This window comes from Scleropages formosus, chromosome 23 (genome assembly GCF_900964775.1).
Source record: "Scleropages formosus chromosome 23, fSclFor1.1, whole genome shotgun sequence".
Classification (NCBI taxonomy): Eukaryota; Metazoa; Chordata; class Actinopteri; order Osteoglossiformes; family Osteoglossidae; genus Scleropages; species Scleropages formosus.
This window is the reverse complement of record NC_041828.1, coordinates 7,836,156-7,958,051: the sequence shown is the minus strand read 5'-3', so window position 1 is coordinate 7,958,051 and position 121,896 is coordinate 7,836,156. Positions and strand designations below refer to the sequence as shown.

Here is a 121,896-nt window from a genome sequence, read left to right as displayed (position 1 = left end):
GTTTAGAATTGTAGGATAATGGATAAACCTTTGCTCTGCTACTCGTGTGATGTACGCTGGTTCATACGGTAGAATGTGACAATTAACCGCGCCTCTGCGTTCAACTCTCTTCTTCTGTTGATGTGATGCACTCATTGTATTTTTCCCCTGAGGTGTACATCGCTTTGGAGGAAAGAATCTGCTGAATGACTGAAAGTAAGTGTAATGTAAAAAGGCAACACATAAAGAAAGAATGCTCAGTTTTTGCCTTATTTCCATTACTCTTGTCAACTGCCTTTTTTTTAAGCCACGCATGTCTTAATAAAGTTGAACAGCAGGTGGGGCTGCTGTAAGGTGAAACCTGCGGGGCCCCAGTCCTGTGGACGCACCTACTCCTCAGATACTGCAGGTGCTTTAAAGGCCAACATTTCAGATCCCCTCAACCCCAGGGAGTACTGGATGACTGCAAATAAAATTCACAAATGTAACTATAATAAAAAGGTGGACAAGTAATACTGGACCCTTTAGTTATTTAGAAATTTTCCAATGAGCTCTTGTCCCCAGGACAGGGTGTGTGGTGGCGCAGTGGGTTTGGTTGGGTCCTGCTCTCTGGTGGGTCTGGGGTTCAAGTCCTGGGTGGGGTGCCTTACAATGGAGCGATGTTCCATCCTGGGTGTGTCCCCTCCCCCTCCAGCCTTGCGGCCTGTGGTGCCGGGTTAGGCTCCGGATCGCTGTGACGATGTGTGTGTCTTGTCCCCAGAATAATTGAAAGATCACTGCTCTTCCTATAGCTGGTTTTCTCCTAAGCAATTTACCATGTTTATCTGCCCATCATTATTCACCCATTTGTGCAGCTTGGTAATTTTACTAGAGCGGTTTAGAGTGAGTACCTTGTGCAAGGACACTACAGCATGAGGTGAGTCAAACCTGCAACCTTTAGGGCCAAAGGCAGCAGCTCCAATCACTACACTATCAGATATTGAACATTTCTAATGTGTTTGCTCTCATCTTCTACAACTAATGGTCTGGGTTCTTGCTTGCAAACTGAGCCACACTAATCTCCAAAACTTTTGGCTGATTTTCCCCAGTTTATTTCGTGTTGCTTACTCCACAGTTGTTTCCAGCTGCTGAAGGATGTTTTTGAGAACTGAACTGTTAATGTGTCAGTATTTGTAGTCGTTCATTTTTACATTTGGAATGTGAACTAGGAAGCACAAGTGTCTGGAAAAATAGCAAGGATGAGTCTGGCTCAGGTTTAACAGGAAAAGCTCTTTATTTTAAAGAACAATTAAACAGCACGTGGTTCAGCAGATTGTTTTGTAGCATTACCGACTCGAGGTGTCAAAACTGTAGATGACAGAGGATATGATTGGAGACCATTGTATTTTTATTTGTTTAATCATGTCCTAATCTTGTCTATCATTACACTACATGTCTTAACTGCACTCCTCTTTGGGCACTGCAGTCATTTCCACACTGCTGTCTGTTGCACTATGGTATATTAAACATATACACTACTGTATATTCTTGACATTAATGCACTGCAATCCTGTTGTTGTTCATTTGTACAAATGATTATTAATAATTACCCATTTATACAGCAGGATATTCTTACAGCATCAATTTAGGGAAAGCACCTCGATTAAAGGTACAACAGCAGGAGTAGGATTTGAACTCGGAACCTTCAGATTGTCAGTTAGCTGCCCTAAGGACTAAACAACCTACTGTCCCCATAAGCGAGGTGTATGTGTATACATGTAGGGGACAGTTGGTAGCATAGTGATTAGTGGTACTGCCCTTGGATCCAAAGGTCACAGGTTCAATTCCCACCTCTACTTGTAGTACCCTTGAGGTATCGATCCTAAATTGCTCCAGTAAAATTACCCAGATGTATAAATGGGTAAATTGCAACCTTAACATTGTATGCTGCTTTGGAGAAAAGTCAGCTAAATGAATAAATGTTAATGTGTTACATTAATGATTTACAGGCTTGCCAATATGAAAGAACACGTGTGTCTCATGCAAAGAAATTAAGTGAATATAATATTGTAGATGCGTAGAAACCACTGAAGAAGACTTGTATTCATTAAAAGTTTCAAGAATCTTTTATATAGTCTTCAAGCCAATTGTAAATATGTAAGGCATGCAGAAAACACGTGTTCTCGGATTTTACTGTTACAGGTGCAACATCATTCCCGGAGCACCGACAGCTCGGCTTTAACCCGTGCGCCTCGGACACACACACCACGCCCTTCTGGCACAGGCCACACCCTCTACGGGCAGAGCTGCGCTCAAAGGAAGCCAATTATTTTCCGAATTGCTCTTGATTGGCATCATAATTATTACCGCGTTTGCGCTATTCTAATTAGGAATTGCGAGGAGAAGGCGGGGCTGGCGAAGCCCAAAAGGCGGGTCAATGTTGCAAGCCGTCCAATGGACGGCGGCGATGAAGTTTGGCTGGCAGTGATTGGCTCACCGCTAGCTGACTGGGCGTGTGCGAGGCGTGAACGCGGCGGACCGGCGCGTCGCCCGCAGACTCGGTTTGAGGAAGCGAACGCGACCTGTTTTCGGCTCGGCGGCTGGCAGCGCGCGTAATCTTGACCGCGCTCGAACGTCACTGCTGGATCTTCGGTAGGGCTGTGGACTCTGTGGTAAGAAAGCGCGACGGTCGAGCGGTTGGAGATGTGCTTCGAATTGGCTATATAGTATATGTGTCTTTAAGGCTGATTGACTGCTGAGGGACAAAGCCCCTTCCGGAGCCATCGATGACAAAGTTCTGCTTTTAATGCCATCCATCTTGTTGATTCGTCACAGAAAAAAATCAGCAGATCATGATCTGGTTTTTCAATGCGGGCTTGAGGACTCGAAGCTCGCGCAGGCACGTGACAGCGCGGCACTAGTCTAGTCCGGCGCAGCGTTTGCTAGCTGGTTGGGATCGAGGTGCGAACCGTAACCTTGCGGACGGCGGGGGGGAGGAAGGAAGGGAGGGATTCGGAACACATGTTCAGCAGCGGATCGCTTCGCTGCCCTGCGGGGTTCGGTCCACCCGCGTACTTACCGACGACTGATGGGCACGTTGGTGGCGCGTGGAAGAGCCTGGCACTGCAGCTCTCAGCTGGTGCATCATGTTGTGTGACACTTCCTACTTGCCGACCGCCTGCTGAGGCTGTTGCTCTGTTAACGCGGGGCTCCGGCGGCGGTGCCGACACGCACACGGCAGCCGACCCCGCGGCGCGCTCGACGAGCACAAACTAGTAACTCTCGTTTGACCCTCATCATCGTTCTGTCCCGCTTTCCCCCCTTTCTGTTTGTGTGCCCAGTCATCCTGCAGGGGAGTCAAAGACAGTCATCCGCGCCGGACTGACACAGCCTCGCTCGCGCACGGCGCGCACCCGCGGCGGAGGACAAGTTGTGCTGCGGTCACTCTCCAAGGGGGCTTCCACGCGATGACGGCTATCTGGGCGGCTGATAAATCGCACATCATCATGGCGTTATCTGCAGGGTGCGAAGGCTAGCTCGCTGCCCCTGCGCGCGGCTCCCCCGGTTCGCCAGCCCTGCTCCTCGTGGACGCCCACCGGCTCGCGATCTGCATGACCGCTCGTCCACGCCGCCTGTCCCGAGCCACCGCACACCCAGCGAAGGCGAGATAATCCCCCCCCCCCCCGCGGCAGGCGTCGATCCCATGGCGGAGTTGGGAGAGGAGCGCGTCGGCGCGTCTCCGTCAGGCGCCGGGAGGAAAGGCGCCGTGCCCGCGCCCGAGGGTGGCGCGCCGTGCGGGGACACGAGGCTCGAGAACGCGGTGTCTAACGGGGACTGTGGGGCGCCGGAGCCGGTCGGACCCGGATCCCCGAAACCCGACAGCCCGGGAGTGGAGATGGACGGCAGCGGCGCAGGTGTGGGAGTGGACCCCAAGTCGGGAATACCGCGGAGGAGCAGTATAATTAAGGTAAGAAATGTGCTCACCTCGCGCTTACTTGAACTTAAGGCTTAAGCGGGCATCGTCGGAAAACGGCGAATACGCGGTATCTTGTGTGAACCGCTCCGTACCGTGCGGTGTCCTTTCTAGCAAATCGAAATCCCAGCGGGAATCACTCACTGTGTGCGTAGGGTCGTGACCCTGCTTACCTTTCAGTCAGGTGTTATGAACAATTAGCGCGGTGTGTGTATATATACACATCCATCCACACACACACACACACAGCAGAATAGATGTCTGTCGCAAATCGCTGCTTTCAGCTGTAACAGAATATACGTGGTCCCCGACTTACGACGAGGTCACGTTCTGATAAACCCATCATAAGTCTAAAATGCATTTAATGCACCTAACCTACCGAGCATAACAGCCTGCATATGTGCGATGACCATTACGGGCTTGCCGCCTTCATGCTGGGCAATTATCTTGAGTTTGTCCTCTTCTTCTTCTCACCACCAGTAGCAGGAGACATAGATGGGTGTTTCTGTGACATTATGGATACACAAAGTAGGTACAGGGGGCTGTCTGTATAGCAACTGCATGCCAGACTAGGAGATGCTGATCGCTGTCGCTGCCCAGCATCGCGGAAGAGCATCGCACCGCAGATCGCTTGCCTGGGAGAAAAATCTAAATTCAAAGTACGGTTTCTACTGAACGTCTATCGCCAACTCGCCATCGTAAAGTCGAACCATTGTTAAGTCGAGGAGCATCTGTACTGCTTTCACAATTATTTAGTGTAACACCAACCAAATGTCTAATTGTGGTCTTCGCTGTGGTGTATTGTGTGTGAGAGAGAGAGAGAGAGAGAGAAGTAGCTGCTGTAGTTAAGTTTCTGCAGAGCCTCCTGAACTGGTGTCAGTGCCTTTATCTGTTGAGATCTGTGAGCAGTCAGGAAGGATGGGTCCAGAATTTGCCTTACTCACACTCACATGGTGACTGAATGTCTGCGAAGCTGCAACGACTACATTTAACTGCACGTGGGTAGATTTTGAGAACAAAACGTTGATTGTGTTTTTAAAGCAACCTTGACGGGGTTCAGCCATTGTCTGCCTCCTCCTCCAGTTAGACATAACAAAGCAGACGTGCAAAAGTGGAAGGGTTTACTTTGATTTCTCCTGAGCACGTTACAGAAAGTTACTCCAAGTTTAAATGTCTGCTGGCGATGGCAGAAGAACTGTCCTGTTTTTGGGTGGAAAGTTATGTCCTGTTGCCCGTGCTGGTTCCGCTGAGCCCTTGTTCCTCACGTACATTGTCATCCACAAAGCAGTGCAAGCCCAGGTGATGTGGCCTGAATGAAGTTGAGCTCCATCTCCAATCCCTGTGCCAAAAAGCCACACTAGAAGGTTCTAAAGGAATCGCAGGGATTTATTTTTCTTTAGATGTATTGTCAGAAAAGGTCAACGGTTTGAGGCTCGCATCCTTGAAGGATCGTTAGGATACCCGGTACGGCATGGTTTGGAGCAGATGATGTCTGTCGGAACGTGTGCTGCTGAAGCTCCTAAAGCAGTTTTGTGTTTCTACATGCAAAGTGGGAAGGTAGGGAAAGACGGTCCCTGGATTGGTGCGTGAGGGGAATCAAGGATGCTCCTTCCCACCCCTCCATCTGTTGAAGCTGTATATTGTATTGCTTGGGGTGTCTGGATCCTTTCAGTACCATGTGAAATTTTGATGACTGTAAGGCTGTAATCGCCCTCGCCCTTTGTCTGTCTTTAGGATCTGCCGTCTGTTCTTCACACTGCATGGAGTTCGTTGTTTATGTTCTGTTCATCGACGACAAGTAGCGGGAGGCTGCAGAAAAGGAATGATGTCGCTCGTTTCCTCTGAATTCTTGCAGCAGCACCGTTGAGTCACCGGTACCGGAACGCTTCTTTCTTCGAGGTACGGTGTCTGCGAACCAGTCGATTGGGGTAAGAGGCGGTAAATTGTTCTTCCGTGAGCTGTGCTGCAGCGAGGGCTCTTTCGACGGTTAGTAAACGTTTACGGAGAGCGAGAAACAGGAGGCGGGCCGGACGAGAGATTGCGAAGGACTCGCGTTGTGATGTGGAAATCTGTTACTGGTCGTGGTTAAGTGCGCGACGTCGACCTAGATATCGCTCAGTAGGATGTCGTGCGCCTTCAAAGCCAGCGGTGGTTGTCAGGCCGATTGGAGCTGCCGCGCCTCCGTTGTTGTGGCGACAGATCTGGGAAACGTGCTCTGCACGCCGGAGCGGGGAAGTGTGGGATGATCTGGCCAATTTATTCGCCTTAATCTCTTGACCTTTCTGTCCGTGGTGAAGAGTCTCTTCAGACTGTTAACGCATTGGATCTGGCGGCAACATCTCTCTCCTCCCCCCATCTGTTTCTCCTCCTGCTTTCATTGTAGCCTGAGCGCTGGGGATGGGGGTGCTTGGAGCGAGCAGCCTATAGTTGGATCGAACGCCCCACTGATACCTGTTGTAGCCTCAAACGCCGCTCAGACGCCCGTAGAAGCGTTTTTATCCCTGCTGCCGAGCGGATGTATCTCAAGCCTGATGCTGCAGTAAGGTATAACTGGAACGCTTGTGTTTTAGGGTTAAGGTGGCATGGTGGGTAATGGGTAGCGATGGTGCCTCACGGCTCCTGGGCTCCGGGTTCGAATCCGGCTCAGTCCGTGCGGAGCTTGCGCGTCCTGCAACGCGCCGGTGTCCCGCCCCGTGCTCCCAGGATAGATTCCGTACCGCCGCGACCCTGCGAGCGGTTTACAAGTGGACGACTGATGGATTAACGTTATAGGTGCTAGCAATAAAGGCACGAATGGGACGGGGAGCATGATCGGTATCACAGGACTCGCAGCCCGAGGAAAGCCCACGAGCGTGTGCCCTTGTGCTGTATTCATAAGCAAAAGCACATTCTGTTGGGTTAAGGGCTACGAGCACGTGTCGTCCGAAAGACAGCTGTTGCCTCGTCTTTGTTTGCACTTCTTTCGTTTCGGACCGGTTCGTTTCGAACGCAGCCTGCCCGCTGCGGCGCGTGACCGAGTCCTCTGCTTAACCTTGATGCCCTGCCTCAGAGGGGGATGGAGTCCAGTATTGACTTCGGATCTATACCTACCCTTGTATCTCATTAGAAAAAAACTCCGATTAATGGCTCGTCTCCAGCTGCGTTACTCCCTGTGCGTCCTGTGCCGGAAAGCACATGATCCCCGCTTCCTGGCCGAGAGATGCCAGCTCCACTCACATCAGCCCAATGCCTGCGATTCGATAAACAAATAAGCCGATGAAGTAATAAACGTTACATTAAGGTTGGCACAGAATTGATGCGATGACTCCCCCCCCCCAGAGAGCTGTTGCCCTTGCGCAAGGGTCAGCGCTGTAAAGAACCCAGAGGCTATACATAATACAATGTGACAAGTTATGTTTTGTGACTTTTTTTTCATTTTCCATTCACTTTTCTTAGATTAAACATGCTTTTGGCGTTTAAAAGCTGACAAACGGTCTGAACTAGGGAAATATTCCACGTTCTTGAAATTAGCAAATTTTGGGATTGGGTTCCAAGCGAGGAATATTCCGGTACCTTTTAGGATCTGACGCTTTTTTTGGATGTTTTGGTACTTTGTAGAATCTTTCAGGGGCTGTGAACTATCAAACTAAAACCGACGTTGGAGAAGAAGTGGTGGTATTTTTGTAATCCCGAAACTTTAATGAATCGTAATCAATGCAGAAACTGACATAGCTAAGGACTTAAAATTGTTGCGTTGTAACTCTTGCGTTCGACACAGGTTATTTCTGTGCACAATATTGTTTTGAAAAAGATTATGTTCCGTTTGCCTGATGCTTTTCTCCAAATTGACCCCTCAATTATTTAGCCGGTTGTACGGCTGAGTAATTTTACTGGAGCTGTTTTTAGGGTACAGTAGCTGGACGTGGGATTCGAACCAGCAACCTTTGGGTCTGAAGGCAACAGCTTTAACCACTACGCTACCAGCCTAAAAAAAGTGTGGGTTCACGATATTTTCAGTGGTTTGTTATCCGATCCTCCCCCCCTTCATTCGATATTGCGAACGTACAGCGTTTTAGATGCGGTGGCTGCTCGTGAGCGCGGACCACATTTTCCACTTGCAAAACTTGGTGCGCCTCTGCTTGATGGAAAAAGAGCTGGGCGCCGAACGGTCGTTCTCGCTGTCCGGCGTGAGCCGAAGCTTGACGGCCTCTCGCGGAACGGCTGCGGTCCCCAACGTGCACGATCGCTGCGGTATCGGAGAGCGCGTCTCTGTACGACGTGTCGCAAGGCTGTGGGGCTGAGAGGAAGTGACACGAGAAGCTCTCTTCAGCAACGTGTGGTGAAAAAGGCTTTCGAAGCCCAAATCCAGCGCATCTTACGAAGGGATACGTGGACGATGTTGGGACGATGCTCATGCGACGAAGAGCGAGGCGGAGAGGGTTAATCGAAGCGACTCTTCCTTTCTCGCAGCCGTGGGGAGGATGGAGTCGGAAGCAAGTTTTCTCAGCTTCCAGGTGGCTGACGGCTTCGGCCGAGCGACAGCGGTCGTACGGCGTGAAGGCCTCGCTCGTTTCGAGTGCCGCCCGTGAGGTCAAGCGGCGCGGCGGAGTCGGTCGGACGGGAAGTTGCGCAATGCGTGTCCGCGAACGGCGCGTTTCCGCGGGGACCTCCCAGGTGAAGCGAGCGACCTCGGCCTGCAGGCTGCCCTGACCGCCCGGGCTTCCGAGAACGTGGGCGGGGCTTCGGCTCAGGTCGCATTTGAGTTGGGATTTAATAACGTGGAGAAATGTAAGCTTTCAGAACTATTTTTTTTTTTTTTTTTTTTTTTTTTTTTGTTTTATTACACAAGGCAACAAAATGTTTCAGGGTTTTTAGTTGTGTTGGGTCCCCCCCCTTGATCATGATTAAAATTTACTGATTACAAAAGTACCTCTGTGTTCCAGAATCAGTTTTGGTTTGGTACTTTGCCGGCATTGGCCGATGCTCGCAGGCACCAGAACGTTCTAGAAATTTCCGGATCCTAAAAGGCACCGGAATATTTGGCACTTGGAACCCGGTTCCAGAATTAGATTTCAAGAACGTTCAGTATTTTTTTCTAAAAACTGACATACTCTTGGCGTTGGTTTGTACTATATGTAAGTTTAATATAACAAAATGGAATGGGGGGGAAAAAATCAACAAAATTTGTCACGTTGTGGTGTTTGCGTGTGTCTTCGTTTAGCTGACACTTGTTAGGTTTGTATGGTAACGTATCTGTGATTTACCCATTTATACAGCTGGGTAATCTCCCCCCCCCCCCCCCCCCGTTTAGCATAACTACCTGCCCACATTTTGATTGCAAGGTAATTGCTTTAACTGGCCCACACCTCACTGACACTGCTGATGGGTTTTCTTCATTTGCTTCGTGTAAAGGTATCGCTCAGGTATTTAAAAATATATCGCAGTAAAGTTTCAGTCTGGTTTTAATTACAGGAGGATTTTCTTTCAAATCATCCCTTTTTGCTATTGGAATCATTCGCTGGAGGGAATGGGTTCGGCGGAGCAGGTCGTCTTTGGACCGGCCGTCTTTCTGCCCTTATCGTCTTCCCTCGCTTCAGCTACTGCCGCTGGCAAACGATGTGCGTCTACACCCGAACGCCGCTTTAAAAATCGGAAAGCGTGCGAGCGTAATTTCAATTAAACCGGATAGGTCATATGAGAGACTGATGCACTTGGAGGACCCGGGGAAATTAGGGGAGGTTGTATGCGGGAGGGAAAGGCACAGCCAATCAGCTGCCGGTGATAATTAAGGTGTGTTTAATGACTTAACGACTTGAGATGCGTGTAAAAAACACTTGGCGCAGTTATAGACCTCCCTGGTAAATGGAGAGGAGCAGTAAACGTTGTGGTCAGCCCTGCACATTATTATTTTAAAGGCATATTTCCCAAGGCGGTGTGGCAAGGCATTCTGGGATTTGCAGTGGTTAATATCCTCCCTCTCGCATTTCCATTCCAGGGCAGCGGAAATCCATTAGTCTCATTAATCCTCGTTGCGGAGTGAATGAAATCCTCCCCTGCCGTTCTGCATTTGGATCCACATTGTTGCTGGCCAGTAAAACCATTAATGCTGCAAAAAGGTTTATTCCTAATGAAAGTGCCCCTGACGAATGCGGCCGTTTTGAAGTTGAGAAGTGGGGCGAGCGGGTAATTGTTACCGTGTTGTGAAGTCTTGTAACGCTCAGACCTCGGTGCAGGAGTGATGCTGAAAAGCGTGGCTTTGTGTACCGTAGGGAGGATGACCCTGGTGTAGTGCAGTACCAGCGGGTTTTACGTCGCCCGACGGCGCATTTCTCCAAAGTGACCTGCTATTTAAATTTTGAGTAAGGACCTTGCTCAAGGGTCCTACAGCTGGAGGTGAGATTTGAATCTGTGACGTTTCAGTCCAAAAGCAGCAGCTCTAACCACTAAATATAGCTGTGGTATTTGATGCGGAGACTGACGATTTCTCGACCCTCGGCGCACCTTCGCCGGACCGCAGCTTTCTCGGCAACCGAGGAGCGGAACCAATCAGCAGAGCGTTTTGGGCTGCAGAGGAGGAAAGGAGCCTTTCCCTTTGCCGTCCTCCTGTCGTCCACATCGCCGTCCGCACGTCCTGCGGACACGTCCCGTCATTCCTCCGCCATCCGTACTCATGTTCATATCCACATCCGCACCGTTCATCTCGCGCGTTCATTCCATTCCATCTCATCCTCAAGGATCCCATTCATAGCTCTTCACCATCCGTCTCCTCCTCCCCTTTACACCTCTTGGCATCGCCGTCTACATTTACATTTATTCACTTAGCAGACGCTTTTCTCCAAAGCAACTTACAACGGATACTATGTAGTGCCACCAGCCCACACACCTTATTCACCGTGGTGACTTACACTGCTAGATACACCACTTATGCTGGGTCACTCATCCATACATCAGTGGAACACTCTCTGTCACTCGTACACTATGGGGGAACCCAAACAGCCTGTCTTTGGAGTGTGGGAGGAAACCAGAGCACCCGGAGGAAACCCACACAAACACAAGGAGAATATGCAAACTCCACACAGACTGAGCAGGGAGTGAACCCGTGTTCTCTCGCACCACCCAGGCGCTGCGAGACAGCAGCGCTGTGCCTCTGTGCCGCCCCGTCTACATCTCTTCCTTCCTCTTGTTCAGGTTGACGCCGTCCATATGCTGAGATTAGTCTCTGCTGGGGGGGGGGTCAGGCGTCCGGGAAGATCCTTGCGATTGGCAGGATGACGCGAGAGACCTGTGAACCATCAGGATGCGTTTCCACCCCGAACCTCCACCCAAGCAGTGAAGTTCTTCACTTTTATGTCTTGACGGTTCGGCAGTTTGTTGCTGAAGAGTGTTGAGGCGGACGGGAACGTGCTTCAGGGTTCGCGCCGCGTAAATTTCGTCGCGTCTCGACACGTACAACCTTGAGCGCGTCGGAGGTTTCGGGCAGCGCGTACGCGCCTTTCCGCAGCCCCGTCGTTTACACCGGAAACGGGCGGAAAAGCCAATGGTTATATCGGTTCTGCGGCAAACGCGTTTCCTCCAACCTGCGTTTCCGGCACCGATGTTTCCAAAACTTTTTTTGGGGGGATTTTTTTGTGTGTTTAGTAATTGATTATTTGTTTATCATTTCAGGGCCAGGATGGGTTTGAAGTTGGGTTCGAGCGATTAGCTTGAGGGTTTGGATTTTTAAATGCACTCGAACCCTCAATTGCCTAATTCCAGTGGGCCGTGTGACGCTCCGTCTTAACGTTCGATTGCTGGCGAAGGCAGCGGTTTAAGCGCTGTCAGTAAGGATCCAAGAGCAAGGCGTGGATGTTGCTGATGGTGGCTGAGAAGATGCCCGAGGGCTTGTGCAGGGCGACGAAGGGCACTGACCGGACGGACAAACTGACCGCTCTGTAACCAGCGCACCGGCAGTCTGAGTTCCGGATGAAGTCCACGCCGGGCGATCGCTCGCTTCCCAAACACACTTGAGCGGCTTCCTGCTGTTCTGCAACAGGGTTTTTTTTTTTTTTTTTTCTCTCTCGCTCAGCTGAGCCGGGGCCTCTCAAGTATGGGTACGTCCCGAGACGTTTGTTTCCGCCTTTTTGCGGGTCTTGTCAGTTGGCGAGATCCGGGGCTCGGGGTGGCTTCTCCGTGATGCTGTGAAACGCAACCGGAACACGTGAGCAAATGCATCGTTCGGGTCGCGGTATCGACTCATTTCTCCGCCGTCACGAACGTCGTAATGTAGCGTTACAGAGGTTCGGTTTGATTTACGAGGGCTTGTGAACGGAGCCTTGAATTTGTCAAAGGGGGGGGGAAACTCACTTCTGCCGTTCTCAACAGGAAGGGTTGTTTTTCAGCTCTTCTGTCCCGCAAGATTAAAGTCATATTTCCGAGGACAGAAATGGTGTCGCCGTGTCCCGGGGGGACCGAGGAGACGTTCGCGAAGGCTTTCGCGGGACATGGGGACCGGCGCGCCCGAGGGGCTTTCGGGCATCTGGAGATTTAAAAAAAAAAAAAAAAAAAAAAAAAAATTCTTTTCTTTATTTTTATTTGCTTTGTTTTTCAGCTGCAGGGCACCTCCCGCTGTCTCTCACGGAAAATTTATGGACCGGTCCCGGGTGAATTGAGTTCACACCCCCTCGTTATGCACTCGTGTGTGATCATGTCATGTTCCACTGAGTCCGCTGGATCGTGTCTCGTGTTTACCCTGTTGCCGTTCGTGTTTATTTGCTTTAACCTACCTCCTCTTAAGCACATGTAAATGATTAATTTTATCGTTACTTGTTTACACAGTTTGGCTTTGACCAATTCGGGCAGCGTATCTCACTCTTGGTAGTTGTGCTCATAGATTTTTTTTTTTTTTTTTTTTTTTTTTGCTTCCCCTGAAAAGGGGTGCGGTGGCACAGCGGGTTTGACAGAGTTCTGCTCTCTGGCGGGTCTGGGGTTCGAGTCCCGCTTGGGGTACCTTGTGGTGGACTGGAGTCCTGTCCTGGGTGTTCCCCCTCCAGCCTTGCGCCTTGTGTTGCCCGGTTAGGCTCTGGCTCCCCATGACCCTGCTCAGGACAAGCGTTTTCACTGTGTGTGTGTGTGTGTGTGTGTGTGTGTGTGTGTGTCTGTGAGAGAATGGGGTTCAGAATTTGACACTAGGGCTGGAATGCCCCCAGCTAGCATCACACCTTTTTTTGTTGGTCTTTTTCTCTAATTTTTTTGAAGATCGATGATTAGCGAGTCACTTCCCAGCATTGCCACTTGACTCCTGCTCACGTGCGCTGTGTGTAAGCCGCCAGGCAGCGGGACCGACGCAGCAGCCCGGGTGGTTTTCCTCCGCTCCGTTGGCAAGTGAACGCATGGAAGAAACCATGACAACAAGCTAACTACAATCGATGGGCCTGGCAACATTTTTCCTTTGAAGGAGAAGACTGGGGGAACGGATGAAAATGCCAGTAGTGCACAAAGAACGTCCCACACTGAGCAGAAATCCTCTCCTGAATTAAGGCATTTAGAAAACATTGGTAAAACATGGTAACATTTTGTGTTTAAAGGTAACACGCTATCATCAGACAGGAGCATGTTGTTGCTTCTTGTTCACATGATGGTTTCCTTGGTGGTGACTTAGTGTGAGGTTTGTACATTAAGCTGCTTCCCAGTGATTGTCTGTCTGTTTTTGCGGCTGGGTAATTCTCTCTCGGTTCAGGCAAAGCACCTTGGTCGAGGGTCCGGGAGCGTAACCATTTGTCCAACCCAGAGTTACCGTGATCCACGGTGTACCCCTGAAGCACATGGTGCGAAGTAGGGTGAACCGTGGATGGGATGCCAGTTGCACGAATTCCAGGAATACAAATAAATAAGAGATAAACAAGAGGATGAAACGCAAAGTATATGAACCTGGGTCCGTTGCAGTTGTGATCTTGTGGGTTTTTTTCTTGGGGCGGCGGATTACTACACAGAGGGGAAAGCCACAAATGCTCCCCGATTCTCGTGAACGTGGTACGAGACCCCTAGTTGAGTTGCCCCCACGCACCGGCCCTTGCGGCAACACAGGAAAGTGGCTGTTTTAAATAGGATGCTGCACATGACCCTACAAGGTCCTCTGATGCAACGTGCGTTTGACACGCTCACGCAGCCACGCATCCACACCGAGTTGGACCGGCCAGCAGCGGACCTCCTTATGGCAACAGGAAACGAGCACAGACGGGATGAAGCAGCACTCTTAATTGAACCGTGGACTGTTAGAAATCCAGATCGAAACAGGGCTTGTGCAGGAGGCCAGCGGTGGGTGGGTGGGGGGGGGGGGGTGTGCTGCTGCTGCTGCTCTGAGAGCGAAAGACCTCGTACCCACGAACAGGAAGGGGTCTGTGTCACGGACCCTCTCGGTGAGGTCTGTCGGAGGCGTTCGCCGAAGGATGTGGTGGCGTTTTCGTCTGAGACGCGGCTGCACTCGCAACAGCCTTCTGCCGTTGCTGCTCCATAGCGTTTCTGGATTTTTCCGCAGCGTTTTCAGTCTTGTACAAGTGTTGGACTATTTCATGTGCCATTAACCATCTATTTGTGTGTCACTTATTGTACATACGGTCTATGAAACACCTGAGTGAAGGCTTCTCTCAAGGGTACAAGGTAATCCACGTCGGGAATGAACCAGCAACCTTCCGGTTGTGTCTCGACAGTTAAACTGCTGTCCGTCTCCTTTGGAAGTCCGGCATTCTGGCAGCAAAGGAAACCAAAGAGGAGTAAAGTGTGAGTGCTATGGCAGTAGGGCAGCCTGGTGCCAGCAACAGCCGCCATCCATACGCTTTGTTTGCGTGCATTCCTGGACGTTCTTCTAACAGATGTGCCGTCCCACGGTTTACCCTGCCTCGCACCACGCGCTTCAGGGACGCACTCTGCATCGCCGCGACTCTGCGTTGCACAAGCGGTTCCTGCTAATGGATGGATGTTCATGTTCGCTCTTAATATCCTTGGACATTCGTGTGTTCGGCGTGTCTACCAGGATATAGTGATGTTTCAAACGATTTATGAACTGTAGATATTCCAGACAGGACAAAGTATCAGGATGATGAAACATTTAATATTTGTCAAGGGTGTTGTTGTTTTTAAGGGCCTGCTTGCTGGATGGGGATTCAGTTGCTTTAGTAAGCAGTAGTTTGGTAAGGTTATTATTTGGAGTGGTGCTCATCTTATTTTTGCAGAAGCAGAGCAGTGTTTGGTGCTGATGCTGGTGCTCGTGGTGGTGGTGGTGGCGCTTCCCTATTTGGAAGACCAGATGAAGCTGCTCCGGTGCTGAAAAAACAGCGATGGTTATTTTCCGTCTTGGTGCAGCAGAAAACGAGCATTGGAGGCCACTTTGCATCTCGCTGCCTACCCCTGGGGGGTGGGTGCTGCCGCGGGGGGGGGGGGCTAGGGCCGTTTCCTTCGAGGCGCCGCCCTCTTCGCCGAGCGTCGGAGATTAGCGGATGTGGTTGCGAGGCCCGCGCGTCTCTGTCGCTCCGGCGTGGCCCCCTGCCGGGTGCGGCACAGGTCGTTTGCAGAAATCGGATGAGAACGTGGGAACCGCTACGCGCCGAAATGGAAAGCGAAAGCGGAGGGTTTCGATCCCCTCGCTGATGCTCTGTTAGCTACTGTCCTTCCTCCTGTCGTTACTTTCATATGGAACACCTTTTTCATGGGTCTGTGTAAATGAACTTGTCATCTTTTCATGAATGATTAATTTGCCTATCTTGCCCCTCTCTCCGTACATCTAATTGCACTTTACTATTGAAAATAAAAAGGTGGGGGGGGAGTATTTGCAGAAAGGTTAACTACTTCCATTATACATAATAAATCGGTAAGAATTTTTTTGCACTGAGGCATGCCAGCCACACACACACACACACACACACACACACACACACACACACACACGCCTGTGCATAGCGAAGAGGATGAAGGGAAGGAAACACTGATCCTTTTCTGGGAAGCCCCACCTCCCTTTCCCCTCGGCAGTTGTGGAGCTCAAGTCAGCATAATTAAATTAAACAAAGGTAAAACTGAATAAATAACAAGTGGCTTCCTTGCTCGTCTGTTCTCCGTCTGCATTACCCTCGGTCGCTCAGGCTTCCCGTGCTTGCTGGAAGGAAGAGCAGAGCTGGATGACTCGCGCTCATCCGGACTCCCCACGCACCGTGCTGAGGCCCGAAGGGACCGCATCTCGGACCAAGGGATCGACTCCGCCTTGGGACCTTGGACATTCCCGATCTTTTCAATTCTGCGAGGGGCCGGGACTCCAGCTGGTCTCCCTTACCCTCACCCGGACTCCAAAACGACGGCTTGTTAATGTTATTTTCCTGCTGCCATGGCACCAGGCGTAACACCAGGGCTCATGGAGACTATTGTGCCCCTGACAGTGTCTGTGTGGTGTGATGGTGGCCCCTTGTGTGTGTGTGTGTCTACCTTGAGAAAGCCTCAGCGGGTGCTGTATTCTCAGCTCTATGTGTCAGTATTGTGCGTTTGCACCGTGAAATGACTTCAGACTTATTTCTGTTCTATGAAGGCAAACGTACTGCGGCAACATCGCTGCCGGGTGGCGCTGTGTCCGTCTTCAGTTATCCCACCGTGGGTTTTCGGGTGACGAGGACTAACGACAATCAGCGCGTGTAAGATGTCCTCTTTGGGACACATTTGTTCCAGTGCGGTTGTCTAACAGCATGACTGTTACTGTTGCCCCTGCCAGTCCAGCGTTCATCATACTTTAAATTACTCCCTTCCCTCGTTCCGCAAGGCCTACAAGCAGCCTACATACTCTTAATTCCCTGCTTCTCGATGTCAGAATTTGCTGACACTCAACCTTAGAAAGCCTGATAATACAGCTATAAAAAGCATGGAATGCACTGCGTAGAGCCATCACCTTGCAAAGCAAGAACCTTGGTTCGAATCCTGCTGTAGTAGCCTTGAGCGAAGTCCTTACCCAGAATTACAGTACAAGTAATCGGGTGTATAAATGGGCAAGTACATTTATTTATGCGGATGCTTTTCTCCAGAGCGCCTTCCCATAAACTCTATGTAGTGTTATCAGCCCACACACCTTATTTACCGAGGTGACTTGCACTGCTAGATGCACTACTTACAGTGGGTCACTCATCCATACATCAGTGGAACACACTCTCTCTGTCACTCTCACACTGCGGAGGAATCTGAAGAGCTTGTCTTTGGAGTGTGGGAGGAAACCCAGGCAGACACTGGGAGAACAGGCAGATTTGACATAGACTGAGTGGGGCTTGAACCCATGTCTGTCCTCTCGCACCACCCAGGCGTTGTGAGACCACAGCGGCACCATGCTGCCCAAATAACAGTAAGTAGCGTAGAAGCCTACCGTGGTTTTTCTTCTCTGGAGGAAGCTGTCGGCTAAATAAATACAAGTGTTACCTGGAATTTGTTGAGATACACTGAGCTTTAAGCGGTTTAGAGCATGTTCAGGGCCAAAAAGTGTCACCTTTAGCTGAACCTAAGACCCAAGCGGGTAGCAGAGTGCTTACGCTCCTGCCTTTGAACCCAAAGGTCGCAGGTTCGAATCTCATCTCCGGCTGTAGTACCCTCGAGCAAGATATTTGCCTTAACTTGCTCCAGTAAAATTACCCAGCTGTACAAATGGGTAAACAGTTGTAGGTTGCTTTTGAGAAAAGTGTCAGCTAAATAAGTAAATGTAGAAGCAGCAGGACCTGCCATGTGCTACCGAGTGCTCATTTAGCGACTGATATTTCTCCCAGTAATTTAAGGGTGTCACTATTGGCCTTATACAGCAGAGCAGGGCTGCTATAATGCCATGTGCAGCAGAGCTGTCATAACATTACAGCGCATCAGAGATTAAGCAAGACTCACAGATGTTTGATAACGATAAAGAAGTTGTCGTACTGGCATGAAGTCGTCGTGCGGCCGCATTCCACGAGAGAGCCCTTGTGCGGCAGCGCCGCGGGCGAGCCGTCCGCATCGGAGCCGTTTTGGTCGGTGATTTACCTGGACTGGCCAGTCTGTGTCACTCGGGGCTAGATGTGTAACGGGCCACGAAAGAGCCGCCGTCTTTCACAATTGACCGTGTAATAATTGTTACTATATCGACGCGATATGCGAGTGAAAGCAGATGAGCGTAGTGTGCGTTTAACGTTTGTAGAGGTTTCGAGAACTGATGCTCAATGCGGCGGTTCGCTCGCACCCTGCTTTCGCTCTCTTACTTGGTTTGATCCCGGTACAGCTGCACGTTCGCGGCGTACTGATCGCCGGTGGCACGTTTTCTCAGCGCTGTTCGGAAATGGAGGCTGCCCGGGAGACATCCGGCAAGCGATGCTACGGTACCTCGTGTGCCAGGGAGAGTGCAGTTTAAAATTGGGGATGTTCAGCGTAAAACAGACCGAATGGTCTGGCGGAGGTGATGAGTACGGGGGATCGTGGGGGGGGGGGGACATGTCGCGCACCCTACTTTGGTGTTGCTAATTTATAAGGTGTCTGTGTGTGTTATGGAAGTAATAACCACACAGCAGTCTTTCGCTTTAAGGTGGGATGCTCCTGAGTTGGTACCCTAACCACTTTGCTACTTGTTGGTTGAGACAACAGACCAGGAAACATGTCCTGTGGCTCACTGACAGCCAGCACTGACCGCTCCTAACCGCCCCGTGACCAGTTGCAACCTTTTTATCGTTCCTGGCCCCTTTATGGCCTGTCAGTTAAACACCTTAATTTGTTTGTGTCCCATTAAGTCCTGTAAAAATGGATCTTCTCAGTGTGATCTAAAGATGGGGGGGTGGGGGGAAAAAAAAATCACTTTTGCGGTACCCATAGTCCCTCTTTGGGTCTTTCAATTGCTGCGTACGACCAGGATCCCTTTGCCCAAGGGATAACAGGAAAAGTGGGCTGCGGTTGTCTCTCGGTCATCCCTTGCGTTGAGTGGGCCTCTCGCCTCAGACGGGTCAACTCTTCGGGCTTTTCTTTCCTTTTTTCCTTCGGCTCAGCGACGGACAGGCTCGCCGCCAGAGCGGAGCTGAATTATTAACGGAATCAACTATTGTCACGCGTTCCAGATCCCAGAAATCCCTCGTTAAATACTGTCCTTGGCAGGACTTTGGGGTTTTGGAACCCAACAGTGGTTGCCACATGTTGGAAAGGGGCCATGGTCTTCTGCGTGAGCTGGCGTGCGAGACCCCCTCCGGTTCCCTGGTTTCTTGCCACGGTCCCGCTATCCTCGGGTCTACCCGTTTTATGCCCGTGACTTTCTTGCGAGAACGTAGCACAAGCAGCGCGGCGGCCACAGATGTGAAACGGAGTGAAAATGTCAGCGTGCTTGGCTTCCTGGGATGACATTTCTGTGTCCTGCTGAATAATTTATCCTCCGTAACAGATGCGGTTTGGCAGCGGTCAGTGTCTAACTGAGCAAGCGCTTGGGTTCGGAGGTGTGAGGAGGCGCCATTAATTTATGGGGGGGGAGTGGCCCAGGGCGTCACTATCTCTAGCTTTTTCCTTCCTCATCAGTTGTTGCTTCTGAATCAATAAAGCTGTTTGCTAAGCAATGAAATAACCCGTTTTATTTTGCACACGACGGCAGACGCCCGGGGAGAGGTCTTTTTTTTTTTTTTTTTTTTTTTTTTTTTTTTTTTTGCTGTGATTTGACGTTCACGGGACATAAAAAGCCTCGATTAAAAATCCGCAGAGTAGGGAAGAAGAGGAGTCGTGGCGTGGAAGCCCCTGGGTCAGACGGCAGAGACGCAGTCTCCGGTCTCCTTGCTCACCCTGGAAGGCTAGGAAAAAGAGCCCAGTTTTGAGCTTCGTGCCCCAGCCTTCAGCCGCCGCAGGGCAGCGCCCTGAATTCCCGCCGCAATCAGCAGCGTCGCAGACAGAATGGAGACGCTCGTTCTGCTTCCTGTGTTCCCTATCAGACGAGAAATGACCCGAGTATTCTCATGCTGTTTTAGTGGATGAGGTTTAGTTAAATGAAACGGAGTAAAACTCGCATCCTCGCTTGTTGTGTAAATCGATTGTTGAAATGGTACGTTATCGTTGCATGGTGGACAGGTGGCCCAGTTTGCTGTCCTTTTAGCGGTAATGGTGATGGCTGAGTGTGGCCTATAACAGCGTGCAGAGGTCACCCTGGCTGGCACAATGGCTCAGTCGCTCACACACACACACACACACACACACACACACACCCCCTCTCGCACACTCGACCACTGATGGGGAATGCATGGACCGAGGCCAATTAATCAGTCTATCAGGACTGGTTTTGAGCCTCCTGCTGATAAACACCATCATGTGCATGATGATAAAATGCAGAGGTGTGTGTGTGTGTGTGTGTGTGTGTGTGTGTGCATCTCTGAGAGCATACATGAGATGCAACTGAGTTAGACATTTTTACTGTGGGCCAGTATGGGCCAGGTTTTCAATCTCACCAGAGGCCTTGCTGTTGTACTCTTGGCAAAGTACTTGCACTAAATGGATATGATAAAAATATCCAGCTGTGTAAATAGAGAAACTCGTCAGTTGATTTAAGCAAAATCTCAAGGTTTGGGGAAGAAAAAAAAATGGATGGGTTATACGTGAAATAGAAATACATTCACAGAGAGAGATGTAGGAACAAGAGAAGTGTTTGTTTTTCTTAATGAGCCAGCGTGTGTGCGTGTGCGTGCGTATGCTTCAGACAGCATTATAGATGGTGGGGGAACATCCTGGAAAAAGCAAAGAACTGACGCAGCAGTGGAGAAAAAGAGAAGCCACGGATCGTTAGCCCTCCAGGTGTTCCTGGCCACGTTCTCTTTCCTGCGATTTGCTTTTCGGACATCTTGCAAACGGCAAGAGCGCAGAGCTCTCGCGGACTCGGAGGCACATTTTACCGGGTAAATTTTGGCCAAAACTGGTTTACCTATGCAAATCGGAGAGTAAATTCTTAACGAGTCGGCGGCTACATTTGCAAGGGCTGAGATTTAGGGAGACGGTGGAATGTTATCCTTTGAATCTTATGCCGAACACTGATGCTCGCCTTTGCGTGCCATCCGTTGTCGAGATGCAAGGACACGTTAACACGAATGTCTTTCTGCAACACGCCACCCGCTTGCAAGTCTCCTTTAGGACCGATTTGAAATGAGATACAGGTTTGCTACGTCTATATTAAACGTGACATCATTTTGTCAGTTCCAGTAGCATTCGAACGGATCCATCTCTGAAGAAACTGATTTCGCCTTCGTATCGGAAAACTTAATCTCTGGCTGTTAGCCTGCGAGATGAAGCTGAAATGCAGCAAGACAATGATCCCAAACATACAAGCAAATCAACGTGAGAATAACTAAATCAACTAAATTAAAGCTATGGATGGAGTTGCTTAGTCAATCTTCTCACCTGAATCTCAGGAGTTGTGGCAAGACCTGAAAAGAGCCGTTCCTGCTTGAAGACCTGCAGATGTGAGCGAAAGCAGGTGCGAATGGAGAAGTTGGCCAGAATTGATCCACAGTGATGGGAGGCTGGTCAACAGCTACAGGGAGCACGCGGTTGCGGTCATTGCGGCTAAAGGCGGCGCAAACCACTATCGTGATGTCACCTCTTCTCACTCGGGCTCTATCGATACCCTACACCTACTAGAAAATGGCAAAAAAGATCTGATTAAAATTGTCTGGGGGAAAAATAGAGAAAATTGGAAGGGGGTCAAGTACTTCTCATAAAACAGAACAAGTGCCCTATATCTTTGGGGATTGCTGCAGAAGGGTTGGGAAAACATGTTGGCGGACTTCCTGCTCAAATTTAAGAAATGCCTCGTGACGGGGTGGGGGGAAACGGGGCTAATTTCCTATAAGTGTACGCTCTTCATGGATTCTGCATGTGTAACCATGTCCTTATTTTTAATAGCCTGCTTCCTTCCTGTGGTTTACGCTGTTGGGGATGCGGCGACTTGACATCGGGTCCTGCCGGATGGGATAGATGACGCGCTACTCCGCGGGCCCGCGCGCGCTCTCGCCGTCGAACCCGGAACGTTCCCGGTGACCCGTCCGTTCGCCTGCGGTGCCGATTCAGATGCCAGCAAGCTTCGCTTTGACACCCGCCAAAGGATGTCAAGACCCCAGGATTTTGAAGAAGTACCACCGAAGCGCCAGCTGTCCTTGCGTACCACGGTCACGCCCCTTCGGCGTGCGCTCTGTCTGGGGTGTGCCTGGGTAAAATGTTACAAAACGGGCTGCACTCGCAGCGAGCCAGAGATCACAGATAACCGCACTTTAGTCGCAGGGCACAGATGTGTAAGTGTCCAAGTCAAAGTAAAGGGTGTTTCTTGTTTCACTGCTTAGTTTCCTTTAGAGAGTTGCTCAGGACCAGCTCTGTGTTGGGTCATGACATAGTGTATGAAGCTGTGTGTCACGAATCTTTCGTGCACAGCCTGGCCTCTGCGTGGATTTATCTGTTACGTTTTCGGGATGCCGTCTCTGGTATGATCTGTATCCGCTATATGTGTGTGCGCAGCTGTTTGATGCATGCGCGAACTTCTGTAGGTGTGTGTCTGTGTGCGTGCGAGATCACCGGGTGGTGTACTCTCCACCCCCCCCCACCCCCCATTTTGTGAGACACTGACTGAATTAGCATCAGTGCGCTGCAGAAGGACCGCGGGCGGGATGCGGGCTGATGCCGTCCTCGGGTGTCGCGTAACTTATACCAGTCGGCTCACTGTACCGAAGGCGTTTTCCCGCAAGCCGCACCGGTGTGTCGGAAAGGAAATGACAGGATGAGCCATGGGAGGGGCGAAGTGTGTGAGCATATGAGGTGTGTGCACAGACAGGAAGAGGCTGGGCGTGGAGGCAGCAGGTGAGAGAACTTGCTTTGTCTTTTTCTTTTAAGTGCAGCTGCCTGGTGGTGGAAAAAGTGTGTGTGCAGGAAAGTGGAAAGAAGCTCAGAGCTGGAGACCACTGCTGGTAGCCCCACTAAACAACCCTTGTTAGTGGGGGGGGGGGGGAGGATTAGTTGTTTAGTTGACTGTTTTCTCCAAATCATCTTTCAACTTGATGTGTATCTTAAAGTGATGTACCCTTTTATATAGCTGGGTAATCTGTACCGCATCACTTCAAGGTAAGTACCTTGCTCAAAGGGTACTCTAACTCGGATTTGAAGTTATCGGTGGGATTTGAACTCGGGTTCTTGACCGCTGCGCCACCTGCTGCTTCTTGAGAACCAGCGGTTTTACTCGCCTGTTGAAGCTGGGTCTGAATTCCCTGTTGTAACGGCGTCCTGTGCATCGTGTGCGCGTCTCGCTCGGTCTGCCAAAGTTTCCTCCGTTTGCGACCGCAGAAGGGAGAGCCGAGCGAGGGCCCCCCCCCCCCCACACATACGTTTATAATAACTGTTCATGTACGCCCTGGAGTTGCGGTTAGAAGTCTGTGCGTTACGCAACTGACTCAATTAGCAGCAGGCTATATATAGGCATGTGACATTTGTATTTAAAAAAAAAAAAAAAATGCTCATCTTCAATAACCCCTCCAAACTTTTTATATGTCATCTGGATACTAAAAGATGAGATCTCAGTTTGCCAGGTGTTTATCCTGTAGCACAGAAGTGAGATGAGGTAAAAGTGTGGTCAGTGAAGTAATTTAATCTGTATCGCAGGATGTCTTCATTCAGGAAATGAGGCGCGCTGCGTTCTTCCCCAAAAGGTGCAAAGTGGAAGGAGCTCGATTCGTGGGACCGGAGAGCGCGCGTGGCTGCGGAAGGGGCGTGCCCTCTTCTGAACCGTAGAGTACGCGGTCGAAGATCGAAGGAAGAGAGCGCGTTCCCTGCTGTATCACCGAGAGTACATGGGGACTCTTAGGAGTGTGTCCTCCATTAAAGCGTAGCGCGCATGTGGTCAGGGAAGCAGTGTTTTGCCACAGTTTTCTTTGCGGGAGGTGCGGTTGAGAAATTGTGCTGTGCAATAAGGGAAACCGTGACAGAAATAATGCAGGGGCTATGAAGTCTATATATATTTTACTCTATTAAATGCTAGGCTGTGTGTGACCATTGTGTGTTTACTTCGAACTAATGCTATTCTGGCTGTCGAACTCATGTTTTTACGTATCCTGCGTAACACCTGCCCCATAAGCATCTCCGTTGTGTCTGTGTTTCCGATTTCTGGCGTCTTTGGGTTTCGCTCAAAGGCTCCAACTCCGGGCCTTCGCCGACTGCACCGAGAGCGGGTGTCCTCAGCCCCGGAGCTCCCGGCGAGTCCCGACCTCCAGGCTGTCAGCCGGTTTCCCAGAGCCATGGGGGACCCGAGCCTCTCCCGTTCTCTCTTCCACTGTCTCCGTTGCTCTGTTAATTAGAACATCAAAGTGCCCCCCCTACCGACGACCTACATCTCTATTCTGCTTACAGGATCAAACTTTAATTAGACCCCATTAAGGAGCCGATTGGAGGGGGTGGGCTTGATTGTTGGCTCATGCTCACATTTCCATAATTAAACATTTAATGCTGCTGAAATGTCAGAGGTGGGAAGGGTTGCCAGGAACCTGCGTGGTCCATCCCCGAAGGCCATCTCCATCTTTTTCAGACATGCCATGTGATCCGGTGGTGTCGGGGTGCGAATCGTGAGAGCCAGTCAGCTTTGCCGCATATGGAAATAAATGAAGGTCCAAGATGAGCGACAGGCAATGCTCATCAGTGGTTCATTTGTTTAGCATTTCCTTTCGATCCTAAGATATAAAATGTGCCGTTTATACTGTTAGTTCATGCAGCCAGATGTTTAGTGAAGCCTCACGGCATAGCGTTATAAGAGTGAGAGCTTCATGTGGAGTCCGAGCCCGTGTCCTTTTGGTTACATGGTTGGTTTGTTACCCACCAAGCCATAACACCTGGTTGGTGCATTACAGATCAGTGGGAAGCTCTGCAGAAGGTAGTCACGGCCTCTGTCGGGGGAGTTTCCAGCACTTCCTGTAGCTACTCATGTGCACCTAAAGGTGAAAGGTTTTCTGAAACTTCAGTTCCCGGTGGAAATCTCTGCTTTGCTCTAAATTATAAGAATTATCCGGAGTCATGCTTTCGGGCTTTTCGTTGGGGATTTAAGCGTTTTGCTGTTTTTGTTCCTTTGGTAAAAATGCCCTCTTATGAATGTACTGATTGTACTTTAAGTGGTTCGTTGGCAGAGCTCTGCGAAAAGCAGGTTTGTGAATGTCCTCTGCTGGCCTCATGCGTAGCTCCATGAGCCCATACCCTACTGGTTCTTTGGGACTGAATGTCCTTGCAGTCTGTGTTTTTAGTAATAATTCCTAAAGCGCTGGGCAGCTCTGCAAGGGTGCAAATGTAGCACAGGATTGAGGTCTCCTGAGCTGTGGAGCTTCTCCGTTGTCCTGATCAAAGTCCAGCTATTTTATCCTAGACACACTGTGTGCATTGTTGACTTAATCTTACTTGAGTCGATATTGTAAGCCGGCCTACAACGGGGTGTTGACTAAACTTTTTACATTACTTACTTGCTTACAGATGCTTCTGTGCAATGTGATTTGCGGACTATAGCTCACAAAGTTCTTCTTGTGCCCCTGTAGGCCTGCTCAGCTAGAATTGGGCATGTATCTATCCATCCATCCATCTATCCATCCATCAGGGATACAAAAGCAGTTCCCAGAGGGGGTCTTGCATTTCTTCGAACAAGTCCAGCTCTTTACCCGGCAGACCTCAAATCTGCCGAAGCGAGCAAAGGAAGAGCGTGACAAGGGAGTCCTGAACTGAGCAGGAAGCCTTAAATCCGTCAATTTTATTCCAAATGTGGTTAAAACCGAGCAATTAAGATACGAGGCTCCTCACAGAAGCAAAATTGGCTTCCCGGTGGTGGAGCCTCCTATCAGTCCGAGTCGTCGAGTCCAATCCGAGTGGATCGGACCGATCGGACCCGGGGCTAATGATGCTGCATCCAGCCCACGCGGTGGAGGCACATTCACAGAAATCCCAGCTTGCCCTTGGTGCTGCAGAGGAATGTTAATCATGATTACCCCCCCCAAGGTTATGCATGAATTACACAATATATAGTTAGATTCCCCCCCATGCAAGTGGCCTATTTAAGGAAGTCTGCGAAGTAAAAAGATAATGTGATACTAAAATGTGTGAAAATTTTTCCCTCTTTCTTGACTTTCTCCGTAGAGAAACTAAAGGTTAAAAAAAAAACACGTGAGTTTAAAAAGCAGCGATACTAGGCGTGCCTTACAGCTTATACTGGTAGGGCTGTATTTTAGCAGGTTTCAGAAGTGACCTGTTTTATAACGATCTTACATTCGGGTAAGGGTTTTTTTTTTTTTTTTTTTTTTCCCCCCTTATATGTGTGTGCATTTAACAGACAACGCTTGAATAGTTATCAGTAATTTATGCGTTGCCTCAGAGCTCAGTTGTTTACTGCGATGGCATTGATTGCGTCTCTCCTTGCGCTGCTTCTTGCTCTTCGGAACTTCGCTGAACTGGAGGCGCGCGCTGCGGATTTTACGCGGGATCCCGCGGGCGCGTGCGACCAGGCCGTTCTTCCGGTGCGGATACCGTGATGGGTTTTTTTGCATTTATTAATGGAGATAAAATGCATTCTCCAGACTTTCGCAGTTTCCTTCACAGCGACATACAATGTTAAGCTGCTTACAGTTATTTAGCCACTTATACAACTGGGTTATTGTACTGGAACTATTTACGGTAGTACGGCTGTCTGGAGGTGGGAATCGAACCTACGGCGTTTACTCCAACCACTACGCCAGCACCAGCTTGCTTATGTTCAAAGAGGCTCCAGCGTGCACCCTTTTCAGTCATACTTTTAAACTTAGGTTCTCACGTCAGCCCTGCCAAACTGATTTTGTTAGCCTAACTGAAAAAAATCAAGGTATTTTTAAGGGATGCTTAATTTAAATGCGGCTAATTTTACGTGGTGATATTTATTTTTCATTTAAACATTAAATCACCTGCAAAAACATGGAACGCGAACTACCGACTACATTATTGTTGCGGTAATAATAATAATCAGTTGAAGGTAGCGAAAGGAGGACTGCGCGCGGCAGTCTCGCGCGCCACGCAGAAAACGCGGCAGCTGCGGCCGATCCCGGCTTTCTCGGCGCGCTGTCAGTCAGCGCTGGAGCTCCGCCCCAACCCCCCCCCTCTCTGAAAACTCGCGCGGTCGCTGTGGCTGAGCCCGTCTTGTGCGCGCTCAGTAGGAAGCGCTTGCCTTGGCGGGTTTCCTGTTTTGCTACAGCAGCGTTGAGCTTCCATGGGCAGGAGCACAGCTTTTCTGTGCGCATAGTGCTTATAAAGAAGAAAATGTGAGGCAAAACTAAAACCTGGAGTGTTTTGGAACAAAAATACAGGGCGTGCTGTTGGCCTTGGGCATAGTGTGGTCAAAAAAAAAGGAGGCTTTTGCCCCCAAGCTGTGGTAAAAACGGCACTTTACCGGAAGCAGAAAGAAAGCAGTGGGTGTCTCCTCCACCGGGGAGCCCTCCAGGCCCATGGTGTTAGTGTCCCTTTTTTTCGCAAGAAAACGTAATACAGGCTCAGCCATCTCTAAAGTAACATCTGCTGAAGCACATGTGTTGTCAAGAATTATATAAATGCCGTTTGCTCAAATGCTGTATTGTTCCGCCGCGTGTTTTAACTCCTGGTTGCGTCGTGTTGAATGTAATCCCGCAGGCTAGCAGCTTGTGCTTTTTCTCACAACAGAGCGAGACGTCGGCGCTCGGCTCCTTTCTGCCAAGCGTTAAGGGAAGAGCAACACGTCTGCTTGACGTTCTGTCTCCGCACGGGCGGTTGTGGGGCGAGAACGACGCTTAAGAGGCCCGCTCGTGGAATACGAGCGGCTTGCTGAAAGCAAGGCGACTGGTGCGTGCGCAGCATGTATATTACACGTGTTGTGTGCTGGACAGAGCAGGTCAAAAACAGGAAGGAGGAAAAAAAAAAAGCTTCTGCAACCTTCGAGGCAGTGGCTTTTGTGTGTCTGAGACAAGGAAACCACTGTGGACCGTGATGAACGGCAGGGGCTTTACATTTATTAATTTAGCTGATGCTTCTCTCCAAAGCGACTTACAATGTTAATCTGCCTACAGTTACTTTAACCATTTATACAGCTGGGTAATTTTACTGGGGCAATTAGGAGTAAGTGTCCCACTCACGGGTACTGCAGCTGGAGGTGAGATTTGAACCTGTAACCTTTAGGTCCAATGGCAGCAGCTCTAAGCACTACTCTACCAGCTGTCCGCTCTACTGTCACATTGTATATGATGTCTGTTGTATGCCTCTGGCTCTCGACGTCACGTCAAGAACCAGAGGCATACGACAGACATCATTTAACTTCTGTTCTAAACTTCCCATAATGCAATGCAATGGGCAGCTTTCTTTGAAACAAGCACGGGAAACGTGTACGGGCAAGCCGGTGGCACAGCAAGTAGCGCTGCTGTCTCATGGTGCTTGGGTGGTGTGAGATGTCGTGGGTTCGCTCTCCGTTCAGTCTGAATGGAGTTTGCATGTTGTCCCACTGTCTGCATGGGTTGCTTCTGGGTGCTCTGGTTTCTTTCCACAATACAAAAAATGCTGTTCAGGTGGATTGGTGACTAAGTCACCCATAGTGTATGAGTGATAGTGTGTGTTTGGTGTATGGAAGAGTAACTAATTGTAAGCAGTGTAAGTCACCTTGGGTGAATAAGGTGTGGGCTGATAACACTACATACTGTTAATGGGATGTTGCTTTGGAGAAAAACATCTGCTAAACAAAGTAACAAATGGATCATGTGGGATCTGTGGGGAGTTGGAGGATTTGCTGAAACCAGGTTTGTTTCTGCTGCGGGTTCGGCGTGGTCCACATGAAATGATACCCCAGAGAGAGGACGACTCTGGCCATCACACACCTGCTGTTTGTTTCCTCCTCTTCTGTAGTAACACGTGCAGAAATCAGCCTCTCCCCGTGCTGCTATCTTGGCTTTCATATGTTGTTCTCAAACGTGCAGCACCAAGCCCTTTCGTGTCTTGTTGAAACAGATGTAGTTGAATGCTGTCTTGGCTGAGGCTCCTTGTGAAAGCAGATGATGCCAGTGAGCTGTGTGTGTGTCTTTATTACACCCTTCATGTAATTTGTGAGGAATTCTTGAGCATATAACTGAGGCTGGGCAGTGCAGAAGTGCTACAGGTAATGCTGGTGTTTGGGTGCTGGGTTTGGATGTGGGTTTGAATCAGATTCAGTCTGAATGTTCTCTCCAGGTTTGCAGACATTTTTCAGGTGACTTAGTGACTCTATATTTTCCTCTATGTATGTATGTGAAAGGTTTGTGTGCGATTGCCCTGCTATCAACTGTTCCCCCATCCAGTGTTTACTCTTCTTTACACCATTTGTGTCCAGGATAGGCTCCGCACTAATTTTCTCTAGCATTAGACAAGCAGTAATAAAAAATGGATGGGTAATTGAAGTCAACGTATGTGGCTTTTTAAAAAATTCAGAGTTCCTTGTAGGAATTCTGCAAGTGGCTCAAATCAAAAAGGAGCATTAAAAAGGAGACCTTTAAAAATAAATGGGCATCACGAGGGGTAGAGTTGTCAGTTTTGGTGCTCCAGCCACATTTCGATGTCACTGAGTTTCTAACTGGAGAGGTCTGGAGAAATGTGTTGCTTGAGGATAAATGCTCAACGGTTGAAGATTTAAGCCTTGAGGGATTAAAGTCAATAAAAACAGATTTAATCTGACACTCCGGCCAGCTTTTGAAGCAGAGCTCAGCAGAAAAAATATAATTTGATATGCAGCCTCTAAACATTTAAAACTCTGTTCATGCATCTGCTTATTTATGTAGTTACAGAGGGAGATGAACTATGTTGCATTTTGGTAGAGAAACAGACAAATTTCCTCTTATCCTTTGAATCCACAACAAAGTACACACACACACACACACACACACACACACACACACACACACACACTGAAGCCGCTTGCCCCATGCGGGGTCGCGAGGAGCCGGAGCCTAACCCAGCAACACAGGGCGTAAGGCTGGAAGGGGAGGGGACACACCCAGCCAGTCCGTTGCAAGGCACCCCAAGTGAGACTCGAACCCCAGACCCACCGGGGAGCAGGACCCGGTCAAACCCACTGCGCCACTGTGCCCCCTGCCTTTAAAACAGGTAATTAAAACCGTAACTTAATAGCTACGCTATTTCGTGACAAGCAGCCAAAGTAAACTGGATGGTCTTAGTCGCTTTTCTGGAAACGGGACTGGGCTAATGTTGTGAACTTGTGTTTTCAGTGGGGTTCACGTACAGCTGTTTATCCTTCATGTTTGGCTTCAGTAGTCAGTCTTGAATGACAATGAAGTTTTCCGGTTCACTCATACTGCTGTCTTATCAAGATGAAATTTGGAGTTGTCGCCAACTCCAGAGTTGCACTGTCTTGCCCTTCAGTGGTTGGCAGAGGACAACCTGTCATCTTCTGGGTCGTCGACTGTTTTTGGGTCATAGCCAGGACGTTGAACTCCGAAGCAATGGGCCATTGCTTCAGTGGCCAGGGGTGTGCAGTGCTATGCTCTAATGAACAGTTGCACATGGTAGTATCTGACTGTATTTATTTTTGTTATTGATAATGCAGAGAATCAGTAGCAGGGGAAGATTATAGATGCCTTATATTAAATTTTTAAGGCTTTGGAATGTGGAAGCCTAAGCAAGGAGTCAGTTGCTGAGAGTTGTTTTTCGAAAGATGGATTTTCTGGCCCAGCTGAAGATACCTGTAGCAGTCAAATTAGTTCACCTCAAGATATGCACTTGTCCTCCCCAGCCGCAAGGACTGTATTTGATCCCTGCCACATCAGCTCCCGTGTTTATTTGCATTTTCCATCATACCACTGTTTGTTTCCTCTAACTTTTCCCCTCTATGAGGCCTCAGGCAACAACAGCTTCTGGTAGGGAAAACATTTTGGCCTTCCTTTAGGGTAGCTGTGGACCTCTGTGGTGGTGGGAAAAATGCCTGTGTTCCTATTTGTGTATGTGAGTTATGGCTCTACAAGCACAAAGAAACACGTGTGCTGTAAATGTGTGTGTGTGTGTGTGTGTGTGTGTGTGTGTGTGTGTGTATATATAATATATATATATTCTGTTCAGATAGATTGTATTAAAATTTCACAACAGCTACATTTGATTTTTGTTGTAAAATATAGATGAATAAGGCACCATTGCTTCTAAAACGGACTGTCTTATTTTTTATGTTATGTTATATATGTAGTGTTAATTTATGTATTTGTATATCAATGTTGCTTTATTATTACAGAGTATTATGAATAATTGGAAAAACAAATCTTTGAAGGGCACACTACTCATAAGTAAAAGTAATGTGTCAAACACTGAAGATTTGATGATCTGCTAATTGGAATTCTAGCCTGTAATGAAGCTCTACATTCATTTTGTCTTACGTCAGTTTTACTGTTTTCTACTATAATTTAAACAGATGCGTAATTACCTTTTAAAATATTGATTACCTTTCTGAGAACAACCCAAGGTGCTCTTCAGCTACGAATGGTGCAATGAACCGATTTCTTCCCCCCCCCCCCCCCCCCCCCCTTTTTTTTTTTTTTTTTTGGCTCTTTCATGCAGGATGGCTCACGGCAACGCAGGGAGAGGAAAAAAACGGTCTCATTCAGCAGCATGCCAGCAGAGAAGAAGATCAGCAGTGCGAGCGACTGCATCAATGCCATGGTGGAAGGTTCAGAGCTGAAGAAGGTGCGCTCCAACTCCCGAGTCTACCACCGATACTTCCTCCTGGAGGCTGATATGCAGTCCCTCCGATGGGAACCATCTAAGAAGGAGTCAGAGAAGGCTAAGATTGACGTGAAATCAATCAAAGAGGTACGGACAGGAAAGAACACAGACATCTTCCGAGCCAATGGCGTTTATGATCAAATATCAGAAGACTGTGCATTCTCAATAATATATGGGGAGAACTATGAGTCCCTAGACTTGGTGGCAAACTCTGCAGACGTAGCAAATATTTGGGTTACGGGTCTTAGGTATATGATTTCTTATGGGAAGCATACCCTGGACATGATTGAGAGCAGCCAGGACAATCTCCGCTCCTCCTGGCTCTCTGACATCTTCTCTGCTGCTGATGTTAATGGTAACAAACAGATAAGTCTGAGCGCAGCCACAGACTTGATCAAAAGTATCAATCCCGGTGTTAAAAATGTCAAAATTGAGTTGAAGTTCAAGGAATTCCACAAAGCCAAAGAGAAAATTGGGGGTGATGTCACTAAGGAGGAGTTCATTGAAGTTTTTCACGACCTCTGCACCAGACCAGAGATTTACTTCCTGCTAGTCCAGTTTTCCAGCAACAAAGAGTTTTTGGACACCAAAGACCTGATGAGGTTTCTAGAGGCAGAGCAAGGCATGGTGGAAGTAAACGAAGACACCAGTCTGGCTGTAATAATGAAGTATGAGCCCTCAAAGGAGGGCCGGCTCCGGGGCTGGCTCTCTCTCGATGGTTTCACCACTTACCTTATGTCACCAGAATGCCACATATTTGACCCGGAACAGAAGAAAGTGTGCCAGGACATGACCCAACCTCTTTCTCACTATTACATCAACTCCTCCCACAACACCTACCTTATCGAGGACCAGTTTCGCGGTCCCTCTGATATCACGGGGTACATTCGGGCTCTCAAGATGGGCTGTCGGTGTGTGGAGCTTGACGTGTGGGATGGACCAGACAATGAGCCCGTCATCTACACAGGACATACAATGACATCTCAGATTGTCTTCCGAAGCGTCATCGACGTAATCAACAGGTATGCTTTTGCTGCATCTGAATTCCCCCTCATTCTCTGCTTGGAAAACCACTGTTCCATAAAGCAGCAGAAGGTCATGTTCCAGCACCTGAAAAAAATCCTGGGAGATAAAATACACACTGATCCTCTTAAGATGGATGAGAGCTACTTGCCTTCACCAGTTGATCTGAAAGGAAAGATTTTGCTGAAAGGTAAGAAGTTGGGGCCAAACTGCACAAGTGCTGAGGGTGATGTGACAGATGAAGATGAAGGGGCGGAGATGTCGCAGAGGATGAACGGTGATGAGGGAGACCAGCAAAATGTTGCACCAACTAAAAGGTTCCAGCTTTCAAAAGATCTGTCTGACCTGGTGACGCTGTGCAAATCTGTTGCTTTTAAGGATTTCCAGGCTGCTTTCCAGAGTCAAAAGTACTGGGAGTTCTGCTCGTTTAGCGAGGCCTTTGCCAATCGCTGCACCACCGATCATCCTGGTGACTTTGTTAACTATAACAAGAAGTTCTTGGCTCGGGTTTACCCCAGCCCCATGCGCATTGATTCAAGTAACATGAATCCCCAGGACTTCTGGAAGTGTGGCTGCCAGATTGTTGCCATGAACTTCCAGACCCCAGGGCTGATGATGGATTTGAACATTGGCTGGTTCCGGCAGAATGGGAACTGCGGATACGTGCTGCGTCCTGCCATCATGAGGGAAGAGGTGTCATATTTCAGTGCCAACACAAAAGACTCTGTGCCAGGTGTGTCCCCTCAACTTCTCCACATCAAGATAATCAGTGGACTAAACCTCCCCAAACCCAAAGGTTCTGGAGCCAAGGGGGATGTTGTTGACCCCTACGTCTATGTGGAAATTCATGGTATTCCAGCCGATTGTGCTGAGCAGCGGACTAAAACTGTCAATCAGAATGGGGAAAATCCCATTTTTGATGAGAGCTTTGAATTTCAGATTAACCTGCCGGAGCTTGCAATGGTGCGTTTTGTAGTGCTGGACGATGACTTCATCGGGGATGAGTTTATCGGGCAGTACACCATCCCCTTTGAATGCCTGCAGACGGGCTTCAGGCATGTTCCCTTGCAGTCGTTGACTGGAGACCTGCTGCCCCACACCTGGCTCTTTGTGCACGTGGCCATCACCAACCGGCGGGGCGGGGGGAAGCCACACAAGCGAGGGCTTTCGGTGCGAAAGGCCAAGCGTAGTCGAGAGTACGTCACAATGAGGTTACTGGTCATCAAGGCTGTGGACGAAGTCTTCAAGGCGGCCTCACAGCCCCTGAGGGAGGCCACAGACCTCCGAGAAAACATGCAGGTAAGAACATGATTTTGAAATATAAAATATTAATGAATAAATGGTTGTTCCCCTAGGGGGCGCGGTGGCGCAGTGGGTTGGACCGGGTCCTGCTCTCCAGTGGGTCTGGGGTTCGAGTCCCGCTTGGGGTGCCTTGCGATGGACTGGCGTCCCGTCCTGGGTGTGTCCCCTCCCCCTCTGGCCTTACGCCCTGTGTTACCGGGTAGGCTCCGGTTCCCCGCGACCCCGTATGGGACGAGCGGTTCAGAAAATGTGTGTGTGTGTGTGTGTGGTTGTTCCCCAGCTACAGCTTCACACCAACAAAGAAAGTAACAAACATGGCATGTGCTGTATATGGGGAAAATGATTTTTATCTGGGATTAAAAAGAAAACTGACTTTAGATTTAGTCGAAAGGTAAGTGAAATTGACAGATAAGACTGTAGTATGAGAGGTTGACACATTTTGAAATTAATGCTTAATTAACACTTTCAAAATGCATTAGTGTATCTGTGTAATCTATGTGTCCCTCTTGTTTCTTGCTGAGGCAATTCCCTCTGGCCAAACCCATTCTGGAATACTAATGAAGGATTAAAAAAAAAACAAAGATTTAAATAAATTCGAAACACCCAATCAAGGTAATATCTCTTCCAAGGATATCTTTTGAGAGAAGCTGTTAGTTAACTGGTTACTGCTGTAAAGCTTTTCATTTCTTTATGAAGCAGACCTTGAGTGCAATGAATATGTAATAATTCAGCGCTGCAAGTAGAAAAGCAGTATTCTTTGAGCCTTACAGCAGGGTAGGATCTCTGGCAAGATGTGTGTCTTGTGTGTGTACAAGCTAGCAATGGTACTGCAATGCAGGTAACAGGATGAGCACCCCAGGGGGTGATTGATGCGACACAAAAACCACTGTCTCATTCTCTCTAAGTGCCCTGTGTGTGTGTATGTATGAACCCTATGTGTCCTGAGAGCTTGGAGGGCTGTCTGTGTAGTGCTGTAAGATGCCTAGATGACTAAGTGACTGAGCATGTAGAATTTGGAATGTCCAGCTTGCAGAAACAAACACACACACACACACACACACACACACACACACTCTCTCATCCCCAAAAACATGCAGAGGAAGCAGCTAATTAGTGGTAAGTCTCTTGTTCGATCGTTCAGCTGGAGTTGTGCTGGAGACAGAGTTCTGCAATTACATACTCCCCCGTTTGTGAGTTTCTGCTTGCAGCGGCAGTGACTCTGAAAGCTGTCTAGCTGTTCAGGGTGTTGGAGGGCGCTGTGGAGCAGAGGTGGCGCCCCATCTCAGCTGATACTCAGGTGTATTCCTTTATGTAGATTTGTTGTGGCTTCTTTGTAAAGATTCTCAAGTGCTGATCTCCACCACAATGCTCGATATTCAAAAGTGCAGACAGGTTGTTCCATTGCACTGTGTAGCAGGTGAGACTTTTTTTTTTTTTTTTTTTTTAAAAACTGGCAGAATTGATGCTTTGTTGGCCTGATGCTGAAAAGACAGAGAATAGCATTCTGAAGGTGAAAGAAACCATGTCTTTATGAGGACTTGCCCCAGAAATGCTACTTATAATCTGAAGGTTGCCTTTTCCCACCAATTAAGACCCTTTGTGCATTATTATTGCTACTACCCTTGAGCATATCGGTAAGTATTATGCACTCATACATGTGGCCAACACCAGTGAAATATCCATATGCTCAGAACTGGCAGTGCAGTTTGCATATGGGCGATTTAAATGAATTATAACAACAACTTTGGCTTCTTTTGGCTCAGAGTTGAAAGTCCAAACTGTAACAAAGGAGCCCTAGCAAGGGAGGCCGAAAATGTTTTGATGAATTTGATAAAGCTGATATCTTACTTTTGGGTTCCCCACTCTCTGGTTATCCTGGTATAATTGTTAATCTCTGCCTGACAAAAGCTTGACCTCCACTGCAATGTCATCCAGGATGTCCTTTGCCGCACGGGTGCGATAAAGATCTCCTCGGTCTCATTCCATAAATGAAGAGCCATAAACTAAGGTGGTTGTATCGAGAATGGCAGCGCTTTGCCGATGCCCCACATACCCTCTGAGATCTCACTCTCGAGCACCACTTTAAAAGATGGTCTTTTGTGGCCACGGTTTACACTGTGGTTTATTTTTATGGAACTGTTAGTGTTACGTTTCTTTCCACGATAAGAGGGACAGCGAGGCCCATCTGTAAAATCCATTTTTTATTATGCCTACCCATTCTCTGTTTGTTTACATGTCAGTCCTGTGGCATATTTAACTCTGGGAGTCCTGTCTTTCTGTAAACTTCTGTTTTAGTGTTTTCGAAATGGAATGATTGTTGCGTCTTGGCAGAACAATGAGCTACAAGACCTCAGTGCTGAAAGGCTTAAATTCAAGCAGTCCGCTGAGGGCTGGACAGTTACATGTCCCTGTTAAACGATGAATGTTCCATGCAAAATATGTAAAAAGTAAAAGTGTCCCCCCCCCTTTTCGCTCTAACAGTTGTGTGTGTCCAACCGTCCATTTATTCATTCATTCATTATCAATAACTGCTTGTACAGTGCAGGGTTACAGTGGTCCAGAGCCTCTTCTGAAAGCATGGGGTATGAGGCAAGGTGCAACTCTGCTGCAGGCTGATCGCTCTCTCTCTCTCTCACACGCAGATATATATTCAGTGACCGCACTTTAGTGTCGTCAATTCATATGAAACACAAGGGAAAGAAACAAACAGGAAACCCAGCTGAACATGGGAAGAACATGCAAACTCCACACAGAATGGGTTCGATTCAGACTCTGAGGTGTGAGGCACCAGCACTCTGCAGTGTTTAATTCATGATCAGTTGAAGTAACTGTCTGTTTGTCATGGGATATTGCAGCTAACTGCTGTACCTTTATCATGCTCCTTGAAGGATTGTGACTCTTGCTGACTTGTCTGCCTCCAAGAACATGTTATAATTAGTTTAGCAAATTTGTATGTGTTTAGAGTTAACTTTATGATAACCCTGATGTGCCATCTCTTGGCATCTACAAGAGGTTTATAATTTTGCACCATTAATAGTCTCCATGTGGTGTTTAATGCAGAATAAATTCTGACAATAGTTGGACAGAGAAGACACGGTGGTTTTTAGGGTGACATTGGCACAGCGCATACAGGTGGAGGATAATGTGTTGTACTTGCAGCACATTGTCATCTCTCATGAAGCACATGAGCCTGTTTGTATTTCAACCCAAGGTGTTAATGTTGTGCACCCAGGTGTTACGCTTTAACTGGATTTTGACTATAATTTTTATTTATTTATTTTAGTAAATAAAAGTATTATTTTTAGGCAGTACCTTTTAGTGATGTAAGGAGCAGCTCTGGGTCCAAACACAAGATTGATGTGAGCTTTTTCCTTTGTTGTGGCTGTTTGCCATAGTTTGCTAAGGAGCTCAAATTGAATTGAATTTCTTTTCAATTTCCCACAAATCAAACCAGCGGTGCTCTACTCCCAACCACCTCCCCCACCCATCAGCATTTCTGTCAGCCCAGTCTAATCCACAGTAGTTGAGGAACAGAGGGTCTGGAATCAATACATGCAGTGAAGGGACTGTCAAGTCGAGGGATAGAGACACTGACATTCGCTATGGTGCTGCTGAGCTGGGTAGAACCGCATGTCCCCGATGCTTCCCCCATGAAGGATGGAGAGCTCACAGTGAAGCTGCGTATTTGTGAAGTATGTCTGAGTGTGAACTTGAGCTGTGCAGCCAGCACATGACTGGAAACTTGGACATCAGAAGAACTGAGAAACGGAGTTAGAAGACAGGGCAGGCTCACAACCAAACGCTCTTCTTTCTCTCTTTCGGCACCTCTCACTGTCCCATTGCCTCTTCACTGTGTTTTAAGTATACATCCATATAAACCTAGAGACTGTGCTTTACAGTAGGTAATTCTGTCGTGATTACAAGTCTGACACATAGTTTAGACTGACAGGTGACCGCTTGCTTGATCTTGCTCCCATCACCACATCTAATGCCATTCCTCCTCTTTCTAGAGTGCCATAGTGCCCTTTAAGGAGCTGTGTGGCCTGCCTGCAGTAGCCAACCTCATGCAGTGTGTCCTGGCCCTGTCAGCATGCCTCACTGGGGCAGATGGCAACCCCCTCCTGGTGTTCAACCTCAGCGACCAGTACCCCACCATGGAGCCTCAGGGCCTGCTTCCAGAGGTGCTCAAGAAAGTTGTTTCTTCCTACGATGCGGTAAGAACTTCATCTCGAGCCACAGAGCATCATGACTGCTTCTGACTTGCCTCCTCATGGAGGGTCCAGAATGGAAAACCAGCTGATTCTCAGTCTTGGTTATGATGTGTTGGAATGACCTCCCACTGTCCCTCAGAATTGCTGAATTATTCCTAGCATTCAAGAAGAGTCTCAAAACCCATTTCCTTTTGGTCTGTTTTCCTCTAAAGCTCCTGATAGCTTCTTAAGCTAGCCAGTTACCTGCTCTTACTTCTTTCTCTGTGCTATTTTATTTTCAAATGGCTTGTATCATTTGGTACTTGAAAATGTGTGTTAGCAAAAAAAAGGTCAGTCCACTATGAGTTCCACATACAGGGGAACAAAATTTAATTTCATGGAGACATGGAGTACAAGACTGTAGTACGCAGGCCAGAGTCTGACAACAATATATATATATATATACACACACACACACACACACACACACAATATACACACGCAATATAAATAATATTAAAGATTTACGTATAATGTAGAGTACAAAGAAAACTATACAGGACATATAATTTACACTGTAGCACTAGAGATCACAAAACACTAGACACGGTGGCATATAAACAAACAACAAATAAACAAGCTGTGTAAATGTCAAACTGTACTGTGATAATTGTGTGTCTTGAATGCACATTTGTTTATTTTGAGGTGTACGTTGCTTTGGAAAAAATATTCTCCTAAATGTAAATGTTCATAATGAGTTTCCCTTTCTAAGGACCACTGGTCAGCTGCCCTGTGGCAAACATGCCATTTGTCCCTTAAAAATCCCCAGAAACAGGATGCTTGATTGCGGTTGACAGTGAGCAGAAGCCTTTATAAACGGAATTCATAGATAAAGTTAACAGGGTACAATGGAATGTAACCCTCTGGAGGTGGAACGCTGGATGGAGCTGCTGGGTTGCGAGAACTCTCGCTGTCTCAAGTATTGTCCCAAGTGACCTAACTACAGCGCTCCAGTCTCCAAAACAATTTGGTGTAGGGCCTCAGAAAAATACAGTTAAAACCTGCGTGTTCCCACCCTTTGCCCGAGCACCACGATCGATCGTGGGACAAAGAGAGCTTGTGTTGGTTAATTGACCGAATATGTTGTGAAGTTATGCAAAGTGGCCCTTACATAATTCTACACATAAAGGCATTGTTTTTCTGTGCAGGCAGGGTGAGCGGGTGTGTGTGCCTCCACAAATACACAGCTCCAGCTGGGAAGGTTTATAAATAGAGAAGCTTTCAAAATGCTGAATTATTACATGATGGAATTTATTTTAAAGCTCATATACCATTCGGGTAAAGTGCTTGTGCTGCGGTGGAAAAACACCCGGTCACTTTTTTTGAGGTTTTGCACAAAATTATTTTAAGCAATCTTAAATTAATTCCTAACCAGTGAAGTTGGAAGACAGAAGCTTTTGTGAAATGTGATGGAAAATGAAATAAGTATAAATACTGGCTAAATACTTGTGTTCCCCCTAAATATAACAATTAGGGGAAGACAAAGTGGCCTCTCTGGCCCGGTGCCCCAGCAGTAAAGTAAACAAGTTGGGTTTTGTTTGTCATCTTTCTCTCTGCCATGGAGAGATTTAAAGCCCAGTGAGGTATGGGTCCAGTGCGATATGATAACCTGTTCAATGTTCCCCCTTTGCGCCAGTTGACTGGCCTGCTACACGACAGTTCTGTGAGATACCAAAGTGACTCTGAATCTCATGAATTTAATCCTGCGGCGACATCTCCAACAGCGGAACTCAAGATGCGGATATCGGAGAGCGGCGTGGGAGGGGGGGATCAACCTCAGTGATCCTGCACTGAGGACTGATCCCCCTCAAACACTTTATGATAGGAGACAGAATTTGCAGGGGGACCTGAGTCAGAGCATCTCACACACAATTTGTGGTAACTGTCCAAGTACTGGGGTGTCACTACTACCCTATGTTACCCTGTATGCTTGTGCCATTTGCTCAATGCTTTCATTTTTGATTTGAGCATTATCTGAAAGTCAGAACCCATTTACCATGTTTCACACATGGTCCCATGTGTCATTGCAGTGACATAAGAGAGCTACATGTGTACTACTTTTTCTGGCCTCTTACTTGCCATTGCTTTACAGTTGAGGTGCTGCATCGCTTGAGAGTGAGGAGTTACCTTCAGGTGAAGAGTCATAAGGACTGTTTATTCAGGCCTGCAGGGATTGACTGCCTTCTGTTCTTATCCTTTTCAACAGAGGTAATCAAACTAATAATTCACAACATTTAGTGTCTGAGGAATGAGCCCTGCTTTCCAGCCGCAGTGAGGTAGGAGACTTTTGGTGACGGAAAGAGAGAAAGAGGGTAAACTGGGGGCGAAGAGGGACTGAAAGCAGTGTTGATTAATTCTTCTGTTGGTGTTGGCCCTGTCCCTGCCACACACTGTGTGGTCATGAAACTGACCTTACTACCTCTTCAAGATGTGTCTGCATGTGTTTGTCAGCCCCAGGGTGCAGGTAAAACATCCTTAGAGGGCTTTGGATAAAGCAATGCATGTAACAATTGAAGAAGAATGCAGCTATATTCTTTGTGATTGTGTGTGTGTGAGGGAGACAGCGGTTGAAAAAGAAACCAGAGAGCAACCATTTGTCATTTCAAGACTGAATGAGGCAGCCAGTGATGTTGTAATAATCTCTGTGTGTGTGTGTGTGTGTGTGTGTGTGTGTGTGTGTGTGTGTGTGTGTGAGAAAACTCTGAGCATCAAAAGGACCCTAATATTTACAGGTTATTACCTGTAGAAATAACAGCTATTCAGTGATACAAGGAGGACAGCGATAAAGTAGTACAGAATGTAGAAGCTTGCAGAGAGCATGAGATGTCACTTTCTTAGAGTAGGGTGATGACGTGTCATCTGCATTTTGGGGAGAAACGGAAATAAACAAGAGACAAGCAGGAAACCCACCTGAACATGGGAAGAACATGCGAACTCCACACAGAATGAGTCCTATGCTGTCCTGGTGGTGTGAAGCAAGGGGCAGTTTCACAATGAGTTTCGTATTTTGTGATTGAGGGCTATTCATTGTACTGTGGAAGCTTGAGACTGGAAATCCTTGGCTCAAAAGTCAGCTTGAAAGAACCCTGTGAAGTATAGGCTGGGGGACAGTGGCATTATGGGTGGAGGGATTGTGGCAGCCGGTGGGCCAGCGGACCGTTACTCACGAGGACCCTGGTGTGTGTCACAGTCACACAGTACGTTGCAGCTGTATGCACATTGTCCTACAGCACCCTGGGCCAAGCAGTCATTGCGATCATCAGACATCACAGAACTCCACTGACCAGGGGGTCCCTCAGAGAGGGGGATGGGAGGGATGCTACCAGTGTGTCTCGAAGGATGTGGGTTTGAATTCTACTCCTGCCATAGTATCTTTAATCAAGGTACCTCTCTAGAATTAATACAGTAAAAATTCCCCGGCTGTATAATTGTGTAATCATCATAAGTAGTTTGCGGTACAAACCTTGTGCGTTTAGTCAGTTTGGAGAAGAGTGTTGGCTAAATAAATAAATAAATACAGTGCATACACATGGGCAGCTTGTAGCTTAGTGACTAGAGCTGCTGCAGCCTTTCGACCTAAAAGTTGCAGGTTTGAGTCTTACCTCCAGCTGCAGTGAGCAAGGTACTTACTCTAACATCGCTCCAGTAAAATTACGTAGCTGTATAAACGGGTAAATAATTGTAAGTAGCTTAACGTTGTAAATCGCTTTGGAGAAAAGTGTAAGAACTGTACATGCGTCTGTATCCTGGTATAGAGAATCCATCAGCCTTTGTTTATCAAAGGAATATGTGTAACACAGCCATGCGTGGCAGCTGTCTGCTTTCACATTTTTTCATTTTGCACATGCTCCCCCCCCCCAACCCAGAAACTTCTTTTGACTTTGCACCTCTTTTGTGTGGGACCACCAACCACTCAGAGGTTGAGGGCTGGGGTGTAGTAAGCGATCAGGTCTTGCAGATCCCGGGAAGCAGATTGGTGGTCTTGTAAACTGTAACCAGAGTTTCAAACTTGATATGGGCAGCTCTGGGAAGTCAAAGGAGAGAGACAAGGAGGGGAAATACATGGGAACGCTTTGGCAGGTTCCCTGCTGCCACCCAAAAGAAATCGCAAATACTTTGCCATTATGCATGTCAAAGTTTTCAGCCTGCAAGGTGCGTGAGAGAGCTAAACTGTGCGAAACCAGCACCCAGAGTATCCAGCTGTCCGGTGCTGGCAAGGAGCCTGGGCTGTGAATCTGATTGGATCACGGTGGTGTAGATGCCAGCCTGGCTCGTGCTCGCATGCCCCCTGCCTTGGTGAGATTCAGCCAGCCAGATGGCACACTGCTCGGGGACTAACGGGCAGACGCACGTTGTATGTGAAATCCAAAAAGTTCAGTCTTGTGTTGGGAATTTTCCAGTGGGAGACGTTGCCCTGACTACATGTATTATGTGCCATGAACTCATCATGTGGCTCAGAACAGTAAGAGAAGCTGTGGATTGTGGGTGCAGTGTGGTCTCTACTGACTGTGTGCGCACCCTGCCCATCTTAGAGCCAGAGGCTACAAGGCTGAACTGTCAGAGACTACATGGTAAGCTTGTTTCCACATGGTCTTCCTTCCACATGGGCCTTGGGGTGTCTCCTCCACTTACTCCTCCCAGCAGGGGGGGAATGCCTTGACTTTAAACACAAAGCGGGGAAGTCGCAGATGTCGTGCTTTTCTGACCTCCGCTCACCACATTTTTCTTCTGGGAGGTCGCAGAGCAGAAAACGGCCCAATCAGCATCTGGCTGGAGATCACAGTAAAGTGAATCAGAGTGGCGTGTGGGCAGGGTGTTGTGTGCGCTTCCTTTCCTGTAAGAATAACATGGCGCCCCATGCCTGGTTCAAAGTTCTGCGAAATGCTACAGCCTGAGGTCAAAGGAGAAGGAAAAATTTCCTACTTAAACTCTGTGTGTGTGGGTCTATTGTGTTGAGCCAGGATGCGGCCAAGGTTGTTTGTTACAGTGGTCCGAGGTCATTCCACACGTCCTGTGTTTATGAGTCAGCCTCCTGGTGCGTGCCTTGACCTAAGGGTAGCTGTGGGTCACAGGGGGTGGGGTGATGAGCAGTACGCTGGGCAGCGGTGTGGGGTCAATCCCTCCGACGTGCATGGCGTAAGTTTGTTGGCGAGTTGTGTTGGGAGACAACGTGCTGACTTCAACAGCTGCAGTTAAAAAGCCTTTTTCTTTTTTTGTCTGGTACACGAACCTAATGCACTGCCTTCCATCGTACGGCTCTGAAGCCACCGGATGCCTCTCTGAGGGATGCAGTAACACAAAATAATCTTGCTTGTTCAGCTTTTTCGCTTAGAAAAAGTGGCGTGAGCCCTACCCTTTTATGAATACGCAAGTATGTGTGATTTCGGTGATAAATCATTCCTGCAGGCAGGGCGACCCAGTACCACCCAGTAGAGAAATGAATTTTTAATAAGGTGTTTTGCTCCAGATGAGAGCCTGCGCTCATTACGATCCACTGTTTGCCCTCTTGCTCACATGGCAGTTTCCCCACAACACACTTTTCTGGCTTTGATACCGAGAGCTGCGTTCAAATGTTCAACTCCACTGTGCCCAGCTAGTGACGCTCTGTCCTCCAACAGATTTAATTTAAAATATCCTACAATTTGTGTAGGAAAGCAAACAATCGGTGAAAACACCACTGAGGATGAGCAGCACGCGCACACACAAACACACATGCTGGCTGGGAAGAGATGGAATCTGAACATTTGAGGCAGCAGGTAGCATAATGGTTAGCGCTTGACACTTTGCAGTCAGGAAGTCCTGCATTTGAATCCCACTCCATTTATCAAGATACTCACTCTGAATTGATATAGTAAGAGTATCTTGCTATATAAATGGTTAAATGAGTTGATTGATCTGTAAAGTTATCTAACACTGTCACCTTGGACAAAGGTGTCAGATAATATATAATAAAGAAAGGTCTCCTCAGTTTTCTTGACATATGGGTTGAGTGTTTCAAGAGATCAAATCATCAGAAGCAATAGAGAGCTATGAATGAATGCCAAGGAGATGTTTCAAGAAAGTTGGTCATTTCCTTAGTCCTGCATCAGAAGAGGTCTCAGCAAACTCATGAGAGGGGCGACATTACCCTGCCACCCCTCAACCCAGATCTTCTTTCTGCCGAAGTTGTGAGCCCAAGGCGGCCGGGACTGTCGGCAAGCGGCAGTGACCTGTGATTCACACGGTCACCATGTGACCTGTGGATTGACCTACGAATGAAATGGAGCGAGGGAAGTGTGTGGGCAGTTATCGACCGTGGCTCCGAGGGGCATGTGCTCCTCACTGTATTTGTAGCATGACTGTCTATGGTAGTTACTCAAGGAGTCTGTTCCTATCCATCTCCAATATGTGTTTTGTCCCTTTTAAACAGGATGGCGAAAAGGTGGCTTTAAATCCCCCAGGAAAAAGCACCTTGGCTGCAGTTGGCTGTTTGTGTTCTGGTTATGGCCTCTAAATAGGAAACCATTTTAAATTTGATAAGAAAAAAAACATTAGTGTCTGCCAGCAGCCTTATCTTCTCTTCAAGATCATTAATTACTGTTATTATTTTGTTTAATGTCCAATTGAGCTTGAAATTGCTGTCAGGCTCTCTGCAAGGGCTTTATTCTCTGACACTTAGTGAAGGTTGTTGGTCTAGTTGGAGGAATGGATGGTTTGTCCAAGCACAGCTGTTAAGATGCAGTCTGGGAAGATTACTGTGGTCAGTTTACCATGCGGTACGTCGTGTTTCCATCTGACTCATCCCTGTCTGTGCCTCACTTGGTTCTCCTGTCTTGCAGATGCTCCAGACCAGCAGGGCCCTGATCGAGAGTGCTGACGGTGTCTATGAAAGGATTCTGCAGATGCAGAAAACAGGTGTGTTTGCATGCATGCGTGTTTTTTTTCCTGTTTGCCTTGCACATCACAAGTATGTTCCTTCTCTTTTTAACCAAATACGACATTTGTTGGATAGTGTATTCAGAATATGTGCTTTCCTTATTGGTCTTTAATTATGGTTTCCTTTTAATTCCATTATCTGTTCATGTCTCTTGGAATTCTTTCATTTCCATGTTATATACACTTTAGTTACTTACTGTTTGTTTTACTAGTGAACAGATTGGACCTGAACTGGGTGGTGGATGGGAGGGCAAAGGGGGTGAGAGAGTACATGTTTCCTCGGAATACATGGGTAGCTTAGAAAACTAGAGCAAATGCATCACATCACAGACTATTAAATATTTTCAATAAATGGGGGGAATACTCAAATGACTGGATGCATTTTACTTAAAGGAAAAAAAATTGCAAAATAGGAAAGCATTCAAGAAGTTGGAGTAAATGTTAGCGAGTGTCATCTCTTATAGGAATTGCACCTTTTATGGGTGTTTATCAGGCCCATCCAGTCGGGAAATACCCAGAAAGAAGTGCCGTTTTGAGGGAACCAGAATGTTCTGTGCGAGCTGTTTGAGTTGCAGTGCATGGAGCGAAAATATTAAGCGGAAAGCAAATTATGTAATTTTCCACGAATTAGAGGCGTGCCGAAGGCCCTGAGGCGATGGCAGCATCAGACTGGTAGACGAAAGTAGATGAGGCATCCCGCCGACAAACATGCATCAAAGCATTATTAGCGTCTGTTTTCATCAACCTCAGGACAACAGAATAGTTCTTATGTTCTTTTGCATTTATGAGTTGTGTGGGGTGCTTGGAGGGGTGGTGCTGGAGGTCATCTGCAGCCTTTGTGTAGTTTAACTCAGGCAGTGGCTCCTAGTTATTGACTGTGTGCGTGCGTGCGTGCGTGCGTGCGTGCGTGCGTGCGTGCGTGCGTGCGTGCGTGCGTGCGTGCGTGCGTGTGTGTGTTGGGATGGCAATGTGACCTGGTGATTGGCTGGCAGCCGAGTGGAATAATCAATACAATTTGCTGATCTGCTGTGGCACCCGGGTTCATGACTTGGCCTCTAAGCTCGTGCCTATAAAATGTACATTTATTGGACCTCCCTCTAATAGCTCACCCTCTGTCATGGGAACAGTAGCTTATCTCACGAATCCCTTTTAAAGTATTCACTAAATTCTTACTCGTAACATGAATGCAGCATTTAGTTGATAAAAATATGCGGCTGGAGTTCATCCACTATCAATAACGGCATGTCCAGCGCAGGGTCGTGGTGGTCCAGACAGAGTCCATGGCAAAAGCGTAAGGTGTGGGACACCAGTCCATCACAGCAGATAAATGATTTCGCAAGTTATTTCCTTGCAGCCAGAGGTGTTCTGCTGAATGACTCTGAAATGGGTCAACCTGTCCACTCGTCGACGCACTTTACCTCTTTCCAAGCAATCACCCCCCCAACGCTTGGCTCTGTTTGCATTGCATTAAGGGGCTTAGTCCAAATACTGTGTGGTTAGCTGCATCGCAGATAAGGGATTTAGTCGTTATTTCTCCCTTGGTCTTTGGCTGATAAATGGCGTCAGCGAAACAAAGCGCTTGGCATGCCGCTCTTGACTCGGCTCTGAGAAGCGCCGCTATGAATTATGACTGTGGACGCAGTGTGGCTAGTGGCGAATCGCAAGACTGGGACCGTAGTTGGACTTGCCATCTGGTAAACAAACCCAGCGGATGTGTGGAGACGTGTAGCTGCAGAGGGAGAACGGAGCGATGTTATTGTAACAGGCGGGGCGATGCGGCTAAGCTGTCCCGGCAGAGCTTTCTGGGCCGGAGCTCCAAATCGGAGCGTTCTCTCTGTCACAGAAAAGAAAGTAGCTTTAGAGAACACAATATAATCTGGGGAAGCAGAAACAAGCAAACTGTTTTTCTTGTTTAGTAGTTGACTCCACCCATTGGATTGCTGTCATCCCCCAAAAAGAAGCGTGGATTGTTTGAAGTGGCCGTTGCTGTTGTGGATGATGATGGGTGAGTTGGCTGAACCACACTGCAAAACCACCCAGATCCTTGAGTATTATGGATCTTTAGAGATTTTTGAATTCCCTTCTCAAGCCAGCAAGCTTTCTACTTGTGCCCTATGGGCATGATATTTCATTAATTTATTCGAGTCCCGCTTGGGGTGCCTTGCGACGGACTGGCGTCCTGTCCCGGGTGTGTCCCTCCCCCTCCGGGTCCTTGGTTTTACCTGTAAATTGAGAAGTGCGCTATGCGGCCAGGCGCAGGGTGCTGTGCTATTGTATGAAGTCTGTGTGGAGAAGGTGAAGTGGAGGGTGTTCTTACGGGCCGCTGCGTGTTTTCCGAAAAGCAGTACGATTCAGGGCGACCTGCCAGCTGTCCCTCGAACTTCGAAGATTCTCCGATAGCTGGAAGTCGGAGACACGCCGAGTGCCTCGTGGTTCGTGTGTGTCTGCCATCGGGGGTGGTTTTCAGCCTGGGGTGAGACCACCTGATGTGAGATGAAATGAGTTGGCCCCCACTGGTGTGGGAGGGGGTCCTGTGTCTCATCAATGAGATGTTGTGCGGGACTCTGACCGCTGGATTTAACACTTGATTACCGTGGGGCTACGTGGAGAGCTGTACCTCCCGCTCTTCCAGCCTCTGCTTGTCGGAACAGCTCATCTCATTAGTGATCGTGATGTTAAAGCTCAGCAATATAGTGTGAACAAAGTGTCTTCCGTCCGTCATCAATCACCGCTGTCCAGCGCAGGGTTGCAGTGATCGCATTGGTCCAGAGCCTCTCCAGAATCATAGGACATGAAACAGGGTACATTCTGCATGGGGGACCAATTCTTCCGCTACACCTGATATTTGTACATGAAATATGTTTTTGGCTAATAGTTCTTTTTTCATGTCACACAAGATTTGTGGATTTTGACCTAGTTGGAAGCTGTCAGCCTGATGAGGTCACATAACGCAAACTGTCCTCCAAGGATGGCTGAAGAACGGACAGCTTCCCGACATACATTTTAGCACAACACTCCAGTGCCGTAGCCTGGCGTTGCTAAGCAACCCCAGCTGTGCATCATCTACTAGACTCATGTTGTATAAACGAATGCGTTTGCTTTACCCATGTGCCGCTGTTTGTTGTCAGACTGTAAGTGTGTGTCAGACTGTTTAGCTGTGAACAGATTTACATGAAATATTTTGCGATGTGTGCATTCTTTCTGTTGGTGTGAAAGTAACGGTAAATACACATATGTGAGCCACTGCCAAGAAAATGCCTCAAGGACTTAAGATCCACTAATTCACTCAGTGCTCTTGCTGTGTACCCACATGCAGCAATATCTACTGTACAGCAAAGGAAAACGGAAATGGATGTCTTTAATATTCCAAACTGTTAATTTTTCAGAAATCTTTAATTTTTCCACTTCTGCGGTTTGGGGTCTTTGTTTCACCAGAGGGTTACATAACATTGCTCTGAACACAGTCTTCGGGGGCTGTCAGCCCACAACCCATAGCACATTCAAAGACGGTCTGAGCACCGTCATCCTTTTCCTCATCGCCATGGAAACCATGATGGTGTGTGACACTGAGGGAGAGCAGGGAGCGTGCGGCTGGATGGAGCATGCTCTCATCTACATTCTGTGGTCTCTCTGGGGGGGTGGCAGCTCGGTGCCTGACCCTCTTCTGGTGCCCCTGCTGGCTCACGCCTTTTACTGGAGCAGCAGCAGTGCCCAGGGGAAATACTGTGGTACGAATGATGCTCCCACAAGGTAGCTGTGCAGCAACATGAGCAGACCGGGTCTGGTCACTTACCTTTCTCACAGTGTTCCCTTTCTCTCATATTATTATTTTAACACATCTGTGTCAGCTTTTCTAAGGACACTCAGATGGGCTACGTTGTTGTTGTTGTTGTTGTTGTTGTTGTTGTTGTTACCATTAATGAGTATTTAGTTGATTCCTTTGTCCAAGGTGACATACAAGGATAAATACACTGCACTGAACTACAGTTATTCATCCATTTTACAGCAGAGCAGTGCAACACACGCACCCCTTCATTTAGACCGAGGAAATCGGAGCACCTGGAGGAAACCCGTGCACACCCAGGCCGAACATGCAAACTTTCACTGACCGAGCCACATTCGAACCCACGCCTACACAACCCAGGTGCTGTAAGGCAGCAGTGTTACCTGCAGCAATGCTGTGCTTCCCTAGCGTCAGATACGGTTGGATTAAATTCCTCCATGATGTAGCTAACGTGATTTACGTTTGAATCCAGAGAAAATATTTAGTATGGGGTGCCAGGGAGCATAGTGATCAAGGTACAAACCCTGAACCGATGCAGGGAGAATACCCTGCTGTATAAATTGGTAAATCGCTGTACGGTAGATTATCCAACAGCGCAATTTGCCTTTGACAAAGGAATGAGATAAATAATATAGATGCCATGTCTTAGGTATAACAAAGTAAACGTTATGTACTGTGCCCAGTGATTACCCGTGGTTTTACTTTGTTTTATGGTGTGGAGCAGTGTGTGGCCATTCCATTTAGTTCTTTGTTTACTGTGTTTAAAAATCATCATCAGAAAAAAGCTGTTCAAGAACAGAGATGGTGTTGCGGGGTTTGGGTGGAGGGTGTGGACACAACGTGCTCCCAACAGCAGCCGTTACGCAGTCAATTTAACAGGGTCAGTACCGTGGTAGTTGTTATATACAGCATCTGGTGACAACTCCCCGGCCTCCAGAGGGACCCGTCGATGGGACGGGACTCGGCTGTGCCTCGGATAAAGGCAGCGCCGGGCCCAATTTCGCGAAGCCGCTTGCAGGGATGTGCTCCTGGCCACTTGCCGAGAGGCCCGGAACACTGGAGCCGCTCTGTAGCGAGAAAGTTTGGGAGAGAAGGGCGCTGTGGCCCTGATCCCATCCTTGCAGTGCGCAATAACCAGTGTCGTGAGCAGCAGAGTGTGCGTGTGGTTGGAGTGCACAGTTGCAGACTCATAGCTTCATGGGGAAGTGTTACCAGTTTGGACACCTCTACACAATGAATCCACAAAAAGAGATACAGTGCTTAACTACCCTGGAGGGAGAGCTGTGCTTGTCCACATACTGAGTGAACCTGGGAATGAGTTGTTTTTCACCCTCTGGATATGCTGTAAAGTTCTTGATGTGCTGCTCCCCCCCCCCATCTTCCTGATCTGTCCAGCAATGGAGTTCCATGAGAAGCTACCTGCTCTGGGGGCCAAAGAGGGGCTAAAGGGCAGAAAGCTGGTCAGGGCCCTGGAGAGCTTCACCTGGAACATCACCATCCTCAAGGTGAGTCCATCGCTGTAATGCCCAGAATCTGCACCTAAGACTCTGAGACTCTCAGGAGTTGTGACATTTCCAGATGCACAAGTAGGTAAAGACACACCTTTACATAGAGAGCCCGTGTGTGTGGGGCCGGCGTGTCCTGTAGGGCTCTTGAGCACCAGGGTGGACCAATAATGTACATTTACAGGTTTCAGGGGCGTTATACTGTATTGAACTACGTAATGTGCACACAGTAGTGCAGCTGACTGCAGATGTTGATTCCATACTGACCTTGTGGCTTAAATTTAGTCACTGCAGCACAACTTTGGACTTTTCCAGTTCAATTGTCTAAGGAGCATGTGCTAATGATGATTATTAAGATCAGTTGATCAGAGCTTTGCCAGGTAGGTGGCCGTGGTGATTACAAGTGTGTATGAATAGGATGTACTAGTCTTGGCATTTGACACCTAGGCGACTGGGACTTGGCAACACACACGTCAAGGACAGGACGGTGTACACGTTGCTTTTTTTTTTTTTTTTTTTTTTTTAACACAGATGCTTCTTTCAGTGTTTAAAAACATCCTTTAGAGAGCACCCAGTGTGAGTACCCAGTGATGTAACAAAGGTGGTGCTGTGTTTAAAGACACACTGGTAAGCTGGAGGGTTCCAGCTCAAGTGCCGGGGGGGGGAGTCTTGCTGTAGTTAGCAAGGTTAGTTCACCTGAAATAGTCCTGTAAGTATACCCTACTGCACACGTGGGCAAAAACTGCAGTCCACTTTGGGTGAAAGTAGTACCTAAGCACTAAATAAGTCATGGGAATATTAGGGTTAAAATAAGCAGAACAAACAGAAGATATGCAGCAACGTCATGAGATTTGTTTTAATAATTTGTTTGTGGATAACAAACCTGTTTTCCAGCAGTGAAATTAATCCATCATAAAAAATTATGCTTGACAAAGCAAACAGCTTTTTTTTTTTTTTTTTTTTGGGCAGGGGGCTGAAGGTCACATGACTCCGGTTTCCACACAGTAGCTTGACGGATGCCGTTCAGATGACTCGAGTCCATTACACACGCGCACACAGAGTCCTTTCCACCAACACGGCTGCTTAGCGACGGTACAGATGGTAGGGGTTCGAGACCTGATGGCACATACTCTCTGACGTCCTCCTGCGAACTGCACTAGTTTTGTCAGTTTCTGCCAAGTGCATTGATCGTATGAGCCCCCCCCCCCTCGAAACGCTACTGATGTGTTCGTTCGAAGCTCGCGACTGACTCAGACGCGTCCCAGTTAGCAAATGCTAAATTCCTCCGTCACTGCAATCCTTTTTCATGCCTACTGGCTTCTGCACCATTTAGAAATTAATACAATAGCCCAGTCGCAGTGAGTGACTCCCGGGCCGTGAGGAAAGCGATTTATTATTGCATTTGGGAGACGGTGCGCTGCTCCATGCCTAGCTAATCTTGGCGCTAGATTACGAGTGCTATTTTTAGCCTTTGTTTTGTTCAGTGACACACAATGTGGTAAAGGTGAAAATATGTTAATGGAAGTAGGTTCTTGTTGTTCTGCATGATCCTACAAAGAGAGGTACTCGTTGCGTGCAGAGCTGGGGAGAAGGTGCGAGGCAGAGAGAGGCCCACCTGTCACCAGGTGGAGGTCATCTGCCGTAGTCCTGTCTTTGTCCTCTTCATGGAAAGGGCCAGTAAAGCTGGAAAGCGAGGAAAGGGAAAAAAGTTCCGCCAAAAAAATCAGTTAAATCAGGAATGCCTAAGGGGGGGAATCCACATTATCAATCTGTCAGCTTCTGTTAACACTGCACTACAGACCAATCATCATTGCACAAATAGAAGGGAGTGAAGAGGATTAAAACGCGCTAGTAGTGAACTGCATCGCCAAAAGCGGGAGTAAGTTTCGTGATTGTTTGCTTCCTGCTTGCTTTTTTTTATTTGGGTATGCCCATTTGCTGTTTAAATATCAGCTCCCTCATTGTCACCGTTTCTCCTTGTGGGCTTCGTGTAACTGCGAGCCTCCGAGGAAACATCGAGAAGGAGAAAGTCTCGATTCAGCGTTGACCTAACAATCATCTAGTCCTAACCCGTTTGAAATTGCTTCAGATATAGTTAAGCGTCAGTTGAATTACAGTAATCGATGGTGTTACCGCATCCTGTCGATCCATCAACAGGCAGGTTCATGGGTGTTGTAACTTGACTGACTTCAGAGGCCAGTATTCACAACTTTCCAAAGACACATTTAATAGTTTATTTTTTAAAATTAATAGCATTTTCCTCACTTACCTACTTTGTAAATCTTCTGCTTGTACAGAGCAAACACAATTTGCGTTTTCCTGCCAAGCTCATGGGTGGCAGTAAGGAGAAGCCACACGTAGTAGGAGTGTGGGACCGCTTAAATTTACATCACATCCAAAGTGTTTACAGCTCCTTTCTGTTGTTGACAAATGTCTGATGAATAACTGATGAGGAACGCTGCACCTCTACGGGAGGAATTGCTTAACAATTGGCAATACATTTTTATATTTTCATTGTAACATTGCGTGAAATTAAAAATATTCTCATCGTAGCTATCCCCAAATTTTTGCTGAACCCAACCTGTAAATAAATCATGGGATGTCTGTTTTATTAAGTGTTTATTGATTTTTGAATGAGTGCTAAATGTGACTTTGGAGTTTTGAACACAAGTACTTGCAGCCCTCTGGTTCCCCACTGTACATAGTTACAGTGTCAAGGGGGACCCTTGACTACCGTGTCTTTTTCAGGAAAGGATATGTTCCTCATCTTTAATAATTGATAAATATTGGCCTCCTGCAGTCTTGCTTTGCTATTTATGCCTGTTTATTCTCTTCCTGTCTAGTACTAATTGTTCGCACTCTCAGTGGGTGTCAGGAAGCTCTTTCCTGTAGGACGCCCCAGTGTCAGCCAAGGGTCACGTGGCATCAGGCAGCCAGCCAAAAATCTCTGACCCTACGCACCGCTGAGACCTCGGGTCTAGGGCTGAACCCCACTCTTCGTGTTCCCGGGTGTTGGAACAAACACACCTAGTCTCGCTGACAGCGTATTGTAATGATCATTATACCCAGTAAGTTGGACGGATACGGTTTTGTCCGCCTTTGTTCACCTCTGGGTTTTTTTTTAAAAAAATCTTTTTTTTTTTTTTTTTTTTAAATGACCCCACCACCACACCTTATAAACACAGGCCTCAGTGCCTTACAGCATAAAGCACCTTTTCCAATTAAGTATTTCATCTGTTAAATATTTAATAGGATTTTTCTTTTAAATCCAGGAAGTTATTTTGTAAAAGTGCTGTTGGCATAACTTCTGATATGATGGAGAAGCTTGAAACTACAGCGCTTCAGCCATGTTTTTAATTCCTGCTTGAAAGAGCAGCAGTAAAATACAGTGCTTTGTCCCACATCTATCGGTGTGGAACAAGAACAACAAGGGAGATTTTAATTAATCTGATGCTGGCAATAAAAGGGTCTTTTGAGGGTTTTTTTTAAAAGCATAACTTCCTACACAGTCATGTTTTAAGTTAATGTGGACAGGTGTCTCAGAAAGTGAGGTGTGAAAGGTGAACTTCTCCTATAAAGGGAAATTCACAAATGAAGGTCTTGAGGTTGCTGAGCTCTTCTTCCAAACAAGATGGGGAGCTCCAGCACGCGGTCGTCACGTCACACGAATCCTTTGAACGTTCGGATGTTTGCGATGCGTGTCCATCTAGTGAAAAGAGGAGATCCAGGGAAAAGGTGTGTGCTGCGCTCCTGCGTGAAGCAAAGGCATGAGCGTAACTCGTGGCCGAGGAACTCGGCTTGCGATTTGGACGTGGGCGTCTCCTTGGGCAGCCTGTTGGGCCCGCAGCACTCGGCGAACATCACTTACATGGGGACCAGCAACAAGTGTTGATCCAACTGTGACCAAATGCTGGGCTTGTCTCTGAGCTACTCACTTCATCTTAGATGGGGTGTGAGCAAATAGATTGTGTTGTTTGTAATAAAATGACATCTGTACCACTGTATTCATGAATATGGCAGTTATTCTGACACTTAAGATAGCCTTCGAGATTCTTGATGACTGGTCACCCTTTTAGTCCTTTAACTATTACGTTGTGTAGTCTTATGCATAAAATAGACCTGCCTGAAAGTGTAATTTGCATCTAAAAGGTACATTATACCTTTGAAAGGTTTTAAAAATGGTACTTCTGGTCTGCCATCAATTTAGCGTCATTTGCTCCTGAGAAGGAGCTCAGACTGAGCCCCGATGCTGGCCCTCCTCCCTTTTGGTGCATGGCAGTTCCTCTTTCCTCTTCCCAGGAGTCTAAGACCCCCATGCCGTACTGACCCTTCTCTCTTGTCTTCTCCCCCCCACAGGGCCAAGCAGACCTGCTGAAACACGCCAAGAACGAGGCCATGGAGAACCTGAAGCAGATCCAGATCGCGGCCATCACCAGTAACCTGTACAAGGGCAGGGTGCCAGGTGCGAGCGGGGAGAGGAGCAAGCCCCGGCGCAGTCTGGAGGCCATCCCCGAGAAAGCAACCATGGACGATGACGACCTGTCTGAGGAGAACTGAGGGCTCGGCTCTCCCGCTAACCTACCCCACCCATCCCATCCCTACTCCCGCAAAGTTCCCGCCGCGCTGTAGGGCTTTTCCGGGATCCCTCGGGTCCGACCGGACCCAGGCGGTGGCGCACTTAGGAACGGAGCCCCGCGTGAACCCAGCAAGGCTGCCTTCGATCTGCTCAGGAGGACTTTCAAAGCACAAGTGTAGGTCAGGTAGCAGAAACTGAATGTAGCGGGAAGTACAGAAGCTGTGAGGAAAAGAGTGGCGGAGGTACCAGGAGCAGGCTGCTCCCACAACACACGCGCATCGGAGTGGTGTCCAAACACCTGGCAGCATTTGAGCGCTGGAGTATCTCTATGTGCAATGTCTTTCTTTTTTTTTGGAAGGGGAGGGGGGCCAAGGCCCTTGTTCTCGATATTATTTATGGAAGCTTTCCCAGACTGCTACAGAGATGCCTTGCCTGATGGGGCTGCAGTCCCCGGCGTCCAGGGGCCTCAGCATTTGAGCCACAGCAGCAGCTGCTTCCGAAACCAAAACAAGCAAAAAGAAAAGAAAAAAAAAAGGAAAAAAAAAAAAAAAAGCGGTGAAAGAATGAAGTGGTTGCTGTATCTTTGTGAACTGTGGTTTCATGTGATGATTCCAACTTACTGAATTCTTGTTTCAGAACCATTCCGGGGCAAAAAAGAAACCACCACTGGGTCCACTGATGGATACAGTTAATAATAATAGTGCCTCATCACTGCCATTAATGTTCTGCAACCCAGAGTAGACAGGACTTGTGTGTGTTGTGTCCTCACAAGTCTTACACTGGGTTTTACACCTCCAGTGTACTGTGTTCCACAACTTGGGATGTTTTTAGGACACACGGTTTAATCCCAGTATCAGCCGAGTCTCTCAAAACTTTTCTCTGCTGTTGAATTTTTTTTTTTTTTTATTAAATGTTAAATTGTCCCCACCTCCGCTAGGCCGGTTACTGCCACTTTCAAATGTACTTTTATGCATATTGTAGAATGTGTGATTTTACAATACACTGCATTTTGACAGTTCTATTTTATATTTTTATTTAATGTTTTGTAGAAGTCCTGTTGAAATTCCATCCACACTGGGATCCATGATTAACCAGTGTTTTAAAGTTGATCCAGGTTATAATGCAGTGATTTTCTATCGGAGCAGTTTTGTGGACGTGGGTGTACCTGTAACTCCCGTGAACCCTTTACACCCCTTTTTTCAGGCCAGCTTTCATGCTGATCTATACACTGTCTCCTATGAACCAACGGGCAAATAAATCAGTTCTTTCACGTAGCACCGGTTTGCTCTTTCAGTGACAGATGTTTCTGTGAATCTGTTCAAAGAATCATTAGTATTTGTAAAAAGTATAACGTGACAGAAAAACGCCAAGTGCCTCTTACACTGTCAGCAAGTGGAACAAGGATTTTCTAGTGCATTTTTACACTCCTACACCAAATCAAGACTCAGCACAGGGGGGGGGAACCTTAGAATGGCTGACCCATTTATGGAGCTGGGTGATTTTTAATGTACCAATTGCATATAAGTACCCTGAACATGGTGTCTACAGTGAATAGGGATTGAACAAACATCCTTTAATATAAGGCCACATCTCTAACTACTACACTACCTGTAACTCAGTGGCTCAAAGAGGACTCCGACATGCGTCACTGTGAGATGTACCGGCACCTGGGGATAGTGAACCACGTTACTGGTAAAACTGGAGACCTGTGGAAGAAACCTCATCCTGTAATCAATGGTTGGTCATAGGAAACTTGTATTTGTTGCACTGTGACTAACACACAGAGCATTATACTGTGGGTAGCTGCTGACAACTCAGATCATCAGCAGAAGACTCTGGAAATGCTCGGTGGCTGCCCCTCATGGGTCATTCTGGGTTCAGCTACACCGCTTCTGTTACTGCCACAGATGAGATCCAACACACACACACACACAGCTCGCTGAGAATCTTACCACTGTCCCTCTTAAATCACGCCACTCCTCTCAGGAAATGGCCTGTTAGAGTGCAGTGATTGAAGGCGTTTCATCTGCAGAGATGAATCCTAGAAGTGGTCTGCAGGCTAAGAGTGCAAATGTTCAGGGAACAGCAGCTCCTGCAGTAGAGCACCCGGGAGGGGGCGGGCAGAGAGTGTCAAAAGGCACTGGTTGGGTCAAACACCTGTTCTTCTCTATATGTTTTCCTTCAACTTGCTTCCACCTGATTGTTCCAACAGGACCCTGTGGCAGCTTACAGTCCTCCACATGCAGGGGGTCATGGGATCTGGCAAGGAGTGAAGGTTCCTGCAGTCAGGCAGTCTGAGTTAAAACACAGACCTGTGTGCAAGTCCACCTACCTATCAGCTGCAAAAGAGGAGAAAGAAAAAAAAAAAAAAAAAAAAACCCTTGGAGGTCATTCACTCCCCTGGGACCAATTCACACAAAAAAAAAAAAGGAACCTACTTAACACTGATTTTAACAGTAAGATTCATCCCTCATCAGTAACAACTTTCTCTACTTCTGTAGGGCGTCTAGTGGTTAGCGCTGCTGGTTCAAATCTCATCTCTAGCTGTAGTGTCAATGACTCACCCTAAACTACTCAAGTAAAGTTATCCAGCTGTATAAATAGGTGAACAGTGGTAAGCAGCTTAACATTGTAAGTTGCTTTGGAGAAAAGTGTCAGCTAAATGAATAAATGTTAATATAGAATGCAGGGTCACAGTGGTCAGGTGTCTATCCCTTAAGCATAGAGGATGAGGCAGGGTACAAGCTGGATGGGAAACCACACACAAGGAACAGTTTGGGGTCACCTGTCCACCTGAAGCACGTCTTCGGACTATGGGAGGAAAGCGGAGCCAACACGAACACGGCAGGAACATACAGACGGAGCTGAGTTTGAACCAGGAGCCGTGAGGTAGCAGGACAAGCCGCTGCAGTGCTGCGTCGCCCTAAAGCAGGACAATTTCTGATCATGGTTAAAGAAAATGTTTACCCTTTGATAAGGAGTTAAATTGTGCTACAGAGTCAGGGTCAGTTAGCCACTACTCTTTATTAGGCAAATTTAAGAAAAGAGCTACATTCATAACGAAAACTGAAGACCGTGAGGGGCACTCTCGCGTGGGGTGGGGTGGGGTGGGGTGGGGTGGGCTGGAGCAGGGGGATTCTGCACAGAAACATTTACCGCAAGAGGGACTGTCGTTCCGCCTTCTGTTCTCCATCACAAGCAAAAGTGACATACATACATATATACATACACATGCTTGTTTACATGTCTGTGTGTGCGTACAGCGTAGTTTTGTACAACAGCTTTCATTCGTATTTCTCTAAAAATCTGCATCAATGTGCAAACTTAACATGAAGCATAATTTACCCTGGGAGGAGGTGTCTGCTAGATAACTTTACAACAGCAATAGACACGCACCGATACATTTCATTCATCTGCAAAAATGTTTAGAAGTTTTGAACGTTGAATTGCATTCATTTCACAGATGACAAACAAGAAAAATAATTAAGCGATGAACATCACATAGTGACGTCACGGTGGAACGTTTCTCCACGGGAAGCTAAGGGGCTACGGGTGCGACATGCTGCGGGTTCACATGTGGAGATCCATCAAGGAGACCGTTAGTGTCGCAGCAGATGGGCGGGACCAGAGAAGTGGGTGTGGTCAAGGCAAATGAGGTAACATTTTGGCAACGAGTAACTCGAAAAAACATCCTGCGGTCAGTTCACAAGCAGCGATCGTGAAGTCTGTGTTAAGGCACAACCCACAGAACAATGGAAAAGCCTGAAAGTCACTGGAAGCCTCCGCCTGCTCCCCCACGAGTATTTAAATGCTGTCCCCCCCCTCTATTTTAGTTTGAAAAAGCCAACCGTGAGGTACAGGCCAGAAGCCCCAGGTCAGGCAGCGCCACTGTGACCGGACTCGTGAATGAAAGAGCGGGTCCTTTTTTTGTGACACTGGCGACTCCACCAGCAGGATCTCCTCCTGTCCGCCCTTAAAATCCTGTCAAAACGATTCATGACCACAACCGTAGTAATCTGTTTTAACTCTCGTTGCTCCCCGGGGGGTTGTGGCTGTACAGGGCAGCAGCCGTACATCGTCGCATCATTAGTCTAACATTCTTACGTAGAGTCCTAGGCTACAGACCGGCCACACATCGACAGGGCGCGCAAATAAACAAAAACGACAGACGGCTCAGTGGCGCTCTCAGTCGCGTGCGTCCTTTAAAAAGTCGGAACCTTGTTCCTTCTGGACAGAGACGTCTAGGAAGCTTCTCACTTCCGCGTCTCTTGAACTCATCATTTTCACGGAGATGGACGTGCCTTCCGCAAAGCATTCGTCCACGGGTACCACCAACCTCCTACCAGCATTTACCATGCGGACGGGAAGCCGTTTGGGAACAAGGTAAGGACCGAGATGGATTTAACGGGATGCGGCAGATGGAAACACTCGCTCAACACACGCTGCATGTTGGCACGGCGCTCGCCACAACACCGCGCTCCCAAACCGACCAGATAACAGAGATAGTGCTTCAAACAGCCTTGAAATCTTTGACTGAGTGAGGATCAATGACAAAGATGATCTGCTCCCTCTAGTGACCAGGATGACTCCCGCTGTGTCCGCCTGTCCATTCACACAATCGTTACACCGGTAAAGAGTGAATTACACCCGCCGAGTTCTCTTGTAATGTAACGTATACCTGAAAGACGTAACTATCAGGATGAACATGTATACAGTTTTTCATTTGTCACAACTGTTTTTTGTGCACTTCTACAATGTTTATAGCAGCAACCGGGGAAGAAAACAAGTGCTAGATTAAAGAAAATAGTTTAAAAAACCATTCTTCACTGACGTTGCATTTAAATCCAAACCATTTAAAATGTATAAAAATAGAGGAAACCCCAATGAATGTGAATATATTCTCCAGGGACCCAAGGGGGAAAACCGCCACGGAAACGGAATGGAGACGAACCAGAAATTAGCTCCATTCAAGCAACGGGGCAGAAGCACAACTTTGTGTGACAGGAGTCAGAGGTCATCGGCCACAGGGACAGAGGACTGCTGGGAGCCAGTTCGAACTCGCTACGGGTGTGCAAAGACGCAGCGGGAGCACCTCATCTCCACTGATAAGACAGCGGCATCGCTCGTCACAGGTCCATGGGATTGACGATGGTAAAATCGGAGTCCTTGCTGTGGGTGCTGCCCTCATCAGGGCTCGAGGATCCAGATGCTGTGCTCATGAGCGGGTCATGGAACGGACAGCCCACTTCCTGCTCCTGCTTAGAGGTCCCCCGTCTGGACTTGGGGGGATGGGAAGGAGCTTGGGCTGCACCCTTCTTGGTTTCTGCCTCAGTCTGCTGCATGTCTTCATCCTGCGAGATCAGGATGTAGTCATCCCAGTTCCTCCCCTCGGAGAGGAGGGAGGAAGCCGAAGAACCCTGCGCGGGGGTAAAGGGCGGCACGGTTCACCTCGAGCATCTGTCTGTCAGCTCAACACCGAGATGGTAGAGTGTGGATGTGTGACGAGCGACTGCTGTTAAGTTGTCATGTCCGGCCTCACCGCGCGACAGTTACTGCCTGCAGTGAGACAGTTGGTGTGTGCCACACCTGTTTTTGTGTGTGTGTGTGTGTGTGTGTGTGTGTGTGTGTGTGTGAGAGAGAGAGATCTGTTTATTACGAGGGCAGATCCAAGAGCAGACGTGAGGCTTGCTCAGCTCGACAGGCGTAGCTGAGACATTGGCAGGAGGTGGGCAGGCCTACCTGGGGGGCAGGTGGCGGCTCCGGTCGGTCCGTCTCGGCGTCCCTACGAGCGACGCGGGCCCCCCCTTTCTGGGCCGTGGAGCAGTAGTGATCGTCGGCAATGGTGATTTCCTCGTTCTCCTCGGCTTCTAGCTGGCTCTGGTTGAAGCGCAGGGAGCCCTTCAGAATGTCCTTGATCTGCGGGAGAGGAGACGGAGGCTGAACTGCCGCTAGGAGATTCTCGACGGGCTCCTGGCTTCTGCACAGCGGGAACCCTTCATTCTCACACGGCTGGCCTGCGGCGCACCAGCAAGACCGGAGGGGACACGACTCTCCTTCCTGCCGCGTGCAGCCAGCACCCGCTGCTGTTATTTTAGTCTCCACTAAACACTCGCTTCTGCTAGCTACGAGTATAATAATGTCTTTTTTAACTGAAGCGGGTCCTTTTTGCTTTTGAGATCTACAATGAAACAATTATCCGTCTTACTAAGTGTAAGAGTTCATAATGGGGGCTGGAACAAAAGTGCGGGCGAACTGCACCTCGCAGGAAGGACAGAGCAGCGGACTCGAGACCGAAACCCACTGGTGAAACCCAAACATCCATCCATCATCAATAACCACTTGTCCAAAACAGGATGATGATGGTCCAGAGCCTTTCCTGAAAAACAGTGTGAAGCAGGGTAAATGCTGGACGAGATTCCAGTCCACTGCAGAACAGTCGCACGCACTTATTCACGCAGCAAGAACAGTTTAGTCTTCAATTCAGCTGAGACATCTCTTGACTGCGGGAGGGAACCCATGGGAGCACGTACACACCGCACGCAGAGAGAGCTGGATTCAAAGCAACATCAAAACCCGGAGTCCAAGAGCTGTGAGGCACCAGCACTACCCGCTGTGCCACTCTAGAACAGACCAGTTAGTCTCAGTTTCTAGAACAAACAACAACTGGTCCATCGAACAGAAAAACAAAGAATGCAAGGGACCACAGCGTAAATGTTAGGGTGCGTGGCGGCACCCTCAGCGTGTCCTCAGCTTTCAGCTCCTCTTGCAGGGAGCATCTCGTGCTCGGTCCCCCCCCCCCCAAATACACACTAATGCTGTGACGGGTGCTCCGGTGGCCCTTCCTCCTCACCACCCCGGCACTGGAATCGCAACCATGTGGACTTACCTGGAGACTGATAAAACAACCCCGAGTGTGTGAATCCCACATCTCTTCTTTCTAGTAAATGGCTTTCGAAAAAGATGACAGCGCTATTGTGAGAGCTGATCCCTGGGAAAAGGAGCTGGATTTGAGCTGAGTCTAGAACGGTTGATCACCTGCTGTTATTACACTTCTACTTAGCATATCCGCTGCTTTTCAATGTATACTTACAAAAAGCATAATAAGGGATTTAACCCAGGGCACTGAAGCCATATAACCTTTAGTTCTGGTTATGAAAAGAACGTCACAATAATGTACAAAATGTTGCTTCTCAACCAAAGGCGAAACATCTTCGTCGTGTCAAGTGCTCAGAGACAACTGGCTGGGAAAGGCCCCACGGAGGAAGGGACTCGGTGAACTGGAAACAAAGCGCTGGACCCACAGCAAGAGCTATAAGAATGAGGGGTGTTAATTAGCGTTCCGAACGTGCTAACGCTTCATTACAGACCCCGAACACGAACGCGGCTCCTCCCGCGCGTGTCACCGTCTCCAGTCAAGGCAGGAGAAAGCCATCCCTCCTCCTCGAAGGCACCCGCCCCCGTCCCTTTGATCGCAATCAAACGTCTATTTCGGGAAAAGCCTTCCAGCCCACAAAGTAACAGAACCCGAGATACGTGCCGAATTTTAAGGAGCTGAAATGCAGCAGCTCGGCGCCGAGAAGGGTTCGCCGGAAGCGGCTCGCAATACTTGCGCGGGAGGAGCGTGCTGCACGTGCGAGGTGAGCTCTGACCTAAAAACCACTGGACGACGCAGGGTGGCGAGGACGCTGCTGCACATCCCACTTTACAGCGCCAAGAGTTTCGCACAACGTTCTCCATCTCAGCGGAACGACGTACGCCGGAGCTCAGCGAAGCTGTTCGTCACCATGACGACCCACGTGTGCGGTCCTATATACAGAGTCATGAGCGCGGCTCAGGTTTACCTGTTTAAGTCCAGCCAGAGACACCAGGACCTCGTCTTCCTTGTCCAGATTCTCCTGCAGAATTACGTCTTGGATCTTCCCTGTGCACACGAGAGAAGTCGGTTAACACGACCACGCTTTATTACTCTATTAACAGCGAAAAACAACCTTTTCCTGGATGGGAAAATGTTGGGACTTGAGAACTTTTCGATGAAAGTCAAACCTCTTGACGTATTTATTAGCGGGGCCAAACTGGGCTTAGAATCTCTTTGGAGATAACGGGAGAGGCAGATGCTTCTTCTCAAGTCCACCTGTCCTCCAGTGAGGTGTTCCTGAAGTGCACCGTTTCATACACACTTGAAGCACCACTTATACCGCTGAGCAATAAACTCTGTGAAGAGTGTGCGACGGCACAAGGAGTCACGCAATGCAACAAAAGTCCAATTGGTGGCAAGATCGCATCCCTCATAGTGGACCTCTCCATCGGCACCCTGAACGCTTTTGCATGCTGCTCGCACCAGCAGCACTACCCAGCATGCCATGGGGATCACAGGGGACAGAGATCCTCGGTAGCCTCGGTGACAGATGCGACACAGATTGCAGCGCGCGTGGTGATTAGTGCTAATTACACACTCCCGTGACATGGCAGACGGTGCGACACTGGCGCTGAGGGGTACGCCCAGCACAGGGATCAAACTCTCAGCCACCAGGGGTGGTTTTAAAGAAGGGAGAGGGAAAAAAAAAAAAAAAAAAAGAGGAAAAAGAGGAAGAGGAGAATAATGCAGCGCCTTGAACAACAATACCATGTTTTTTCCAAGGTTGAATCAGGTACATCGTATCTCATGTTCCAGGCTCTGCTTTCAAAGGAACTGCATCTGGTTAAACTCTCAAAAATCTTTTTAGCTCCTTCTCAAAGGAAAAACTGAACTTCTAAATGTAGTCCTAAGGAGTAAGCAGATTAGGAAGTCCCCCGTGGGCAGAGACTAGGTGAGTCATGGTTCGCATCGGAGGTTGAGGGGGTTATGGGGTAGATTTGCTGGGGTTCAGCTGATGTTTCCTGTGGTTGCTATAATACAGCTGTCGGCTGATGTGTGCCTGCACCCACACATCGGGTACGATCCCACCCGAAATGGCACCTAAGTCCGAGCCGTCCTCCACTACTGCCGACCCCTGTCGATGGAGCCAGAGGGTCCTTTGCAAACACAGCTAGTGGTTGTTGAGCAGCTGCAGCGCTCAGAGCCATTTAGCAATGCGTGAAGCCAGAAACACGTTCCAGATTCAAACTGAACCGCAAGGTCAGCACTAATACAAGGAGAAATCACTTAGGATTTCACATTAATGAGCATTACTATTCATGAAAAAGCTTTCAGACTAATTCACAAAGTTATTAGTGTGAAAAATACAACAAAAAGAAAGACATAAAAGGTCATAAGAGAAAGACTCCAATGTATCATAAAACATTTGCACCTGTAACCTTGTTCCGTTTCTTTTTAATTAACATTTATTTCTAGAAATAAACAGCTTGGTACTCTTGAGAAGTAAGCGACGATGCCCGTCATTCGCAAAGCAGAACGGATGAGGAAATACTCAATGAAGGACAGGTGCCGAATTGCGTTTCATGAGGTTAGAGAGTCCGTTTCGGAGGAGCTGCTAATGGGTTGGCTTCGTCGGGGTCAAAAGGCAGCGAAAGTGTTAACGAGTACAATTCCAACGCACCCGCCTGTCCGTCGCCGCATTGGCATGGCAACGTGAGGAGGCGGGCGTCGCGTGCTCTGCTGCTCGGAGGGCAAAAAAAAAAAAAAAAAAAAAGGTGGGCGGTGAGCAGTAAAGGAAGGGAAAGCATTAACTAGGAGGTCATGAAGAAACACAGATTGTGAGCGAATGAAATCACATGTTCCACCTCGAAGCGCCCAGCCGGGGCCAGCAGAGAGGCAGGTGGGCGATCTCATGACCGAACCGCTGGCTGATGGGGAAAAAAAATTTAGACCCACTCTTGCTGTCCCCATGAACCCCTTCCACGCAAAGTACTCATTAACGTTCATTAACCCACGGTTCCCGCCGTGTGGAGAAGGAGAAAGTGGAGACGAGCACCTGAACACAGGGATACGGTGTAGGCGATCCTAAACACATTCTCTGCTGTGGGATGCCATGGCTCAACCACACTTGTCAAATTGGAGATTTTCAATCATGGCTAACATGTGAGCTGCTGACCAGGGGTGCCCTTTAAGAGAACAACATCCTCACTCACATTGCTGCCTCCTTAGAGAAGAGACAAAGTTTATTCCTACATTCAACTAGGACTGGTGTAGCACACTTGTCCCTATAATCCCTCTGAGAGCTCATTCAGAGACAGGACAAGCATGGTACACTGTCTCTACTGCACCCTGCAAGGACTTACGTGAGGATCCTGTTTGTGGACTTCGGCTCGGCCTTCAACACCATCATCCCGCACCTCCTCCTGCCCAAATTAACCCAACTCTCTGTGCCCGCCGATCACCAACTTCCTGACGGACAGGCAGCAGCTAGTGAGGCTGGGAAAATTCTCATCTAAGACTTGCACAATCAATACTGGCACCCCCCCCAGGGATGTGTGCTCTCCCCACTGCTCTTCTCCCTGTACACCAACAACTGCACCGCTAAAGACCCCTCTGTCAAACTCCTGAAGTTTGCAGATGACACCACGCTCACCGGCCTCATCCGGGATGGCGCCGAGTCTGCTTACAGACAGGAGGTCCAAGAGCTGGCTGTCTGGTGCAGTCATAACAACCTGGAGCTGAACACGCTCGAAACAGTGGAGATGATCGTAGACTTCAGGAGAAACACCTCAGCATTATCCCCACTCACCATCATGAACAACACTGTGGCAACAGTGGAGTCGTTCAGGTTCCTGGGCACCACCATCTCACAGGACCTGAAGTGGGAGCCCCACATAGACTCCATTGTGAAGAAGGCCCAGCAGAGGTTGTACTTCCTTCGCCAGCTGAGGAAGTTCAACCTGCCACAGGAGCTACTGATGCAATTCTACTCCGCAGTCATTGAGTCTGTCCTCTGCACTTCTATAACTGTCTGGTTCTGCTCAGCTACAAAACCTCCTCAGAAGATTACAGCGGACAGTCCGGATGGCTGGAGGAATCATCAGCACTCCCATCGCCCCCCCCCGACTCTCCAAGAATTGTACTCATCCAGAGTGAGAAAAAGGGCTAGCAAAATCATTCTAGACCCTTCGCACCCAGGCCACTTCCTCTTTGAACTTTTGCCATCTGGCCGGAGCTACAGAGCACTGAGCACCAGGAAAGCCAGGCACAAGAAAAGTTTCTTTCCTCAGGCCATCTACCTCATGAACAGCTAAATCCCCCCTAGAGAGTAAACTGGTGCAATAAACAAGGCTATTTATACTTATATTTGTTTTTCACATCATCTCTCTTACCTACTTTCCCTTGCATTGCATATAACATTTCTGTACAAATATATAATGTCTAGTGTCTATTTTGTATATTGTGTACTTTATATTCTTTTTTTTTAATCTTTCATTAGCCCACTCCGCTTTTATTATCTGTGTCTTGTCACTGTCATTCCGTCTGTGCTGTGGAAGTTTGTCACCAAGACGAATTCCTTGTATGTGTGAACATACTTGGCAATTAAGCTCATTCATTCATTCATTCACTCATTCACTCACTCACAGGACCGCTAGGACACGCTCTCTTAGGAGTGCACTTGGACCGTGAAGCAGGATGCTGCAGAACTTACCGATGTGCATGTTCATCATCTTGGCACAGTACTTGCACATGGCCTCCAGGTCGTTGATCTGGCCCTGCAGGAAGGACACCTGGGCCTCAAAATCCTCCTCCTGCAAAGAAAAGGAGGAAAAGGCAAAGTCACGTCATGTCCCAAGGACAAGGAGATTGTGCACTTTCTTCCTCGACAGGCTCTCAGAAAGCGAAAAGAGTTACAGCAGAAAACGACTGAGGACGGGAAACATAAGGAGCAAGAAGGAGAGGGACCCAGGAGGAAGTTTGACAGACATGGAAGTAAAACAGGAAGAAACAGAAATATGGAGAGAAAGATAAGCAGGGAGCCTCACCGCCTCCTTTTTGCCCATGGTTTTGCTATGTGAACGCGAGCGAGAGATGGTGAAGAAGGAGTCCTTCTTGGTGGCAGACAGCGGAGGAGAGGAGGTGGAGTGGTCACGACCCCCTGGCAGGCTCTCGATGCTGGGGGAGGAGCTCACAGTCCTGGAAGTTTGGCCTGGAGAGGAAAGAGAGGCACATCTACTTGTGTACAGGTGAGCTGCAGCCCTTCATGCACACCAGTGCGGTCGGGACGAGACGAGGGCCAACCCAGAATGGATGTGGTTCATCCCCCCCTCCCCCAACAAACTTAGATTACAAAGTGTTGGCAGCTTGTCACATCTAACAGCGAAAGAGACTAAACTGTTTGAAGTTTTACTAAAGGGTTTAAGAATGCAATCCTTCCTTTTTATCATCACTTTAGCACAGTCAGCAGAAATAACAGTTTACAGCGGATGGACAAACAAAGCAACAAATGAGAAGCTGCAACAACAGAGAGCCAACGAAGAGCATTCGGACATGTGACGACCGGTGACGCGGGCAGCCGCACCCAGACCGCGCCATCTGGGCAACAATCCATTGTTTATAAACGCACATTAGAGACAGCAAGAAAGTCACGACAGTTTTGCTACAATAAAGCAGTAAACGCACGGCAACGGCCCTTTCGTTGAAAGCGCCGGGGGTAGGAATTGTGTGACTCGCAACACAAGGGCTTCACTCCTGCACTGAGCAGAAGACGCTGCGTAGCCGAGCATAAGAGACAAACCAAGGACTACGCGCGTGTTGAGTGCAGCGTCGCTGCTGAACGACATGTTGAAGAATCAGCGCAGGGCGATAAGCAGATGGCTTACAGCCTTTCCATCAATACACACTTCTCTTCAGCAGAGTCCTGACACAGCTGCTGGTGCCGCTGGCCGTGCTGCGGTCCGCCCAGCTGTCTGTCCACTAGTGTGTGCTGCTGTCTCGCTGTCTGTACGTGTGGCAAACGTGCACATCTGTTCCGTTCCCCTCTGATTCCTTGCCGAGGTTTGATGCCAAATTACGAAGTAATGCTGCCCCCTAGCGATGGACTAGAAACACCACACAAACCCAACTATCTGTGACACACAAACAAGAAGCTGATGTAGTTGCCATGGTAGCAGTTACCTTGGACGTCAGCAAGAACCTGGACGGGAACAGTGACCTGGGTACCTCCGCATGAACCTACATCTGACAGATAGAAGAGTAAGGTGGCAGCCCAGGGACCAGGAGAGAGAAGCGCGCACACGCATACACACACGGGCATGCTTTTTACACCCTCAAATCAACCATGCATGAAATCCAGGAGGTAACCCAAAAGCAACTTCCCCTTCTCATACTTTGGGGTCTCAGTACATCCGGAGGTACACCTGCTCTATGCAGATGTGAGACCAGACAGAGGGCGGAAAATCCGTTAGGTGCCCATTCTGTGGCACTCCGCAGCGAGCCATTTACATAGTTGAAATACCACAAGACAGTATAAATCCGCGGCACTGTACAAAGAGCGAGTGTTTGGGTGTCATGGTCTCAAATCAAATTGTGTCGTTTACATTTCTGGTTCTCTCATCTAACCAGTTTCAGGGTTTTAAAGAGGCTCCGCAGCAGCTGCTCACCTTTGCTCAAGTGCACGGGCATGCTCTCGGACTTCAGCAGGCGGTGGTGCTGTGCCTGGGCCTGAGAGTGTGGGGGGATGTGCACGTGGGCCTGGGTGCTGCTGGCCGGGGGCTCTGCCACAGAGTGCGTCGGTGCCACGTGAGGGCCTGAAGCCACATCGCTGTTGATGGGAGAGATGTTGCTGGAGTTGGGCGACATTGCTGGAGCGATGAGCTTCCTCCCAAAGTTCAACAGACTGTTGGACACCTTATTGATGTTGAGAGGGGCTGATTTGGCACTCGCCCTAGAGAGTGAGAGAGAGGCGGGGGGGGGGGGGAAGAGACACATTGTATTGAAACCCCACTCATCAGTATTGAGGCGTGTGGAGTTTGCACGTTGTCGACTCGGGTTCCCTCCGAGTGCTCTAGCTTCCTCCCACAGTCCAAAGACACACATTTCAGGTTAATTGGCGTCTATAAATAGGCTGTAGTGGCCCGTGACTGTGCGAGTGAACGTGTGTGTCTGGTTACTCTGCGATGGACTGGTATCCCGTCAAAGGTGAAGCCCTCCTGGCCAAGCGCCCAGCAGTCTGGGACACGATCCAGACCACATCAACCCTGACAAGGGCAAGCGGTTAATGATTAAGTGTCTTTAGTGACCTCGTGTGGTCGAATTTGAGTGTTGCAAGGAGATGGAAAAACTAGTGACAAAGGTGGAAAAAATGATGTCCGCTATAAAGGAAAAGAACATTTTTAAATCTTCCCTGTGACATACCAACTTAGGCAAGTATCACAATGCGTTATTCCGGAGTGCTCGCTGGGCACCCTAAAAAGGCGAGACGAAATGCGTACGCCGTGTTGGGGATACTGAATACAACGATTAACGTAGAGTGCTGCACTCTCGACTGTGGCATCACGTCTCAGATCTGGATAAATGATCTGCTTGAGCAAACTTGCAAAACACACCGCCTTCAACCATAAATCGGCAGCTACGATTCTTCCTTACTTTGCATACCGTTCAGGATAAACGGCTGCTTACAGCTGTGCCTGTCCACGCGTGCTGCTGAATAAAGGTGCCTAATAAAGCAGTGGTATTGATAACTGGCTGCATTCCAACAACAGTTTCTGTAGAATATGACTAAGCCACAGTGCTGTCATTACCTGGAGTATAGGAATGACACACAAGCACTTGGCTCTGTCCTTTTCCACCCCAGCAAAAAGTTGGATTTTTGGCATCCCCTGAATATAATAAGCGAAACAAACTGGTTGCAGATTATGTTGACTCAGACTTGCCCAAGTTGTCATTTCACCCCTGCAGAACGCAGGCTTTTGGTACAAATGAGTGTGTTGTTTGCATGCAGCTAACGTGATGTCAGTTTCCTTCACAGCACCGAAGCAGTATATCGGTGTTACCGTGATTACTGTGGACGAGCCGTCAGCATCGTCAAACCACCAACCAGCCAACAGCCAAGGTGAGAAGTGAACAGAAACCACCAATGGGAACAGGGCCTACCGGGTTTTGTTCATGAGATCAGCACCGCGGGTCTTGTAGTAGTCCAGATTCTGCTGAAACTGGTAGTTACCAGGTCTGGGGTGGTTCTGGAAGGAAAACAAGATGGGTGAGATGATCACTTCTTCAGAAATACCTGTATGTTCTTGTGTTCTTCCCTCCTTACAGTAGAGGGTCAACACCATCATCTTACAACAACACTGCTGTTGTCCATTTTATTCATATTTGTTCAGTGCTGTGGAAAATCATTGATATCTGAAGCTCAGCTGAGCACAATGTTTAAATATACCAGGAATTGGGGGGGGTGGGGGGCAGCGCATGCACTGTAATCAGGAAGCACCTCAACCTCTCCTCACACGGCAACGCCATTCTGGCAGACTGCCGGCACAGTCCTCGACACCAACGCTTCCACAATGACGACAACACAGCAGCAGAGACAGCAAGTGTCCCTCCGCCTCGAGTCTGTCCCGTTGAACGTCAGCACTTGTCGCACCCTGGCCCACGTGCAGAACCGTGAAGAGTGCGCACGCCTTTGTTGACGCAGCCTTGGCGTCACACACTTTCCATCTCGGAGCAAAGCGCCCCTCACTGCAGCTTAAGCTTCTGCTCAGTGCTGGTGGCGCCCTGGGACAAGCGCTCTGGACACCTGGTGCCGAGACTGCGGGGAGCGCCGTAAAAACCTGCGAATAAACACATTAAAATGGACCGTGCCGGCGAGGTGGCTTCGGCTCCTAATTAAGAACAGATGTGCCCGTTTAATATTCCTAATGCTGCAAGAGAGAAAGACCGTCTCGCTTCATTAATTCGAGAGAGTTGATCACCAAGTGAGGAGCAGCAATTGGGACGGGCGAGCTTGCAGGCCAGTGTTCCAAATGATTTACCTTGCCTGCGGTGAACGCTAAACACACTCCATCTGGGCTTCACAACAAACCTTAAAGGGAAATCACACCGATCTATGAGTGCCAGAAGTACCCTGCAATAAGATCAGCTTCAGAACAAGAGCAGCTCTCTACCCGCTCCAACAGCGGGATACAAGGGCCAGGTCAGCCGCCATCATGGCATCGCTTGTCCAGAGAGAAGACTACTGCTGTCTGAGAGTAACAATCGATTGGCATTTGCTTCTTTCAACTCATCGAGCCACAAACCTGATCCTGCAGATGCCTGCTGTCACATTCATCCAGATCTCACAACGTGCTCTACACAGTTTCCGGTCCAGGCCATGGTGTTGCCCTGCCCGGCAGGTCTTCTGGCCGTCACCATCACAGCACCTCTCCGGCTGATCCAGAATGCTGAAGGGCAAATTTGCGTTTGACCTGCCAAGGCGTTCCCATGTATCTCTCCTCCTCATCTCCATCCTCTAACTTCCTGTAGCTCGCCGCATCCAGTTCAAAATTCCGGTTACACCCTAGAAGATGGTCAAATGCTCGGCACCCAAAACTCGATCAATCGCAAAACCCCAGCAAGCGCTGTGCTTCAACACTCATATGTCTATAGCTAAAACCCTTTGTTGATGAATGCTCTTTTAATCCCCGAGTTGTGAGCTGTTTTGGAGAAAAAAAAAGAGTCCACTAAGCGCTTAAATGTAAAAGATGGATGAGGAACTATAAATTACTACGAACCTGCATTTCACTCTCCCCGTCTCTCTCTGCCTTTCCTTGGTCCCATCTCTCCGTCTTCCTTTCTCCCCTTTCGCTGCTGTTCCTGCCCATCTCGCTCTCAGAGCTCCAGACACAAATGTGTCTGGACACCTCGGCCTGTTTCGGGGAGCGCCTGTCATATCCAATCTGCTCCCTGGCACTGTTGTGGTGGGGGGGGTCTCGCACTGTGCTCATTCCAGGTGATTAGAGAGGTAAGCGTTCTCCATCAGACAGCTCGCCCACACCGTGAACTCTGTTCCAGCACTTACCAAGAGAAGCAGACATCCATTAATCTTGTGGCTGTTTCTGTGTGGGAACCATTTAAGGCACATTCTTTATTCTCTGACACATGCTATTCATTGTTTAGGTGGGAGAAGGTACTCCTTTTCCGCAGTGAGGTGCCAGCTAAAGAAAACGCTCTACTGGCGGCAGGGTGCCACAGTAGGTAGCTCTGGGCTGCAGGTCTGAAAGCTGCTCAGTCAGTGTGGATTTTGCATGTTCTCTCCATGTTCATATGGGTTTCCTTGAGGTGCTCTTGGGCACCCCCCAGCCCAAAAATACGTTTCAGACGAGCAGGTGACACTGAATCGCCCGTAAGTGTATGTATGTGTGTCACATGCCTGATGTACAAACAGGTGAGTGACAGAAGGTAGAATAGCATTTCTAACAATACAAGTCTCTCAAAACGAAAGCATCAGCTAAAAATTAGATAACTGTAATAATGCCAGAATGGTTGTAGGCTTTGTACTCCACAGTGCAGCAGAAGAGGAAAAAAAAATTCTGCAAACGAAAGTAGAGGCGAAGGCATGGGGCAGCGGGAGAGAATCCAGGGTGCGCCTGGGGAGGCTGGCGAACCAAACACAAGGGGACGGGGGACAGCAGAGGTGTAGCTGCAGGGTGGCCCCGGGGCCTTTGCACGGTCTGCCCCCCCCCCCCCAACAGCAGCCTCATGTACATATGTGCGCTGTGGAGAACCAGCAGGCCTCGTGGGACCTTCACAAGTCAAGTCAACGGCGAAGAAGCAAGAGAAGCTTCTGCCTGCGCATGCGTGAGAAGGGGGGTCTGCTGCAAAGATGCACGAGAGCACGGAGAAGTCGCCGAGCACGGACGCCACCTGCCATACCGCACTTAATGAGAAACACAATTAGCAATTAAGAGCGCGATCTGTCAGTGTTAATATATGCCTCCCAATACACACAAAAGAACAGAGGGCAAGGTGACGCACATAATCCTTTATGAGCTCTTGTTAATATGGATGTGCAATAGCTGCACGACTCAAAACCTTCTGCTGTAATTAAAGTTCAGCAGCGCAATCCATTCACATTATACATGTATGAAGCTAAGTATGACAGTGACGGCTCAAGTTGACACACAAACATACTAAAGACCGACTCTCCTCCTCAAATAATTCACGCCTCCAGGAGGTGGATTACTCAATAAAAATGCACTAGAGAGGATTCACTTGCTACAAGTGAAGCCGTTAGAGTTGCATTAGAGAGCAAAGCAGAAAGAGCCCCAATCCGAGAACATTTCTACCGTGAAACACATCCCTTTCATTAAAATCATTACATACACCAGCTTCATGAACTACGAAGAGTCCAACACACTATCCACTTTCCAACAGACCATTACCTGTTATTGGATAAATTGGTCACCATCAAAAGAAGTCGAGACTACATATTTTTTCTAGTTGTTTAACATTAATTAATACTGGCGGCGACTTTGTGACAAAGGTGACTTTGTTTGTACTATGACTTACATACACGTGCAGAGTTGTGGTGAAGGCCTGACCACAACCATGAGCCACCAATGGAACATGATGAGGTAAGACGGTTTATATAAAACTCTGTTCGTCTTGCAGGTGAGCAGCGAGTAGCAGGGGGAATGGAGCAGAAGACAACAGCAATGAGCCAAACTACCATCTCCTCTCTACTTTTAGTCTGGACATGTTGCGAGTCACTGGTTCCAGCCTGGATCAGGTAAGCAAAATGTTGTAGCCGATTCTCTGTGCCAGTGCCCGGCGTTCCGGCGTAAGTAGGTGGAGCACGTCACCGTTGCTAGCTATAAAACATGAATATTCATGAGGTGGAGCTGGGTCGGGCCAACAAAGACACCCGAACAGTAAGACCCCACGCTGCCCAGTCTTTCCTACTACGGCCACACTTCGCGGTATTACCCACTGTTTGTACCAACCGCTATCCATCCCTCTACTCATGAATATTCACTGACAGGCGTGGGCTCTCTCTGTGTGTGTGTGTGAAATGATTGGCAGTCCCGAAGAACCAGCAAATTTGGAGATTAGAATCGGCACCGAACAACTAAAAATCCTCCCGCAAATGAATATTCACAAGCACCTGCCCTCAGTGAAGTACATTTAAAAGAGGATGCCTTTGAACACAGGATGCAGCTGAGTCCCTCTAGGAAGTCTCCCTTTCTGGTAAGTTAACATTCCCATGAGGGCAGTCCCAACCAGCAGACGCCACAAAGCTTTTTTGCCACTGTGCACAATTTCACATATACATGTTTCATTTGCCCTTGTATCACTAGTAGGAAAAGTCAGAAGTACATCTGGAAATGCAGGGTTTTGAAAAAACAACTCTGCATGCTGCTACATAAAATTTACTTTTTTTTTTTTTTTTTTTTAAACAGTTTGCCATAAGTAATTTTAATAATGAGCCCATCTAAAGTGAAAACACACAGAGACATGCACTCACACTCTAAAAAAAGAATGCCTGTGCTTAGATTTGTTTGTGAACAACAGTTTGGATTTCGGGCTGGGGTAGAAGGGACAAGGGGACTTTGTGGGATACAGACCATCTTGTTGTGCTGCATTTAGGCATATTACTAAACCTCCTCTTGCTCTGCAGCTCCAAGCATCCTGCACACCGTACGCGAGTGGAGCGCAGTGACAATTACTTCAGCTGCTTCCGATTTACACGGAACTGAAACAACATTGCAATGACACCGACGAGGGGCAATAACTGCATCTCAATTCTGTTAGAGAAGTCGGGTTTTTACACACGCGTGGGCCTCAGCACACGAGAGGAGTGCAGAGAAGCAGGTGCCTCGAGGAATTACCTTGGGGTCCCTCAGAAAGAGCGCTTTGTTGAGCAGGGCGTGGATGTCACCGATTGGGGGGTAGTGCATGAGGAGTCCCAGGCAGGTCTGGAAGTTACTGGCGATCACTGAAAAACAGGGCAGACAAAGCATTGCTGACACAGTTCTTGAGGAAAAGAGACACACCACTGAAAAGCGGTGAATGTGTCAGACCGAGATCCACTTCCAAGGAACGCAGAGCCAACAGCGAAAGGCGTACGTGAGAAAATACGGTACACGTAAAAGTGAGCAGGGCTTTCACTGCGGCCTTTTTCAAAACAAATTAATTTGCAAACTGCAGAAAGAGGGAAGCCTTGCAAGGATGATCAATGTTACGGTGCAGAGTACTGACGGAATAAAACTATTTCCTTGCCAAGCTGCAGCCTGTGGGTGCTACTCTCTTCTGGGACTTGAACCAGCAGCCTTCAGGTACAACTCGGCGCTCTTAACCACTATGCCACCGACTGCGCTAGGCAGGGAACACGGCAACGAGCAGTAAATTCCCGAAGGACGAGCAGCGTCTGCAGCGTGTGTCAAAGAGCCGAGCGGCAAATCTCGTCAGTCCGCCTGCACAGCTGTGTGTGTCGCTTCCCTGTACAGAGCCCCAACAAACTACACCCAACTGTCACAACAAACACAACATTTCATTCACGAATAAGAACCACTGAGGCAATGAGCACTTAAACACTGTTTCCAGCACAAAAAGATAAGAAAAAAAAAGACAATATGCATGGCTTTTCCTCTGCAGGCAGCGCAATCCATCACAGAGAACACATCATTGGGCCATCTTCCACAGGCAAGCAAATCAATCAGCAGGACCAATCTGTGCGATCCATCAAACACCAAAAAAAAGAGGAAAAACAGAACAGACAGAAGTGTTTCCTCTGCTTACAGTAGGAGCGGTTAGTAACACCAATCAAGCGTCTGTATCTGGGCCCTGCGTCTCAGCCTTTCGACAGAGACACGGCAGAGTAATTACAGTAGAGTCAGTGCGAGGAAACGTTTCATCATCTCCACCATTTCCGTCAGCTCATAGCTACTGGCATCATCTTTCATTTGCAAAGAGCTTGGTTATCCTCCGCATCCTCGCCGTCTCTTCGTACTCCTCGACGCTCACTTACCTGCCTGCTACGCAGAGCCATTGTTCCAGGAGAAAACATAATGAAAAGAACAAGTAAATTTCAAACTAAGCCCATGCGATCAATTCCCAAGCATCCAAATTTCTTCACCATGAAAACTACTTTTCAACTAACCTATTTAAAATAGTACAATGCACAATGAACCTAGCAGTGAAGTGTGTATACTGTGTGTCCCCAGTAGGTGGTACACTTCCCATACTTTATCCAGAGAGAAATTCCACGAGGACAGAGATGTTTAATTGTTCAAAGAAATGCTCCATTCAGCTGTAGATCCCAGCGTTGCAAATATGTGGGAAAACGACAACGCGCTCCTGAGGATTCGCATTTGGTGGTACAGGCGGTACAGCCGAATCCACCCTGGCGGAAGGAGGGATTAACCGTGTGGGAGGTGGCGGTCCGGCAGTCTTACGGCAGGGCTGACACTCACAGGCATCGCGGATGTATAGCAGCATGGCCACAAAAACGTAGTCCACTAGGTCCAGGGTGATGCTGTCAGCAAACAGGGCATCCCACACCACCAGGAGGTCCTGCAGGGGAAACTCCCTCCCGAAAAGCAGGCGTACCCACCGGCTGCAGCCAGAGCAGATGGGACAACAGAGAAGGGGGGGGAAGAGAGAAAAAAAAAAGGCAATAAATGCTAAATCCCTCTTTATCTCAGCTAGTGGGTGGATATGACTGGGCTCTAAATACATTTAGTTAAATAAGCATCTGCTGCAGGGCATATTCACCCTTTATGTAATCTAAGGCATGATTCAGTTTCCATTTTTATGAACTCTTTTTAAAATTTGTTAGAAAAATAATTGCGTAATTAATGCCACGTATCCTGAAAAAAGGTTGTTTAAATAAAAGACGTTTTGTAAAATTACGGAGTCAACCGACGGAGCGATGGCGACTGAATGGGTGATTACGGAGTCTGGGAGCTCAGATAAGCGTCCCCTCGGACAACACGCCACTGTCCACTGCGGAGGACACGGCGAGCCAAGTCAGCCTGCCTAAAAGGCAGTGATGGTGCAGCCTTTAAAACTCATTTCTCTTAGACCAACCACAAACTGTACCTGCAGGAAGGAACATGGACCAAAACGAATAAAACAAAGGCATACTTACAAATGTGTCAAGAAAATTAAAAACAATCTAACAGGCAGTTGAGAGGATTTTGTATGACAGGCTACCCAAAGCACAAAGGAAATAAAAATGCTGACTGTCATATTCCTCCTGTAGCGCAAACATTTCCTCAACAAGTTCTTGTGTTCCGAAGATGGAGTTGAAGGTTTTCCAGCCTCACCAGTCAGCGCAAATAAACACTGATCATCAACGAGAAATCCTGGAGTTCAGATTTCCCTCCTCTTCGTCCCTCGGAGAACCGGATGCTTTTGTTACTGGGTAACAGTGCAGCATCCCATCATGCACACAGTTCAGGACTTTGACAGGGAAAGTCGTCCAATACAAATGACAATTGCATTCATGTACATTTATTTATTTGACGCTTTTCTCCATAGCGGCTTACAGTGTAAATCCACCTACAATTATTTATCCATTTATACAGCTGGATAATTTTTACTGGAGCAACTTGGGGTAAGTACTTTGGTCAAGGGTACTACAGCTGGAGGTAAGATTCAAACCTGTGACTTTTGGGTCCAAAGGCAGCCCCTCTAACCACTACACCAGCAGCTGTCCCCATTCATATTCATTATTCATTATCAATGAATGCTCCTTCGGTGCAGTCTTGCAGTGATCCAGAGCCAATCCAAGAAATGTAGGGTATGAGGCAAGATACAACAAGGATGAGGCACTAGTCCATCATAGGAGAATCGTTCAAACAGATTCACTTGTTCATAAACGCACAACGCCCAACTTGTCGTCACAAATTCACCTGAAATGTCCGTATTTGGGCTGTGTAAAGAAACCCATGTAAATGCAGTGACAACATGCAAATTGCACACAGACTAAAAAGAATATGAATCCATGTCTGAACTCGCAGCCCAGGAGCTGCACCGCCATACTGCCCTACTGGTTACTTAGTGTTTTATTTATTCAATATTTCTTCCATACTCTTTACCATTCCATACCATTTCAGTTACCCTACTCCTCCCAAAGCTGAACAATGTAGTTCTGTAGCAACTTTAGGCAGAACCTTCTAGAAACTACATTTCTTATATGTGGTGATTCGCACAGATACAGATTCTGTATGTTGGCATTAGCTTGTCTCAAAGGATTTCGATCATTAAAAGCTATGCACTTGTTCAGAAACGGCAATTCAAGATCGAACGTTGTGTTGCCGCTTGATTTGCCTTAAGGCTGCACATTTCATCGGCTGTTTTCTTCTCTTTCTCATCGTTCTTGAAGAAGTCTGACCTCACCGGAGTGTATAACACAACATTTGGCCAGTCGTCAGAACTAAAGGGAACATTGGACAGACAGCTGCAAAATACATACACGGGTATGGGGATTAATAGTAAGACAGGCATCCAGGACAGTAGCAGAGGTACATCCTCAAGATACCCTCTGGTCATCGACATTGTACCGCAGCTCCACCGCACTATGCCTAAGCAAACAGCGACATCACTGTCAGATCATCTCTGGAAAAACTTCCCATCATTGAAAAAAAAGATGATGCCCAAAAGCCATTGTGACATGACTTATGCCAAAGGAAGACAGCAAGAACTTCCCCCACCTGGTTCCAAATCACGTGGGATCCTGTGCACAAAGCGCACCTCTATAACCAAATACCCCGGTCTGTCCTTAGAGCGGATTCAGGAAGACACCATTAACACAAACAAAACGTCATCACTTCAGGGTCAGCAGTGCAAAATGTCTCTACTGCCGGACACACTTGCAGGGTTGCACATGAAGAAACGGGATTTCTGGGTGAATCCTGGAAAGTGTGACAGGTACCCCAGCCCAACCAAAGAGCACTGCAGCCAAGGGGTTCCTCATTAATCATCCACAGCACTTTCCACGCAGCCTAAAGCCGAAGATATGGCGAGTGGTGAAAAGACAAAGGAGAGGTAGAGATGGTCACTCCTCTGGGCTTACAGTGAGAGGCGAGCTGGAGCCTTTACCGCTTCCTCATTATTCCAATTATCATGGCACACAGCGAGCACTTGATTAATAACACACTAGATATTATTATGGCAATTAGCCATATGGTGGTGGAACGTGACTTTTTGCTATTAGCATCACCTGACTGAACGCCGCATGGACATGATGGGCTCTGCCTGAGACTAGCTTGTGCCTGCACGCCCCCTGGGGAGACTTTTTGGGGGATGGGCGAATCTCTCAAGTGGGATGTTTCCCATGGAAAGGGCACACCTGGGACAACAGGTTGCATCCTGGTAGCTCCTGATACAATGAGCTCCCTCTGAGAACCCTGTCACAATCCTGCCAGCGAGAGGGCAGGTGATGGGTGAGATGAGGTGAGATGTATTGAGAGAAGAACAGAACTGCTCTGAAGGGAACTGGAAAGATGGATAAAAAGGACAGTTATAAGTAAAAAAAACAAAATAGTTATATTCATTATCATCATCTAGTGTTTATTCATTAGACAGTTTCCTCCAAACCAACTCATAAAGTCAGGTTTGTATATTAAACTGCTTACAATGATTTACCCATTTATATAGCTGGGTAATTCTTACTGTAACAATTCAGGGTAAGTACCTTGGGCATGAGTTCTACAGCATAAGCAGGATTTCAACCAACAAAGTTCAGAGTGGACGACAACAGCCCTAAATGTGACACCATTTGCTGGCTCAAAATCTTAAACAGTAAAATTATTTACTTCTTTAGACTAACCATCTTCCATGGAGGAGTTCAGTAGGGTATGAGAACAGAGCACATAGAAAGCTTGGGGTTCAAAGCTATTAGCCTCCGCTGAAACAACTGGATCTTGAGCAGATCGTTACAAAAACAACAGTACTATGCGGATATACATACTTTAATTTCTGCTTCTACGGAAGCTTTCATGACACGAACTGGCTCGTAAGCGATATCGTCTGTGGAACTGGGATAAAGAAGTCAACGTTCAAGCAATCACCACTTTTTACCTATATTTACCAGAGTATTTTGTTTCCTATGAATTGAATGTTTTAAAAAATGTGATGACCTTTAACGATTGGCATTAGAAGAGGGAAACACTTTGGTCATGAATTTGTTTAGTATTACAAAGGACTGCACAATGAAGCCATAATGCCCTAACCTGCTTTTCAAATATGTAACTCAAATAGAGAGCCTATTTTTAAAGACGACATTCATGTGAATGAACCTGTGGACAAGAAAGGAAGTGTATGAAGTGCACACTTGGAAAAAGGTGGCAAAATAAAGTGAAAATGCAGAATTAACACATGCTGCCGTATGTCACCCGTGTTCATATGAACTGTGAACCAATGAACAGAACAGACACTTTGAGAACACTTCCGTTGTTCAGAAGATATTGGAGGAACCACGAGGAATCAGAAATAATTTAAATCAGCTAAAACCAAAGTGTTTGCTTTCAACACAGTTCTGAAAACACAAAGACTTTCCATGCAAATAACTCACTTGCAAGGACTGATTTAAATATCTCTTTAACATGCTGAGAAGTTAATATGGGCTTAACGGTGGAAGAAAGAGTGTAGAATGCAAGCTTTTCACGCAGACATAAACCGAGCGAGATGGATTCTGTAATTGAATAAAAGAAGAGAAACTCGACAGCATCTGCGTGAACCACATCAATCAGTGGAACGATGGTTCTTCCTATAATAAAACAGCTGCATCGGGGCAAACACCCATGTTGGAAAAGAACGTCAGAACACTTGTGAATAACTGACAAATGAACCACTGTGATCTGTGGATTCCCTTATCTCAATCCACTCCCTCGTAGAACACCAACGTAATGGAGAAAATTGCTGTGACATTTGTTCTCCACCTGTGTGGGCCCTGAGGCGGCCATCGTTGGACTTCAGCCACTCGCAATGGGAAAGTACTAGTGTACTAGTTCAGCAACATCTCCTATAGGACTGACCAGGTATTCGTCATCTGGGGGAAAAGTGTGGAAACGATATAGTTTACCCTGCATTTGTGTACTGATCTTTAAGTCTTTGCCTTGTTCCCTTTTCCTGAAACTTTCCAATCCATTTGGCTTCCAAGCCAGGTATAGCCTCTAACTGAGCCACACATATCACTGTTCATCTAAAGGACCAACTGTCACAGCAGCTTTGTTAAGGTTCCATTCATACCCTACAGCTACTTCATAAAATAAGTGTTTGCAAAGGATCCCTGATGGTCCTCCACTTGCAGATGCACTCACATTCCGTAGATCTGAGGGGCTATCTCTAGGCGGTTGAGATGCATGTATAGCTCAATGTCATGCTTCTTCAGCAGCTGGTCCTGGATGCGGTTCACTTTGGTCACTATGGCGACAGAGGGGCCAGCATCTTGTGGCCTAGCAAAGGGAATGCTTGTCATCATCTCCTCTTTACCCTGTGAGGGAGAAGATGATTAATAAACCAATGGAGTAACATTAACAGACATTAAATGTTATGAGACTGATTTAGGTTTTTTTTTGCAGAAACAATTTCAAAAGGTAAGATTTCCCAGATGATATTTTATTTTGACTGTTTTCAGCAATGAAAAGCCTGAAGATGTTTTTGTGGGGCTGACAACACAGCTCAAGAAATTTTTAAATTACAAACAGGGAAAGGCTGTTAAGGTTTAGGAAAAAAATGCTCTCCAGAATGTTTATTTGGAATCCACAAGCAAATCTGCTCGACAAAGATAACGTTTTACTACACAGATTGTAGAACGTTTTCCATCTGAACTGAGATGTATTAATAGTAATTAAGAAAACCTCTCTCTCAAATATCTACACTCTTGCTACAAACGGCCAGAAAGACCAGAAGGCAGGACTGAGGAACCTCACCTTGCGAACTTCTCGCTCAAAACTGGAAAACCACGGTTCTGCAGTCTCCATGAGCTGGGAGAACATGGCACTGCGGAGGTTGGAGAAAGACCTTTATACTCTGCACAAGTGCTAGGAAGTGCACAGCTTCTAAAGGGATTCAGACATTCTCCAACACTTACTATGCGTCGTGCTCGTGGAACTCTGGGTTTAATAGGGACTTCATCTCTTCACTGTAAAAAAAAAAAAAAAAAAAAGAAAAGCACAGAAGTCAAGGATGCCTCCAAACAATGTGCCTAGATGAGATGAAATGCAACATATTTAATAAGATCATGTGATCTGTACAGTACCTGACCTGACCCGAGAAGCATAAAAAGAAAAAAAAAAAAGGCAGAGCACTGACCTCGGACAGGCGGTTTCGCTGGCATGCTGGAAGGCCTGGTGATCACAATGTAGAATGAACACTATGGGCGCCAGAAGTTCATGCATACCCTGGAATACAAGATGACAGCATAACTCACACTGTGCGTGTACGCGCGCACTCAGGAAACTCAGCTTGTGAAATTGAAATCGTGATTTCTTGATGTGACAATTATTGACATATTGCTTGATCACGTGTAATGGGAGCATTCTAAGGCAGAAAGCTGGTATATATTTACTTATAGTGTCCTTGTGAGTGTCTTGAATTTACTCCGGTGATATAGTTTCAGCATCTAAAATATGTGTGTCCTCAAGCAGAGCGTCAACTTCTAATTTTTCTTCTGTTTTTCTCCCCCGCTCTAATCTTGATCTTCAAAAAGTTTGCTGTTTTTATGTAAATTAATAATACTACTTTAAAATGTCAACTTGTCAACACCTTATTTTCTCATTTTTTCTCCAGAGGTAAAGGATAGCCAATGCACATGTGCTCCACAAAGCCCTGTGGATCTTCTAAGCTTTGCCTTGAAGTTACAACAACAACATTGCAGATGATAATTTAGAGGCCAGAGAACAAAGAAATCCATCAACTCAAAGACATAACATGAAAAATAACTGGATCTGATAATAAAAAAAAAAAAAAAAAAAAAAACCATGGATATGACTGGAGCAGCCATTAAACCTGCAATGAAATAGTTTGTCCTTAATGACATTTTCTATCTTTAAAACGTTAATAGCCCCCTAAGTACTCTCTGTAAAGATATGCCTACACTAGGCTCATTGTCCGTCATGTTCAGCAGCAGAAACTTTTAATACAAGCAACATATGTTTTTTGAGCAGGGATTGGAGAAAACAAGCAATCGGTCAAACTCAGGTCAATAGCATATCTGGGACAGTTCCATTACAGGCCTATTGGGTCTATGGTCCAACTGTATTAAGACAATGGAACTTGAGTTCCTTTGATAATGAACAGCGAGTGCTCTTTCGCAGTCCTGTACAGCGGCAGGGCATATCTCTAACCTGCTTATAGAGCAGCTGCTCGTTTTCTCGAGCGTAGCAGAACAGGATGTCCGTCAGCTTCGTTCTCACGTCTTCCTGTTGAAAGTACTGCATCTCCGGAAACCTTTGGAGGGGACATGTCCGTCACAGTCTGCTGGTTCAGTGGTTGTAATAAAGATGCTCAGTGAAGGGGTACATTCACCACTGCCACATGTGCTCCTTTCTATGTCATGACAAAGGGTGTAGATGGACCAGTAGCTAAAATAACAGCTAAGGACTTGACATTCTACTCAAAAGTTTCTGACATGTCCCTGGAAGTTCCTTCTGCCAAACTGGTCAGCAAGGAAGTTAAGCTGAAAAGCTCAGGTGAAAAGGTACAATATTCTGCTAGATGTATAGGCAAAACTGTAACCTGCACTTTGGAGAAAATAATTTGGTTCCACGGATCACAAGATTATCAAAGGGTATCCGGCTCAGGTGCCATGGACTTTCAACAACAGACAGGACACAAGATTTAAAACAAAAACTACCCACGTTACAGGATTTCACATCTCCGCACTGCTAGCATGTTGGTTTGGCTCGCCTCGTCCTGCAATTCTGTTACATGGATCCAGACAACACTGAGCATTTTGCACTTACGTCCTCAGCACATCTTGCTTGATCATCCCTCTAAGCTCTTTATCTTGGAAGAATTTGTTCCACAGGCTCTGGAGAGATGTTCATCAGTCAGTTAGACACGACACTGCCACAGCAGAGGACAGATCAACAGAGCCCATAGCTGCAAGCCCACAGGCAGCCCCCCCATTTCTAACCCCCCCCTCATTTTGAGTGCAGTGTATGATTTGGCTGTTAGCAAAAGCACACACATTCATGGCTGCCATGGTTTAATGCCAATTTCATTAAACCGGTCTGGATCTGCTGGTTACAACAGATAGGTGACGCAGCTCATGCAAACTGTTTCCTAAACGGAAAGACTGAAAAAGGAGGGAAGGTGACACAGCAAGAGAACATAACAGGTTGCAGGATCAACAAACAAAATGGAGGAGACCTCAAAAAGACAAAGATACACTTACACCTTCATCCTGTGACAAAGGGTTGTTCACCACAAGGTCCTGCTGTCCAGCAGCTTTACGTGGATTCGTTATGTGCTGTTGGCAATCAAAAACAAGTTTCTCTCCTCAGCGTGTGTCTTAGGGAACCCTCTCCAAAGCCATTGTTCATTTCGGTGAGAGAGAGTGGACAGAAACGGTTGAGGGACAGCTTCCAAAAACAAACTGACATTTCAGCTAATACAGTCAAGATGTCCACCCCATTTGTTAAAAAGTGTGTAAGGGTCAATCATTTTAGGGTTACAGTAAAACATCAAATGACAATTTTGAGAATGTAACCGCAAGACAAGCTCTTCTGAGCACTGACGTGATGAACTCTAGGCCCTGTCACAACTCCCAGAGAGACCACAAGATGCTTCCTCCTGTCCTGTTCCACTATCTCCACCCATGACACAGGCTCAAAAGGTTCATACGCACCGTTTCTTTAATCTTCTCATACTGAGCCCGGAGCTCCTTGGTCTTGTTGATCCATTGACTTTTATCCTCAGGAAGGGCATCCAGATAAAGCTGCAAGACGGAGAAATGGCACTTAATGGACCTTTACACACAAGGGGTTTCAAAAAGCTGAAAGTCATCTTGAAGGAAGACTTCCTAGGCATACACTCTATGTCCTTCTGCGGAAAATAAAGTAATAAAAATAACACCAATCACAACAATGACTCATTGAAAAAAATTTACAAAAGTAAGAAGAGTCAGTGTTCCTGTTTATGGCACATAAGAATAAGCAACGATGAAGTTCTAGTACTAAAACCCAAATGGTACGAGTGGGAAAAATGAATGCAAAGTCTAGTGAATGTGGCTCTTATTCTCTTAGTCCAATGCAAGAAAGCCTTCCCTTGAAGGCTTTGACGAAGGTTTTGACGAAGGCTGGATCAACCTCTCTACTCTGTTCATTTAAAAATCAAACGGGCACTTTTGTTCACACACAAGCGCTTTGATTCCCCCCCCCCTTTGCAGTTGTCTCGTTTCATCCTTCGCCAAGAAATATGTGACATTTACAGCATTTAAAGCCTTTCTTTGGATTGCATTAACTGACATGACTCGTGATTTAAAAATTATATATATTTTTTGAAATCACAACCTCCATTTACAAGAAAAAAAAAAAAAAAAAATCAGATGGGCCAAAAGCAGTGAGCGATCATTCCATAATTAAGCCATTAATGAAGTTTCCATATGAATTTGGATAAATTTGCTCCCCAATTCAAACCGAATTTTGCTGTCGTCAGAATACCACCACCTACTCAACTCTTCACTACTGCGAAGCATGATTTAACAGGCTGGTTTCTATTGGAAATAAAATCTACAGCTGTTAAAATTATTTACAGAATTTGTTCCAAGTTTTCAGCGAATCAGTCCTGCACTACTTCCATTTTTTCATAGCGTCACCAAGGAGACCTGTCAAGAAAATGGTCAGCGCAAGAGATGTATTAATGAAGACGATGCACACACGGCACGAATTCTGCAGAATATGAACAAACTGCCTTGGACAGACTGGATTAGAGGAATTGAGTTGTGATCGTTCGCAGAGGACTTGGTGTCAGACAACTTGAATAAGGTGAAAACAGGCGGTCCTCGTGATCCAATGTCACTTACCTTCCAACACACACTTCTGAACCTGCTGCTCCGCAACCTCCCGTTAATCCCGGCTTGCCTGATGCGTGCCAGATAGTTACTGTTTAAAAACAAGTCGTCCCATTCTTTTCTGCAGAGAGAGCAGGGGAAGAATGACAAAGCGATCTGGCAGACAGTGGGGAAGCGGTCACTGATGTGCTTTCCCCATTTCTCTGTGCTCACTGTAGGGAAAGCACAGCAGGAATACGATCGTGCAACATCTTATTTTCTTTTACGTATTTCATGCATGAAAATCTGCATTCGCTCCCTCAGGGAGGATGTACATTTTAGCAAAAAAATATAATGCAAATTAGTGAGCCCGACAAGAGCATTTGCAGAAAGATTAACTTTGAAACCGTATGTGCAAAAAGCGCAATGAGCAGATGTCTCGCCACTGTAGAAGTGCACAGAGTTGATCTGAATATCTCTGCGGTAGAGTTTACACACTTTGTGACCACCCACCAGCTATATAAAGACTCCTTAAGTATTGATACTTGACCATGCTATAGCCCTGCTCTAAGACTGAGTCGATGACACCTATGTAGCCATGTGTAAAGGCCCCATGCAGCAGAGGTGATCTGCACTCACAAAGAGAAAGCGGAAAGTTCAGAAAACCAGAGTGTGTCTAGTTCTGGGACGAAACACGATCTCATGTTATCACTTGGATCACCTGTGAACTGCCATGACTAGTGAAGGTGAGCTGACCTCTGTCATGGGAACACTGGCATTTCACGTACCACTGGGGTTAAATACCCCAATGAGCAGTGTCATTTGCTCAGCGCTTGAAGAACTGGCGTGGGGAGGGGTTTGGACAGAGTGACGTTTGAGGAGCTCAGCTGTGCTGACAGGTAATGTTGCCCAAATTTGCAAACCCAGGGGAAATCAGGCCCTATGAAGGTCTCCTCCCCAGAGATGTATGATAGTTGCACAAGGGGCAAAGACCTGTACTTAGAACATACCGTGCCTCGACGGCACAAGATGGATGAACATGCACACACAGTCGCTTCTCGCGCATTTAATTCCATTTTACATGTACCTGACATCTTCATCTGAACCAAGCTTAGAACACAAAACACATACTTCTTTAGCGAAGCAACAACTTGCAAAGTTTTATTTGCACAGAAAATCTAGGTATGCAAATCAAAACTTAGAAATATATTAGAGACAATAAAACATACATTTTTACCACTGGTCTGTGAGATCACCGCATTTGACCTAGTGATTTGCGGTTCTGCAAGGACAGCAACGTCTTGACAGGGCAAAATGCCAACGATGTCTTTGCAACATGTGAGATCACACAATGTAGCAGAGAAAACAGACCAGTTAATACAGCGCAGAGCACAGTGTGACCCAGTTAAACCATATTTAATGCTGCAATCTAATGACCGGAATGGTCTGGAGTGTGGGGAACCTACAATGGAAAGACCCCATTGGAGACAACCTCCTAGAGGACAGAGGAGAGGCACAAGCCAGAAGTCTCTTGTATGCATCCTCTTGCACCTTGAGCAAGAAAGCAACGTGTGCCATTCTGGGTCACCGGCCCATAAGCTCGTTTCCTGCTCCTTACCACTTCCTCTGCTGCTTTTTAGAGTCAAAATAGTGAAACCCTAAGGTTAGCACTACTACGGTTTCTTACTCCACACGTGGCACTTCTGAAACTACTACAAAATGGCACTGCAACACCTTTGCATTCCTGTCCTGGCAGACATGCTGTGCGCTGTACAAATTTACATATGTGTGTGTTCCAATGTGGACAGTATGTGACACATATCAAATAGAGCAGTATAAGTACTGCATAACAGGTAATGGTGACTAGATGGTTTCTGAACCATTGTTATTCTCAGCTTCTCCACGTGTCAGGAAAAGAAAAATGTGGCCTTGTGACGGGTGTTTAAACACTGATATTTACAGCAAATTCCCACTACATGTCCAGATTTCTCTTTCTTAGTTATATCTTAAGTGAGTAAAATGTGCAGGTCACCGCAGAGAAAGCGCTACATGTGAAACGGTAAGCAATCGGCCGAGCACGGGAGCCATTTCATTTCTGGACTGGGGTCGCGTTCAATCGTCAGAGGACCTTCTTTGTGCTGCGGATCTGTCTGACGCACGGCGAAGAGGAGACGCAGTGGATTTCGCATACAAAGGGACCAATACAATTATTTGGTGAAAACAGCTGATAAGAAAACAAAAGCATCCTTCTTTGCCTTCAAAGTGCGTTACTTTGCACGCTACTCTTGCCCCCTCACTCAAGATACTCCACATCCGGCTGGACATCGGCGTAAAAACAAGGCCCTGTACAAGAAGCGAGGCACGGGGATGCCGAAGAACTCTTACCTGTATGAAAGGAAAGTGTTCTCCGTCTCAGAGAAGTTCCCACGACCCGCCAGTGCTGCATCTGTGGCAAAGTATCACAGACCCAACAAAATCAAGTCAGACGCACAGATTTCATAGTAGAAATAACCAAAATAGAAATACGCTGTACCACTACCCACCAACACTGCTGCCCATAATTAGCTATGGACGTGAGAATACTCTGTCTATTGTGGTTCAACTCTTAGGAAATTATAAAGATGTACTTGGAACAAATGCACACTTTGCAGCTAGTATCACGTTATTCTAAGATCTCATCTACAACAATTAAAATGAGAACAAAGCCATAAATTGGTACAAAATATTGACATGACTACATAAGGCATACCTCCCTCTCAGAAAAGGAAATACAATGAGCGTAAGACACGGTGGAGTCGTTTAATCATTAAACCTGCCGATCTGAGGGCCGAGAGGCAATTCTTGCAAGAATTAAAGTGAGGGAAGGAGTGCGGTGCTGTCAGCCAGGGTCTGAAAAGGCTATCTCCACAGCGAGTCACTATGGCACTCGCTTCGACGCGCCATTCAGAGCACAGAACACGCAGTGACGGCGCTAAGGTCAAGTGCTCACGATTTCTCAGAAAGGACTCCAAAGGGACCTTGAATACAATCATTTCATCTCCTCACTCCATTTAAAACATACCCTGATTTCTGAATGGTCTATTCACATGAATCAATTTCTTGAAACCTGCTTCACATAACCAATAAGCTATTCATTTAGCTGATGCTTTTCCTGTAAAGCAACTTACAATGTTAAGGTTACAATTATCAGAGTTACAAGCTTAGAATTATTTGCTCATTTATACAGCTGGGTGATTTTACCGGAGCAATTTAGGGGTAGTACCGAGGGTATTAGAGCCGAAGGCGAGATTCCAACTTGCAACCTTTGGGGCCAAAGGCAGCAGCTCTAACCGCTACGCTACCGGCTGCCCCAAGCTATAAGTAATAACAGTGTCAGAAGGCTACAGTAAACGAAGACTAGATCCTCCCGAGTTCCAGCAAAGAAAGGCTTCTGAATGCATTTTTACGATTTATAGGAAATTGTCCAAGTTCCACCTCCAAACATGAAGCATCGCTTACAAACAAGGAAAGTCCTCTGTCAGGTGCATTATGACTCAGCATTGTAGCACGTACGGCTTAGGAGATACACTCGAAGGACATGGGACTTCTAGAGCCGACAAAAAAAAAAAAAAAAATACAGGCGGGGTCTCAGGAGGATTGATAGATTGATACTTTCATTCATGACTTTTTTTTTTTTAAAAAAAAACAAGAAAAAACAAAATCTTAGAGAATTATGGTTTCAACACAAACTCTCACCGATTTACAGTTCAGACAATAGGTCAATAATAAAATAAAGTACAGGGTTAGCTACCTGCAGACCTTCCTACATCTTCATTTTTCATTCAAGGAAAAAACAGCTGTAAAATGCAGTTGTTCCCGGACACTTGACTCAAGCAACTTCCGACACTCGAAAGGTTAACTGCACACAGACTCTTAATTAACTTCAGTATGAGAGGACGCTTTGTTTTTTCCACCAGATACAGTATTTATAAAGTTATGGCACCCAAGAGGGCCGGGCTGCAACGCACCGCCCTTCTCCGGCTGATTCCGGTTCTTTTCTTTGAGCAATAATGTGTCATTTAATCTTCGATGCGTGTGCATAAATAGATACATGCAGCATCTCCACAAACAGATTTTATTGCTCCTCCAGGGCTCTTTCCTACTTATACACCTACATTAGTCGGATGGATCTGAAAGGAGGAGTAGGGAAGGGGAAGAAAAAAAAAAAAAAAAAGTTTGTCAGTGCGTCAGTTTTGCTGCCAGTTCATTTCGCTGTACGGTTAATCATACAGAATGGTTCTTTTTTTAACACTTTTTACAGATCTGAGGCGAAACCACAACTGCATGACTCCTAAATTTCCAGACACAATTTCACAGCTGAAGTCATGCCTGCTTTATTTATGGATTTGATCGATTGATCGAGGGGGGGCAAAGTAGCTTTGCGGTAACGCCGTGGCGCCATTAGGGGGCGCTGTATGCAGCGTTTCAACAGGAGCTCCCCGTAAACTCCGAGCACAAGATGCAAAGCAATGAATTAAAAAGTTTAATCTGAACTGATTTCCAGAAGTTTAAAACGACAAGATCACCTTCACACTGAGGAGGAAACGAGGAGACACTTAGCGGCGAGCTTCTCTCCGTAAGACGGTGAAACAAAGACGGTCAAGCAGGGAAAGCGCCAGAGCTTTCTGCACTGAAAATGTTAACTGACCATGAAATACTGTCATGAAGACCAGCATCCATGAGCCAACTTTTCAGTTCTTTGCACGGTTTTAAATTGCCCGCAAAGAGATCTGCACCTAAAATTTGGAATTCTAAAGAGTCTAATCTGAGCAAAGAGAAATCCTTCACTGAAAGTTTTTAATTTAATTCCAGAACTGCGCCAAACTCAGAGCTAACTTGAAGAACAAACCGAGTGAGAAGAGAAACCCACCGGTAAACTATTTGGCTAATCCCGAACATTATACTCACTTTTTATTGTGCAAAAAAAAATTCATTAAAAAAAAAAAGTGCCCCCTGAACTACGTTCAACAGAGGTGTGCGAATAGCTAAAAAGATTATTCCCCTCCTTGTTTACTGAAACACGTTCCATGCATAAGAATATATTACACACATATACAATATGTCATTTATTCCAACAGGATATATATAAATCAAAGCTATTTTTGCAGAGGAACAGATAAGGGAAGTTATAGTTCTATGGGGGACATCTGGTGGCAATAATTCAGCAAAGTTTTACAGGCACCATAAAGACAGAAAGCAGATGTGACAAAGAATTAAAAGTTCATTTAAAAAAAAAAAAAAAAAAAAGGGGGGGGGGGAGGAGTTGTATGAATTGCAAGGATGTAGCATAAGAAAGGACCAGAAGTAAAGGGGTATTTGCACATAGCTGAGATGCAAAGCGATCAATCAACCTGCACGATTGTGTCCCCTGGGACTGTCCTTGCGATGCATATTCATGACTGCGACACGCCAATTCCCCGCTGCTTTAAGCCCTCTGGGCATGCTGCGAGTTGTGTTTACGCATCATAATTGTTGATCTCCTTTTCTGATGCGTCTCTCTCCAGGATAAGCCATTGAGGCGGGGCATGTGTCAACGAGGCGAGCTGACTTGGGCTTACCGTACCGACAGTCCGAGGGGCCCTGCAAGCTTTCCTTAAATTAAAAGAATATTTCTTTAAGAACGCTGCTGAGAAAGAGCCTTTTTTAAGAGCTAAACTGAACTGAATTTCAATCTACAGTGGAGGGGAATACCTAAATTTTAAAGGTACGTCTATATTGACTGTTGAAGCTATGGGACATCAGACAAGGCGCTGCAGGGCACTCACTGCTGTACCCAGAGACTCTTTTCAGCAATGGACTGGTCCAGTTGAGCTCCCAGTGTTGCTTCTTATCTGCAGTTCACTATTCTCCCACTCTTGTGCTTCTCGGGGTGCAGCGTTGGGCCACTGTCTTTCCCCTCATTACTTTGTTGTATGTGCGCTGCTGTTGCCCTGATTAACAAAGTATATATCTACTCACGGGGCTGCGATTATTGACAAAGATGTGCTTCCCAGTTGTCTCCAACTCTTCCGGATGTCTCTGACGTGAGCCGCTTCTGCTCATTTGGCTCAATCTGATGTCATTTGTTTCACTACTATTTACCAGTAAAGACACTGCAGAAGCTGTTGTCGAAAACAAAGGGTTTCTTAGACTGGTTTATCACAGTCCTCCCGATTCATGTGATGCCCCAGGGGTAAATGTCTAATGTGATCACACCTTCTCACAAGCACGCAACGTCTCATAATCGCTAAATAAAGAGGCATGAGCTCCGCTACAACACCGCCGACGACACAAATAAATGACGGGGCCTACGGACTCATCTTTCTCTGGAAGCAGAAGAAAGCCGTTCTAACGAAAACAAAACTCACCTATAGCCAGGCAACTAAGACATTTGAACACTGTGACATGACAGTTCAACATATGTTCACCTTTTTTCAAAGATAAACACTGCACTTGCCCGTGTTCTTTGATGTTCCTGGTAGTACTTACTCTAGCTTATGCATCTCTCTACGCTGCCATGTTGAAACGTGGGCCTTATGGGAACAAGTAGTGTTTTTCTTCTACCGTTTTCCCCAGCACGCTCCTCAGGTCAACCATGTGACAGGTAATCAGCTGATCGGGCCTGGGGGGGAGCTTATGAGCGTGAAAGTGCCTGCCATGTAGTGCTATATCTTTTCTATCTGCTAAGGCTTTCCCTGATACAACACAAAAAAATGCAATGCTTACATTACACGACATAAAGTGTAAAAAAACATTATTGAAATTCTTTGCTTTTGAAACAAATGTTCTTTTGCTTGTAGTACTGCATCTAAGTCTTGTTACCTATGACCCTACAGAGTTTGTTTATAATACGTACCAGCTTTCTTTGTGCCGTTGTGTAATTTCAATAGAAATGTTTATTTATAAAACTCCTTTGTCCAAAGTGACTTACCACGTTACGCAAAGTTTTCAGTGATGTACCCATTTTTAATGCTGGGTTTTCTTACTCTATCAGTTCAGGTTAAGCACCTTGATCGAAGTTACGACACCAAAAGTGGGGATTCGGATTTAGGACCTTCAGATTGTATAGCTCCAGCTTTAAGCATTATACTAACTGCTGTGCTCTTCTTGTCTAACTGCATTAAAATACTGTAAATCTGCATTTTAAACCCAAAGGCAGATACAAAAAAAACACCCACTTTGAGTATGTTACATTAGCAAATTTGTCTGGTTCTGGCACACAACCAGAACCAAGCCTCTTCCCCAATCACAAACTTAATAAAGTAACATGAAAAGGGTAATACATGGTAAAAACAGATGTAAACTAGGCATTTAAATGTCCAAATATCCAGAAAGGCTACAAGTTTGTGAGAAAATCATGAATTCTCTGCTATAAATACACCATACTCAGGCTTGACATCACAAACTGCTCAAGCCGATACAATTAACACCTGAACCAGTGTGTCTCAGGTTGTCGGATGGTCTTTCCCTCCAACCGGCCCCTTCGCGCAGTGCCGTTACATCCTTCTGCCACTTCGGCATATGTAGCGGCTCACACGTTTCCCCACAAACAGATGATGTGGGGATGTTATGATGCATGAGAGGTGGAGTTAGAGAGGACAAACGCTGCAGGAAGGGAGACTTCTCCAGCACACGCATTCCATCTCATACAACCGAAATGAAAAGGCCCATCATGTATAGGCCTTCCACCTTAGAAAGGACACTTTGAGGTGATAAACAATGTGTGCACATATTATCCCCTCTCAGCTGAAGGCATGATGGGAAATTCTCCCTGCCTGATGGGACACTAAAATTAAAAGTAAGACCAAAGAAGAAAGTTTGTCAGCGTTTATCACTGCGTCACAGAATGCAAAGCTGACAAACATAATCAAAGATGAAACTGTGCTTATAGGGAAGAATTACTTTTTCATTATTAAGTCATTTATTTTGTATGTTACGGAATTTGATGCATTAAAAATATATGAATAAATGAACAGAATGCCTTCTAATATTAAAAGACTGAAATGTAAATGCACAACAGGACCACATAGCAGCAGCGATCGAAGTGAGGGTGGTGGGGGAGGGGACACTTACGTCCTCGGCTTCTGTTGAAGTTCTGCAGGGGGTCAAAGCCCGTCTCGTGCTCGTCGACTTGAAGCGGGTGCCTGGTCTCAAAGTTGGGGTGCTGCATGTCGACAGTGAACAGAAGACTGAAAGAATAGAGGGGTCAAGGTGTCACACACACACACTCACTCAAGTGTCACACTTCAAATACCAGCAGAACCAACCGGAGCAGGCAATGTGGATCTGTACTTTTTTTTTTAACCTGCATTCTGACCATTAATACTACACATTTATCACTGGGGTTTTCTTGTGCAAAAGAAGGGTTTACAGTCCCCACTAATTGAAGACAGAACGCCGAACGTAACAACAACGAAGAACATCAGAGCCAAGAAAACGGGGGGGGGGGGGATTTCACTGCTCCATTATTTTAAGTAGATACAGTTATACCAAAGCAATAGGACTGCGAAACAATCTCACCAAGCACAAACGTGAAAATGTGACACAAAACAACGGTGAAACGGCAAAAACGGGCACAGATTAGCATCCCTGTTATTGCCTTTCACAATGAACAACCGTAGCTGGCCCCAAGTCAGGAAGAGCTCAAGGCACTACAGGAAACCCCTTGGCCTGGACTCTACCCTCACCTTGTTAGATAATACGGGTTGACACACACACACTGCCTGACACTCTTCATGCGAGGTTATGAATTACAGAAGTGACATGGAGCTAGTATCTCAGGGGCCACACGGCCTGAAATGAAGCCAAATCCAGCGATGCGAATTTGGCTAATTTGCTTTGGGCGAAACCAGCCCCTCAGACTGGCCCGTCCCAAGACATGACATAGTAAGCTAATGAACGATAAACACCAAGGATGTTCTGCCTCTCCAATGAGTTCCTTCCTCAGCGTTGTCCTCATGTTCTACCATTTTACCGATGCACTAATGCAAATTCGGAACAGAGAATTATAGCGCATGGCTTTTCAAAGGAGGTGGGGGATCACGTGTACCTTAAAAAGCAAATGCCTAAAAAGAAAAACAGAGAAAAGGAAAGTATGGGTGTTCCCAAGCAGCTCAGAGAGGATAGGCTCCTTCACCTAAAGGTGCTTTTAAAGTCCCCGACTCCTGCTATTTTCTTTCTGCCATTAATGTGGCTATGCAAGGGAACAAACGGCAATTGAAGCAACACTACATCCTTCAGATTGGTTGTCAGGGTAAAATGAGGAGATGAAAAAGATGTTGCCAGGTTAAAATACTTCTTATTTGGTTTAAGTTCAGAAATCACTGGTTCAACTTCGGTGAAGCAGAAGAAATGCACAAAAAAAAAAAAATAGAAGACTAACCAGAACACCCTGCATAAAACATTTGTCTATCCTTTGCTAAGCACTTGGTATTTTGTGCTTTAGTCAGCTGGCATAATAAAAGCAATCATTTAAAGGTGTACACATTTCCAATTTATTTCTTTGTCATAAATGCAACTAATATATTCAACTTGTGCAAATGGCTTTGGGATGGGGGAGTGATGGGTTCTGGTCAACCAGCATAGGCACCAGCCTAGCTCCAGAACACCTGCAGGGTAAAACAAATTTATCAGCAAATGTAATCATCCACACATCTGAATATTTTATAGTATTAAAGGAAGTCCAAAGAGAGTGGTGTGATTGATAGCCCCCCGATCCCAGATCAACATCACACCTCAGGTGCCCTGCTGATGAACACGGGGGTGGCGTTTTAACAAACACCCCACACCATTCATCAGTGGTCTTAATAAACAGCTCCATCACTTAATCATTAAAAAGTGTGACAGACAGCACCTCTCAGTGTTAGACTGTGCCATGTTTCTATTAAAGTTTTATATGCATAAGAAATTATTTGAAACCCTACGAAATCCTATTACATCTTTTCACATTTTTTATGAGACATAAAATTTCAAATTTAGAAAACTTATTCAGTTACAGTACAATATGATTACCAGATAAGCTCTTTTTTTTTTTTTTTTAAATGTTTTTAAAGCAGTTATTTACCCAGCCTATAAAAAGTAGAATATGGAAGTACACATTTCTTAATCTTCTACCACTGTTCTAGATCAGCATCAGTTTAAAGTGGGAATCATGATATATATATATATATATATAATATATATATATATATATATATACACACACACACACACACACACACACACACACACACACACACACACACACACACAGGTGTTTTGTTCGGTTTGGCCCACAGAGCACTTACCGTCAAGACAATGGCCTTCTTGCTGACATCGACCTTCCTTTAGCAGAAATTTCTGTGTAAGAAACAAAGGGGGAAAATGCACAAAAATGAACAGCAAACAAGCACAAATTTTGCCAAAATTTTGCTGCAACTTAACTAATCTTACAATGAGACAGCGCTGTAGTTGAACATCTGTGGTATAGCTGGGTTATGGAAGAGAAAAAAAAAAAAATGAAACAAAAGCCAAGATATTACAAATGAATTCAACAGAGTATGGAAGCACTGTGCAAAGCCACTCAACCATGTGTCATTAATGACTGCCTTGCAAATGAATCATCCCCTACGGAAGATGCAGAGAGACAAGGAGCTCTTGGCACAGCCCGTATTCCACGTCCTGACCGCAGCACCAGCGTCGCCCTGGACTACAGACTGCCCGTAGCTTAATCTCACAAAAATAGAGGCTGTGTATGAGGTAATGAACTGTCTTAATTGTCAGGATTGCAGCGCCATCTCCAATAACACTTATTATACCCAAAACAAATCCATAAGTAAATAAATGTCTTAGGTGGGGTGCTACACTCCTTGGTAGCCACCCTCTAGTGTAGTGGGAAAACATGTCAAGACAGAACCGCCCTGGAACAAAGTAGCCAGCTGCCTACAACTACAGGCATGTAGGAGCGAACCGGTTAGTTTTAGCACGGCAGCAGCCCCCCCAGGAACTGCACGGCCACCTCAACATGTCAGGGACTCGTGTTTTTTGCATTTTGAGGCATCGCATCTCTGACAGCAGGGTAGAAACGGGGCCAGTGTAGGAGGATATGGGAACACAGCTGCCCTGAACAGTTTCTCACCTTTCCTCCCTGGAGATTCTAAATACCACCACGTCCTGCATTCACTAAGGCTGTCCTAGAGTCTACAAAGAGTAATTATAAAATTGCACATGATGCAAGGAGTTAGCAGGACTTCAAAATGCAATATTACCTGTTTTTTTTTTTTTTTTTTTAAAGACTTTTTTGTTTGTCCCACTTCCTAGCTACCAATAGCACCAAAAGCCACGCCAAATAAGGATGGCCCAACCAAGGCTCTAAACCACCAGGCTCTTTTGACTAAGGTTTATGCTTCATCGGGCACTGTAACACACTTGAAGTAGAGAACCATTCATGCAATTCAAAACTTTACAGTACACCCAATCCCACCTGCAGCCCCTGAGGCATCCTGCAATTTAACTGATGCATGCTCAAAAGGTTTGTGCCGATTCTGTAAATTAATTTACTCAACAACATTGAAATGAACACAATCATTTAAACTAGATTTCAGTTTTCAAAAGCAGCCTTGCCATAGGAGCAAGATTTATACTCAACTGTAACTGTAAAAAGCCTAAAAACCATTCCAAAGCGCAACGCACGAAATAAAAATATCAGTATTTATCAAACTGCCAGTATAATCACAGGATTTCCAGGGAGATATTAAGTAATGAGTGACAAAAGCATGCTTATTCTTCAAAAACACTGCCTTTTAGCTGTCTGCTTTTAACTTTGCATTAAAGAAACAATTTGATCTTCCTTCTGACGAATGAAATAAATGTTCTGAATAATTTAACCAAAGCAAACATTTCTTGCTAATATCAGGCTAATTATAGAAGTGTGGGGAGATGGTAATTTGAGCTCAGGGGCGCTGATTGTAACAATGACTGCCAGGAGCCCTAGTGACTGGAACAGAAAGCCAAGCACTTATTTAACAGAAATTATCCAATGATCTGAGGCGTTAAGAGGGAATACAGGCGGGTGGTATCGCGCAGCCATGATCTGGGCACACCGAGAGGAAATAAAACCACTCGTAATGGTAACTGTCAAACTGCAGTTTTTCTGTTTTTCCCTGCACTATTTGGATAATTACTCCACAAGGGCACCGCTGACTCCACTGCGAACAAATGAAACCCAGGGAAAGGCTTTGGCTGGACACCCAAAAAGCGTTCATGGCGGAGCCATCTGTTTGGTGCGCGCCCGAAAATGACGGCCAACCAAACGGTGCCCACGGACCAACTTTTTATTTTCCCCACTTAAACCTTCGAAAAGGTGAACCCCTATGATAAATACGTTTCACGAAATAGATTTTCAAGTTTATTTTGGCATTGATTCCGGTGTTCCCTGGGGGCTCCGAGGTCTGAAGAGCAGTAAAGATTGTGTACGACCTCACATTGTGGATCATCTGGTCACAGGCACATCAAATTGATGTCTGTGAAACGGGTGCATCGCCGCAGGCAGAAATATCTCAGGTGTAAAATGGCACAGAACGACAATCAAGAATAAGATCGGTAATGAGAAGACTTAAGTCACAGAGTGGTAGAGTGGTATAAAAAAAAAGGCCTAATTATCCAGTTTCAGCCATTCCACAGTTCAACTACGAACTGCAGCCTCTTCAGACCAAAGCAAGTCTGTCAATCACTTGCAAAGAGAACTTTGGTCCAAAGAATGGATTTTAGATCATTGTGTGAAACACCGACAACATGACGACCTCAGTCTTCACCACCTCTCAAGACTGCCCTCCAAATCACACATCTGCTCATGCACATCTTTACGCCCATGAAAAGTCCTGAAGCTGCATGCTTGAGCAAGGTTTTTAACCTAAATCTGGCTCAAATACTAAGCCACATTAATGGATAAATTATGGGCTATGTGAATGTGTGCACCCTGTGATTATGTGGAATATTTTTTACTTTGAGTTTTATGTTGCTTTGGAGAAAAGTGTCTGCCAAATGTATAAAGGTAAATACCATCCCGCTGCTCCCTGCCTTCCTTACTGCGAGTCCTGAAAATGTCTCGATCTGACCCTACACTGGTAATGGACAGAGTGATAAACTTTAGAACATTTAAACATTTTTTTAAATATTTCCTATGCAGCCAAATAATAAAATATACTGTAAGTGTACACATGCTGCAATATCTGTTGCCTTCACAACCCAGTAGATATCTCATGACCCACAATGAAGAAACCCCATTGCTGAATGTTACGCAACTCCATTTATATCTATTCGTTTAGCTGACGCTTTTCTCCACAGCAAATTAAGCTACTTACAATGATTTACCCATCTGTACAAGACATTTTTTTTTTACCGCTTCAATTTAGGGTACCTTGCTCAAGGATGCTATAGTAGGAGGTGGAATTCAAACCTATGTCTTTAAGCGCAAGGTAGCAGCTGTACCTCCTACACTATGTGCTGCCTGCAATTCAATGCATCAAAGAAGGCTCCCCGACACACCATCCCCTCTGCTGCACTGCTAAATACACTGGTGGCCTGGGGACGGTGAACCATGTTATTGGTGACACTGGAGACTAGGTACCAACTCTTAACGTGGATGTTACTCCATCGCGTGACACCCGAAGGGGATGCGAATGCTGCCGGGGAAGGCCGTAGGTTTACTGGAGAAAATGCCCATTGTGCAGCACAATCAGCGCAAGCCAACGCGCTGCCATTAATTGGATTTCACTTCCCTTTTGTTCGGAGCGAAGTGCGCGAGTCCTCATCTGGCAGACGCAGAGCCTGGGGGGTGGACAAGTGATTACGATGACAACATAATCTCCCGTGCAGAGCGGGAGATGGGCCCTAACAACGGAAACCTCGCTGTGCTCTGCGCTGTCAGACTGCACAATCTCTGAACCAAGTCCAGCAGGCCTGCAACACCAGGGACCACCAGGAGTTCAAAAATAGAGGGGGGGAAGGAAAAAAAAAAAAAAAAGTTTAATAAACTTGAAAGCAGCTTCCAACAATAACCAAGAATTACCAGAAACAATACCGCTAACTTACAGAAATGTCCAGCAAAAAACCACTCCTTTAAAGCAGTGTCTATTACAGAAACCGAGAACAGGCAGTATTAAAATGTAACTAATTAGAAACTTGTTTAAATTTACTTAAACTTAATCCTCAAGTGACGCTAGTTATGACGAAGAAGGCACAGTTATTTACTTCTTTTCGGAAGGGGCAGAACAGGTCATAGAGCTGAAGACAACAGTTTGATGCAATAATAAAGAGTTTATTATTCTACTCCATCAACAACGCCTGTGTAATGGAGCAAGAGCTTGGTCCTGCTTTTGGTGCTTTTTCAACGAAAGACAAAAATAATCACCGAGGTCGCATGTTAAACCACGTTCACAGTTGTGCACATGAGCATCAGGAACTTGTAGGGTGAGAACACAGAAGCGGGCACTGCCTCAAGAAATGCTCAGCAAGCCATGGGGAGGTCATGATGTGGCAGTCACTGCAGTTTGAGCTGATGCCTTTGAGGAGTGCTGCCATGAAGTCAGGGCAAGAAGCAGCAAGTTAACAAAGCAAAGAGAGAAAACGCACTCCTTCTCTTTTATAAACTCTAGCAAGATGCCAGGTTGACCTGGATTTTGAAAACCGTCACTGTGGCACACGCCCAACTCTAGTCCACAACACAGATCTCGGATCATCGCTCAGATGCACGAATGAGGTCATCTGAGAATGAGACTATTAATCCATAGATTCCGGTGCATTCTCTATAAACTCCAGATGCAGAACTGAAGGATATTTTACTGTTACCATGACCAACAAGATTTTGGCTGGAGGTCATACCTTTAGCCATGGAGCACTCAAATTCTGGAATGCCCTGCCAGCTATCATCTGCCCCATTCAACCTCAGCCTTTAAAACCAGGCCTGAGACTAATTCCTTTATCATAACATAGCCTTTGCACAGTTCTTTAACTGTTCACATTGCACTCAAGTTTGCTAGTTAAACTCAAAACCTTCATTAGCTACAATGTGAATGGCAGACATTCCCTTTTCAGTACCCAGTGACAGCACTTTGTGCCACCTCCAATCTACAGGTGGCTAATTCCAGAATTGGCCAGATCTTGGAATACAATAAGAAGCTTTTGGAACCAAATGTCAGACCATTACCTACTTTAAACTGCAGTAGAGAAACTGATACCCCCAAGCACTCCAGCTTGTATGTCAGATGACTGTTGCCTCCTAGAGGTTATTTTCTCCAGTTTTGCCTTATTCTGGAGCTTTGTTTCCTTCTCCTCCATTGCTAGCGGGCTACTTCCTTATCACAAAGGAAATGCTTAATGACACTATATTTTGCATATATTGAAGATTAGAAGTTGTTTGCTATTGTTCATTAGTTGCACATATTTAAGTATTTAATGTTTTCTGAAAATTTGTGCCACATGTCACTGTCTTTTGTTTCATTTGTAACCCCATGAATGTGCTAAATCGGCATAGAGGGCTACACAAAAATACATTGTAAATGTACTCCGAGAGCAGTGAGGAGCATGTGATCCACTTGGAACCAAAATCATAATCTCTGGGCTTCTGAACTTCAAGGTCTTATTATAACTGATATTAAAGGCCATCCTAGTGTACAGATACTGTATAAACACAAATAACAATTTGGGGCCATGATCTGACACTGCGCAAGAGTAAAATAGCAACAGTTCACATTACTGTTGAAATTGATCCCTCCAGCCACCCAGTACTCGTGCTGCCCATTTAAAATGCTTCTCTTAAAGACACAATGGAAGACAGCAGAACTCTAAAATAATTCTCCAAGCAGGCAAAAGCACTGTTGTTATTCAGTCCAACCACGCTAGCATGAAATCATGCAGTATCATCACAAGTAAACTTCCTGCTTTCAAACTCTCTTCCTACTAGTCGGCAAGCTTGATGGCATTAAGACTAAATCAGAAGCAAAGGGATTCAGGCCCAGTTGCTCTCGTAACAGGAAGATGGAGTAGCTTTCGGTGAATTGCAATGCTTCTGTTCTAACGAGGAGCTCATTGAGTTTACCGTCATGCATCTAATCGGCGATTCAGAAACACAAACAAACCAATAAGTCAAGACGACCATCTGCTTGTTAGAGCGACCATAAACGTGCATCTTTTTTAATAAACAATAAAATTACACTTTGACGGTCCTGGGGACCACCTGATTTGGAGGAATATCAAGAATTCTGCGTTATTTAAGATTTAGGTCTTCTTCCTGCTTTTATTTTAAATAAAATTCTCTTTAATTTATTACAGTAGTGCGCACACAATACTTTTGTCATACTCGTTTTCTGAACCAATAATCAGCACGGCGTGCTTCGTTAACAGTGACCAATCACAGAGGAGCGGAGGGATCCCATTTCACAGCCCAAGCGTTCCTCAGACATAAACCATCTGCTACTTGTAGAAACATGGACAAAATCAAATTAATCCATTCCTTACCACACACTCACATTTCAAAGCAATTAAAGCTGTTCTCCGTCTGACGGAAGGTGCCTTGAAAGCTTGGTAATGAGGAATGGAAACTCTTCAGTGAACTTTGTGGGGCTTGGGAAACAGCACTGTGACCGACAGCTTCGCACGTCTCCTGCACTCCAGTGGGCCGTTAGTCCTCCTATGCAGACATGAGCAAAAGCAGAGAGTAGTTTATTTTGATTTTATTAAACTTTCAATCATTGTGAAAACCAAAAATTCCCCTAGTGCAATGAGAAAACACATTACTGCTGAAAGCCAAGATGTGTTTTTTTTTTTTTTTTGTTGCATAGATAAAAGAAAAAGTAAACAAAAAACATGGCAATGACCACAGGCAGATTAAAAAAAAGCACTAGGAAGCTAAAGTTAGTCAAGAAAAAAACCTACATATGTGGTTCAAAGAGCTCTCGTTCTCAGAAAACACAGGTGGGAGGCAAGGTATACCCTGGATGGGATGTCAGTCCATCACAGGGCAACTGTGTGCATGTGTTTGGACTGCGGGGTGAAACCAAAATACCTGGAGAAAACTCACAGGAACACTGACAGAACATCCAAACTCCACACAGACTGCCTGGATTCAAACAGAAAAACTACAAACTCAGAACCTAGGAGCTATGAGGCAACTGCACTTCCTACGATGTCACAATGCTACCCTCAAATATTAATGTTGGCAAAGCATCATAATCACTTAATCTTACAAGAAATCCCTCAAAATTTTAAAATCAATGTTACAGAAAACTGCCAGCTCTGATCGCGGTCATCATCCAGCACACCTACCCATCTATACTCTACCCCTGCACCACGCTAGCCATCTACTACCCTTCTGTATTAATGCTTCCTTGCAGCAAATACAAAAAACGAGCACCCAGTCATTGTTTCTGCGACACCACCTCTTTATCGTTCATTCACAGCTTCTATTTAAGGACAAACAGGAACGTCCAACACAAGATGACTCGCTTCACAAGACGAACACTTTTGAAACAATTCGGCCTGCTCGTCATCTACTGTAGTATTAGGATGTGCACTCCTTGATGTGAGAAGCACAGACCATTGCTAAAATAAGAAAGTGTCATGCTCGCATTACACGAACTCTGAGGATAAGAAAACCTAATCCGAAAATAAACTGCAAAAAAAGATAACCTGGATTAAAAAGAAAATAAATAAAAGCATAAAATTTTAAATAAGGTACAGAGGCCTGTGTAGTAATGTTATTAGTGCAGAAAACTTGATAATAAAGTCCAACTTAATAAATCATACGAAATCCAGAAACTCCCTACACCATCTGTTAACATCACAACTATGACGAGATATGATATATATTTAATGGGTAAACAACAATCTAATTAAGATGGACAAACACTCCATGCTCTCAACAGTGGGGAGCATTAATTACGAACTACGTTTTAAGCTCGAATTAAATATTTAGGCGGTAAAAATCATCCGTGTGTCTCTAGCCATGCATGCATTAATGCAGAAATGTGAAATGACTTCCTGATGGGGTCCCACCAATGCAGTTTGACTTCATCCCAACAGCAGCAATTTTTAAGGAGCAATGCCATACCGTATGTACAGTGGGCATTAAGAAATCCCTCCGTACAACTTTGTGGCCCTAAAATTGGATCAGTCTCACACATGGAAAACCACTGCAGTTTATATAAGATTTTTCTTAAGTGACAACAGAGTTAAATTGGCAATTACTATAGAATAACAGCCAACGATTGCAGATATATTTAGTAAATTCTGCATGCGTGTTAAACCCATTTTATCTAGAATCATAAACAAAAAATGACAGTAGTGCTATCATTAATGTGCACTTATTCTGAACTAGAGCTTCCAAACTAAAGAATCTGATGAAAGCCAAGAACCCTTCCAAGAAAAAATGTCCCAAAAATATTGTTCTCACTATATTGCAGTAAATTAGCTTGGCAATATTTATTTTTTAACTTCAACCTGGTGTTATTCTCAAAGCGAGCCGCCGTTTCACAAATGTCGTAAACCCCAGGGGGTCCATGGACCCCAAGGCGAACCACTGTGCCCTTATTTTGAGGAAATGCAAAGGTAAGATATACATTTTTCTGCACTGTAAAGTTCTTTAGAAATTAATGGCAGAAAGCTATTCTCTCAAAAGACATCCAAACATCAAGCAACCCTGTTTCTGCACTGATTTTATAGCTTGGAATTACTGACAGCAAGGCTTCGTTCAAAGCCATATGTTTTTCCTTATTTGGAACGAGGAGATGGGCTTGGGATCATTCGGATTTCTGATTAGCAAAATGATTTATGCCAGAGTTGCTAAAAACTCTAGCCGACAAATGATAAAATGCACTGTGACTGGACCAGATGTTGCACAATAAAATAGGATTTGCCACTGTAATCTCGGGTACTTATTTTATATGATGCTAATATAGGACACTCTTGAACGCAGCTCTGTCATTCCTTTATAAAGTAAATTTGACTACAAATGATGCGAGATGAATTGTACGTCGGGTACTGTGGATGGCACGGTACGGGTGGATACATTGGGAACGCATACTCCAACTTATCTGCAAGACAAACCTGGCGGAGATCACCGGGATTAATTAAGCGTTAGACACCCCTTTCCCTATTGTTAACCAAACACTCCACACCAAAACAATGATTAAACATCCTTTTAGCATCCTCCAAAGGTAGGCTCGATCACCACCTCTTGCTTAGGGGGCGTTTGCCAGGACTATGCAAGCTGTCCTCATCCGTTACCGCATTAAATTGTCGGGCCCCGCACCCCCCAAATCCAACACACGGGCCTCCTGCTAGCTGGACTGCCATCAGAGACCGGCAGATGTCACGTATGGAAACCACACACTCGTGGCAGTACGCTGCCTTTGCTACAGTGACCGTGCTTTCGGTCGGCATGCTGCCGGAGGCCTCTCCCGAGGAACTCGGAAGTGCTCCAGTTGTCCGCTTCCAAAAGAACACATGGCATTGATAATGGTTTAACACCTACACGTGTGGCATACATCCCCACACGTGCGCCTATACACATTCCTTCGCACGCTACCGGACGTGTCACCGATTTGCCGGATACGCCAAAGGTTAAATAGAGAAGTGGTGAAGAGACGCTGGTTCTGTGCCCCAAATATTCAGAACTCTAAACCCTGACAAGCAGCGTTCTATGAGTCCTGTACGAGACAGAGGAAAGTTTGTGCCAAGAAGCTCAACATTTCATTTTGATTTTTAAGAATTTGCTGCTACTGTTTAGTGTGGCTAACATTTGATTTCTTCCATCTCATTTTTTGCTGCACTGTGTTAACTATGCGTCTTTATCTTGAATTTGTGTTTTTAAAACTTATTTTTGATATAGTCATTTAGCTGATCTTCTCCAAAGCAACTTAAAATGTTAGTGATTTACTTATTTGTACAGCTGTAAAATGTTTACTAGAGTAAACATTTAAAGGTACAGTAAGTATCTTGCTCAAGGGACACTGCAGCAGGAGGCGAGATTCATACCTGGGTCCTTCATTTTAAAGGTGACGGTTCTAACCACACTACCTGCTACCTAGGGGGCCACTGAAAAATTAACTCACACAGCATCTCACCCCTCTAAGTTTTCCTGTCGGCGAAGTGTATAGCAAGGAAAAAAAAAACATTACCGTAAAATGTTTATCACTTGCACATAGCACGCAAAATTTTACTTTTGTTATTCTTTTTAAAAAGTTTCCATTGCTCTAAAAGGGAATCATACATAAAAGCATGACTGAATCATAAACATTCAGTTGCTTTGGTCTACTAATTCACAACACTCATGAACACGTGCCATATTAAGAAGTATGTTACTTGCACACAGCTGATACAAACGTTATAAGAGCACTGGTGGTCCTGCCTAAAAGTAAGTAGAAAGTCCTGTCAAAATGGTTAAATTAAATTTCAAACTCACCTAATGTAGGAAATTCAGTTTAATACTGCCACGACATTGGTAGCAGGTGCTGCGCTTGAAACAATTCACACATTTCAAACTCTGTTTCTCAGTAAAATTGCCAACAGCAAACAACCAACGAACAGCCAAAGTTTTCTAAGAATAACTAATAAACGCTAAGAAAAAATAACTTTTATACTTCACCAAAACTCTAAAGGATACATATTTTTATAAATTCAGAATAAACTATATATTATTATAGAATACATTGTTTCTGAGCAACCATCAAGAACTTTAAATATTTGGGAGAAAGATAACATCCAGTTGATCTTCATATCAAAAGGAACAAAATCAGGAGGCAAGAGCTGCAAAATATTAAGCTTTAATTTTTACCCTACCTTTCACCGGCACCCTACTGCTGCCTCTTAATTGTGTTCTAGTCTTTGTTGGGTATCTAATTAGGGTAATATTTTACCTTTATAAACCTCTGAGCTATCCACATTTATGTAAGGCGATTTTCAAAACTGTGACATATCCATATTCTGGAAACCATCACATAGTTCAGTAACTACTGCTTAAGCCTTGATTCAAACCCAATATACACTGTCCACGTGTGCAAAAAAGTTAATTGGCGGATATACTCACAAACCTGCCCTTCTGGTAATACCAGGAGAGCTACTTTAGCACAGCTTCAGCTACCAGTGTGAAGTGTTACCTCATGTCTCAGCAGGTTTCACTTAAGTCCATGACTTCCTAAATCTAATGAACATCCTAGCAACATGTGTGGCTGGACAGTGTCTAGACATCACCTGGTTAGCCTTTAAAGCTGGAATGCCCAATGCAGCCCATGGACATTTGACCCCAATTCTCTCTCTGAAGGTCAACCTTACGAAGAGACCAGGAACAGAATGAGCGATGCTACCTGGGGGTTAACTCCTCATTTTAACATTAGATGACACCAGCGGTGATTGGCTGCTTGCTCTAACATGGGCGACAGGCCCATCTCTCTGGCGACTGGTCCCGCACAGCACGACATAAGCGCAGGAATTAGCTTCATACCAACACAATCGCCCCGGTGGATATCTGCTGCCGCTGCCGATTAGCATCAGGGAAGCAGCGAGAAGCATAAGCTGCAGTGATGCTCAGGACACCAGTTATAACGAGGCAAAAGAGGGGGGTGAGCGCACATACCCGTGGGGCTCCACACATCTCATTTACCTCTGAAGGCTGGCATTTTTCCTCATCACCACCTCTTCATTCTAGATCCAGCAGTGAACTTTCAGACATTATGACTACACTTTTAAATGGCAACTTGTGCTGAAAGCAGAGCTCCACATCTTCCTTGTGAAGAACAGCAATCCTAGAGACTGAGCATCGCCGAGTACTATAAAAGATTTAGAGTGAATGCAGTGCTTTTGCCCCCCACTTAGCCACAGACCTTCCAAATGAAATGAACACATTTCAAGCAGCGCCATTCTTTCATGCTGTAACCACGGTATAACTTAATTAGCCCAGCTCTAGAAAGCGTTCAGACATTAGACATCCCTTTAAACAATCCGGGCACCATTAGAAAAACTCTCACTTTGAAAATCTTGAGAAACTTTTTTCAGGTGTTATTCGGGGCTAAAAAAAGTGTGTTTGTCAATGGCTGCAGAACTGCTGCTCTGTGCAATATTTTGCAGTGAATACACACAATACCCTAGTGAGATAATCAGTTTTCTTTGTAATGAAGGGAATAAGAAAGAGAGGACATTGTTGGTTTCAGTATAAAACTGCAACTGACAATCAAATCCTGACAATCAGCATCCCTCCTGAAAGAAAACTGGCTGCATGGCCACTGCTGGTCTATTAATACACGGTCTGCTGGCACGTATCAAAGTTATTTCTATATTCAATTTTAATGTTCATGGAGGACCAGTAGTGCCACTTTCATATTTTTGTCTCATATTCTGCCTCTTAATTAGAATTCCAATGCCATTTCTCACTTTCATTCAACAGTGCACCTGTTACACTCTGACTAGTACTGGATCTTCAATGGCAGACCTATCTATCATACATACACAAATCTAAATTTCTGCATGTTTCCAATACAGGGAAAAGGAAGAAATCATTTTGCTTATGAGGTTTCATGAAGGCATGAACAAAAGCCAAGTAGGAGGCAGAATTAGGGAGCACAATGGTGCTACGGTGTATGGTGACAAAAAAGGCCTACAATACAAGAGGGTGAACAACCTCCACTGACACTGCAAGATACTACAGTACAGGCATTGCAGGCTTGCTTGGATCCTTCACTTGAGCAGGATTAAAATCTTGCCACTGCACAAGACACAGGGAATGAAGAAATATGTAAGCAGATAATGTTTTAAGCTAACATCAGCAGTGCACAATAAGCAGAAACTCAAGAAGTGCAAGTTGCAACACCACCCATGTCAGGACACCTTCTGGAGCCATGTTTACATGCCCTCCAAAATGTTCCCATGCAGCAAGCCACCTGCACTGCATACACAGTGAATGAAACTGTATGTGGTTCAGACAGGCAACATCTGCTGGTGTCAGCGTTTACATCACTGACATCCACAGACTATTAAAAAAAACAGGAAACATAGGGCAGATACTCATTTACATACAGGATGTGTCAAGATGGAGAAGGAATAGGAGTTCTCAGATCTGGATTAAAGACAGGCTGCAAGACACAAAGCACAATTAAATCTGACTGCCAGTAAAATGTCTACTCAGGTAAATCTGAAGCTCAGGAACTGAATTTTAACCAACAGCGTGAATCCGTAAACAGATCCATTCTCTATTCTAAAATCTAACAAAAGAAATGGAAAATTTACTACTTTTTACTACTGCCAGGATTAAATTTTTTTTTTTTTTTTTTACAATGACAGCAAGTTTAAGCAGTAGATAGCATGCAATGTAATAAAAAAAAAAAAAGTTCAACTATGTTGTAATGACTAACAAATGTAAAAAGATATATATGTATAAGCTTAATATATATATTTAATCCATGTTATGCATCCATGTTAGTGTTATTTTCACTAAAACAGAAGAAAAGCTGGGAAACTTAATTAAAGCTGGCCTACCTGCATCCTGGTCTCAACCAACATGAGAACATGCAGAATAATCAACAATGAAGTGGTCTGAAAAAGTGTTAGTAATATACTAATAAAACTTATTAGAGAAGAAACTCCATTCTTAACTGAAGTCACCCACCCCAGAAATCTGTACAGCAATTCTACCCTTCCCACCAGCTGAGACATCCATGTCAAATCACAGGCCCACTGGCTCTTGACACATCCTGAGATCTGACACATTTGTCTGCTCCCCACATCCTTGCTACTACTTTGTACCTGTAATGGGAAATCCTGCCAGAAACATCCCAAAGAAGTGGGCGAAACTTTGGGATTTCCTGGATCATTCTCCCGCAGCAAAGAAGAAATTCCAGCAGGCAGAACAGTGGGCCACTTCGGCCTAGGGACTGATTCCAGAGCAAATTAGCATTTGTTTCTCCCAAGCACCCCGTTTCCTATGACCCACCCACATGGGACACCTACAGACCAGCTTCATCTCCCAAAGTAATACAACAGCCAAATAACCTTTTCAAAGTGATCTGATTAAATGGAAATAGCACCAGTTAAAGGTTTACACGCAGTAGTAAAGTCGGCTAACCAAGGAGTTAAGCTCTAAATAATGACAAAAATAGGAGTATGATTGCAGGGGGGGGAAAAAAAAAAAAAAAAAAAAAAACACCAGGCCATTAACTTCAATGCATGTTGTTACCAGTTGGTGTGGACCACTGGGGGACCAGCCATCAGGACATCCCTACAACAGACATGAGCTGGGCAGAGGGCAGCCAGGGTGACATCAGCACAGAGTGTAAGGCAGGTGCACTGGCCCGTCACCAAACCTTGAGGAATAATTGAAAGAGACGACTGGCAGCCACACAAATGATTTATTAGCCTTTCGCTCGGCTCCTCGGCTTCCTCGGGGCCACAATCAATTATTCACCAATCCCATGTCTACACATCACTCATTCACCACGCGCATCCTGCGGGGGGCGTTTAGTTCAGAACCGTGACTAGACCCGCTTCTGAGGTCAACTCCAACAAATTCCGAGGCTATCTTGTTTTCCCAGCAGAGCCCCTGGTCTACTCCAAAAAGCACCGTTTTCACTGAAATTCTGCTTGGTATCCAGTGAGGTTTCGTACAGAGGTTAGGTGCACTACTGTCTGTGTACATTAGCGTAATGTTACTTTGCTTAAGTGTGCTTTTTATTGTTCCGAGATGTACGTCGCTTTGGAGAAAAGTGGCTGCTAAATGACTAAATGTAAATGCGTGAGTTAACTTCGACATTTATGTAAAGCAAATTTCCTACATACAACTGTAGTGAATTAACTTTTTAAAGCTACTGGAACAGGGTCCTTTTGAGGACATGAGACCTTAACCGTTATGATATGCAATGGATTCTGTGCAAGAACTATACAGTATTCCAAAACCACTCAAGTCAAATTTTCTGGCTCTCTCTCTTCTCTATGCGTGATAGTGGCAAACTTTGTCACATTCACAGCTAGAGTACAATTAAAAAAATTATTAAAACAGGAAAATTTTCTATAGCACTTCAAATGCCCCCAAAACCTCAATTAATTCTGAAAGAGATATACTCTTCACTTAAAAGTTATAGGTCTCATAATTAAATAACACAGCGTGATTTCAGGTTTAATGAACCAAGCTGTATTTATTATCCTAGCTAGAATACTTCCCTACTTATAAATACAAAGTATAACTTATATAATATGCTTGCTTCCTCTTATTAATTATGGAAATAACACAACAAAGGCATATCTTAAATCCATTACTGTAGTAAACTTGCCTTGTCTCAATAAATCAGCATCTACAATCAAAATAGAAATAATTTTTAATGCATAATGTATGTGGTTGTTGCCACAACATCTGTTCATTACAGAGAGTAATGCATTCTTGTAGTTTTAAAAAATTTCAGTCCTATAAAATAATCATAATGAATGCTTCATTATGGAGCACAACATTGCAAGACACAAACGTGTTTTACAATACATTCGTTGATTTACCGTCTCCCCTGTTTCTTCACTGGCATTTTAAAGGCATTTTCGAGCGCATTAAATTGTAAAAATGCTGGACAATTTCTCAAGACATGTATTTTAAAAAAAATGTCCATGAATGATACATTTGCAGTATGCCAAGGGTAAACTATATCCCAGCTCTCAAAATGAAAAGCAAACAAACACCTGTTTTTCCTTTACTTTGGATCTAAATAAAATGTCTGTAATCCATAAATAAGACACATAACGGGAGGGTGGCTATGACACACAATCACACGCTAAACATTACAATACACAGAAACACCTGTCAATTTCTTACATTTTGTTGGAAACTGATAGAACAAGTTAAAAAGGAATGTTAATTTTTTTTGAACGACAATTTTTTTCTAGGATTAATATGCAAAACATGGAACATTTCTCACCAGGAATGCATAAATAAGGCTGCCCTCTGAAGTAAAATGTAACAGGGTAAAAATGTAGTTGAAACCACCAGAGATTAATCATTCTTAATCTTGCATAGTTTGTTCTTTTGAAAAACACAGCATATTCATTTTTTTTTTTTTTATTAATCTTTAAAACCAAATCACCTCTTTTTTTTTTATACGTTACTTTAAATGGAATAAGAAGCATAGGCAGAGAAAAACTGTTTCCTTCAAGCTATTCATGAATGAATAAAATTTCTTGAGGAAAAAATATGGAAAGAATATGTATCTTATACGATGTACTTCCAAGGAACACTGACTATTATGTCAAGTTAGGCTGTCATGCACATGCCCTCAATAAACGTGACATGACAGGCACAAAGTCCAAATTCTCAGCGCTGCAGCAGAATTGTGACGCGACACTGACATCCGAAACATCACGACTTCATTAAAAACAGTCCAACATGGGGTAATGGCAACATAACAAGAATGCTCTAAAATCAAAGGCAGCTACCACAACAAATGGCACAGTCAATTTTTTTCCCCTCTTACAGACTGCATGGCGGACCATAATAAGAGATACGTATTGCAAGTTGCCTAACGACAAAAAGCAGAAAAAAACAAGCTATATCAATACGTTTTTGTAATTACCGTTGAATGGGGAGAAATTATTTTAAGCAGTATCATTGCCTGATACTCCTGCAAGCAAAAGTTTTACTCTTATCAATACCCCAAAAGCACCTGACGTGCAGTTGTATTGTATTTTTCTTACATAAGCCTTTGTTACAATCATTAAATTCTGCTCATGGAAAAACACAGCCCTCTGATGTTTTAGCAATGTATTAGTGCCTAAGCTAGAAAAAGAAATCTTACACTGTTAAGGAGACTGCACTATTTTAAATAGCGATAACAACAAGCTATAGCATAATGGGACATTATCATAGAGCAAGCTGAAATTCCTGTGTTCACTACAATTTTACTTTAGCATAGCCAAGCAACTGAGGCCACAACATCAAGTTTAACATGATCAGAAGAAAGCTCCAAATATCACCAGGAAAGAGAACTGCCACTTTAGATAAAATTCTACTGCATGTTGTTAATTAAGAGTTCAAATCACAGCAACTCCAGTTATACCCAGAGCAGCATCACTTTTTGTTAATAACCTGAGAGAAATTTCAAGCTTCTTTAGGAATCTGAGAAGCTTCATGTCTCCATGCACGTCACACTCTAGGCCTAGCTGCTGGCAAACCATCAAGTAAGAGACTTTCCTAATGGATTGCCAAGCACTGTAAATCGTACAGTTTGCGTGCGTTATGGAAAGGAATGAGCATTTTATTCTCAATCTGATAATGGAATGAATGTAAATAATTTTTGTAGGTGGAACTTCTCCCAACCTCCGCTTCAATAAACACACAATAGCCTTGGAGGTAGGTTTAATTTCCTCTTATGACTAACGTGAAAAGCAATCTTACCCCAGTAACAATGCAGCATCTAAATGCAATAATCTCAAAATGAAGTTATACATAATTTAAAATACCTCACGAAGAAGCATTAATAATTCAATGGATAAATAATTTACTAAATAATCAAATAAATAAATAATGAAATGCATAAATAAATCACCAGATAAATAATTCCACGAGGCTACCCAAACAAGAAGTCACAGAAACAAATAGCACGGCAACAGGACTAATAGGATTTTCTACAGCTCAGATAAGCTTCTAGTGACAAAAACGTAAAAGCTCATTTTCACGGCAGGAGCAGATTTCTCAACTGCCGCTGGTAATGGTGATGTGAGTGGGGGTAATACACAGGGACGCACTTTCATTTTTTAAAATAATATCTGTGTATATTACCTAATAAATTATTGAGATAATTCTGCTGCAGTATTCTATACAGAATTTCATTCATTACTTATTTTCCTAACTAATTTATACAGAAGTAACATACAGCAAGTAACAACTTGTCTTGACGTCAACTATCTCCTTAATTTCCAGTTGTATAAATTGTAAAGAGTGAAACTGGGGAAAAGACATGAGCTCTGGAAATGGCTCTGCATAGGTGTGTTCACTGGCTCACCACCATCCCTCAAGAGACAAAAACAAAAGTTAGCAACAATCATCTTAGGTCTCACTTTAGCACTACTTCATCTTGCTATCAATATGTGATATATATTTTTGCAAAAAAAAAAAAAAAAAAAATCTACATTTATTTCTGTACATCAAAATAATACAAAACTCAAAAATTCAATGTGTGGGCATTGTGCAAGAGTAACTAAGATAACTATCATAACGTGGTTTGAGAATACCCTAAAAGTCAGTAAAGCAACAGAGTGAAATAAGCACAACTTTCCCTGCAGTCTAAGATATCAGCTAACCAAACACGCAACCATGTGATTCTGGGAACTCGTTTCCTTCATGACTGCATCTCTTGTTATCAACCTGAACATCCCATGCTTAAGAATGTCTGTGTATACAGCATGAGAAGCAAAGAAAGAGTCACAGTGACTTTATGTAGGCTCTACATCCTTAGCGGAATCCCATCTGGCAGAAACCTGCAAATCAAAATATGATGGACACTTGTTAGCAATAGAATATAATATCATTCCACAAATATCTGGTTGGGTAAATCAGCATATTTAAAATGGGTTTAAACAATACGCTATGTAAATTAGTTCTGACAACAGAAGCAGTTAAGCAACTAAAAAAAAACAGGCATGTGTGTTTTGCATGCCAATTATTTATCCATCAGACTTACAGAACCTCTTCCTAGTTAGCAAGTAAACCCAACCAGAACTCGCACCAGGTAAATATACTTTGAGATAACCTTCAGCCCTTATTTAAAAAAAAAAAAAAAAAAAAAAAAAAAAAAAAAAAAAGAGGCACTGTGTATCTTAGCAACTAAGGGCACAGTTCATGCTACCATTCAGTCACTAATTTTTTAGCTGAAAAGAAACTTCAACTAAGTTTTAAAAAAGGCACATCACAACAAATAGGTCAATTTCAAGAGTAACATAAGACAAAAAAATTCATAACAGTGGCAGACTTGATTTATATGCAGACCTCAACATCTGTTCTTTTAGTGATGTTTTTTTTAAACCCATCAATACACAGTGGATTCCTTATCCCTCTCCATCCTGACACAATGCCTCCTCAGAAGAAGCAGTTTTCCTCTTCTTTAAACTTCCTGCATTAAGAGATTCTAAACCATATGGGCCTGCATTTTAAAATTCAGTCTGTAAATCACATTCTGTCTATACTGAAACATTTTCTAGATGTATGAATTCATTTAAGTGAGGAGCATCCCCTGGGGACTTGTGTCGTAAACATTAGGAACTCATAATGAACCAAAAAAAATTAACTTTGATATTTTTTCCCCCACTCACTCAGTTTTACTTTCATTGTGGCATTTGTGAGATCTCCGATCAAGTCTGGAGAGCTTATGTAGTTGGAGCTCATCCTAATGTACAGGGAGGCCTAACCCCCAAGCAGAAGGCCAGTGGCTGCCACTGTAGCAAACCAGCAACTTACATGATCACAGAAGATGCCAGGATCAGTGTTAACCATCACAGCCATGCTTGCACACCCACTACCACACTAAGAATAATCACAAGTTTTTGAAAAAATCTCAACAGATCCTTTCCGGCAGCTCCAGAAATTACAGAGTCACTATAAAAAGACAGCTTATGATTTCCTTCCCCTTCATACAACACAAGAGGTGTTCTAAGCACATTCGATATTAAACTGCTGGGGAAAACGTCTATCACCACATGATTATAGAACCATTCAGACCGCAAATAAAGTCTCTCCAACAATAGTAACACGATCACCACCACCCTCGAAATACTGACCAGGCAGTTCCACATCCCCAGAGAAGTAGGAAACCCAAACGGACCCCACGCATGTTATTCTGCACCTTCATAAGGATATGAGCACTTCTCTTCAGTTGTAAATTATACAGAAGTATAAGTGAGAATGTTCTCCTACTATGAATAAGTGCTATTACTAAACCACCACCAATGAAAAAGAAGCAGAAGTTAGTATCCTACCAGCACAAAGTGAGGAAATGGGAACTGAGAAAAGCTGACAATGTGAAAGAGATAGACATTTTTTGCAAAACTTAGCAACATTCTTCATGAACTACCAAAAAACACACTGAAGACAATGTCACGTGAACGTTCTGATGAAGAGTATCAATCATAATGACTTTAACCACACTGTGATAGCTGAACAGACACTAAAGAGCACAAACCATTTCCAAAGGAAAAAGCATCATCATGCAGACTGTTAAAGAACAATGGAAATGTATAGGTTATTGTTTGTAAAAAAAAAAAAAAAAAAAAAATATATATATATTTTAAAATGGTCCTGTTCTGACTCTGCAGAAACAGTACCATTAGAATCTTGAGAGAGGTGAATGTCAAAACAATATCCAAGCAAATTAAGTTATGCACTTAATATCCAGCTGCAGCAGGCATTTGTGACCTAAAAGTTGCTGGTTCGAGTTCCCTTCCCACTACTGTTGCAGTACCCTTGAGCAAGGCATTTACCCTGAATTAGTCCAGTAAAAATACTGAGCTTTATAAATGGGTCAAATACAGTAAGAAGCTTTAGATAAAAGCATCACCTAAGCAAGAAAAAAAAGTTAGATATGATCTCTGAATGTGACTCAAATTCAAGTAACATAACTCATGTGTGAACAAATACATTGGTACTAACATTTTATATATATATATATATATATATATATATATATATATATATATATAAATACACACACACACACAGTATACACATACACACAGGCCATATATACACACATACACCATACGCTGACTCCTCATCCCACTTCACAAAGACTGAAAGTCGGCTCATAACTCAATTTGTTTGGAAATCCAGTCACTTTTCCCATTAAATCACATTAAATTCAATTTTCATAGTACAGACATCCCTCAATTTATTTGCTGGTTAGGTTCTGTAAAAAACCTTAGATAAAGTTTACAAACAAAGCCTTTTTCATTAACTTCAAAGAACATTAAAATAAAACTAATCCGAAAGTACTGAAAAAAATATTAGAATCTCTAAAAGATGCTCAATCCCAACTTCTGCCCAAGTTAGCTCATAAGAATGTCCAGTGCTTCTGGCTACTTTCAACTTTACCACCTACAGAGTCAATAAAAGCTAAATAATATATGCATCTTTCTACTTATTTATGGCTAGGTTCTGCAAAGGTCTTGGATATAGCTATAAAAAAAAACAAAATGTAATATCTTCAGTCTACATAAAAACCAATTTAAAGCGCTTAAATGTTATAAAATGTCTCAAATTCCTGGTCAGTGCTGACTGCTGTTCAATAAATCCATAGTGTTTGTCACCTTGTTATTGATCACGAACATTCACAAACACCAGACAGAAGCTGTAAACAATGCAGAAGATAAACAGTCTCTCGCTTTTGTTTGTGTGTATTTTACTGCCAATTAACAGTTGGCTGTGGAAAAGCAGGCTGCTTTCCCTCTAACAGACAGTTTTTGGAAAATAAAATTTAGAATAAACATGAAAATGTTTGCAACTTGAACCTTTGTAACACAATCAGGGAGTGTACTAAACACAAAAATTCCAGCAACATACTGTATGTACCTACTATGGTCTTCCTGCAGACCACAAATCAAACTAAGTTTGCCATCTACAAAACTCACATCAGAGCTCATTAAAATATGGAAGCACATCATTTCACATCAACTGGCTTTTACATTTCAAAGCTGATACCAGGATAAGGTTTATACTGAATCAGGTTCAGGACTTGTGCCAGTATATCATGGATTTTTATGAACCGCTTTACAACACCAGTTTTTGGAGTATGCATGCAATTTGAAAAGTATTTGAAAACTACATACAGCCCCTTGAGGTTCCAAACACAGTTGTTTGCATTTAATTACCTTTTAAATGTATCATTTATCTACTTGTTACGGTAGATAAATGTCTAAATATATTCTCTGGTATGAGACTATATAACGATGCAAAGCCCATGTAATTAAATTCATAAAAAGTTGAAGAAAACTTTACAGAAATCTTTAAAAACCATGTGGCAATAGGTAGAGTAAGTCCTTGCCCAGTTTTCGGTTGCATGAAACATCCAAAATATGCACACTTTCATAAGCAATTGTTTCAGCAGCCAAGAATGCAAAGAAGTCGCTGTTCGGCAACACCATGTAATAAATTTCCGTCGCACAAGTCACACAAAAGAGGCAAGCAAGATGTCATTGGACAGGAGGCAGGTCAGGCTTGCAGCATTAGACTTTTTGACTGATAAGAACCAGCCAGCTGGGACAAACATAGGCTCTTTGTCTACCAGAAGTGGGAAATAAAGCGGTATTCTTCACATAACAAAGATTAATACCCATCACAGCTGTGCCAGCAAGGGTCCAGCTCCATCTCAAAATAAACCAAGAGTTCTGTGAAGCTCAGTATTTAACTGTCACTAACTCTGAATTTCTTTACAATGCTTCACATTTGAACTGCTATACCATCTAATAATGCTATAATGTTTGATAATGTCATCCCTCCACCTGCTAAGGGGAGGGAAGCCGGTAGCGTAGTGGTTAGAGATGTTGCCTTTGGACGTAAAGGTCGCAGGTTTGAGTCTCACCTCCAGGGCGAGGTATTTACCTTAAAATTGCTCCAGCAAAAATGGTCCAACTGTATAAATGGGTAAATAATTGTAAGCAGTTTAACACTGCAAGTCACTTTAGAGAAAAGATCAGTGAAATAGCGTAATGTAATCTCTGACTAACTATGTAATGTGTGCAAGAGGTATTTTATCTGTGAACACTCTGTATATTATTGTGGACAACATGGGCAATGCTTAAATGAGACAAACTGGACCGAGGAGTGGACGCAAAGTACAGTGTCCTACATCTACAGCAATTCAGAGAGAAGAGTTGGGAAGACATGTTGGTTGGTTTCCTGATCAAACTTGACAAATACCTAATGGTAAAACAAAAGTTTCCAGCAAGTGCACTCAAGCTTTGGACTCACTGTACATGTCAACCAGTTTTCAGTCAGCCAGGTGTCATCTCTACAGCTGCAAGAGAACTCGTACATAGAACATCTTCGAATGCAAGGCATGACACGAAACAGCTCAACACTTCCAAAAGACAAAGGAGTGTGAAATGACTCCTAAAACTCTACAGGCTACCCGCAGCGGTCGTATATTTCAGTTTAGTTCGGAACATATTCTATAATGTCCGACGAAGCAGTACGCGGTCCGCCGAGACCACTGCGGTAAACACATGGAAAGCCAACGGGTTGGCTGTACGGGGCACATGAAACCTGTGCGTCACTGCCGGTTAATTTAACTTCTACCAAATCTTCGCAAATTCACACACTCAGCACAAACCTCGCAACTATATTTCGTCGTAAGTGAACTACGACATTCGTTTAACTGATGGTTTTCTCCAAAGCAACTGACAAGCGAAGTATTGGTTTGTACGCCGAGCTTCGTTTTTACCCGTTTATACAGCTGGAAAATGTTTACTGTATCAGTTCGGGGTCAGCATGTTGATCGAGGGTACTGCAGCGGGATTCGAACCTAGGCCCTTCAGATGCAAGGCTACTAACCACTGCACCCAAATAAAGGTAGGTTTAGAAAAAAAAACAAGCAAATGAACTATTCTCTGGGTCCTTAAGAGGGAAAGCAGCACTAGTGCAGCATTAAGAGAACAATTTGTTGTTATTTACCAAACAGACCTTCTTCACACCAGCATCTCACTCACTACTGTCAGTGACACATCAGCAATCATGTTAACTTGCTCGGAGCATCATGGTTTCTGGATTTAACATTCTTCTTTAAATATTATTAGCATCATCAGAAAAAGAGGTGCCGACTCGCTTTTAATTTATTAATTAGTGTGAGTCCGTCGTTGGTTACCAACTTGGTAACGTCAGGAACGAGTGACCTACTGACACGCACGGGAAGGGAGCTTTTCACTCAGTCGTCCGGTTTCTCCCCCCCCCTCACACACACACACACACACACACACACAGAGAGTGTGTGTGACACAGTGGGAGATATCATGACTGAGTGAGTCTGAGGAGCAGACGTTAAGCCGCGCACCTGGGCTAGCGCACACAGAGCAGCTAGCTAGCCAAGCTAGCACTGTCTAAATTGCGTCTCCACAACCGAGTTCCTCGCAGTTCCGAAGGATGAGGATTTCTACCTCAAGAAGACTCGTTCGTTCTACGCCAAACTGCAAAGTTTCCCGTTTTTTTTTCCTGCGCAAACGCCGCACCGGTGCGCTAAAAACGAACCACCACAACGCAGTCACACGGCGACGAACTGCAACCCGGAAGCGGGACGGACGGACGGTCGGCCGAGCCACGCGCCCGCCGCTCCGCTCGCTCCTTCGCTCGCGCCACCACTGCCAGCGACCGCGGAAATGAGCGTCCGCGCGCGAGCTGCCGCCCTCGCGCAGACGCCTTTCGCCGCTTTATTTGTGCATTTGAACGTCTTTACCTGAACAGTTCATGCAGCTCTTCCGCCTGCCACTGCTCAGAATTCAGAGCGAACGTAAACACACACCCCGGTCAGGCGCGCGTCTGGAGGGGAAAACAGCTGATTGAGCACGTGACGAGGGAGCCGAAGCCGTCGCGCGCACGGAACGCGCGACCCTTGAACCCTCCGCCGGAACCCTTCCGCGGAGGCGCTGTGAACACGAAACTGATTTACTGTACATCGTAATGTCATTTAATGCAACGTGTACGTTGAACACTTCGCTTGCTCTTCCGAGAGCCAGTATTTGTCCCAATAAAATCTCTGCCAAATATACTAAATGCAACCAGCCTCTGTGCAGCTTTGCTCTTATGCTAGTCTCTGCATGAAAATGTATTATTTATTTATTATGGGCACTAAAACCAGTGCAGCTGACAACATAGATCAGACTTTAAATACTATATGTATATATTATTTATATAGGAAAGTACATAAATATGAGCAGGTTGTTATGCATCTCATTTCCAGAGCATACTGTACAGCATAAGTATAATGATAATGAGTTTACATGGTACAACTCGTACAGCATGGCCATAAGACGAGAGCAGGGACTTTGAAAGGCGTGTAACAGTTGGCATGCCTTGGCAGGCACCTCGGTGACAAATGCAGCGGAAATAGCTTCTGTATCATGTAATGAGTGACTGTCTCCAAGGGGACGTCGGCCTGAGAAAAGCACAGATTATTCTAATTTTGGGGCACCGGTAGCTTGTGGAACAGGCTACAAGAAGCTTTATGGCAAACCATGGTGAAATGGGACAGGATCTATTGGTGAACCTAAAACACAGTTAGTTCAGTTTGGTTCGTTTTGCCCGTCACCCCCAGTGGGGTACAGTATAAGGCAGCAGCAATACTTTGCCAAAGACTTCTATCGTGTCATTTTCTTGAGTTGATTCCACATGAAGCCTAGTTAGATTATGTCAGCTTTTGGCTATGCCGCCAGATGTTCTTTAGCCAGCCTTTCCTCCTCTTGCCTTGCATGTTACTTGTTGGATTTTGGAGTGTGTGCTCAGTCAAAGCCTGTTTCCTTCTCTGAATCTGTTCTCCTGTAGAAAGTTGGTAGGTTATCTGTCACAAACTTAAGATGCTGATGAGCTGAAGGATTGAATAGGGATTGTTTTACTGTTGTGTGCATGGATAGTTTCTTAGAGCTCTACATGTTCCTCAAAGCTAACACACAATCCCCGCTATATTGTGTGATGATACTGATTGAAGCAGTTTATGAAATAAATTTTAACTAAAATAAATTTACTCTCAATAGCTGCTTATCAGTAAGGGGTCAAGATGATCTGGAGCTTAACCCTAGAAAAAATAGAGCATTAAACAGGATAGACAGGATGCCAGTCCATTGCAGAGCAATGACACACACTCATTGACCCACACATATACACAATACAGGCATTTTAGAGTTACCAGCTCACCTGAAATACATGTCTTTGCCTTGTGGGAAAAATGTAGCAGGAAACCCATGCAAACTCCACACAGACTGAACCAAATCTGAAGCCATATCTGAGCACAAAGGCCAGGAGATGTGAAGCTCCAGCACTATCCACTGCACTACTGTGGGACCTTTAAGACAAAATCATTATAA

The 121,896-nt window shown here is 45.6% G+C and overlaps 2 protein-coding genes across 10 annotated transcripts; one reads left to right on the top strand and one right to left on the bottom strand.

Annotated features, from left to right (window-relative positions):
• The first annotated feature begins 2,529 nt into the window (after window positions 1–2,529).
• On the top strand, window positions 2,530–56,262 carry LOC108933431 (inactive phospholipase C-like protein 2). Of its 3 annotated transcripts, XM_018750492.2 has the most exons (7): window positions 2,530–2,630; window positions 3,300–3,925; window positions 31,469–33,955; window positions 37,969–38,172; window positions 45,027–45,102; window positions 50,303–50,412; window positions 54,769–56,262. In XM_018750492.2, exons 2-7 carry the CDS (start codon window positions 3,662–3,664, stop codon window positions 54,967–54,969), a joined length of 3,342 nt encoding a protein of 1,113 aa, XP_018606008.2. In that variant the 5' UTR covers window positions 2,530–2,630; window positions 3,300–3,661; the 3' UTR covers window positions 54,970–56,262. The 3 variants fall into 3 exon arrangements, with proteins under 3 accessions (XP_018606008.2, XP_018606010.1, XP_018606011.1); XM_018750494.2 differs by lacking the exons at window positions 2,530–2,630; window positions 3,300–3,925 and adding an exon at window positions 11,957–12,000; XM_018750495.2 differs by lacking the exons at window positions 2,530–2,630; window positions 3,300–3,925 and adding an exon at window positions 30,752–30,780.
• Window positions 56,263–58,086: 1,824 nt separating this feature from the next.
• tbc1d5 (TBC1 domain family, member 5) lies at window positions 58,087–120,399 on the bottom strand. Of its 7 annotated transcripts, none has more exons than XM_018750436.2 (24): window positions 120,273–120,399; window positions 102,337–102,508; window positions 96,129–96,180; window positions 93,916–94,031; window positions 88,210–88,270; window positions 85,858–85,966; window positions 84,682–84,771; window positions 84,229–84,303; window positions 83,795–83,862; window positions 83,177–83,279; window positions 82,143–82,231; window positions 81,922–81,972; window positions 81,761–81,830; window positions 81,149–81,321; window positions 76,295–76,437; window positions 74,711–74,817; window positions 69,999–70,084; window positions 68,507–68,790; window positions 68,022–68,084; window positions 66,890–67,053; window positions 66,556–66,655; window positions 62,830–62,909; window positions 60,728–60,904; window positions 58,087–60,405 (listed from the first exon to the last, which is right to left on the bottom strand). In XM_018750436.2, the coding sequence occupies exons 4-24, from the start codon at window positions 94,010–94,012 to the stop codon at window positions 60,115–60,117; spliced, it is 2,481 nt and encodes an 826-aa protein (XP_018605952.1). In that variant the 5' UTR covers window positions 94,013–94,031; window positions 96,129–96,180; window positions 102,337–102,508; window positions 120,273–120,399; the 3' UTR covers window positions 58,087–60,114. The 7 variants fall into 7 exon arrangements, with proteins under 7 accessions (XP_018605952.1, XP_018605949.1, XP_018605954.1 ...); XM_018750433.2 differs by having other exon boundaries at window positions 102,348–102,508; XM_018750438.2 differs by having other exon boundaries at window positions 68,022–68,078; window positions 102,348–102,508.
• Window positions 120,400–121,896: the final 1,497 nt, after the last annotated feature.

What these genes read in the sequence shown, in the direction of transcription:
- LOC108933431 (XM_018750492.2), top strand. Translation starts at nt 3,662, where the DNA reads ATGGCGGAGTTGGGAGAGGAGCGCGTCGGCGCGTCTCCGTCAGGCGCC. An exon ending in ACCTCCGAGAAAACATGCAG is followed by an intron (nt 33,956 to 37,968) that starts GTAAGAACATGA and finishes TCCTCTTTCTAG; the next exon opens with AGTGCCATAGTGCCCTTTAA. An exon ending in TCTGCAGATGCAGAAAACAG is followed by an intron (nt 45,103 to 50,302) that starts GTGTGTTTGCAT and finishes TGATCTGTCCAG; the next exon opens with CAATGGAGTTCCATGAGAAG.
- tbc1d5 (XM_018750436.2), bottom strand. Translation starts at nt 94,012, where the DNA reads ATGCAGCACCCCAACTTTGAGACCAGGCACCCGCTTCAAGTCGACGAG. An exon ending in TCTTTCTGAGGGACCCCAAG is followed by an intron (nt 70,085 to 74,710) that starts GTAATTCCTCGA and finishes TTTTCCTTCCAG; the next exon opens with AACCACCCCAGACCTGGTAA. An exon ending in GCCCGTGCACTTGAGCAAAG is followed by an intron (nt 68,085 to 68,506) that starts GTGAGCAGCTGC and finishes TCTATCTGTCAG; the next exon opens with ATGTAGGTTCATGCGGAGGT.